Here is a 144,179-nt window from a genome sequence, read left to right on the forward strand (position 1 = left end):
GTCAGACTTTCCGTTTACATGTACCTATGTATATATGCTTCCATATATACGTTCTTCTGGGTTTCCACTTTCTTCTGGGTTCTTTACACTTACTCCACTTCTTTAGCATCATTCCATAAAGTATATCAGATAATTCTGATGTCCTCCACTCCTTGAGACTGCACCGTTTTTTATGACTGTTTTTGGCATTTAAAAGAATCCTTTCACTTGGCACTTGCTCATTTCACAACACGATATCCACAAATTTATTATAGGCTATGCAAATTCTATTTTGTTGTATCTGCCGTTAGTTTACAGATAATATGACGTAAAGACCGAGATACATTATCAGAATACATAACAGTATCTCACCCGTGAAGATCCGGGGTAGAATAGGTCTTCAACAACCCATGCTTGCCGTAAAAGGTGACTATGCTTGTAAGAGGCGACAAACGGGAACGGGTGGTCAGGCTCGCTGACTTGGTTGATGCATGTCATCGTTTCCCAATTGCGTGGATTGATGCTCATGATGTCAATCACTGGATTGTCGTGTCTAGACTCGATTATTTACAGACCGCCGTCATATAGCTAGACTATTGCTGAGTACGGCGTTAAACAACAAACAAGAAACAAGCATAACAGTATCTGGTATGACCGATGAGTCAAACTTAAATCTGACTTGAGGTTGACTTGCACTCGCCTCACTCTTTTTTATCTGAATGTCACAGTGTACTGACCATGTGAGTACATTCTGAAAACATTCTGCGGATTAATATAACCCACACAACCAGCGTTATTAAAAACATCATCAGGCCTCACCACATTAAAGTTACTAAAGTTCTCATAGGGCAGTAGTGAACCACAGACGGACCGCAAGGTGACACATACATTCATATCACAATAGCTTGCATTCACCAAGAAGTCTGAAAGCAATCGGCCGTAGTTATTGATTGTATTATCTATCACATCTCGCAAGTAAAATATCCACTCCCTCAATAAAGTCTATAATATTACAAAAAGCGGATACTGTCTGATTAAGTGGGCACGGGTGGCCCAGTCGCCTCAGGCACCGCGATTCGCTGTGCAGAGTTGCGTCCCTTGGGCACGCCAGAAACTTATGATTGTGGGTTCGAATCCCGTTCGCCCCGATTATGTTTCTAGGTTTGTCAACACCATACCCGTGCTCGTGGGTTTCACCGAAGTGGTAAACGTCTGATACCTGCATCACTTCGGGCTTTCCTCCCACATTAATCTGACACACCGCGACATAACTGGACTACTGTTAAAAGCAACGTTAAACCCAACTCACACACTCACTCACTATCTGATTAAAGTCTCCGCAAATGAATGTCTCACCAGGGCAGTGATAAATTTAGTCACATGATCACGGCTGACACGCTTTAAAGTCGAAACAAACGTGAGCATCCGTTACATCTCGAGCAAAGTATCGTGACAAATATGCATCTTTGATTAGTGTTGCTATGACGTCTTGCATCAAGTCTTTGAAAGGAATTTAGAAGTGATACACATCAGGAAGAGAATGTATTGATGTCAACTTCCTTATTATGAGGAACACAACGTTTCGGAGTATATGCTCACTCCTTTATTAGGTGATGAAGGAGTAAGCATATACTCCGAAACGTTGTGTTCCTCATTATAAAGACGTTGTCATTCATAAATTCTCTTCCTTATTATTTTCATCCTCCCTGACGATTATGGATGATATCGGGTACCACAACTCGGAAATAAAAACTCCAAACGTTTAATGTACATAAGCAATAAAAATACATGGGGGTGAGCTGGAGCTGGATCGGTTGGTCAGGCTCGGTGACTGGGTTGATGCATGTCATAGTATCCCAATTGTGTAGATGCTCATGATGTTAATCACTGGACTGTCTGGTCCAGGCTCGATTATATACATATTATATACACCGCCATATAGCCAGACTATTGCTGAATGCGACTCAGCAAACAAACAAACAAACTTTGGTCTAAAGCTAATAGAAGGAGAGGAAACTTTGAAAATGCTTAAGGTGAGGTGAGGTGAAATGGAGTTTAGCGTCGCATCCAAGATTATTGCACTTATATAGCGACGTGCATGCACGCGTATGTGTGTGTGGCTGCTTGTACTAGTCCGGACTGATGCCGATTTATACTGTTAGCACACTGAGATACCATGCCGCAGTTTAACATGAATACCCCACTCAGACACAGTATACTGACTCCGAGACGACCATTGTTTTAGCATCTTAATGCCGGGCGCCAGACAGGGTAACAACAAGTACAATCTTTTAACGTCTTTTGGTATGAGGCGGCTGGGGATCGAGCCCCGAACCTTCCGCTCTCCGGGCGGACGGACGCTCTACCATTAGATCACGGAGGCGGTCTGAAAATACTTAAGTGAGTGAGTTAACATTTAACGTCACATCGGCAGTATTTCAGCCATATCGTGACGAGGAAAATACTTAAGGCCTTGCAAAGGGGAGAATAACTTTTGTTCACATACATAGTAATACAATCTGTAACCAAACACTCTCCCCTGTGCGCCTCTATGTGTATGTGTGGCTTCCTGCAACCTTTGCTCCATCTAAAACAAATGTGACATGCAGCTGACATGTGATGTGTCCACTGATTGAGACTAGTTACAAAGTGAAACCAGTCCAAAGTCATCATACTCATGTGCTAGGGATATGACAATGTACAGTGCAACCACACCCGGCGTTAGATTAGAGATCCCATTGGTTCTGATGCGCACAACTGAACATTCGATTTGTTGGAATATGCCAATCTGCTATCAGTGACTGAAGGGGTACCATCTTGTTATCCAAGGGACAAGTGTATTGGCAGTAGTGAAACATATTAATAATATGACATGATATTGTTTCCTACCTCTATACCACGAAGAGTCGCCAAAAACCGATGAAGATGACGATGCTGCATGTTTGATGGGCGAATTTTTTTTATTACAGCGTAAGAATGGCAATGCGGCATATTAGACGTTACAATACATTTACACCAGTTTGAGGATGACAATGCAGCATGTTTAACGTGGCAATATATTTACACCAGTTTGAGGATGACAATGCTGTATGTTTAACGTGACAATATATTTACACCATCTTGAGGAAGACAATGCGGCATGTTTAACGTGACAATATATTTACACCATCTTGAGGATGACAATGCAGCATGTTTAACGTGACAATATATTTACACCATCTTGAGGATGACAATGCTGTATGTTTAACGTGACAATATATTTACACCATCTTGAAGATGACAATGCTGTATGTTTAACGTGACAATATATTTACACCATCTTGAAGATGACAATGCAGCATGTTTAACGTGACAATATATTTACACCATCTTGAGGATGACAATGCAGCATGTTTAACGTGACAATATATTTACACCATCTTGAGGATGACAATGCTGTATGTTTAACGTGACAATATATTTACACCATCTTGAGGATGACAATGCTGTATGTTTAACGTGACAATATATTTACACCATCTTGAGGATGACAATGCAGCATGTTTAACGTGACAATATATTTACACCATCTTGAGGATGACAATGCAGCATGTTTAACGTGACAATATATTTACACCATCTTGAGGATGACAATGCTGTATGTTTAACGTGACAATATATTTACACCATCTTGAGGATGACAATGCAGCATGTTTAACGTGGCAATATATTTACACGCAAAAGAAGCGCAAGTGGTTTTAAGCAAATAGGTATAAAACACGGAACCATAAATTGATACGTGTTTTAGCATGTAGTAAAGCCTGATGGTGTTATCAATATTTGTGGTTGCATTTTGGAAGCCCCGAGTAAAAACGCAAGATAAAAAAAGAATCGCCAAAACGCACCATTTCAATGAATATGTTGGTATCATGCACCCATTTCTCGCGAAATCAATAATGCACGAACTGTCACGAACTGTAATGGGTATAAAACTGTGGCCGATTCTTGGACTTACCACACCTTGGTCAACAATGCCACGCCTAACTCAAATTCAGAGAAACCAGGCTATCGGACGTTTGGAAGCTGGAGAGTGTCCAAGATTTTGCCCGTCATTTCAACGTTAACCTAACCACAATTTACTATCTCCTGCATCTATACAATGCTACACAGACCACAGATGACCTTCCTCGGAGCGGTCATCCTAGGGTCACCACACCTCGACAAGATCGGCATATTACCTGTCAACACCAGCGACATCCGTTCCTAAATGCAAGTGAAAGTGCTCGACAGACCAAAGGAACACATAATCGACACATTAGCCGGGACACTGTGATCCGACGTCTCCGTTCTAGCAACTTCAGATGTCGCCGACCAGCACGTCGTCCTGATCTCCATCCACGGCATCGACAAGCACGACTTCAGTCCGCACAGGGTCATCACAATTGGCGTCATCGCGAGTGGAGGCGTGTCATCTTCTCTGATGAAAGTCGCCTTTGTGTCTCCCATGCAGACGGAAGAGTCAGAATTTGGCGGCGTCGAGGTGATCGTTTCGCTGACAGAAACGTTGTGGAAAGGGATCCATGGGGTGGACCTAGCGCCATGATATGGGCAGGGATTGGACTTAATGCGAGACTTGGACCAATGCATCATGTTTAACGTGATAATATATCGCCATCATCTTAAGAATGACAATGCAGCATGTCTAACGTGACAATATATCGACACCATCTTAAGGATGACAATGCAGCATGTTTAACGTGGCAATATATTAACACCATCTTGACGATGACAATGCAGCATGTTTAGCGTGACAATATATTTACACCATCTTGAGGATGACAATGCAGCATGTTCAACGTGGCAATATATTTACACCATCTTGAGGATGACAATGCAGCATGTTTAACGTGGCAATAAATTTACACCATCTTGAAGATAACAATGCGGCATTTTTAATTTTGAGCCCGTAAATATAGTTTAACACCGCTTTTAGCAATGTTCCAACAATATCACGGCTGGGGACACCAGAAATTGACTTTTCAAATATCAGAAATGTGAGGAATCCAGGCTTTGGCGTGACGATTGGACACTTAAATCGCAAGGCTGCCCAACCTTACCAATTATTTTGCGAAAATGATAGAGGGTAAATATTTCAAGAACATCGCCACACACTTTATTCCTCTAGATAGTTTCTCAGGCGCTGTTTAAAAACCTGTTGAGCTGCAGGAACATTCGGCCACTCAATGTATGTGGTCGACGTCATCAACGCGCGCAGAGTAGACGTCACGTGACAGGCTTGAACGTGTTCCAGTAGGATCACAACGAGTTTAATTTCCTGCTTCAGGAAAGAATTCAGAGCCATCTGTAGCTCAAACTGACACCAGTCACTCTTCATGTACTCATTGGAGATAACGAGGACAGTCTTCCTGCTTGAATCCAGAGCTTCAAACACGTTGTCCACAATGAGTTTACCGCTTTCAAAGTCTCTGCTGTGTTCACACAGTCGTAGTCCCGCCTCGCCCTCCAGGTACCCCATCAGCTCGTCGTACACCCAGTCACCGTCGGGGTTGCTGTAGGAGATGAAGGCGTCGTACTTCATCTCAAGCAGTGGAGCAGCCTGTCCTCGTTGACGCCGTCGTCTCAGTAGCGATATCCAGTAGAAGAGATACCATCGGTATCGATAGGCCACTACTGCTGTGATGATGAACACCAAGGTAATGCTTAAGATTATTGAGAGAAGCACAGTGTATTCCTTTCTGGGTGAACAGGACTTGGCAGTTGGATTAAAATCTTTGAGCTGCAGAGGGTGAACATTCGGGGCCCGACATTCGTATCTGCGTGGATACTGTGTAAACTTGATACTGTGGTTGGCCATGGTCTTCTTCATCCAGTTCCGGAACCAGAGTAGTTCGCACGTGCAAGTAAAGGGGTTGTTCGACAAATTAATCTCACGGACGCTGAGGCGGAACTCAAGGGGAAAGGTCTCCTCTTTAATCATTTTGATGTTGCAGCCATCGAAAGAGATCTTTTTTATACTTGTGACATTTGCGAACACATCACTTTTCCATTTGGACACGTAGTTACCATTGAGAATAAGCTCCCTTAGTTTTGTCAGCTGGGAGAAGGTCCCCGATGGAAGTTCCTTGATGTAAGTGTCTTGCAGTACTAGTTTTTCAATGGTCTTCAGATTCAGGAGAAAGTCCTTCAGAAGGTACACACTTATGTCCATCTTCGTGCTGGTCATGTCCAGTATCCCAAGGTTTGGTGTGTGTTTGAAAAGAGTCACCGGGTTAAAGTGTTTCCTTGACAGAAGTGGGTTTTTTGCAAAGTAGAACTTGTACAAACTTGTGGAGTTGAAAGCAAGATCTCCAATTCTTTTGAGTGACCCTAAGTTAGATATATGTAAACTCTGGAGCTTGTGGAGGTTAGCAAACACATTATCCGGAAGTTCTTCAATTCTGTTGTGACCAATGCTGAGTTTCAATAGATTCTTCAGGCACGTAATTGATGAGACATTCAGGTTTCTGATGGCATTATTTCCAAGATCTAAGCTTCGTAACCGTGGAGTTAACGGTCTAATATCCGAAGAACACAGTTGTGGAACAGCAACTAAATTATTCTCAGCAAGAGTCAAACGTGTCATATTGGGAATGATTTGCTCCAAGATCAACTGTCTCAAATTATTCTGTGAGAAATCAACATACTGTAAATTCATCATGTGCGAAAATGCAGTTGCATTGAAAGTCCTCAGACTTCCCAGAGCAATGGTGAGCCTGCTCAAGCTGTTCAGATGTTGAAACACTGTTGCATTAAGGGTTTGTTCAGGCACTTTGTTTGCTTTAAGTCGGAGAGTTTTAAGAGGAGTAGACACTCCCTGCAGAGCTGTAATGACGTCTGTGACCGGCAGGTATGTCTGTTGCCAATCCAGAACCTCAAGGTCATCCAAGTCCCGAAAGGCATCGGGTGATACTGCTGTGATGTTGTTTCCTTTCAGGTAAAATGAAGTCAGATTGCAGAAGGTCAAGTTGGCAGTCATGGCCCTGGTGACTACGCCCAAGTTTATGTTTGTCAAGAGGACATCTGTAATGTCTGGAGGAGCTCTAGGGATGTAGTTAAGATGGTTTCCCTTGCCATCGCAGGACATCCTTGGACGCTTACCCTGACAGTACTTTGGGAGCTTCCTAGTTGCACTTGCCAAACTCACAAGGACCACTAGTAGTAATGAAGTCTTCATTCTGTTTCAACAAAAAATACTGTATCACTAATTGTTACTACATCAAGGACTCAGTAAAACTTTTAGACAGTTTAATTGCAGACACGTGGAGGACATTTCCAAATTTGACCAAAATGGTGTCCGATGCAATCCTCTATTTTGACTTACAATAAGTTCCCATGTTTTTTCAGATGAACGATTGGCTTGCATTTGCATACGTTTGTGACGGGTGCCACTGGCGGGACAGGATACGCTTATCTTTTAGCGAATACCAAGTTTCATCAGTATTTGGCAGTAATTAAAAAACACAGCTTTTGATATATGATTCTGGAAATGGTTTTATTTCGCCGCTTTATTTACAAATTCTCCAATAAACGTAGGGAACATAAATACGAATGTTATGATCGGTCGTCAGAAGAAAGATCAGCTTTGAGGTGAGGTGAGGTGAAATGGAGTTTAACGTCGCGTCCAAGATTATTGCACTTATATAGCGACGTGCATGCACGTGTGTGTGTGTGTGGCTGCTTGTACTAGTCCGGACTGATGCCGATTTATAGTGCTAGCTCACTGAGATACCATGCCGCAGTTTAACGTGAATACCCCACTCAGACACAGTATACTGACTCCGAGCCGACCAGTCCTTGTTTTAGCCCCTTAATGTCGAGCGCCAGACAGGGTAACAACAAGTACCATCTTTTAACGTCTTTTGGTATGACGCGGCTGGGGATCGAACCACGGACCTTCCGCTCTCCGGGCGAACGCTCTACCACAAGACCACGGGGGCGGCCAGATCAGCTTTGAAAAATGACTGCCAGAGATGAAACGGTTTCGAAAGTAAGTTTCGATGAAGTCATCTCAAACGTTCATTTTGTGACTACACAACCCTGTCGTCTTTCATGAATGTAACGTGACACCTATTCCTTCCTTTTTCTTATCCACCCATTACCACCTCTAAATTTATATTTCTGTAATCATATGTTATTTTTTATATATAGTCCTAGAAAGCTATAATAATCTTTTTATTACCGTCTTCGCCATGCTTGTGGTTTTGACACAGAGGTCCATCCATGGTACGACCGAGAATATGTAGAGGGCGTCATGGAAAATGATAAATACAAAATTCTTTGGAACAGGCCCCTATACAGCCTCAAACGTATCCAGGCCAAGAAACCTGATCTTGTCCTTTTTTATAAATCCATTGAAATCATTGAATTTTCTGTCCCCCTTGACACTAATGTGATTGACAAGATTCGGGAAAAACATGGCAAATACGCGGACCTCGCTTTCGAAATGTCACGCTTGCATCCCAAATACCAAGTCGTCCGACCCCCATTGTTTTCAGTGCCTTAGGTTTGGTACCAATCTGTTGCCTGACATTGGGAGTGTACCCGGGTTTGCTACCAGAAAATATGACAATCTGGGTAATGCAGAAGGCTGCAGAGTTGGGGAGTCTTCACATTGTCCGAAAAGTTCTGGGTGGGTTTGATTAGGCAGCGCTTCCTGGGAGAAGTCCCATTCGCTGTCCGGGCTGCGTGTAGAGTGGCAAGGGCCCTGAGCTGACGATGATCCTAACCAGCCTGACTGTTCCAGGATCACCTAAACCTTCTTTGCTGCATTTTCTATTTTAATCTGTACATTATAATATTAATAATAATAAGAAGAAGAAGAATGTATAGTAGTTTGAGATATCCCTAAACCATTGGTTGATAGTATGAGCAGCAATCCACATTCAGCTGGACACACATTACTCTTTACTTTCATCAGCCGTTGCAAAAACCTTTTCGGACCCATTTACCCTGGAACCGTTTCCTGAAAACCCTTTTCTCTGCAATCCTTTCTCCCTGAAATCCCTTCTCTTTTGCGCCCCTTCTCCCTGGAACCCCTACTCGCGAGCCCCTTATCTCTGGAACCCCTTCTCCCTGGAACCCCTTTTCACTGGAACCCCTTCTTTCTGGAAGCCCTTCTCTCTGGAAGCCCTTCTCCATGGAACTCCTTCTCCATGGAACCCCTACTCTCTGGAGCCCCTTCTTTCTGGAACCCCTTCTCCGTGGAACCCCTTCTCTCTTGCGCCCCTTCTCCCTTGAACCCCTACTCTCGAGCCCCTTCTCTCTGGAGCCCATTCTCTCTGGAGCCCCTTCTCCCTGCAACCCCTTCTCGATGGAACCCCTACTCTCTGGAACCCCTTCTCCCTGGAATCCCTTCTCCATGGAACCCCTACTCTCTGGAACCCCTTTTCTCTGGAGCCCCTTCTCACTAGAGTCCCTTCTCCCTGGAACCCCTTCTCTCTGGAACCTCTACTCTCTGGAACCCCTACTCTCTGGAGCCCCTTCTCCCTGGAACCCCTTCTCTCTGGAACTCCTACTCTCTGGAACCCTTACTCTCTGGAGCCCCTTCTCCCTGGAGCCCCTTCTCCCTGGAACCCCTTCTCCCTGGAGCCCCTACACTCTTGAGACCCTTCTTACTGGAGCCCCTTTCTCGCCGAGGGAAGACGTTCTTGATCCCTCGACTGTACATCAGTTGATATTGATGCCATTTATATCTTTTACAGGTTTGCATCTTTATCTATCTGCTTTCTATGGTAAGCTAGTCAATAGAATAGGTTAAGCGATCGTAATCATAAATGTAATCAATTGTGAATGAATATCCTTCTTGGACAAGATCACGAGATAACTTATTCAAACACTAAGTTAAAGCACCATCTAGTTATTCTAGTCAGCGTAATTGTATTATAATACTGTATTTACAATCGTTCGATAGTGTCCCGACTTTGGCCCAACTACTGACGGGATCGGGTGGTCAGGCTCGCTGACTTGGTTGAAGCATGTCATCGATCCCAATTGCGTGTTAGGTCACGGAAATATGTAGCTGTACAAAAATAATTTTATAGTCACATGTATCCGACGATGAAAAAGAAATTATCATTTGTACAGTTCCTTATTCCTGTGGTTTGACGAGAACAAAGAAAATCGTCCTAGGTAACAGGACGGTCTCTGTGTTCTTATTACCGTCTTGTGTTTGATTCGGGACCTGGTGAACATTATTGTGGGGCTGGCACTCATTAATCTAAAAAGTCATGAAAGAAATTTAAAATATTCCTGCAAAGTTTAAATATTAAATTTTTGGCACAATTAGTTTTGGGGGTATTTTTAAACAAAAGTGTTTCCATTGAATATTCAGTATCTTTCGGGAAAATATTTATATATTAAATAAAATGTAACTCCTGGTGGGAGGGAGATTACTCTACTTATCTTTCAAAAATCGTTTATCTACTTAAAAGAGGATATGCGCCTAGTCGTGCCAAGCAACAGGTTTATCTAACCTCGGAACCTAATCAACATTCAAAATTCTCACTCCTGGCTGTGCGATCGAGGTCGCTTGATAAGCTAGACTTATTTGACAAGGAAATCCCGATAGTCTATTCGCGAAGTACATTCAATACAAATAACACTGAGGCAGACTGAAATTTTAAAAATAATCAATATGAAATTGTCAGTTTACAAAGAAACAATGTGCACGTTGCATGAAAAATTCTACAACAACCCAATTCTAAAAATTACAAGTTTAAGTGAGTGAGTGAGTATGGTTTTACGTCGCTTTTAGCAATATTCCAGCAATATCACGGCGGGGCTTCACACATTGTACCCATGTCGGGAATTGAACCCGGGTCTTCGGCGTGACGAACGAACGCTTTATCCACAAGGCTACCCGACCGCCCCAACAAGTTTTAAACTAAATGAGACAAAACATTTAAATAACACAAACTACTCACCTTGGCCGCGAAGCATCAACTGAACGGGAAAATCCTGCTGTAAATTTGTCTACAGATACAAGCCGTGTTACGTTCTCTATGACATTCGTTGCGTTGCTAAACAAGTACTGTCATTTTGATCACAATTTACAGGCCACATTTCCTGTCACGAGTGTTCATAGTTACCCCCTGACAATGCAGGGGACTTTGACAAAAAGGAAGTACATGTACCGTATTTCCTCTATTAGACGCCCTGGAGTCTAAGCCGTTCACCCGGCGTGTACTGCAGTCCCGGCGTCTAAAAGAGGCCGGCTCCAATGTTTTGGACAGAGCGTGTGGCCCGGCGTTATTTAGAGGCCCTGTTTCTACACTGACGGGCAAAAGAAACTTCCACTCATGAATACCAGTGTAAGAAAATGAAAGACATATATTTTTATCAAAACCAGTCTACTAGTATGTTTAATGTTTAATATCCCTTTATATAAACAGTAAACCAAACATGCAATGAACCGCTTTGAAATGAGGTTTGAGGGAGTGAGTGAGTGAGTATGGTTTTTCGCCGCTTTAAGCAATATTCCAGCAATATCACGGCGGGGGACACCAGAAATGGGCTTCACATATTGTACCCATGTCGGGAATCGAACCCGGGACTTCGGCGTGACGAGCGAACGCTTTAACCACGAGGCTACCCGACCGCCCTGAAATGAGGTTTGAACACAGGTGGGGTCCAAAAGACATAGAAATAAAAGGTTTATTGTAGAGCTCTTTTGGGGATTTTCTAGTGCCTAATATCATGTGTGTCCTCGTGCGTCTATGCATGCTCACACACGTCGTCGTACTGACGTCAGTCTCCCGATGACGTCATGGGGATTCTGCGCCATTCTTCCAAAAGACCTTGTTCCAGCTGCCTTCAGTTGACTGGTGGGTGTTGACGGTTTCAAGCTGTCTGTCCAAGTGGTCACACAAGTATTCAATAGGGTTCATATCCGGGGAACATGCATCTTCCTGAGGCAAGAGAGTTAACTGACTATAAAAGTCCAGTTTTCACCCTTGCCGAACTTGGCTGGTATTATGGAGTTACGTTTTGGCTGGACTAACGAGTCTATGCATAGTCCAATCAAAATCACGCACCGAAATTGAAATCCGGTTCGTTAACTGTCGTGCAGATTTCGGTAGATTGCAGGATTTGCTAAGCATGTGCACCACCAACTCGTTGTCAGCAGATATTTTCCAAATCTTCTCATGTTTTTAATCAAGGTGCCCACGTGATGTGGTGTAAGACCCGTTTTATCACAATATAGATCTTGATTATCGATCAGATCGTCCTGACCGGGCGCAACCATTTTGCGTGAAGCAAACGCAAGTGATACGAGAGGTGGAATCTGATTGGTCCCTAGGAGTGGCTTAGTAGGGACGTAACTGGTAATAGCCACTGGTGGCGCTACGATCGAGCCCAGGAATTCCAGCCTAAGTCGGCAAGGGTGGAAACTGGACTTTTAAAGTCAGTTAACTGTCTTGCCTCTAGAAGATGGGGAACATGCCGGCGATGGCTGAACATGAACATTGTGGTTGAGCAAGGTAATCCTGAACAATTCGATCAGTATGTGGTCTGGCATTTTCTTGCTGCACAATAGTTCCCTGTGGCTTTCCATGAAAGACTTGTAAAACCGGTTGAAGAACCTCGTCTCGATACCTTTGTGGGCGGTGGGGTTGCCTAGTGGTTAAAGCGTTGACTCGTAACGTTGAAGACCCGGGTTCGATTCCCCGCATGGGTACAATGTGTGAAGCCCATTTTCCTGTGTCCCACGCCGTGACATATCTGAAATATTGCTAAAAGCGGCGTAAAACCATGCTCACTCACCTTTGTATATTTAGGTTACCATTTATGATCACTAGGCGCGTGTTTCTTCCACTACACCCAGGCTATAGGGAGGAAGACTCAAGACCTTGGCTTAGCTGTCCAGCACAAGGAAGATCCCCAGGTGCAGAGCTGGATACGAATAGCAGGTGGGCTTCCCCTTCTCTTCTCTTCCTGGGTTGATTTCTGGTATGATTTGAAGATTAAACGATTTAAAAAACTATCCCGTAAATAAAAAGTCAAACAGGAAACTATTCCTTGACTAAACTTGACCTGGTATTAGCTGTTACATGCGAGTGAGTGAGTGAGTTGGGTTTAACGCCGCTTTTAACAGTATTCCAGTTATATCACGGCGTGTCAGCTTAATGTGGGAAGAAAGCCCGAAGTGATGCAGGTCTCAGACGTTTACCACTTCGGTGAAACCCACGAGCACGGGTATGGTGCTGACAAAACCTAGAAACATAATTGGGGTGAACCGGGATTCGAACCCACAATCATAGGTTTCTGGCGTGCCCAAGGGACGCAACTCTGCACAGCGAATCGCGGTGCCTTAGACGACTGGGCCACCCGTGCCCCCTGTTACATGCGATATGTTACCAGGAAGAGGAACACAATCCTAACCAGGTAGTATTCCCCCACTGTGCAGTCATTGAAGGAACTCGTTGCCAAGTTTCATAGCTTTCTCAAACACCAATTTCCTATTAGAAAATATATATTTATCAATTTATATTCGTCAACTAATATGACTATTTTTAAAGTGAATTTAATGTAGTGAACGCACTAACTGACCGCCTCATACAAGATATTTTATGTTTCACATATGCGGCTAAACACACGGTCACTGCAGCTGTGAGCCAGTGGCCAGTTATGCAAGTCTTCACAGCCACTGTCTCAGGGAACCAGTGATTAGTGTGTTAACTTCACGCCACAGGGTCGGCACACATTGTCATTCCGACTGTGAGATAAGGGTATCTTAGGCAATATGACAACCTCATTAAATATTGGCACAACCATCCATGGTCATAGTCGTTAAACCGCTGACATCTTGATTGTTGAGATCTTTAGTCATGTAACTTAACGAAGGCCTGAGTTGTATATATACGGCGGTCGGTGGTAGCAACTTCACTCTGTTACCACCGATTAAACGCCAACAACTCAGCAGCCTTCTCTGTTTTTCAAGGTGATGGCCAGTCTTGGCCGCTCTACAACTGCTCCCACGATTAAGTTGTGACACCCAAAAGACGTCTACTTCGCACTAGGGGTACGGGTGGCCCGCGATTCGTTGTACAGAGTTGCGTCCCTTGGGCACGCCAGAGACCCGTGATTGTGGGTTCGAATTCCGGTTCGCCCCGATTGTTTCTATATTTGTCAGCACCATACCCGTTCTCGTTGGTTTTGCCGAAGTGGTAAACGTCTGAGACCTGCATCACTTGGGGCTTTCCACCCACATTAATCTGACACGCCGTGATATAACTGGAATACTGCTAAAATCGGCGTTGAACCCAACTCTCACTCGCTCACTCTACTTCGAGAAAAAGACACGCTACGTCAAAAGTAACACGTGGCGTGTGTGTCCATTTACTTCCCTGTCGCCTTCCCGCCCACTGGAACACTGCTGTTGGGAGGGAACCACTATACACTCGAATCGATCTGACATTGGGATTGGGGTTCAAGATGTCGACGACTGTAGGTCTATTTTTACATAACTATTTATCTTCCTGTATCCATCTGCTGACCTGTCCAATTTACTCATCTTCTCTACCGTCCATCATTCATTCAACTCTATCCGGGCGGTAGCTCAATCTCATTAAAATCACCCCTTGTTCTCGCTACCGCTGAACAAATATATGAATACATCCCATTAGGGGTCACGTCAGAATGACCTTTCATCCGACCAATCACAGCGTCGCTTACCAGATCATGAAGGTGACAGTCGCAATGTGATTTCTAATCATGCAACCTCGAAAACATTAACACGGAGTATTCCGAACGATAGTTACGGGTTTAACGACTGAATCCATACAATCTAGACCATCTATTACCCATTCCAGAATGTTCTTTTGTTTAGGTTTCAAATTCGTAATCGAAAATTTGTTAAAATATGATTCTAAGCGTAGTCGCCAATTTGAGTGCCGTAAAGCACGGGAAACCTGCCTTCTGATTGGTCATTCCATTGGTCGGTCAAAGTTTGCGCAAGGTCGGTCTAACGTGAATCGTAATGGGATGTCCTCAGATCTAAGATGTAATTTTAATGAGATTGGCGGTAGCCGTCATATCGCTGTGCAGAGTTGCGTTTCTTGGGCACGTCAGTAACCAATGATCGTGGGTTCGAATCCTGGTTCCTCCCGAATATGTTTCTGGGTTTGTCAGCACCATACCTGTGCTCGTGGGTTCACCAAAGTAGTAAACGTCTAACACCTGAATAGTTTCAAACAGGTGTCCCTACCACATCAAGCTGACATGCCCTGATTTAACTGCAATACTGTTCAACGCTGCTTTAACTCCAACTCACTCACTCACATAGTATCTTGCCATTGCATCATCAAGCAAAGGGAATGACGCTTTCTGTGAAACAAGGTACATCAGACTGTACACACATTAAACATCCAGGGCCCCGTTCCACAAAGCGATCTTAGCGCTAAGATGATCATTACTCCCATACTTTAACATACGCTTGCGGTAGTCGTAGGGCTAAGATCGTTTAGTGGAACGGGGTCCTGTTCTCCTGTAAATTTTTTTTACACCGATCTCTCCAACCCAAACATATTTATGACAAATAATTACATCTTGATTGAAGAAATGGTAATATGCAGTTTATTTTAGTAACCGGTACTGAATCATATTAGTGTGATTCATTACCTTTGAACAGTCGGCTTCTAGGGTAAGGTGGGGCACGGGTGGCCCAGTCGTCTAAGGCGCCGGATACGCTGTGCAGAGTTGCGTCCCTTGGGCACGCCAGAAACCTATGATTGTGGGTTCGAATCCCGGTTCGCCCCAATTATGTTTCTAGGTTTGTCAACACCATACCCGTGCTCGTTGGTTTAACCGAATTGGTAAACGTCTGAGATCTGCATCACTTCAGGTTTTCCTCCCACATTAAGTTGACACACCGATATAACTGGAATACTGTTAAAAGCGGCGTTAAACCCAACTCACTCACTCATTCTAAGGTAAGGTGGGCATGCTTACTGGTATCATCACTGCTTTTCTGTGATCCATTCATATAATTGTCACTGCTAGTTTGCCTTTTAGCCCAAATGGAATGTTTTGGTAGACAATCGAGAATGTTCATTCTCCAGTGTTAACGCCTTATATTTCTCGACCAGCTCACATCGTAGAAGGCTTTGGTTTGAAAATATTTTTACAGTATTTTTTTTCAAAACTTCTTCAAAACATTGTTACCAAAATTGGCATAATCAAATTTTCAATGTTGAACAATTCCCCATATATTAGTATCATTACTTCAAGTTATAAAAGCAATTTAGGTAAGAAAGAGCATTATATTTTATTGTTTCATTATAATAAAGTTTTAGTGGAAAGTTAATTAATGGACACTAGACAAAACCCAACGACAAACAAAAATACCCCCAAACCTGTTTTCTGAAATGCTTGTTAGGTTACGGATTGCAGCACTTCTTTCTCAGACAGTAAAGTATAGTATGACATAAACACGAACATATAATGTTCTATTTATTACCGAAGAAGCTGTCGACATACAGACAAATTTTTAGTGTTTACTTATGGGGACAGCAAGTCGCAACAGCAGCGGAACAAATAAAACAATTTTAATTCCAGGACCTTCATATTTCTTGTCAAGAATTTGCTACAATGTATACTAATGTGCGTCCCTCGGGGTGCAATACTTTTCTTTTCTGCATCCATTCTTTCCACTTGTTAGAACTGTCGTCTAAAACCCTGTACTGAGTGAGTGAATATAGTTTTACGCCACTTTGAGCAATACTCCTGCAGGTGGGGAATCAAACCTGGGCCTTCTGTGTGATGATCTTAATCACTAGGCTAACCCACAAGTGATAAAACATTTGAAGGATGAAGATGCTCTTTCCTCCCCCCCCCCCCCCCCCCCATATGTTACCATATTGATATGAAACACCAAAAATATCATTGTGGAGTTTAATTTTTTATTTCAGATTTATTTACAGAAGTATACATGTCGGGTCAGTGGTTCCTCTTCTTGTTCTTCGTCCCCTTTGCAGCCCCCTTCCGGGCCCCGCGAACCAGCCCCTGAAACTGGCCCTGCATCTTGGCCTGCTTCCTGCAACACAACAAACCAGTTACTCAGGAGAGATCATGTAGAATTTGAGGTACCATTCATCTTACAATGTTTGTTTGTTTGTTGTTGGATAACGCCACATTCGGCAATATTCTAGCTATTTCAGCGGTCTGTAAATAATCTGCTGACAAACCAAGGATCACAGTCGTGCTAAATCTGGGATTCGAATTGTTTGTTTGTTTTTGTTTAATGTCGCATTCAGCAATATTACAGTGATATGACAGCGGTCTGTAAATAATCAAGTCTGGACCAGAAAATCCAGTGATTGACATCATTAGCATCGATCCACGCAATTGGGATCAATGACATGCATCAACCAAGTCAGCGCCCCTGACCACCTGATCCCGTTAGTCGCCACTTACGACAAGCATAATCGCTTTTTACGGCAAGGATGGGTCACGGAAGACCTATTGTACAACGGATCTTCACGGGTCTTCGCGGGTCCATCTTACAATGAGGACAGTTGGCTTATCACTGCTTTGTTCCCCTACAGGTGAGGTGCGAGCCTCCTACCTTCCACTCTCTGGGCATACACTCTATCCACTTGAATACTGAGGCATATGGGTCAACTTAGGAACAATTTTGGTTAAAAAAAGCTTTTGAAGAACAATTAAATTATGAACATCTCTCAATAGGGTGTGAGTGACATGAGTTTAATGCTGCATCCAACAGTTTTCAGCTTGATATGGAGGGAAGCCCAGTGACAGAGCATTGACCTTCACTTCAGTCAAACCCACAAACACTGGTGCTGACTACGTAATATAATCACAGCAAATAAGTGGATTCAAACCCATGACAACAGTTCTCACACTCAACACAGCGCTAAGTACCCTACGCTTGGTTTACCATTCCATGTCAAACAAGAGACGAGCTGTTACCTTCTATTCAGTGTCTGTCTGTTCAGGGCAACGTAGGCGTAGGGGTCATGTTTGCCTGTCTTCTTCACATCACCGCCAGCCTTCTGGAAAACAAAGGTCACACACATGTTAGTACACGCTGGTTGAAACCAGTCTCATGTAGTATTACAACCCCATCATCAAGATTCCAGCTGCATCAGAACGGCCATCAGAGAAATTGGACGGGTGACCACATTCGGCAGCTTCACCCCTGAGTTTCTAGGGTTCAGACCTGCTGGACATTTACGTCATGTAGCACATGTGGTGTCTCTCTAGGCAAGAGACTTTGTTTGTTTGTTTGTTAGTTGTTTAACGCCACACTCAGCAGTATTCCAGCTATACGACGGCGGTCTGTAAAATAATCGAGTCTGGACCAGACAATCCAGTGATTGACATCATGAGCATCACTCCACGTTATTGGGATCCATGATATGTATCAACCAAGTCAGCGAGCCTGACCACCGTTAGTTAGTTAGTCGCCTTTTACGACAAGCATAGTCGCCTTTTACGGCAAGTATGGGTTGCTGAAGACCTATTCTACCCTGGAATCTTCACAGGTCCTTTAGGGAAGTGACTTTGTTCGAAATATGCCTCTGTTCACCCAGCAGTAATGTAGTGTATGGAGGCTTGCACAACAAGTACACACATTATTGTCTTCACAATGAGTGAGTTGGGTTTTACGCCGCTCTTAACAGTATTCCAGTTATATCGCGGCGTGTCAGCTTAATGTGGGAGGAAAGCCCCAAGTGATGCAGGTCTCAGACGTTTACCACTTCGGTGAAACCCACGAGCACAGGTACGGTACTGACAAACCTAGAAACATAATCGGGCCGCGCCGGCATTCGAACCCACAATCATAAGTTTCTGGGGTGCCCAAGGGACGCAATTCTGCACAGCGAATCGCGGCGCCTTAGACGACTGGGCCCCCCGTGTCCCCCTCATTACAATGAAGTCTGGGTCAGGCAAACCAGTTGTTGGCAGCATGAACTAAGATAGATTTGCTTGTTTGTTTGTTTGTTTGTTTGTTTGTTGTTTAATGCCACACTCAGCAATATTCCAGCTATATGACGGCGGTCTGTCTGGACCAGACAATCCAGTGGTTGACATCATGAGCCTTGATCCACACAATTGGGATATGATGACAAGCATCAACCAAGTCAGCGAGCCTGACCACCCGATCCCGTTAGTCGCCTCTTACGTCAAGCATAGTCGCCTTTTACGGCATACATGGGTTGCTGAAGACCTATTCTACCCCGGATCTTCACAGGTCGAACAAACACCTGTCACATGATCGCAATTGACTAACCAATTCTCACTAGTAGGCTCTTTATTGCGGTATTAGGGGCCTAATCCGCCCTGAAATCCTCATTGGGGTTGCTCCTTTGTCTGTCTGTTTGTTTGTTTGTTTGTTTGTTTGAACCGTCTCTTGTGACCATCAGAGGCTGCTGGGGACCTATTCTAACCCGCAATTCCCCTGGGGGTGCACCTTTGTAAATTAATTTGTGCGAAATAGATTTCACTATTCCAACATTACTCACCTTTGCCTTGTATTCTTTGCCAAAACCTGTTGCTCCTGGGTTTGAACCCGTCTTTGTGAGTGGTCTGTGTATCCCACCTCCACCAGCTACAACATGATATTAGTATTTCACAGAAGTCTTTGATAACTGTTTGATTTTATTACCTATTCTAGAAATCGTTGTAGAGTACATGAGTGCAGTCATGAATAAATGTAAGTGAAAAATTCTGGACCAGGCAAAACAATTGACTGAAAGACTGATCATATTTACTCTTATGACAATCCTAGGTTACTTAGGACCACTGTATTTCAGAATCCAAACAGGGTTAGACACAATGAAAATATTAACACTTCGAACGGCAATATGGAAGCTTTCTTGGACAATAATGGCAATATGGAAGCTTTCTTGGACAATTACGGCAATATGGAATCTTTCTTGGACAATAACGGCAATATGGAATCTTTCTTGGACAATAACAGCAATATGGAAGCAAGCTTTCTTGGACAATAACGGCAATATGGAAGCTTTCTTGGACAATAACGGCAATATGGAAGCTTTCTTGGACAATAACGGCAATATGGAAGCTTTCTTGGACAATAACTTTGAAAAGTAATCAGTTTGGTATCATGGACAGCCCTATCAATCTTTGAGAAATATTAATCCTGATTCTTCAGAACTCTTAACTTTTGGTTTCTATGACAACTCACCTTTGTATTTGGATTTTCCCGGCTCCTCCTCCTCATCTGAATCTGCCTCCAGCTTCCTCTTGGGGGCTCTCCTCCGCTGGAGACACAGACACATCTTAATACATCCTGTCAATCATACTTCAAAGGCTTGTGGAATTTCAAACTATACATGTGCAGACATAAACTGGACAGTACAAATCCATCTCAATACAAAGCATCAGAATGCAGCATTGGGCAGCAGAGAAACAATTGTTAGAAGTGACAAAATAAAATATTGTTAGATTATTATTATGACACCAGGATCACATAAAGTGAGGTGAGGTGATTTGACTTTAACACCTTAATGCCGAGCGCCCGACAGGGTAACAACAAGTACCATCTTTTAACGTCTTTTGGTATGACGTGGCCAGGGATCAAATCCCGGACCTTCCGCTCTGCGGGTGGACGCTCAACCTCTAGCCCACGGAGGCGGTCGATCACATAAAGTTTTCATAATTGAAGGGAACACCTGTTTATATTAAGGGGGTCACCTGTGTTCACATTAAGGGATGACAAGTGTTCATATTAAGGGATCACAATTGTCCACATTGAGGGTTCTCATGTGTTCATATGAAGCAGTCACAACTGTTCACGTGAAGGGACCCTAAGTGTTTACATTAAGGGGTCACAAGGGGTGATATAGAAGAAACTGAGATAACAGCCCTCACCTTGGCAATTCCTCCTTCAAAAGCAGCGAAGAGGTCATCAAGGTCATCTTCATCCGCAGAATCCATCTTCTCTCCTGCACATATTAATGTAGAGTACTGGCATATACCTGACAATGCTGTGTCCAGACACTGAGATAACTCTCAAAACGTGTTCCCAGGCACAGATGTAACGTAACACAAAGCCTTGCGAGTGACCAAAAACGGATATTTATGTCGGCCTTCTCAGAGTTATTCCCCCATGTTATTTTGAAGTCTTACTAAATCCAATACCAGTCAATGGCCATGGTTGGTTGGTTGGTTTGTTGTTTAACGCCACACTCAGCAATATTCCACCTATAAGATGGTAGTCTGTAAACAATTGAGTCTGGACCAGACAATCCAGTGATTAATATCATGAGCATCGATCCACGCAATTGGGATCAATGACATGCATCAACCAAGTCGGCGAGCCTGACCACCCGATCCCGTCAGTCGCCTTTTACGACAAGCATAGTCACCTTTTACGGCAAGCATGGGTTGCTGAAGACCTATTTTACCCCGGAATCTTCACATGGAATGCAACTATTCTAGTTACTGGCAATTGAGGAATGATGGTACAAGAGAGACTACTGAATAACCCTGATGCATCACTGAAGGTGAAATCATTGATTATCAATTATTCCTACGCATTTCCTTACCTTTGTCATCACCCATATCCGTGACAACCAGACGGCCATCGGCAGACATCTTGAAATCAGAGTCTTTTTTGGTTTTGTCTGTTTTCTTGCCTGGCTTGGTTGCTGAAATGTAATCGGAAGATCATCAAGATTTCGTTCCATGTAGATATAAGGTGATAATTGGATCTCATCCCACTGGGTACCCACTGCTGCTGGATGAACACAGGCAAATTTAGGACACAGTTTTTTGCCAAAGGAGACACCACATGTAATGTGTGCAATGCCAACATCATAAATCTGATGGGGGGGCACGGGTGGCCCAGTCATCTAAGGCGCCATGATTTGCCGTGGAGAGTTGCGTCCCTTGGGCACGCCAGAAACCTATGATTGTGGGTTCGAATTCCGGTTCACCCCAATTATGTTTCTAGGTTTGTCAGCGCCATACCCTGAAGTCTGCATGTTAAAACCCGTTGTTATGCGATTTTGATTGGACTATGCATAGACTCGTTAGTCCAGCCAAAGTAGAATCCCAGAATTCAAGGCTAGATCACCAGGAGGGTGGAAACGAGACTTATATAGTCAGTTAACGCCCATGCCTCAGGAAGATGCTCACAACAAGCACAAGAGGTACATGGAATCGGTATCAACTCGAGTACGTCAGACTACACAAGCCTACCCAGGACTTTCTTTGCTGCACTGGCATCAAGGAAATCCACTATCTGGTCATCCCCGCCTTCTTTCAGCCACGCCCCCTTCCCTTGTCGAGACTTCTGATTGGCTGCTTTCTTCTTCTTCTTGTCCTGATCCTCTTCCATCTCCGAGTCCGTGTCCTGGAGTAAATCTTCCACGCTGGCAAGTAACACAAGCAACAGTCAAACAGGAAATGTGACGACTGAACGAACAGCCAAAACTTTAACCATGAACACATCATCATATGACCAAATACTGATCAGTGACTTAACATTATTTCATGTACAATGTTTACCATTTATATAGTATTCCAAACAAAGTTACCATGGCGACAGGGAATTTGGAACAAGAAAAAATAGTTATCAACAATTAGAATTATCTTTTAGAACATAACACTAAATGCAATAAGGTATACTACTCAAAAGAATTTAAAGAACACTAACTACTTTTTCATATGATAAGAAAAAATCATGTGTTCTTTAACTTTTTTTTATCAGTACATAAATAGTGAGTGAGTGAGTGAGTGAGTGAGTGAGTGAGTATGGTTTTACGCCGCTTTTAGCAATATTCCCGCAATATCACGGCGGGGGACACCACAAATGGGCTTCACACATTGTACCCATGTCGGGAATAGAACCCAGCTCTTCGGCATGACGAGCAAACGCTTTAACCACTAGGCTACCTGACCACCCCTAGTACATTAATAAGTAGCGATATTCTTTTCCTCTTGATCAGTAAAATACCAGTCACCTCTGCAGAGCTATGACAATAATTACAATGATAATACCCTGAAATATTTAATTATAATTTGGTAATGTATTTTACAGGCATTTGCAGTAGATGTCAGAATACCTTGACAAATCCTTTCTAACTATCCTGAATTATGATCAAGAAAACTCTGATCATTTAAAACAGTAAATTATTGCATAGCTTGCCATGAAGAGATAGCCCTGTTATTACAACATTTTGATATTCCCTTCCATCCATTCAACTTGAAATACAAGAGGCAACTCACTTCTCAGGTTTATTCTTCGGAACATCCATGTCGTCATCTGACTCCTCCTCGTCATCAGCCGACTTCTTCCTCTTGGCTCTCTCCTGTGTCTTGCGGATGTTGTTGAGAAGCTTGTGGACGCGGGCTGGGGTCATCCCATGGATTGTGTCATACCTACAAGGAGAATGTCATCCCATGGATTGTGTCATACCTTCAAGAAGAATGTCATACCATGGATTCCTGTCATACCTACAAGGAAAATGTCATACCGCGGATTGTGTCATACCTGCAAGGAGAAGGTCATACCATGGATTGTGTCATACTGTCAAGGAGAGCATCATACCATGGATTGTGTCATACCTACAAGGAAAATGTCATACCACGGATTATGTCATACTCTCAAGGAGAGCATCATACCATGGATTGTGTCATACCTACAAGGAGAACGTCTCTGCTGTGTCAACATGAGCATGATGAGTCACAATCATCCAGGATGCACACTGTAAAGACAGGCTCATCAGTGGTTTTATAACATTTGTTTGCAGTTAAATGCTGCACTCGGCAATCTTCCAGCTATATGACAGCGGTCTGTAAATAATTGAGTCTGGACAAGACAATCCAGTGAGTGATATCATGAGCATTGATCTATATGCAATTGGGATATAATGACATGCATCAACCAAGTCAGTGATGCTGACCCTCAGATCCCGTTAGTCGTCTTTTACGACAATAATGGGTTGCTTAAGTCCATTTCTAATCAAGATCTTCACAGGGGGTTTCTAACAAGCATGGGGAACTGGTAACATAATCTGCCCTAGAAGACCCCCAGAGCACATCAACAATGATGTATGTGTTAGTACTGTTAGATAAACAATTTTTGTTACAGTTGTTTTGAACCCAGTGGCCTTCATATTCCCGAGGCAAGGAAGTTAACTGACTGTAAAAGTCTAGTTTCCACACTTGCCGAACTAGGCTGGAATTTCTGGGTTCAATTGTAGCGCCACCAGTGGCTAATACAAGTTATGTCCCTTCTATGTCCCTCCTACTGACCAATCAGATTCCACCCCTGATATCACTTGTATGTGCTTCAAACAAAATGGTGGCACCAGTCAAGACGATCAGATCGATAGTCAAGATCTATATTGTAACAAAAAGGGTCTTACTTGACGAAGAGCATCAAATCATGGGAGCACCTTGATTAAAAACATGAAAAGATCTGGAAAATATCTGTAGACGCTAAGTTGATGGTACACATGTTTTGCAAATCCTGCAATCGACTAAAATCTACACTGGAGTTTAAGGTTACGTGATTTTGATTGGACTATGCATAGACTTGTTAGGCCAAAAGTATAACTTTATAATTCCAGCCGAATTCGGCAAGGGTGGAAATTGGACTTTTATAGTCAGTTAACTCCCCAGCCCCGGGAAGATGTAAGGACTTCAGCAGTATTCCTGCAATTTAACGGCTTGGGACACACTGTGGCTTGGATCTCCACATGCAATGGCTGATGAATCCTACCCGAACTTCCTGATGAGCTTGCTGTAGATCTGTTTGACGCGTGTGTGGCAGTGATGACGACAGTCCTCCTTCATGCCCACCAGACTCGACACCTGCACAGATTAAAAACTGCATATGAACAGTTTGATTGTTTGTTGTTTAACACTGCACTCAGCAATATTGCAGCTATATGATTGCAGCCAGTGCTTAATCTAGTCTGGACCAGACAATCTTGTGATAAATATTGTCAGCAACTATCCACGCAGCAGGGTATGATGACACGCTATCATCAAAGTCACTGAGTCTGACCACCCGATCCACTGATTTAACAGGCCTTAGACCACCAAGTGAAGAACACACCTCTGGAAAAACTGCTTTGACAGATCAACTTCATGGAGGTATTAAATCACACAAAAATCTTAGATGCCAAGATCTGGTGGTCTTTTGTTCAAATCCCAGAAACAATTCACTAACTAGCAACGTTATCCTCCATATATGAGAATCACTAGCTGCACAATCATTATTTTGGGACCCTAAAAAGGATGTATTCTTCTGAAGATAAACAGCAGTCACTGTGTAAGCCTAGTACTGACCAGTGTCTTGAGTTGTCCTGCCAGTCTGGTCTCCGTGTAGGCCGACAGCATGACCTTGATGAAACCCAGTCCACTCTTGACCACCTCCCTCGTCTTGGAGGAAAGCAGCAGACACACACTCTCCACCAGCATGTCAAGCAAGTCACTCGACACCTTGTCTGAAACACACAACAGTACAAGACTCGACACCTTGTCTGAAATACACAACAGTTACAAGACTCGACACCTTGTCTGAAACACACAACAGTACAAGACTCAACACCTTTTCTGAAATACACAACAGTTACAACACTCAACACCTTGTCTGAAACATACAACAGTACAACACTCGACACCTTGTCTGAAACACACAACAGTACAACACTCGATACCTTGTCTGAAACACACAACAGTTACAACACTCGACACCTTGTCTGAAACACACAACAGTTACAACACTCAACACCTTGTCTGAAACATACAACAGTACAACACTCGACACCTTGTCTGAAACACACAACAGTTACAACACTAGACACCTTGTCTGAAACACACAACAGTTACAACACTCAACACCTTGTCTGAAACACACAACAGTTACAACATTTGACACCTTGTCTGAAACACACAACAGTTACAAAACTCGACACCTTGTCTGAAATACACAACAGTTACAACACTCGACACCTTGTCTGAAACACACAACAGTTACAACACTCAACACCTTGTCTGAAACACACAACAGTTACAACTCTCGACACTATGTCTGAAATACACAACAGTTACAACACTCGACACCTTGTCTGAAACACACAACAGTTACAACACTCAACACCTTGTCTGAAATACACAACAGTTACAACACTCGACACCTTGTCTGAAACACACAACAGTTACAACATTTGACACCTTGTCTGAAACACACAACAGTTACAACTCTCGACACCTTGTCTGAAACACACAACAGTTACAACACTCAACACCTTGTCTGAAACACACAACAGTACAACTCTCGACACCTTGTCTGAAACACACAACAGTTACAACATTTGACACCTTGTCTGAAACACACAACAGTTACAACACTCAACACCTTGTCTGAAACACACCCAAAGTAAGAACAGTCAACACCTTGGCTACACTGTGAGCACAAGTTTTTTACATTTATACCTCCAAAAACACAAACATATTGAAGTCAATTCTTAAAGGAACTCTGACTGCTACCTTTATGGCCATACAACAGTCTGGTGAGAGCCAGGAGAGTTCCACTGATCATCTGCGGGGACCCAGCAAGCCCGGCCAGCACCATCTTGAACAGGTTGCCCACTGACTCTGCAAACATCAAAGAAACAGAGGGTTAAATATTGCATAGAATTCACTTCAAAACATCTTGCACCAACTTACTTCTTCGTCATACCTTCACATCGAGCTTTGGAATATTTATTCAACTAAGTTACAGCCCTCATATAAACTCAACTTCATTTGAGAAGGATTCAAGCATTGAAGCAAAGGAACATGTTTCCAGGAAACATATGACGCCTCACACCATTAACCGCCTCAATGAAAATTCATTGGAACAATTTCATAGTTATTTGACAATTCCATGAAAAACCAGAGCATGAAGATAACATTAGAGCAGAACTGGAAACTGTTTACGAATATTTATCTTTTTCAATCATGACTTGAATCAGTTGCTGTATTGTTTGAAGAGTTTTGAAACATGTACAAGACATTCCTGAAAGTGTTCCTGAACCACGGGAGAGTATGTGGCAGACCACTAGGACTGAAATAAGCCCACACACCTGACTCTGGCTTGTCCGGGTACCATCTGACCATGGTGTCTGCCATAACCATTAGGAGGTCGTAGGCGGCTACTCGAGCCCTCTCAGCGATCTCCTTGGTACACAACATGGCCTACAACACAGAGGTACACAAACAATCTACATATGACCTCAAATCATGAGGTATGTAATTTAAAGTGTTAAATTCAGTTTATGTAGTGGTACTAATAGGAGTTATCTCCCTTTGTATGATTGGAGTTATTTCCCTTTGTATCAATCATTAAAGTAATTTCCCCTGTTTGTCACAAAACTGCTTAGAGCTAGCTGACATTGTACGTTGGTCTGCCTATTCACCCCATAATATTATTGGCTTGGCAATTGTTACTATTAACAGGAATTCACACACTGTTTTTAGGATGTAAACTACTGGCAATGTCAGTAATTCTGAAATTATGGTGCAGTAAAATATTTGCCAACTTATTACAAGTTTTCAGTATTGCTTTAGTGAGTAAACTGTTAAAATAACAAACAATAAAAAATGCATGGATCCATGGTATTTGATAGCTTAACCAAGCAATTATTTTTGCATTAATGTTTCCTCAAACCTGAAACACACAAGGCAGCGCTGACTACTGTTTCTAGATTGGTTGTTAACCAATGTGCTCAGACTGATTAAATCCATTACTCATGTCTTAAATGAACCCAATTCTGATCAGTTAGGAGTACAATGAATGTTACTGTTCATGTCAATATTGAGTTTCAGATATTTTCAACCGATTTTCAGGAACCCTTGGACTTGGTTACATCTGGAATTGAAATATACGTCTAGAAGAAACTTTGCAAATTTACCAATACCATCAAAACTGAAAAGATTCCAGCTAATTCTCTGTCCATCTCTTTATGTTCTCTTTGTTTGTGCCTCATATGCGGCGCTCCTCGACCTTAGCAAATAATGTTCTGTTCTCTTCTGATGCAGTTTTATAATCCCACAAATTCATCTGTATACACCATTAGAGGAAAAGAGGTGAAAACATTGTATCAGTTCTAAAAGAAGACTGGTTTCTGGTTATTAGTTACGGGTGCTAAATTTAATTCAGGTCAAACCAGTGGTTGATAGAGAGAGCACAACCAATGCTGTCTGGTTACGATAACACACATTGCTCACATGCTGTTGCTACCAATCCTCCTTAATAGTCCCTGATGACAACCCCGTAAAGATTCATGCTTGTCGTAAGAGGGAACCAACGGGATATGATGGTCAGGCTCGATGACTGATGCATGTTATCATATCCCAATTGCATAGAACGATGCTCATGAGGTAAATCACTGGATTGTCTGATCCAGACTTGATTATTTACAGACCGCTGTCATATAGCTGGAATTCTGCAGCATTTAAACTCAAACAAACAAACAAATTCTTATGACAAACATGGATGAAAATCCTGCCAATAACTACAGCAGGTTGCAAAAATAACATCATAAAAACAAGTTCCAAAAGGCATCTGACCTCAGGTACAACAGCCAAGAAGAATTCCATGTGCGGCTTCTCCAGTTGTTGCAGGAGACTGATGAGGCATCGCAGCCTTGGCTGGGGACAGACAAACAATGGTCAGCATTATGTAAACAATGGTCGGCAATATGTATGGGGGACAGACAAACAATGGTCAGCAATATGTAAACAATGGTCGGCAATATGTATGGGGGACAGACAAACAATGGTCAGCAATATGTAAACAATGGTCGGCAATATGTATGGGGGACAGACAAACAATGGTCAGCAATATGTAAACAATGGTTGGCAATATGTATGGGGGACAGACAAACAATGGTCAGCATTATGTAAACAATGGTCGGCAATATGTATGGGGGACAGACAAACAATGGTCAGCAATATGTAAACAATGGTCGGCAATATGTATGGGGGACAGACAAACAATGGTCAGCAATATGTAAACAATGGTCGGCAATATGTATGGGGGACAGACAAACAATGGTCAGCAATATGTAAACAATGGTCGGCAATATGTATGGGGGACAGACAAACAATGGTCAGCAATATGTAAACAATGGTCGGCAATATGTATGGGGGACAGACAAACAATGGTCAGCAATATGTATGGGGGACAGACAAACAATGGTCAGCAATATGTAAACAATGGTCGGCAATATGTATGGAGGACAGACAAACAATGGTCAGCAATATGTATGGGGGACAGACAAACAATGGTCAGCAATATGTAAACAATGGTCGGCAATATGTATGGGGGACAGACAAACAATGGTCAGGAATATGTAAACAATGGTCAACAATATGTATGGGGGACAGACAAACAATGGTTGGCAATATGTATGGGCTTCGACAAATAATGGTCGGCATTATGTATGGTGACAGATGAACATTGGTTGATATTATGTTTGGTGACAGATAAACAATGATTGGCATTATGTATGGTGAGAGACAAACAATGGTCTGGCTACTCAGCTATTTGCGAATCAACCAAGCCACGTGCATGACAAGCTCAAGTCTGCCCTGTAACACTATGTATATACAACTGATTAAATATGTTTCTTTGTGACTGTGGCTACTCACAGCCTTGGATGCTGGACTGGACTTGGCCAACGAGGTCACAAGCAATTTCTGGACTTTCTTGAGATGTTTTCTTGTAAAGTCCTGACTCGCAGGAGACTTGCCCGAGCAGATTTCCTGCAGGATTCGATATGACTTTTTCTGTAGGGTCTTGTCCAAGCTCTGTAAGTGGCATCATATATAAAGAGATAAACCGACAGCATTTTGAAGGTTAAGTTGAGTTAAGTTCATTTGAGCTGAACCACAGCATTAACTAAAATCTACATGTTTCTACAAGAATAGAAAATAGGGCCACCTCACAAATTTGCTGTCTGTATTGATCTTCAGATATTTCCTGCATAAATACTGAGCAGCAAAGAATAAAACTCGTTTCTTAAAATCGCTTGGTCCTGACAAACCTAGAAATGTAATGGGGGCGATCCATGATTCGAAGACACAATCACAGGTTTCTGGCGTGCCCAAGGGACACAACTCTGCACAGTGAATTGAAGCACTTTGGACGACTGGGCGAACCATGACTCCTCATACCTATTGACCAATTTTGGGTGTCATAATTGGTGGGGAAAAGCAAGGGATGTTTAAGCTTCATCGAATGAGACAAACATTTTACTTTTGTCAGTTTTGTCCATTTCCAATTTGTAGCAAAATTTAAATATTGAGAACTGGTTTGGAATCATAGCCCTCAAATGCTACTAGTGTATGAGGACTTATGAGTGAATTTCGAAGGTTGAGTAAACTCACCGTCAGATTAGGAACACACAAATCGAAAGCTGTCTTCAGCTGATCTTCACCCACAGATGACAGTAGAGCTATCATCAAGTCAGTCAGAGCAAGTCTGCAACAAACAATAAATGTTCTTATACATGTTGATAGGAGCCTTAAATTGGGTTGGCTCTTGCGTTTGTGCAATCTTAGCAAGATGGCACCAAGTCATGTAGAACAACGCTTGTCATTACATTATCTTGTAATCTTAGTTACACAAATTGCTCATGGCACAATGTCCACAATACTACTGTTAGTTTGTTTGTTTGTTTGTTTGTTTATTTGTTTGTTTGTTTATTTGTTTGTTGTTGTTTTTTGTTTAATGCATTACCAAGAAATATTCCAACTATATAACATCAGCCTGTAAATAACTGAGTCTGGACCAGGCAAGGATGTGATCGATATTGTGAGCAATGATCCACAATGTCAGGGTACGATGACAATTGACCAGGTCAGCGAGCCTGACCACCCGATGCATGTGGTCACCTCTTACGGCCAGCACAGGTTGCTGGAGGTAATTCTAACCTGGCATCCCCAGTAGGTACATCAGCACTGAAAGTGGGCACCAGATCGTGTAGCCTTACCTGTCTCAAACACAGGATAATATTGAACTAGATATTAAACAATGTCTACAAAGCTACTGCTCACTTTTTTACGGCTGTGGAGTCCTCTTCATCCATCTTGGAACAACTCTTGTCAAAAAATGATATCACTAGCTGAAAAAAAAATAAAGTGGACATGTACTGAAATCAATGATGATATACCGTATTCGACGTATTAAGCACCCCGCTCTAATAAGCGCCCACGGCGATATTTGCTGATATATTGGCTGGTGAACAATCCCAATTAGCACAATTGATCAATGTACACAAGACTTATTTATTTGCGTATACTACACACTTATGGGCAATTTAATTCTGGTAAAATATATCTGTCATACATAAACATTTCAGACTGTCACCATAAACCACAAAATCTATCTTTTTTCACCAAAATAATATTCTAATAAGAGCCCCCTATTTCTAATTTTGAGGAGGCCCTGGGCGCTTATTATGTCGAATACGGTACTTAAAAATGGCTTCTCCTCCCAAAACATTCCTGTTCCACACACACACTTCAACATTTCCCACACACTTTCCCAACAAGTGTTCCTTTCAGGAATGACTGCAATAGTCTGGCAGCCATCTAAATAGCATCATATCTTAAACTGAATCAACTTAAATAAACATTTGGTTTGAACAAAATCACTAACGATAAAAGCACAACACCACTGTGTGTGTGTTAGTTGTGTAACGCCACACTCAGCAATATTCCACCTATAAGACGGTGGTCTGTAAATAATTGAGTCTCGACCAGACAATCCAGTGATTGACATCATCAGCATTGATCCACGCAACAGGAATTGCTGACATGCATCAACCAAGTCAGCCAGCCTGACCAACCGATCCAGTTAGTCACTTCTTACAACAAGCATAGTCACCTTTTACAGCAAGCAAGCGTTGCTGTAGACCTATTCTACCTTGGATCTTTACAGATCAGATACTATTATGTGAAAAATAAATTTTTCAAGCATCCCAAACTATCAAAAGGCACCAGTTCACCACTAGACCTATCTTTGTGCCAAGTTTGGTAAACGCAACTGTTAGTCTACTGTCACACGTCCTCAGCCTGGCTCCGGGACTCACCTGTTGATCACAGATCTGTATATAGGCTCGGACAGTCTCCAGCACTGCCAGCCTCTGGGCCTTGTCCCCCTTCTCCTGATCCTGTGTGAACAGGTTGAAGAGGATGGGGAGGAAGTTCTTCCCAAACCGGGCCAACTCCGCCTTGTTGCTGTCTGGAATACACACATCAACAGTGCTTAATATGGAAATAAATATCAAAGGTGTATTACTTGTATAAAACGTTTTATGGAAGACATTTCCAAATTTGACGCATCAGTGACAAAAATGCAATTCTGATGCAATTCCGTATTTTGACTTGTACCATATGTTCCTGTGTTTCTTCAAGGGAAAAATTGACTTGCCTTTGCATGTGTTTGGAATGGGTGGCACCAGTGGGGCAGGATTTCCCAAACACCTGGTATCATCATTATTTGATAGTAATTCATAAAGACATTCTCATGATACAGTTGGAAACTTCAATGGATTTCTTAGGATTATGGATGAGTGAGTGAGTATGGTTTTACGCCGCTTTTAGCAATATTCCAGCAATATCACGGCGGGGACACCAGAAATGGGCTTCACACATTGTACCCATGTTATGAATCGAACTCGGGTCTTCGGCATGACGAGCGAACACTTTAACCACCAGGCTAACCGACTGCCCCTCACCTCAACCAAGCATCACCCCATTGATTATAACCATGTTAACATGAACTGGTTATTTTTTACTTTCCATGTAGTCAGCAGTATTACAGATGACAACTATTGACTGATCTGTGGTAATTGTGCCTGGAGCAGACAAACCAGTAAAGCTACAATCCAACAAGGCTAACAGACATAAATGCAATCACAGATGGTCACATGACAACCTTCTACTGTCCACACACATTGGTATTTTTTACCACCTCATCCCTATTTAAATCATTTTTATAAAAGACAAGGAGTACTGTGTCAAAACTTGAATCCAATAAAGACAAGAAAACAGAAATCTTGACTAACAGTGTAAAAGTTTGTTTACCGTTGTCCACGTTCTGTGTGATGAGTGACCTAAGCGAGGCCAGGACCTTCATACGAAGGTCAGGCCTCTCCGTTATGGCGCTGCCAAGTACTTTCGCAATGCCTTTGAAGGACTGTAACCCAAAAGTGCAAAAATGTGAAGAAAAAACAACACAGATACTTCTAACTAATCTAATTTTTTTTAAGACATAGCATTCATCAACAATGTCTTCATAGTACTGATTCCTGGAGGCAGTACATTAAGAAAATAAACATTATTACAGTTGAATTGACATTAATTGTTCAAATTGACTTGTAATAATAGCTACACAACAACAAAATGCTCTAAAACAATTTCCAAACAAACAGGCGTTGTTTCTCACTTTTTGTTTAATATTTTGCATTAAGTCTACACTAAACAAGGAAATATATATGATTTGTTTTGTTTGTTGTTTGACGCTGCACTCAGTAACATTCCAGCCACATGTCAGCTGTCTGTAAATTATAGAAGTGAGGTGAGGTGAAATTGGGTTTAACGTCGCGTCCAAGATTATTGCACTTATATAGCGACGTGCATGCACGTGTGTGTGTGGCTGCTTGTACTAGTCCGAACTGATGCTGATTTATAGTGCTAGCCCACAGAGATACCATGCCGCAGTTTAACATGAATACCCCACTCAGACACAGTATTCTGACCAGTCTTTGTTTTAGCCCCTTAATGCCAAGCGCCAGACAGGGTAACAACAAGTACCATCTTTTAACGTCTTTTGGTATGACGCGGCCAGGGATCGAACCCCGGACCTTCCGCTCTCCGGGCGGACGCTCTACCACCAGACCATGGAGGCAGTTGTAAATTATAGAATCCGGACAAGACATTCAAGTGATTGATATAGTGGTCAACAATGACACATAATCAACCAAGTCACCGAGCGTGACCACCTTCTCCATTTGGTATCTCTTATGACCAGCATAGTTTCCTGGGTTCCTAGAGCAACCCAGAATCCCCAAGGGAAATATGAAGTTCAGTCGCTGGGATCAAGTTACCTGGAAATGACGAGGTCTGACTTACCTGTGCAATGTCTGTGGGATGTTTACAGAATCCAGGCAACAAGGACCAGATCTGTTGCTGTAACGCCTCATAGCTTTTAGCGGCAACGACATTCTGCTCCGCGGCACACTGCTGGGCTGCAGAAGGACAAGACAAGTAGTAGTCGTTGGAGAGTGAGGAGGTTTGATATGGCCTGTATTAATATTCCAGCACTATCAACGCAGGACACTGAGAATGGACTTCACACATTGTACCCATGTGGGGAATTGTATAGGCTGGTGAATTTTTATGATGCTTGTTTAGTGTAGACACGAACCATTAAGGCAAAATGAGACTGAGGATGGGATTTGATGATTATTGTATGGTCCTCCATATCCTGGCTCTCCACATCTCGCTCTCTCGCCTGACTCACACACACAGACACATACACAGACACATACAGAGACAGAGACACAGACACACCACCTTGTCCTAGAGGCAAGAATTATGAAGTGAAGAACCACATGTTTGTGTTCGTCCCCTCTCCCTCTCCCAAACACCACCCTCACATCTCTCTGTGAACCATGCTGTTAGAGGCAGGAAGTAGGACGTGAAGAAGCCCAGCTCTGTGTTGTCCCCATCACCCCCACCCCCCTCCCACACACACGTCCACCCAACACCACCCTCACCTCTCCTGTCTGAACCGTGCTGCTAAAGGCAGGATGTTGTCCCCACCCCCCTCCAACACACACGTCCACCCAACAACACACTCACCTCTCTGTCTGAACCGTGCTGCTAGAGGCAGGAAGTTGTCCCCACCATCTTCCCCCCACCCCCTTCCACCCAACAACACCCTCACCTCTCTGTCTGAACCGTGCTGCTAGAGGCAGGAAGTTGTCCCTACCACCTTCCCCCCACCCCCTTCCACCCAACACCACCCTCACCTCTCTGTCTGAACCGTGCTGCTAGAGGCAGGAAGTTGTCCCTACCACCTTCCCCCCACCCCCCTCCCACACACGTCCACCCAACACCACCCTCACCTCTCTGTCTGAACCGTGCTGCTAGAGGCAGGAAGTAGGACGTGAAAAAACCCAGCTCTGTGTTGCTGACGTTATCCCGGAACACGGGAATCAGCCAACTTCGAGGGAAGTCCGGGTCATCTCTGGAACAAACCAACACTAATCAAGGCAATACTGAGCAAAGAATTTTGGGTTGACAAATCAAACATATCAGTCAGAAAAAGAACACCGAAGGTTAAAACCATAAACATTTGCAAAATAAGGCAGTCAAACACCAGTCTTACTGGCCTTAATAGCTAAAACTTTCTTCCATGATAAATATTGATGAGACGAGTTTGAACAATGCAGCTAGGTTACCAGTACTGGCAGGTTTAGAAGCACATATTAAACTTCCAACCATAAACTTTTAGTACTATCTCAACAGGTCCACTAAAAGTAACGGGTTGGTGTCTTTGTACTGAATGACTGCATCTTTCATAATGACCATCCCCTGATATCCATGTTGTTGATCTGCAGATTCTATTAAAGTCCAGCGATAGAGTTTGGCTTAATGCCACATGTCTTTCAATCATAGCACATCATGTCAGCTTGATGTTGGAGCAGAGCATGAAGTGATACTGATCTTTTTACCACTTTCCTGAAACCCATTACTACAAGTATGGTGCCGACAAACCAAGAAACCTAATCTGGGATTCGAACCCATGACCATAGACTTCTGGCACGCCTAAGGGATGCAACTCCGTACAGCGAATCTGACCTCGATAAATGGGCCACCTATCAGCCTTGCCATGAAAGAATGGCTGACAATGTCCACATATAAAAGCTTTCACCACAATAACTATATTGATCCCCATTGCAACCTCACTTTGCACTTTGCACCAAACCCTAGATTATATCTCTGGTCAAAACCTCTTTCATTCAGCTAAGATTTTATCAACATATCACAATCAAAACAGAGTCTGAAATGAAACTATAACTGTTGAGACATCTTACCCATCACCAGAAATCTGAAGAGGTACAGCGTCTAAAAAGAGACGAGGTCCCATGGCCTTGACTGCTGACCCCAGAGCAATGTCAAGGTCAACTCTGTAGGCAAAATGTGGTGTTTCCCTCAGATCAGCCATAGACAGGAGACACTACAAAGAAATGTCACAACCAATGAACGCTGAGCATCTTCAGTAAGAGTGCATAAATATTATACAATTACAGACTTTTCAGTTGTCAATACATGGTATTTTGGACATGAGAAAAACAATATGTCAACTACATGATTTGTACTTGCTGAAAGAGCACTTACCTTCTTCAAGAGGGAGTGACACTGTTTTCCAAATGCCTGAAAGTACAATGCTAAATTTCATTTCCTGTAGATAATGCACACCTGGGGCATAATACACTCACTCAATTCTTGGGTACAAGTCTTGGGAAAAAAAACTTTTCCGTATATAGTGAGCAGTAAAAAACAACATAGTATCGCTTCAGGTCAACAAACAGGAGATAACAAACTTGAAAATTGTAAATTTGAAATTAGCAAAAAAACACCACTAGACATGATGATTTACAATCTACAATTTACAAATGATTTACATTTTTATTTACTGTATGTTAGGCAGTGTTTTATATGCAGAGATGATGTGTAATTGTCTCATGAAACACACCAGAAACAGCAACCAGCAGTACACATATTTTCTCTCCGATGTAACAGTGATTAAGTTAAAAGATACCCAATAATACCACTCAAAAACGGTGTGGTTTACACAAGAAAATATAGTACTCCTTTTGAAAGAAACATTAAAGTTTGAAACTAACCACTACAACAATATTCCTAAGTTCTATTAATCTCAACGGATAAAGGCGAATCTATCACGGAGAACCAGTTATCAATGTTCTAAGTTTGCTACATATTGGAACTGAACAAAAAATGAAACCCTAGTAAATATGTTTGTCTTGTTCAAGCAGGACTAGCTACAAACTCTGAAGGCCAGTGAAATAAGGTTTACACTAGTGATGTGGACTAGTCTTAAGAAAAAAACAATGAGCTTTAACAAAACCATGACAGATCAGTTCCTGCTGCTACCGATGGTTTGCTCACCTGGAAGGCCGACGCCCACACCTGCAGTACCGGCCCCCATGCGGAGTGATACTGGTAACTAAGGCCAGTCTCCAGGGCCTTCACGATCTTGTGCACAGGAGAGCTGGATCCAGTCTGAACCAGTTGAGTCAGGATATCACCAGATGGAGCCAGACATTCTTGTAGTAACAGCTGGAGACAAGACAATCAACATATTTCAAAATAACAGAGTTTTTTTCAACCTTCCAGGGGTGACAATAACTAATTGACAGACTGGATCGTCTAGCTAGCAGTCAGTCAGTCAGTCAGTCAGTCAGCATGGTTTTATGCCACTTCAAGCAATATCACAGCAGGGAACAGCATAAATGGGCTTCACACATTTTAACCATTTGGGGAATCAAACCCAAGCCTTGAGCATGACGGGCGAACCCTTTAACCATTAGGCTACCTCAAAGCCCCTTGCAGTTGTGACCATTTAGGATGAAAGTTAAAGACTTCTTGACATAATCATGATATCAAAATTGAGGATGTCTTGAACATGTAAAGAAGTATTACAAAAATGCTAGGATTGACTTATGGTTCCTGGGTTAAGCCTGCTAATTAATGTTGATAATTTTCATTCATAGAAACACATGAAGATAATTATGTATCCGATATTGAATTAATATGTATTAATATGACTAGATTGTCAATGGGTACCTTAAGTGTGGCAGATGCACACTTGACAACATCCAGTCTGTCAGAGAGGAGGCAGACCATACAAGCCGACACCAGTTTGGGCAGGTGACTCACACACAGCCGTGGGTCCAGTCTGAAGACATCAACACACATCCAGTTAGTTCACACTTCATCAATGATGAACCCAAGCCAACCATTATGACACCAGAGGTACAGGAGCTCACCTTTACAAAGTGACACGACAATCTGATGGTTTTGAGTGAGTGAGTTGGGTTTAAAACCACTTTTAACAGTATTCCTGTTATATCGCGGCGTGTCAGCTTAATGTGGGAGGACCGGCTGAAGTGATGCAGGTCTCAGACCCATGAGCACGGGTATGGAGCTGACAAATCTAGAAACATAATCAAACCCACAATCATAGGTTTCTGATGTGCCCAAGGGACGCAACTCTGCACAGCGAATCGCGACTTAGACGACTGGACCACTCATGCCCCCTCTGATAATTTTATGAAAGTGAGCTAAATTTTGAGAAACCATGCAAATTGAATGAATCCAATTGAGTGCAAATGTAGCAGTAAGTGAGTGAGTGAGTGAGTGAGTGAGTGAGTGAGATGGGTTTAACGCTGCTTTTAACAGTATTCCAGTTATATCACGGCATGTCAGCTCGATGTGGGAGGAAAGCCCAAAGTGATGCAGGTCTTAGAAGTTTACCACTTTGATGAAATCAGGAATCAGTAGTGGGTGTGGCCTCGTTGTCTTTGGTTTAGAAAACGAACACACAAAAAATGCTTGTTTAGCCAATCAAATGCCATGGAATTGCTTGCAATTTAGTTATTAATTATTGATTGGCTGAGACACTAATGATCAGTTGTTAGCTCACCTGTACAGGTTGACATGAGCCTTCTCCATGACGGCGAGCCACGCTCGGACCGGCTGGCTGTCACTCTCCGATGGCTGGTAGTCATACATAGCCTGTAAACACAACATTGTTGCAGACTGTACCAGGTCTTGTGACACAGAACGTTTCATACCATGTGAACTACCAAGGCTTCATACCATGTGAGCTACCAAGGTCTTCATACCATGTGAGCTACCAAGGTCTTCATACCATGTGAGCTACCAAGGTCTTCATACCATGTGAGCTACCAAGGTCTTCATACCATGTGAGCTACCAAGGTTTGTGAAAAAGCACAGATCTCAATTGTGATCAAAGTCTTGCTGTAGATTGCTTCACATCATGCTACATAACAATTTCCTCTCCATGATATTTTATCAATGTAAATATTTGTGAAAAAATGACAAATATCATAATTTGGGGGAGGAAAGCGTTATAGGGTAATTTTAGGTTGGGTTTAACGCCGCTTTTAAAATTATTCCAGTTATATCACGACGTGCCAGCTTAATGTGGGTGGAAAGCCCGAAGTAATGCAGGTCTCAGACGTTTACCACTTCGGAGAAACCCATGAGCATGGGTATGGTGCTGACAAACCTAGAAACATAATCAAGGCGAACAGGGACTCGAACCCACAACCATAGGTTTCTGGCATGCCCAAGGGATGCAAATCTGCACAGCGTATCGTTGCACCTTAGATGACTGGGCCACCCGTGCCCCCCATGCAATCAACTAATCCACCTCATCCACATCGACAAGCATATGTCACTATTACCACCTGGGAGCCCAAATAAGTTTATTCTAAAAAATAGTGAGAGTGTATAACCCAAATTATAACTAATCGCCAAAAGCATAATGGTTGGCATCTCTGGTTTTCCCCTCCTCCCATTTGAATTGGAACATATGGATGAACGTACCGTGATGATCTGTGCATTAAGCTCTGCAGACAGACATGAAGATTTAGGTTGGGAACTGAACAGACCATGTAGAGCCTGAAGACCACACGACCGTATCAGCTGAAAATAAAGAGTAGTAACAATGGTAAACAATCAGATGTCTTACGCATTTTGAAAGACTGCTTATATTGGAATACAATCAATGATGTTTTACATTTGAGTCAGGCTACTTTCATTATTTGTAAAATAGACATGAACTGATATGCACCTTATTTTGAGGGAATAATCCTTTCTTTCTTTATTGTTTAACGCCACACACAGCAATACTCCAGCCATAAGATGGCGGTCTGTAAGTTATCAAGCCTGGACCAGACAATCCAGTGACTGACATCATGAGCATCAATGCCATGCATCAAACAAGTCAGCAATTCTGACCACCTGAATAAAAAAGTTGCCTCTTCCAACCAGTATAGGTTGCTGGGGACCAATTCTAACCCAGAATCTCCCACTTACCACATTGCTGACAGTCATGACCTTGAGAATTGTCTCACAAACGACTTTGACGCTTGACTGAGCAAACTCTCCTATTATCTCCTTCAGCAGCGTCAACACATGTAAGCTGTCCACAGCATCTCCAGTACCTATAAGGGAACATGGTTGATTTCAAAAGCACAGACAATTCCGAATGAATAAATTCAGCCATAATTCATAATAATCAGTGAATCGTAGTTCCATTCACACATGATACAGAGCTCCAGATAACTTTTCGAGTAATTGAGTTTTTACTCGAAGGTTTCTAATTTAATTGGGTTATTACATTTTTCATTGGTTAACCAATATTTTATTCAGAATAAGTAGGTGGGTTGGGGAAGTCCAGGATTAGATCTTATCGTTCATGCCTTGCGGGTGGATGGTTTTGAGATCGAACATCCATTTGAGTTCATTGGACCGGCGTCTGGCCGGATTTTGCTCGTGAGATTTCTGTATGTCTTATATGGGCCGACTAGATTGTCAGGTAGATCCACCGCTTTTGCGATGTTCTCGGTTGATTTGGACTGTGTTGTTCCAAATTCAACTTGCTTCCTCTTACTAGATGGTTCGACTTGGACCACCGTAGTAATGGAGCGGCTTTCTAAGCTGCTGAAGGAGGATATTTTATTCACTCACCTTTTCATCACTCTATTGGGTTTTTCCCAAAATGTTTAATCATTTTGAGATTTAAAAAAAAATGAAATAATGTTTTAGATGTAAATAATGGTTCTATATATAGGCTGAACTCGGAAAGTAAATAAGCTTGTAATTGTGTTTTGGAAATTAGCTCCGTTGTACGCATGCTGAAAAAGTTTCATAGGGTATTTAAGCGTGCTGTTTTCAAAAAATTCAGTTTTCCATTTAATGCATGCATTTCTTTACACAAGTTAATTGAAAGTAAATTGGTTTTGAATAATTTTGGGGAGTCTTTTACACAAATACTCAGCTTCTCTGTAGCTCTGTTTATAAGACGCCTTAAAGTCCTATTTCTGTGAACAGAATATGCCCTGGCCTTATAGTTGACTATTTTGTTTGCTCGTCAGCAATATATTCCGGCTAAATGATGGCAGCAAATAAATAAAAAAATCTGGACCAGACAAGCAAGTGATTGATAATATGTGCAACATCCCATGCTGTGGTGGTACAATCACATGATATCAACTAGTTAGTGAGTTAGTTAGGTTTAATGCTCTTTTAACATTATTCCAGTTATATCATGGCGTGTCAGTTTAATGTGGGAGGAAAGTATGAAATGACGTTTACCACTTTGGTGAAACCCATGAGCAGGGGTATGGTGCTGACAAAGCTAGAAGTATAACCAGGGCGAACCGGGATTCGAACCCACAATCATAGGTTTCTGGCGTACCCAAGGGACGCAACTCTGCATAGCGAATCGTGACGCCTTAGACGACTGGGCCACCCATGTCCCCCATAAAGTCTACTAATCCACCCCATTCATTTAATCACCTCTTTGGACAAACATGTTGCTTTTCCAACCTAGGAGCCCACATAAATTTATTCTAATACATAATGAGTGAGTTTTACGCCACTCTTTGCAATATTCCAGCAATAACATGGAGGGTATCTCAGTGGGCTAGCACTATAGCACCTGTATAAGTCTGGATTAGTAGAATTAGTCAGACAGACTTGTCCAGAGGTACCAACATCATCCACCCACTCCAGCCTTACCTCCACTCTCCTCGATCTGCTGCACACAGTACTTGGCTGTGAGGGAGGCCACAGGGTGATGGGGGGGCGGGGTCTCTCCCTGGGTCATACACAGGCTGGCTTTCAGCACGATGTTAACTGCATGGTGTGCTGACTTTCTCACCTGGGGACACAAACAGTGACAATGTCGGACAATTGGGAGAGCAATCTTTAAACGCAGGATTATTAACAGGTCGCCTTAGCTCAAATACTACCGCAGCATTGAACAAGTCATAACCATTGTTGCTAGTGTTACCATGACTACAACAGTGTTACCATGATTGCTCCAGTGTTGCTACAGGGTTCCTAGTGTTGCTACTAAATTACAACAGTGTTGTTACAAGGATACTACAGTGTTGCTCCAGGGTTACTATGTAGTATGATGAGCATTACTTCAGTGTTACAAGAGTTCCTATAGGGTTACTACAGTTACAACTTACGACAGTGTTACTACTGGTTACTACAGTATTGTGAGCATTACTACAGTGTTACTAGTGTTACTACAGGGTTACTACAGCTACAACTTATGACAGTGTTACTACTGGTTACTACAGTGTCAGGAGCATTACTACAGTGTTACTAGTGTAACTGTAGGGTTACTACGGTGTTATGAGCATAACTACAGTGTTACTAGTGTTACTGTGCTGCTATAGGGTTACTATAGTTACAACTTATGACAGTGTTACTACAGTTACTCCAGTGTTATGAGCATTACTACAGTGTTACTAGTGTTACTGTGCTACTATCATGACTATAGGGTTACTACAATTACAACTTACGACAGTGTTACTACAGTGTTATGAGCATTACTACAGTGTTACTGTGCTGCTATAGGGTTATTACAGTTACAACTTATGACAGTGTTACTACAGTGTTATGAGCATTACTACAGTGTTACAGTGCTGCTATAGGGTTATTATAGTTACAACTTACGACAGTGTTACTACAGTGTTATGAGCATTACTACAGTGTTACTGTGCTGCTATAGGGTTATTACAGTTACAACTTATGACAGTGTTACTACAGTGTTATGAGCATTACTACAGTGTTACAGTGCTGCTATAGGGTTATTATAGTTACAACTTACGACAGTGTTACTACAGTGTTATGAGCATTACTACAGTGTTACTGTGCTGCTATAGGGTTATTACAGTTACAACTTATGACAGTGTTACTACAGTGTTATGAGCATTACTACAGTGTTACAGTGCTGCTATAGGGTTATTATAGTTACAACTTACGACAGTGTTACTACAGTGTTATGAGCATTACTACAGTGTTACTGTGCTGCTATAGGGTTATTATAGTTACAACTTACGACAGTGTTACTACAGTGTTATGAGCATTACTACAGTGTTACTGTGCTGCTATAGGGTTATTACAGTTACAACTTATGACAGTGTTACTACAGTGTTATGAGCATTACTACAGTGTTACAGTGCTACTATAGGGTTACTACAGTTACAACTTACGACAGTGTTACTACAGTGTTATGAGCATTACTACAGTGTTACAGTGCTACTATAGAGTTACTACAGTTACAACTTACGACAGTGTTACTACAGTGTTATGAGCATTACTACAGTGTTACAGTGCTACTATAGGGTTACTACAGTTACAACTTACGACAGTGCTACTACAGTGTTATGAGCATTACTACAGTGTTACTGTGCTGCTATAGGGTTACTACAGTTACAACTTACGACAGTGCTACTACAGTGTTATGAGCATTACTACAGTGTTACAGTGCTGCTATAGGGTTACTACAGTTACAACTTACGACAGTGTTACTACAGTGTTATGAGCATTACTACAGTGTTACAGTGCTACTATAGGGTTACTACAGTTACAACTTACGACAGTGTTACTACAGTGTTATGAGCATTACTACAGTGTTACAGTGCTACTATAGGGTTACTACAGTTACAACTTACGACAGTGCTACTACAGTGTTATGAGCATTACTACAGTGTTACTGTGCTGCTATAGGGTTACTACAGTTACAACTTACGACAGTGCTACTACAGTGTTATGAGCATTACTACAGTGTTACAGTGCTACTATAGGGTTACTACAGTTACAGCTTACGACAGTGTTACTAGAGGGATACTACAGCATTACCACAGTGTTACCACAGTGTTACTACAGTGTTACAACACATACCTTTGGTTTCCTGTGTGTGATGAAGGTAAGCAGCCCTGTGTATATCTGTTGTGTAGAGGCGTTCGACCACACAGCGACCTCTTGCACTCGCAGAACGGCTGCCAGACTTAGAAGCAACTGAAACATACATCATCTCAGCTGCAGATTGCACATGATACAGCTTATATAAATCTATAATACAGATTTGATTAATAATGTGACAAATAATTACATATTTCATTAATAACATGTCTGAGATTACAGGCTTTATTGACAGCATGATCTATATCTAGATTTCATAAATATAATGATATGTAATTACAGATTTCAAAGACAAAATAATCACTAACTACAAATTTACACTTGTCAGAGGGGTACTCAAAGTACGTGATCTAGACTACCAGTTGTCTGACTTTCATTTTTTGTGGAAGCCTCGGTGCCTGAGTGGGTTAGATCGCTGACTTTGTGTGCTGGCAATTAGGTGCCTCACTCTGACAGTGTGGGTTCGAATCCTAGACGGGACTCAACCCAAAAAAAGTACAAGAATCTGTACTTTACTAAGAAAGTGTTATCCCAAATATAACATTTGTTACAAATTTGAATGATAAAATGAGAGTTCAATAAAAATGTGATGAATGATAACTAATTCCAATGACAATATTATCAACAATTATTAATTTCATTGCAAATATTATCTCATATTACCGATTTCAACAATGAGGTTGAATTAGCATCACTGTATTTTGCAAGCATATCAAGTATCTGCTTGGCTACTTGGGAGAATCGACTTCTCAAGACTTGTACGGGAACTCTGTTGATAAAAATTATAAAGTATATTAGTTCACAAAATTACCCTGACTTTTCATCCATGAGCTAGGAAAGAAAGATTACCCTTTTCATATGTATTTCAACAGATCATGTGACACTCCCATGTGCTTCTATCATTGCCATGATTGCCAAACATTTGTTATTATGAATTTCCTTTAAGTATTGTGTGAGTGAGTGAGTGGGTGGGTGGTTGAGTGAGTGAGTGAGCTTCAAAATGTATTCCTGTTATATTACGACGTGTAAACTTGATGTTGAGGAAAGCCTGAGAGATACAGATATTAGATGTTTACCACTTTGGGGAAACACACGAGCACAGATATGAGGCTGACAAACATAATCGGGGACAACCAGGATTCGAACATACAATTATAGGTTTCTGACCAAGGGACACAACTCTCCACAGACAATTGTGGCACTTAAGATGAAGAATGGCAATGACCCAGTCCGTAACATGCATCACTGACTTGGTTGATGCATGTCATCATATCACAACTGCATGAATCTCAATCGCTCAATTAACAAAATCACTAAAAAGGCCGAGTCTGACAACGCAAGGGGCGGTGGGGTAGTGGTTGAAGCGTTCGCTCGTCACACCGAAGGCCCAGGTTTGTTCCTCACATGGGTATAATGTGTGAAGTGGGGTAAAACAATTGCAATCTGGAATTCCACATGTTTCTACATTTTCACAGAGAAGGGACCATGGGTATTATGTAAAAAACAATAGTCAGAACATTCCTGTTTGATGATGGCTGCTCAACGATCCCTCATACAATACCGGGTATTATAGCTAAAATGGATACAATTATCACTAAACCGCCCGCATGTTATCAGAAATGAGTGGGCCACTGCAACTTGATAATGCCCTCATATTGCTTGACGCCGGGCCAGTATCATGGCGTCGTTAGGTGACGTCATATGATAGGGATAGGTGATTGCAGTAAATGTTTCAAATCCAATATTGTTGTTTCTTTTTATTTGATAACAAATTCCATCCATTTCAGCTATAATAACGGTAACGCTATTTTCAGGGCATTATCATTTGAATAGCCCTTAGTCCTTTCAACTTCCCTCCCTCGTCGGGCAGTTAATGGAAGACCTCAGGCTTCTGCAAATGATAATGCCCTGAAGAATAGCGTTACCCTTATAAAGTTGAAATTAATTAATGCACTCAGGACAGATAATCCCTATTACAGTTTTAAGTCTGACTGTACACTGACCTTTTCATGACAAGACTGAGGAGGTATCCAATCGCAGCCATTGACTCTTCCCCTTCCACTGTCTCCAGGGCCGTCATCTACAACAAAATGCTCAACATCTGCATCTAACAAAAAGTCTATAAAAAGCCAAGTTGTCCAAACTCAGAGCAAACATAAGAAAGCTGCTCTTCAGCTTCGCTCTCAGTAGCCTCGACACTGACTGGCTGATTAGAAAGTTCACCTAATGCGACCTTCTTTTGACCTCCCACAGAGAGGTATTGTATTGGAGATTGTATTCAGTTAGTTGCTGAGACGGTTATTCAAAATATTGAGGGAGGAAGTGAGTTTGATTTTACGCCGCTTTTAGAAATATTCCAGCAATATCACGCAGGGGCGCCAGAAATGGGCTGGACACATTTTACCCATGTCGGGAATCGAGCCCTGGTCTTCTGCGTGACAAGCCATCGCTTATACCACTAAGGAACCACACCATCCCCAGAATAATGATTCAGAGCCGAGAAAACTGGATGGAGTGATCCTAATGTGCGACATGGCTTGCTATTTGTGCTGATCCTAATGTGCGACCTGGCTTGTTACTTGTACTGATCCTAATGTGCGACCTGGCTTGCTACTTGTACTGATCCTAATGTGCGACCTGGCTTGCTACTTGTACTGATCCTAATGTGCGACCTGGCGCGCTACTTGTACTGATCCTAATGTGCGACCTGGCGCGCTACTTGTACTGATCCTAATGTGCGACCTGGCTTGCTACTTGTACTGATCCTAATGTGTGACATGGCTTGCTATTTGTACTGATCCTAATGTGCGACCTGGCTTGCTACTTGTACTGATCCTAATGTGCGACCTGGCGTGCTACGGAGTACTTACCAGTGCAGCAAAGTACTCTGTTTCCGTCTCCTGACCGCCCTGCTGCTTGATGACCTCCGTCACGGCCGCCAGAACTGCCAAAACCTGCAGCCACACACCAACAGGGTTTCACCCAACACACAAATGTCCCAAGGGACGCACAATAATATTCATTACATCTACAGCGCATCAAGAGAATTTACATGAGTCTGTTATTTCATCCATCAATCATGATCACTGTCCACATGATCATTGATTCATTCCAGGCCTTAAACTGTGGTTTGGTATCTCAGTGGACAAGCACCATGAAACCGGACTAGTCTGAACTAGTACATTGAGTGAGTATGGTTTACCCCCCCCCCCCCCCCCCCCCCCCCCCACATACACACACACATGCACGCACACACACACATGCATGTTGCTATCAAAATGCAATAATCTTGAACATACCATTAATCCCCATTTCACATCACCCCCATTTCAACTTTCTTAATCACTAAACTGACATTGTTATCAGCATGATCAGGTATCAACTTTGTAAAAGAAGTCGGAACAAAGTTAACATCCTCTTGAAACTTGTTTGTTGTTTAATGCTGCACTCAGCAATATGTTCAGCTATCTGACAACGGTCTGTAAATAATCAAGTCTGGACCAGACAATCCATTGATTTACATCTATCCACGCAATGGGGATAAGATGACATGCATCAATTAAGCCAGCGAGCCAGACCACCCCATCCCGTTAGTTGCCGTTTACGACAAGCAGTCGCTTCTCAAAGCAAGCATGGGTTGCTGAAGACCTATTCTACCCCAGATCTTCAAGGGTATCCTCTTGAAAGACAATTGAGTTCTCCTGATTGTAAAAGCATTCACAAAAAAGATCATATCTATGGGTCCATCACTTACCTCCTTGTGCACAGCTGAATTTGAGCTCCAGTATCGCTGAACTTTACTGAAGGTTTTATTTGTACAATCTGTCCAGTTTGTTGCCCAAGTGTTAAATGTCTTCGCACCGACAGTCTGGGTGTCTGTCTGGGCGTCCATGTCAGATATCTTGTCATCATCAGCTTCTTCATCATGTTTACTCAGAGCTTCAACTGTCAGTGAACTTTGACCTTAAAAAGATCAGAGTGAGTGAGTGAGTGAGTGAGTGAGTGAGTGAGTGAGTGAGTGAGTGAGTGAGTGAGTGAGTGAGTGAGTGAGTGAGTGAGTGAGTGAGTGAAGGAGCCTATCAGTAAAATCACAGTCACCAGAAATTGTTTCATACATTGCATCCATGAGGAAATGAACCTAGGACTTTGGCATGGAAAGTAGGGCTGGGACGGGTAATTCGGGTCGGGTGGGTCCTGAGCAGGACTCGGGTACCCACAGGACTACCCGAACCCGTGGTTAGTCACGTGATATATTGTTTAATGACAAAAAATATCTAAAACTCTATGGTTACACTACAAGTCAATAATGTTCCCATTTCTTTCTGACAATGCACCCATTCCTTCTGACTTATGTTTGAATAAAGATAATCTTCAGTCAACTTCAGTGGATGCATGACCAGATCGTTTTATACGTGTATCTAAATACATTTTGTCCAGGTCTATGGTCAAACTATTCACCAATCGGATATTTTGTACCTATTTCTTGAGACCTACAGCGGGTACCCGGGTAGGGTCGGGTAATAGGGGGGTAGGTACCCGGGTAGTAAATTTGGACTTGTCCCAATCCTAATGGAAAGCCAACACTTATAGAGAAGTGTCACCCAACTACTCCAGTCTTTTCTATACTTGTTGGTTCCACATAAACCATGTAAACATTAGTGATCCTATTAAACTTGATTTGCTTGTTTGTTGTTTAACACCACACTCAGCCATATTCCATCTATATGACAGCGGTCTGTAAATAATAGTCTGGACCAGAAATCCAGTGATTGATATCATGAGCATCGATCCACACAATTGGGATCGATGACATGCATCAACCAAGTCAGCGAGCCTTACAACCTGATCCTGTTAGTCGCCTTTAACGACAAGCATAGTCGCCTTTACGGCAAGCATGGGTAGCTTAAGAACTGCTATGAAACTTGAAATTAAAAAAAAACAAAACACATATGTAATTGTTACTATAATGAAAATAACATTTACAATAATTTCCTGAAACTACAGCAAAGACTCAGTGTGCAACGATGTAAACTATAGTGTGGCTGTGAGATCGCTGACTTGAAACTGTAAACACTACCTGATGGTTGATTAAAGAATCTGTGTTTTGCGGCTTCTCTGAATTTCTTCGACTCGGGGTTACTGTTACTGCTCTGTCCTTTCTTCCATGTTCGCCCCTTATTTTTCTTCGAACGAGCCAATTTGTACCCCATGGTAATTACCGTAACCGTTCGTGCTCACACAACTCCACAAATCTTGTAAACATATCCGAACTGCACGTGTTCAGAAAAACGGAAGTTAGTAAATGCCATCGCAAGCTCCTCACAGCGATAACCGGAAGTGCAAGGGAAGAAACTCTAAATTACAGTGGTTGAATTTGTTTTTCTTACGTCTATGTGCGATTTACGAGTTCAAATCCATGGATCGTATCATTTGAAGATTTTTTAATCTTTATTATTGATATCGTATTGTTTTACGAATAAAAATGTGTGTTTCTTATGGTCAAATATTTTCTAATGCCTGTAAAATCAAAACAAACACAACCTCTTGACTACTTGCTATGGTAATAACATGATTATTGCATGACATAAATTGTGAACTATTGTTTAATTTGAACTATATGCATGGGTATGACTATCTGTTCTATCTGTATACATGATATTTGGGTGAGAAATGAAACCTTTCCAAACAATGAGTGAAGGAGTGATTACAGCCTCAGCAATCTTGAAGCCGTTCAAGGTCGACACTGAGCAATGATCATTATGACGGATATTTAAATTAATTTTTGTGTTTTTTTTATAAAAGAGATTGTGAAATAGGTAATCAACTTTAAACCTAATTATTGTATTTTGCATTTCAACTATATGATGGCGTACAGGTCAAAGGGGACACACGCCAAAAAGGCCACACACCCTAGTCAAAATGGCCACACCAAAAAATCAAAAGGCCAACACAAAAAAAGTTACATGAAAAATATAAATATTGACAACATGACCTTTGATCTTCACAACAGGGATATGATGACATGCATCAATTAAGTTAGCAAGCCTGACCACCCGATCTCATTAGTTGCCTCTTCCGACAAGCATGATTTGCTGAAGACCAATACTAACCCGGTTCTTCATGGGCGCCATTTATATGTAACATTTTAGTACTGTTTATATGTAACATTTTAGTACTGTTTATATGTAACATTTTAGTACTGTTTATATGTAACATTTTAGTACTGTTTATATGTAACATTTTAGTAATGTTTATATGTAACATTTTAGTACCGCTATGCTGTATCAATTATATTTATAACATTTACATCAGGTGAGAGGACGAATATCTGTCACTTTGCTTATTATAAGGTGTATTATTGTTGTTGTCATAGTAACATTGCTAACACCTCATTGTTTTGTATTTCAAAATAACACATTTCTCTCCAGACGAGATGTTTGGTCACCTGAGAAGTGTGATCTACATATATCACCTTGAACTATCAACTGCAGGATTGAAACTTATTTATCTTTATTCTAAATGTAGTAATATATATATAGCCCCCTTCTAAAATTCCTTAATCAGTCCCTGCTTGGGTTGTCAGTTTGAAATTGACAGATATTGTCTTTGTATGAGAATATTTACCATGTGGACCACTCCAAAACCTTATGATTACACGTTTACAATGTATCTACACCCACGACAGACCAGCATTATTTACTTTGTTTACAAATCAACCTGTTACTTTCAGGCTATTTTTATCAAAATAAATAAATTCAGTGACATTAAATATTTGTGTTCAGTAAATTTTGATCTTGAAATATACAGCAACATTGACACTTTTACCTTGTTCTATCCTACCGCTGACCGCCTCCGTGGTCTAATGGTAGAGCGTCCGCCCGGAGAGCGGAAGGTCCGGGGTTCGGTCCCCGACCGCGTCATACCAAAAGACGTTAAAAGATGGTACTTGTTGTTACCCTGTCTGGCGCTCGGCATTAAGGGTCTAGAACAAGGACTGGTCGGCTCGGAGTCAGTGTACTGTGTCTGAGTGGGGTATGTTAAACATGTTAAATTGCGGCATTGTATCTAAGTGAGCTAGCACTATCAATCGGCATCAGTCTGGACTAGTACAAGCAGCCACATACACGCACATACACGTACATGCACGTCGCTATATAAGTGCAATAATCTTGGACGCGATGTTAAACCCTATTTCACCTCACCTCACCCATCCTACCGCTTCAATTAGAGATTTTACCTGAAGCACAAGCGTACCATCTTTCCTCCAGAATACCAAACAAATACAATTCAAATACTTAATTCTGGTCTATCATGATTTGCATGTCAGTGAGGTAAAATGGGGTTTAACAAAGTGCATTCAAGATTATTGCACTTATTAGTGGCATACAAGCACGTGTGTGTGTGTGTGTGTGTGTGTGTGTGTGTGTGTGGCTGTGTGTGGCTGTGTGTGTGTGGCTGTTTGTACTTGTCCGGACTTATGCTGGTTTTATAGTCCTATCCCATTGAGATACCATGCCGCAGCTTTACATGAATACCCCACTCAGACACAGTATACTGACTCCGAGCCGGCCTGTCCTTGCTTTATGCCCTTAATGCCAAACGCCATCTTTTTACGTCTTTTGGTATAAAGACCACTAGGGGATCAAGCTACCAAGGTATCAACATTGGATACGATGACGTGCATCAACCAAGTCACCGAGCCTGACCACTCAATCCCATTTTACTGGCAAGCAAGGGTTGCTGAAGACCTATTCTAAACAGCTATGACAATAGCTTGATAATACGCAGAACACAGATAATGGGGAAGAATGATAACCCCAAACTGTCACATGGTTTCATACGAAATTAGATAATATTTCTGGTCTTCAAGTCACAAAACATTTGCGACTGACCAAGTTGGCCCTGCATCCTTCCCTATTACCAGGCAAGTGTTGACACCCATCTCACTGTCAAATGTTTAATGTTATTGTTTATTTCAGTCAACTCTGACTTCTGTCAATTTTGACCCGACACCTTTAACCTACCCAATCGTCATATCCGCATGCCAAATTTGGTTACATTTCAGATCTTGTAAGGCTAATAGCTTCACATCTATCTGTATCTGTAAACTACCCAAGTTCTTTTTAATTATTCGTGATGTAGCCATTTTGTTTTTCTCAAAAAGTAAACTCTACTTTGATGTAGGTTATAATATAATGATGAATATTTGGTTGAATTGATATTTTAAGAATTTTTGGAAGAGATTTTAACTTCAGTGCTAATAGACAGATAGATTGACAAAAGCTAATGAAAGTAGTTCACGCTAACTGTGAGCTAAAATATATAAATAAAATAAAAATAAGTGCATCTGTTTATTCTATTTTGGACTACATGAATACCGAACACGCCTGTGAGCTACATTCAACAAGCACATCAACAAGGCTTTAGTTCACTGTGAGTGGAAGAATCAAGACATGGAGACAATTATACATTACATCAAAGTTTTCAGCAGGCGCATGAAGTTGTAACCATGGTGACGAGAAAGCTGTTTCAGTCTTCCTTCCAATCTGCTGTCTGAAACCTGTGACAGTGTTCTACTGAAGGCATGACAGGCTACATACACTCTAAAAATTATTCCCATAACTTTTGACAAAAATTTAAAGACTTTTTAATTGGTTATGGAAACACTGACCCAAAAAAGATGTAGAAATAATCTGAAGTGTCTTATATATTATGTTTCTTTATTTTATATCTCCAAAAGACAAACAAATAAAAAAGCCTGGCCTTCAGCTTGTCTCAGTTATCAAAGCTCATAGGGAAGTCATTGAAAGACTCGTTATCACTGATTGTGTTTGTTTGTTGTTTAATGTCGCAGTCATCAATATTCCCATTTGGGGGCACGGGTAGCCGAGTCTAGGGCTGGGATGGTTAACTTGGGTACTTGGGTTGGGTCGGTACTGAGTAGACCCGGGTACCCACAGGACTACGCGGACCCGTGCTTAGTCATGTGGTATATTGTTTTATGACATTAACAATAAAATTTCATGGTTACACTTTATAAGTACAAGTTGCTAATGTTCCCATTTCTTTCTGCATAAAAGTCAACTTTTGCATGGAATGCATGCTTTTCTGTAGCAGTTGCGTTTTTTTGACTTGATTCCAAAGATGTACTACAATATTTAAAAAATACACTAAAATATTGGTGTCACAGGAACTTTAGTTGTTGAGTATATTTATAACATTGACATCAGGTGAGAGGACGAATAACTGTCACTATGCTTATTTTAAGGTGTATTATTGTTGTCATAGTAACATGGCTAATGCCTCATTGTTTTGTATTTCACACATTCCTTCTGACTTTAATATGTTTGAGTAAAGACAAAGCTTTAGTCAACTTCAGTGTATGCACAATGAGATAATTTTATACTATATCTAAATACTTTTTGCTTCCCATTTGAACATTTCGTACCTAACTTGACACCTCGTGTGGTACCTGGGTAGGGTCGGGTTATAGGGGGTCGGGTACCCGGGTAGTAAAGTTAAATCTCGTCCCAGCCTTAACCGAGGCGTCTCAGGCTCCATAATTTGATGTGCAGAGTTGCGTCCCTTGGGAACGCCAGAAACCATGATCGTGTGTTCGAACCCTAATTTGCCCCGATTATATTTCCTGGTTCATCAGCACCATACCTGTGCTCGTGGTTTTCATCAAGGTGGTAAACATCTAAGACCTGCATCACTTCAGGCTTTCCTCCCATATTAAGCCGACACGCTGGAACTGGAATACTGATCAAAGCCGTGTCAAACACAACTCACTCAATATTTTAACTTATCACACCGGCCTAAAAATAACAGAGGCTGGGCGAACCAGTGACTGAAAGAAGGAGCAATGTCCAATATTGTAAGGCTAAAGTGACACACAATCAGTCACGTCACAGAGCCCATACTTTAGCCACCTCTTACCACCAGCAATGTAGTGATGGGGACCTATTCTTACCTTCATTCTAAATCTCGGGTCACAAGCTTTCTCAAAGTTATCCGTATAAAAATAACTTGTTTCTACACATAAAGCCATGCTAATGTTGGAAAAACACACTGATTTCAAAATAACTTACACACTTTCAATAACTAATGTTACCCCTCCAAGTTGCCCCATTCTAGACTGCCTAAGGGTTTCAATATCGTACCATCCTATGACAATTTATCTCAACGCTGTCCTATTCTCTTGGCCCAGACTGTCTGTTTAAAAATGTATTTATAATTGTTACATTGATTGGTCGTTCATTCATAAATGTTGTGATGTTGAATTGTTCACACATAGTGTCTACATGGTCAAGTGACATTGTTCATTGAAATATGCCTGTTTGCCTAGCAGTTGATGGGCACCCGGTAGGATGTTTGATATGCATTGACTTCACATCATCAGGACAAATCAGATGAAGTTAAGCAACATCAGTCAAGGGTGGATCCAGCATTTTTAAAAGGGAGGGGTCCAAAGCATCAAAATCCTCTCTCAGATAATTTTACTCCCTAAAACATACTTCATTTGGTTTTCAAGTGGTTTCAGGGGGTCCGGACCCCCTGAAACCACCCTTCTGGACCCGCCTATGTCAGTCGTGGAGAGAAGTTGGATATGACCCACACTAAAGCACATTCAACATATGTGGGGTCTCCTTGGCAAGTGACTTTATTTGAAATATAACTCTGTTCAACTAGCAATGAAAGGGCACCTGGCACGATGAAATGGTAATGAGACTGATAACCATGTAATGATAATAATAATAATAATAATGAGTCCATTTGTATGGCACCAAACTCCATACCAGCTCATGTGCTCATGGCGCTTACATTATTACCCCAGTCAATGGATCAGTGAGCACTCAATTTTCATTCTCAGCTCCCTGGGGAGTATATAACCCAAGCTAGCTGTGAGGCATAACAGCCACATTACAATCTCATCCTACCGGGTACCCACTCACTGCTGGGTGAACAGAGGCACATTTCGAACAAAGTCACTTGCCAAAGGAAACACATGTGGTACATGTGCTTCGGTGTGGGGCAGGACCGAAGCCCTAGAAACTCTCAGGAGTCAAGCTGCTGAACGTCGTCACCCATCCATCTACTCTCCGAGACCGACGTTGCTTAACCCGATTAGTGATCTGTGCACTGTGCACAGGACCATGTAGCACCTCACAAGCAGCTCAAGTTGTATACTCCCCATGGAGCAGAGAATGAAAATCAAATGTACACTGATTCATTGAACAGGGTAATAATAACGTAGCCCTTTGAGCATGCCCATGTGGTGTGGAAATATAGTGCTATATTGGGTGTCAGGCTCTGTGATTTTGTTGTTTGATCATTGTTCCCATCAGACAGTGGATCATGTGGTCCAGACTTGATTCTTTACGGGTCGATATGCTATAATTAAGTGAAATGAAATGGGGTATATTGTCACTTTCATGATTATTGTGTGAGTGTGTGTGTGTCTCTCTCTGTTGGTACTAGTTCGGACAAGTGCTGGTTTTATGGTGCTAGTCAAATGATATATCCCACTCAGACCAATATACTGACCCTGAGCCGACCATTCCTGGCTTTATTCCCTTACCAGGCAGGGTATCGACAAGTACCATCTCTTAAATCTTTTGATATGACGCAGTCTGGGATCAAACCGATGACCTTCCGCTGTCCGTGCAGGCACTCTATCCACTAAACCACAGAGGCATTCTACATATCCACAAGTGTTTCATTTTATCATTTCCCAAACACCGGTCAATTCTTATGGTCTAATATTCTTGTATTGGTGAAACAAATTTTTTATTAAATGTTTTTCTTTTAGGCGAAGCCGTGATATTGCTGGAATATTGCTAAAAGCAGCGTAAAACCCTACTCACTCAATCTTTAAGGTGAACGATCAACTTGCCTTTGCATGTATTTGTGATGCATTTGTGATGATTTCTTATGATTATGGTCAGGTATTGTTGCTTTACCAACACTTCCAAAAATCACTTAACTTCATATAAGACTATTCCACCTATTCCACATATGTGTAAATATGACAGGTAACTAATCAAGCTAACAATGAGCCTGAGACCAATCAGGGGAAATTGGCCTTCTTTTTCTCAGTTTCTCTGGGAAGTCCAAAAACAAATCATATTTCTCCCCAGGTTAATTAATAAACATTTCAAATGAAATTCAGTTTTTAATCACGTGAAAACATCTGTTACAACATCTAAATTAAATATCACTTTTCTGTGTTCATTGTAAGACTCATACCACACCCTAATTTTATGATTCTTCATTGTTTCCTGCCTATGGATAGAAAGGACGTTTTTCAGGGAAGTACTTTTGCAAATTGGTCCTCTTCTGATAGGGTGCATACGGATCATCCACATAATGCCGTGGTCTGTGCCAGTAATCAGTGGTCATTTTGTCTAAAAGTCTACTTTGTTGTTTGTTGCAAAACAAATGTTGTCGTGAAAGATACCTCCTCGATGGGGACTTTTTCCATATTCTCTTATGTCTTCCTGACTGTGTTCGGATCCAGATACCCCAGTCTAATCTATAAAACCTATTTGTAACTGCTTTGATCGCCTTGGGTTTGCCTTTTCTCTTGCTGTAATATACTTTGTTTCTTTTTGCAACTAAAGTTGGACTTGGTGGCTGTAGTAGACATCTGAAACACAAACAAAGATCATCTTTAAATTAAATCAGATTATCTTTTAATTATTCAGTATTCACCTAATGAAGGGAGAAGTATGCAGTCTAACAATCTGAAGGTCGCAAATTCACATCTTGTATTTGTTGTGGTACTGATTCAGAACATGCTCTATTACAGGTGCCATAACATTGGACAAGGTTCTTGTTGACAAATTCTTCTAGCCTATTTGTTTTCTGCTTTCAGCAGAGTGTGTGCACAGAACCTTTGATGAAGAGAACCTTACCCAGCACTAAAATATAGTAACTAGGGTGTATTACAAAGCAGTGTTCACAGATGCCTGGGAGAGACAGTTGTTTGTTAGCATTCTCTTTATCTAGCCACCTTCAATTTGAGAGAAGACATCAAGTATAAACATATCTAATATTTACTTAACAGACAATCAGAATAGAAATATCAGACCAAACAATTATAGTGCTTTTAGTATCAATAAAATATTTTATTCATGCTTACTAACCGTGTATTCTGACTCTTAATCGTGGGTTCTGTGTTCATCTTTAGGATTCTGTTTGAGATGAGAGGGCTGGCGCTAAATGACCGACACTGTGACACCTTCAGACTGCCAGAGAACATCCGGCACAGTGCCGCAATGTTCCCTGAATCTTTTGGGACAACTGGTCGAGACTGAGACACCACGTTCCAGCCTAAGCGCCACATTACTGCAAAGACAAGAAATACAAATGAATAGATACTAGGAGAAATGTACATTTGGTTTATTATGTGGTTAGTATTATTTTGATGGTTTAGTAAGCTTTGATCTTACTGGTGGCACGATTCCTAACGGCAGCGGCCATCTTGTTATGCTGATCATTTATCCGAATCCAACCAAAGAAACGTAAGTTATACTTCTCACTCGAGAAGAAAATATATTTTAGATGCAATTTGCAGACCTTTGAAGAAGAACATTGAAATGGGTAATTATTAACTGAAACAGCTAATCTATATCTAAATTGGTAGCATTACATGGTAAGGATGTAATTATTAATAAACACATTTGTCCGGATTTTAAAACGTCCCCCGGATGAAAGTCCATCATGCAGGTGCGCGGAAGTACCGGCTTGGGACTTCCTGTGGAAGAACGTGTGGACCAAGTTTTCACCATTTCTAGTCAAAGAAATGTGGAAAGCATCGTCTGCTAGGATTTCGGTTAGATCACAAGTATGCATTCAGCTAAATCCATTGTCATTTCTCGCTGCTGCATCACTTGGTCTCTGTGTGTGATCCTATTTCGAAATGTCGGTTAGACCTACCGCCGACCTTGAGATTGACTTCACCTGTAACAAATGTTGTGTAGAATGTCACTATCAGCGTCTATTTTGTTCTCTTTTGTGTGATGACATTCACTAGTGTTGACATATAAATATGAATCGTCATCGATTTAAGAATGTCTTGAATAAGGATAATAAATTGCATAAACTCGAAGCTCACATTCCCACTTAGCCAGTCTGTGTCAAGAAGTTTTCACTTCACTTGGCTCTTAGCCTAATTGGTATCATTTTGAACAGGTTTCAGTGTTACCATATGGACAACTAGAACTCTTAGCTGAACTGACTAGACTGAACAGAATTTTTCTTGACTGGGGCTTTGTACTGGTCACAGACTGCTTGGGCCAGTTTATCATCAAGTCCAGATGCAACACTAGATTTCAAGGTGTCACTAGATTAAAGGGCGTTGATAATATCAACCACAGCTCTCTTGTATCATTAAAACTTGCCATAAGCTTTGAAAATAATTATCATCTAAGACCTTGTATATCTACAAATATTGCAAAGGTTTGTTTTCAGCAGAGACCATATAATATATGGTCTGTGTTTTCCGCAAATATTGTTTACAATTATGATATCATGTTAGAGAATCCAGATAAACCATATTTAAAGTTACATTGCTATGCTTGTCTACCATTAACAGACATACTAGTCCCATAATACTGTGTTAGGGAGCCGCCACTGTCTGAGACAGTGCTAACACATCATTATTTGGCCTTGTCATCACTCAGTATTACCGTAATTTTCATAAATCTCAAACAGATCATATCTGCCATGAATCAACAAAACGTCTGTTATGTTTACACAAAATTTATTATTTCCAGTGTGTCAAGTGTCGCAGGTTCTTCAGCAACACCAAGAACCAACAGACTAATGGCGGAGGAGCACAGCCCACTCCCCCACCCCCAACTCCTGCTGAATCGAGGAGGTGAATAGCTCAATACAGCCTCACAATCACCCTTTATACTTAGTGCTTTGTGCACTCTCATTCAAATCTGGTCTTTCATTCTGATACATAACCATTCTACGTGAAGGTCTTGTCAGGTGAACTTTCTAATCAGCCAATCAGCGTCAAGGCTGAATTCTCGTTACGAATGAGCAAAGCATTCAAACCAGCATATCTGATTTCTTTATCTTGAAAACAAACAAAACTGACAAGTTCCAAAGGCTGTATACATTCTGCCGTTTCTGACACCAGGAGTACCATTGAAGGAATATTTAAGTCCTGTGTGTGTTTTCATTTGTACACATCAAAATTTCCTAATCGAGGCGGGGGCACGGGTGGCCCAGTCGTCTAAGGCGCCGCGATTCGCTGTGCAGAGTTGCGTCCCTTGGGCACGCCAGAAACCTATGTTTGTGGGTTCGAATCCCGGTTCGCCCCAATTATGTTTCTAGGTTTGTCAGCACCATACCCGTGCTCGTGGGTTTCACCGAAGCGGTAAACATCTGAGACCTGCATCACTTCGGGCTTTCCTCCCACATTAAGCTGACATGCCGCGATATAACTGGAATAATGTTAAAAGCGGCGTTAAAACCAACTCACTCACTCACTCACCTAATCAAGGCTGTCAATAAAATTAAGCAGAATCGCTTGAGAAAGTTTACATCTGATTGGCTCCTGTTTCTTTAAAGCTATCATTTTGATTGGGTGATCAAAGTTTGCCCAGGGTTTATTTGGTGTAATTTTCTATGGAGGTGACCTGCAACATGGAGGTAGTGTATGGGGAATAGAAAATCTGATTTTAATGAAATTGTAGTTTGTGTATATTGAATATATCATTGTTAATTCAAATAAAGTAGCTTAATTCCTTGTTTCTTTTTATTTGTAATATCATATATTATTTTTACTCATGTTTGTTTGCGCTTGAAGACATATTTGAACTTTCCCTTTTTTTACAAGTGTTCAGTGATTATCTGCATAAGTTATAGTTTGCTTCCCTAAATTATTATTGGACATAGAGAATATTACACTGACCAAAATTGCATTGGTATGCCCCCTGCAAAAAGGTTGTATCCAAAACACTCCAACCTATTTACTTCAAGTTGGGTCAATATTTGCTTTTGAGATAGTTCCAGCACATAAATCTTACCAATGTAAATACTATAGGTGCAGACCCGTGAAAATCTGGGGAAGAATAGGTCTTCAGCAACCCATGAGGCGACTATGCTTGTCATAAGAGGCGACTAATAGGATCAGGTGGTCAGATTCTCTGACTTGGTTGATGCATGTTATTATATCCCAATTGCGGGGATTGATGCTCATGATGTCAATCACTGGATTGTCTGGTCCAGACTTGAATATTTACAGACCACAGTCATATAGCTGGAATATTGCTGGGCACGTTTTCAAACTGTGGGAGCAACCCCTCTAAGTTCTGTACACTGCATCAGCCTCAAGGACTCTAACACTATTATTGTGGCTCATCATTAAGTTTTACATGATCTGTTTCTTGTTTGTAGTGGGGGTGGAGTATTCTTCAAGCTCCTGGGTCTGACAACACTGACTACGGGGGGTGTGGTGGGATATGCTTGGTATGACCCAAGCTTCAAGAAAACCCTGGAGGATAACATCCCCTACTCCAAGGATGCATTCGGCTACATCTTTCCGTACCTTCCTGACCCAGCATCTTTCAAGACAGTGGAAGCCCCAGTGTAAGTGCACATATGTTAGATTATTTTATCAGATTTTAACAGTTTAAATACAAACAGGACTTACATTGGTTTCAAATAATACAATAATACTTTAATTGATTGTGCTTCTATGGTTGTTATACATATCATACATACGATGAGCATAGTAATCCTAGTTCTCAGACATGTCTAAATCCTTACCTTCATGGTACTCAAGGGGACTGAGTAAGAATATATACTACTCAAAAGAAGTTAAGGATCAACTGATTCTTTCATATTACAATAGTTAATCTCCCATGCCATGACAGATTAACTTTACCAATATGAAAGAATCGGGTGATCCTTAACTTCTATTGAGTAGTATATGTCCCCAGCAAGCTGTACTTGACTCGACGTGGGGATTCCGGGTAAGAATATTGTCTTCCTGCAGCCTATCCTTCATATAAGCATGATAAGAAAGAGATAGGTAAATGGATCGCGTGGTTAAGTGTGGTGACTTGGTTGATGTATGTCCTTGTATCCCAAGTCCATGGATCGATGCTCATGATGTTAATCACTGGATTGTTAGGTCCAGACTCTTTCCTTTGCAGACAATCATTGTATAGCTGGAATATTGCTTTAGCATTAACCAACAAACACACATACCCACATTGCCTCTACGGTAACCGATCAGAAGGCAGCTTTCTCGTGCTTGTTAAGGGCACTAGAGTCAAATGTCAACTTTGCTTCGAAATACATTTTGACAAATTCTCGATTAAAAATTTGAAAACTGAACAAAAGGAATGACTAATAGATTACCTAGATTGTATTGATTCAATTGTAAAGCCCCTAACAATAGTTCGGAATACACTGTGTTAAACATGTTCAATATTTCATTTTCAATATTAGAAAACACATTCTGTCGGTCACTTTCCTGATCTGGTAAGCGACACTCTGATTGGCCAGATGAGAGGCGTTCTGACGTGACCCGTAATGGGATGTCCTCAGAGCTTTGTTTAGCGGTAGCAAGAACTAAGATCTGATTTATAGGAGATTACTGCTCACACTTTTTCACGTGATAGAGTTCATTCATGAAAAACATAGCAATGTGAACGATGCCATTAAGCATGATCAAATGTCATCAGAAATTTGTTCTATTCGACTTGAAACGTTTAAGCAGGTGATATTGTTCTATTTATAACATTTCTGAAAATGTCTTTTATATGCAGTCCCAAGGCAGAAGTGAAGCCTCTAGAGTCAACAGTAACAAAGTCATCTCAGGTAAATCAGCAGTGGTTATGATAACACAGCCTTGGAAATGCAATGTTTTATGACAAGTCTAGTGGACTTGTGGAAATCTTATTTTACTGGTCCTCAGAGTTTGTAGCTAGTCCTGCTTGAAAAGACAAAAATACTTAATTTGTTTACAATTTTTGTCAGTTTTGTTCAGTTCCAAATGGTAGCAAAATTGAAGCATTAAAAACTGGTTCAGAATTATAGCCCTCATGTGCTACTAGTCAGTGAGGATTACCATCCTTGGATTTATACTTGTCCAAATTACAATTTGGTAGTCTTGGGCTAACTCCCAGTAGAAGCTTGTTGATGAATGACTAATCAAGCTAATATGTGTTACCATGGTTACTGTATCCCTAAGGGTCATTACTCATTCTGTCAACCAATTGTTTGTCTGGACAAGACATGACAGTTTTTTTTTGTCGGATTCCAAACTGAGTCTTTTGGCATGCAGATTGCGAAAAAATATGATATTGTTCCAAATTTGATCATTTCAATGTTCTTAATTTTGTAAATTCTGAGGAATTGGGAAAAGTTTCATATTAAGAATTTTTACTGTCATTTGCTGCAGACTTTGCGGGGCCCAATATCGGTGCAAGTCTTGATAAATCTCTGCATGATAACTTACATACCACTATCATATGGCTGTAATATTGTAAGACAACATTCACTTACTCCAACATTTTGTGAATGGATTTGAGGAAAACATTTTGGAGTTATTAGTCTGCCATTGAATATTATGAAGGCATTGTAAGTTTGTTGATTGTAAAAGATGACGCTCCAAGTTTATGTTATCACACTGATGTACAAAAAGATACTTCGTCTTTCACAGAAGCCAACTCCCACCCCTCAGGCAGCACCTAAACCTGCCCCGAAGAAAGAAGGTAAGAACTAAGTGTACCTTTTGAGTTTTGTTTTAAGTGTATTTCATGTGTGAGTGTTCAGAGAACTGGAGATGTATATTGGTTTGGACCCCACTCAAATGCTTGTGTTCCAAGACTATGACAAAGTGTTTGAAAACCTGAAAAGAATTCATGTCACCAATTTCCCAGCGCTTGCTGACACACACAGCAAATGGTATTGTGTGCAGCTTTGTATGTTTCTGTTATTTGGTCATTTTGCTGGTAAGCCTTGGAGTTGATGTATTTCATGGTGATATTCTCTTTCAAAAACACACACATTTATATGTTTTAAGACACACGTTTGTTTCATTGGTAGGCCTGAAACTGAAACACATTCACCAGCATGGTGTAACACATCTGGTGATTTGGTGGTAACTAGCTATGAATATATGAATTTACAAGTCCTTTACTCCCCCTGTCTGACTGCCTCCGTGGTGTAGTGGTGACACGCACACGCCACACCACACCACACCACACCACACCACACCACACCACACCACACCAACACTAACATTAACACACACTCACACTAACACACACACTCACACACTAACACTATTAGTGCAATGATATTGGACTTGACGTTAAACCCCATTTCACCTCACCTTATCCTTAACATATTCACGGCGACATTAAACCACATTTACTCTCACTTCCCATGGTCCACCATTGCAGAAAAAGTAGATCCAGCCGTAGAGAAGGAGCGACAGAGGAGGGAGACAGAGCGGCAGTTGAAAGAAAAAGAAGCAGACAATGCAGCCCAAAATGCTGGTAGGTTGACGCTGTTAGGTCTTGATAGAATATTGCAGTTGTTTGGATCAGGAAGGACAGACCACCACATAACTTGGCAAATGCCAATGACTAGTGGTTTTATCCGCTGGACTTGTCTTAAATATATTGAATTTCTAAGGCTGTTTATTGGTGTGTGTGTTTGTGTGTGTGTGTGTGGGGGGGGGGCAGATTGAGGTATGGATCCATTTAAGGTCATAACAAATTACGAAATGCATTATGAGTCACATCTCTACGAAGTGATATATTCATATTCGTGGTGATGGGGGATCATGGTGTTCACAAAACAATGAAGTATATATTCATATTCATGGTGATGGGGGATCATGGTGTTCACAAAACAATGAAGTATATATTCATATTCGTGGTGATGGGGGATCATGGTGTACACAAAACAATGAAGTATATATTCATATTCTGGTGATGGGGGATCGTGGTGTTCACAAAACAATGAAGTATATATTCATATTCATGGTGATGGGGGATCATGGTGTTCACAAAACAATGAAGTATATATTCATATTCATGGTGATGGGGGATCATGGTGTTCAGAAAACAATGAAGTATATATTCATATTCATGGTGATGGGGGATCATGGTGTTCACAAAACAATGAAGTATATATTCATATTCATGGTGATGGGGGATCATGGTGTTCACAAAACAATGAAGTATATATTCATATTCATGGTGATGGGGGATCATGGTGTTCACAAAACAATGAAGTATATATTCATATTCATGGTGATGGGGGATCATGGTGTTCACAAAACAATGAAGTATATATTCATATTCATGGTGATGGGGGATCATGGTGTTCACAAAACAATGAAGTATATATTCATATTCATGGTGATGGGGGATCATGGTGTTCACAAAACAATGAAGTATATATTCATATTCATGGTGATGGGGGATCATGGTGTTCACAAAACAATGAAGTATATATTCATATTCATGGTGATGGGGGATCATGGTGTTCACAAAACAATGAAGTATATATTCATATTCGTGGTGATGGGGGATCATGGTGTTTACAAAACAATGAAGTATATATTCATATTCGTGGTGATGGGGGATCATGGTGTTCACAAAACAATGAAGTATATATTCATATTCGTGGTGATGGGGGATCATGGTGTTCACAAAACAATGAAGTATATATTCATATTCGTGGTGATGGGGGATCATGGTGTTCACAAAACAATGAAGTATATATTCATATTCATGGTGATGGGGGATCATGGTGTACACAAGACAATGAAGTATATATTCATATTCATGGTGATGGGGGATCATGGTGTTCACAAAACAATGAAGTATTGACGATGCTCACTCTCACTCGTTCACTCACTCACTCACCTTGCAGCCCTGGAGGTGATCCTGGAGAACTTGGCAGAGGCGACCAATGAGCTGGTGAGGCAGGCGACTGATGCACAGAAGAGAGTTGTCGACACCACCAAGACTCACACACAGCTCCTCAGGAAGGCTATGGATGACACAAAGGAGGTAAGAGAAATCCACTGTGCAAGTCACTGTGCAGAGTTGCATCCCTTGGACATGCCAGAAGCCTGTGACCAAAGTTTGGTTATGTTTCAAGGTTTGTCAGCACCTCACCAGTGCACTATACCTGTGATTGTGGGTTTCACCATGGTGGTTAACATCTTAAACCTGCATCGCTTCAGGCTTTCCTGCCAGGCATGTGATATAAGAGGAATACTGTTCAAAGTGACCCATGAAGATTCTGGGGTAGAATAGGTGTTCAGCAACCCATGCTTGCCGTAAAAGGTGACTATGCTTGTCGTAAAAGGTGGTCAGGCTCGCTGACTTGGTTTGATGCATACCATCGATCCCAATTGCGTGGATCGATGCTCATGATATCAGTCACTGGATTGTCTGTTCAGAGTCGATTATATACAGACCGCCATCATATAGCTGGAATATTGCCGAGTGCAGCGTTAAACAACAAACAAACCAACCAACTGTTCAAAGTGGTAAACACAACTCTCACTCACTCTCTCACTCACTCACTCACTCACTCACTCACTCACTCACTCACTCATGGTTGAACCATGGCACTATTTCAGTGTTTGTTTGTGTTGTGACAGATCCTGCAGAAAGACAGTCAGTGGCAGGATGTATCAACAGCCTTTGAAAATCGGGAAGATGCTTTCAAGGAATCCAAGACAACTGTGAACTCAGCCAGGTAGAATTAGACAGCCTCCCATTAGTTTGTTTCATGTTCAACGTCTATGTTAAGAAAAGGAAACATTTCTTGATGTGTCTTTGTGAAACTCCTCTCTCTACTTACATAAAGCAACCCATTCTTATTGTAAAACCCGTGAAGATCCAGGGACAGAATAGGCCTCCAGCAACCCATGCTTGCCGTAAAAGGCGAAGCCATATACACAGACTGTATTGCAATATATTGCCATACACAATGACTGTTCTAAGGTGTACTACTGTAATGCGATAACAACAAAAAACGTAAGAGGCAACTAACAGGATCAGGTGGTCTGGCTCGCTGACTTGGTTGATGCATGTCATTGTATCCCAGTTGCGTAGATCGATGCTGTCTGAACTCGATTATTTACCGACTGCAGTGATATAGCTTGAATATTGCTGAGTGCAGTGTTAAACAACAAACAGACAATCAAAACAAACAAACCATCCCATTGAAGGAATTAAATGTTGAAATCTGTAAGGCCACTCTGTCTTCATTGGTACCAGAGCCCTTTGGAAATTATGTGATCATGCATTGTCAACCCAATGTCTGCCGTCTAGTTAAGACTTATACTACTCTAGGATGGAAGTTTGACCATAACACTTGAAAAACAGGCCCCTTATCGCATCAACAGGCAACTGGAATCTACTAGCAACTTTCATGAAACAGAACATGTATCATAAATGAGACATCAACTACTCTGGGTTAAATCATGGTTCCCAGAAGAAGCCATTGAAGGGTAAGGGATGTCAAGCGCACCCCTATAGTCTCTATTTGCACTGACACCTAAATGACAGTTAGCATTTGTCCGAGTTATTCTTTTCATAAGGGGGCACGGGTGGCCCAGTCGTCTATGGCGCCGCGATTCGCTGTGCAGAGTTGCGTCCCTTGGGCACGCCAGAAACCTATGATTGTGGGTTCGAATCCCGGTTCGCCCCGATTATGTTTCTAGGTTTGTCAGCACCATACCCGTGCTCGTGGGTTTCACCGAAGTGGTAAACGTCTGAGACCTGCATCACCTCGGTTTTTCCTTCCACATTAAGCTGACATGCTGAGATATGACTGGGATACTGTTAAAAGCGGCGTTAAACCCAACTCACTCACTCATTAGTCCGTGCATACAATACGTCCAATCTGGGGATCCTACATTTGTTTTAGTAGCAGAAACATGTTAGTCTGTCTTTAGCATCTGTACATAGAACAGTAACTGGTTTCCTCCAACAGACAAAACTTAGAGAAGTTGCGTGCAGCCATTGCTGATGGTAAACAGAACGTGGTGACAAAGAAGAACAAGGCCCTGATCTCAGCCCAGGAAACACTCAACAAGCACCTGGCAGAGCTGGGCCAGGCTTCTTCACAGGTGAGGAGAGCACCAAACATATGCTGTTACTCGGTGAAGGAAAGAATGCATATGGGATCATGGGTGGGATATATATGGGATCATGGCTGGGATTTTAAAAGATATATATGGGGTCATGACTGGGGTATATATGGGATCATAAATATGATATGCCTGGGATTATGACAGAAAAATATGGGATCATGGCTGGGATATACCTTGGATTATAATTGATATATATATATATATATATATATATATATATATATATATATATATATATATATATGGGATTATGAATGAGATAGATATGGGGTCATGACAGGGATATTTATGGGGTCATGACTGGGATATGTATTGGATCATGACTGGGACATACATGGGATCATGGCTGGCATATCCCTCAAATTATGGCTGGGATATACCTGGGATTATGACTGAGATATATATGGGACCATGACTGGGATTATTACTGAGATGTATATGGGATTATGACTGGGATGTATATGGGATCATGACTGGGATTATTACTGAGATGTATATGGGATTATGACTGGGATATATATGGGATCATGACTGGGATTATTACTGAGATGTATATGGGATTATGACTGGGATGTATATGGGATCATGACTGGGATATACCTGGGATTATGACTGAGATATATATGGGATCATGACTGGGATTATGACTGAGATATATAAGGGATCATGACTGGGATTATTACTAGGATGTATATACAACCATGGCTGGGATATATAAGGGATCATGGCTGGAATACATATGGGGTCATAACTGGGATATTTCTTGAATCACAACTGGAACTATGTATGGGATATCATCTGGGGTGTACATGGGATCAGGACTTGGATATATAGTGGGATTATGATTAGGATATATATGGGATTACGGGACAGATGTGGGACAAGACTGGGTTATACTTTGGACCATGACTGGGATATAATAATGGCCACAACATGAATAGCGAGTCGTCGTTAATGAAGATGATGTTGCCCTGAGTCTGCCTTTTTGTAGAAAGTGATGTGTGTGATTCAGGTTTCGAGGGCGGAGTCGGAGGCGAAGGTGATGTCGCGCTACAAGGACCTCGTGGACAAGGGGAGGAAGCAGTTCCAGAAGGAGCTTGAAAGCATCTTGCCTGATGTCAAGCTCGGGGACAAGAAAGGTGGGTAGAGAATCAGTGTCAGAGTGAACATTGTTTTACACAACATATTGTGAGTGTTGGGATCTAATTTTTTGGGGGCACGGATGGCCCAGTCGTCTAAGGCGCTGCAATTGGCTGTTGTTCGCCCTGATTATATTTCTAAGTTTGTCAGCACCATACCTATCCAAGCTTGTGGGTTTCACTAAGTGGTAAGCATAATAGACATGCATCACTTCAGGCTTTCTTCACACATCAAGCTGACACTACATGATATGACTGGAATACTATTCAAAGCTGCTTTAAACCCAACTCACTCACCCTCTAATGCCAGTTTTAATAGTACCTCAGTCATATAACGTGTCAGCTCAATGTAGGAGGAAAGCCCGAAGTGATGCAGGTCTTAAACATTTACAACTTATATGGAACTCACAAGCATAGAATGGACTAATGCTTAGTCTCTGAACAAGTCTGATCGTGATAGAAACAAACAACTCCATATAAATTGAAAAAGAGCCAAGAGATGGGACAACCTGTGGAAAATCTAGACTTGCTTCATTTAGGGTTATGGCATTACAGTAAGGGCCTGGTGGAAGGGAAAATAATATGGATCAGGGATTGTGAGAGAGACTGGTATGATGATGACAAACCTAGAAACGTATACAGATTCAAGCTCATGATCAAGGTGGGTGCTGCAACTCTAAAAGATCTTTGACCAAACTGTTTACCCATTCAGTTGGGGGGGGGGCACGGATGGCCCAGTCGTCTAAGGCGCTGCAATTGGCTGTGCAGAGTTGTATCCCTTGGGTACGCGAGAAATCTATGATTGGTTCGAATCCTTGTTCGCCCTGATTATATTTCTAAGTTTGTCAGCACCATACCTATCCAAGCTTGTGGGTTTCACTTAGTGGTAAGCATAAGAGACATGCATCACTTCAGGCTTTCCTCCCACATCAAGCTGACACTACATGATATGACTGGAATACTGTTCAAAGCTGCTTTAAAGCCAACTCACTCACCCTCTAATGCCAGTTTTAATAGTACCTTAGTCATATAACAACGTGTCAGCTCAATGTAGGAGGAAAGACGGAAGTGATGCAGGTCTTAAACATTTACCACTTTTGTGGAACTCACAAGCATAGAATGGACTAATGCTTAGTCTCTGAACAAGTCTGATTGTGATAGAAACAAACAACTCCATATTAATTAAAAAAAGACCCAAGGGATTGGACAACCTGTGGAAAATCTAGTCTTGCTTCATTTAGGGTTATGGCATTACAGTAAGGGCCTTGTGGAAGGGAAAATAATATGGATCAGGGACTGTGAGAGAGACTGGTATGATGATGACAAACCTAGAAACGTATTCAGATTCAAGCTCATGATCAAGGTGGGTGCTGCAACTCTAAAAGATCTTTGACCAAACTGTTTACCCATTCTGTTGCGGGGGGCACGGGTGGCCCAGTCGTCCAAGGCGCCGCGATTCGCTGTTTGTCGGCACCATACCCGTGCTCGTGGGTTTCACTGAAGTGGTAAACGTCTGAGACCTGCATCACTTCGGGCTCTCCTCTCACATTAAGCTGACACGCTGTGATATAACTGGAATAATGTTAAAAGCGGCGTTAAACCCAACTCACTCATTCTGTTGCCTGCTTCAGGTAAGAAGCTGACAGAGGAGGAGCTGAATTCCCTGATCGCCCATGCCCACCGCCGTATAGAACAGCTGCAGAAACAGCTGGCCGAGCAGCTTGCACTGGAGTCTCAGCACATTGACAAGGCTCTGGAGCAGCAGGTGAAGGAGGACGAGAAGCTGGCTGCAATGCGTGTCAAGATGGAGGCGGAGAAGATGCAGGGAGACTTCGGTGTAGAAAAGGAGAAATGGGTAAACACAGCAGGGCATTTCTGTACTGATAGTTGGTAATGCTTCGGGTGACCCCTGAAGGTCTTGGTTAGAATAGGTCATGCTTGCCGAAAGAGGCGATAATGCTTGTTGTATGATGCGATCAACCGGATCGGGTGGTCTTGGTTGATGCATGTTGATGCATGTTGATGCATGTCATCGAAACCCAGTTGCGTGGATTAATGCTCATGATAATTGTACAAGTGACATTGTTCATTGAAATATGCCAATGTTAGCCCAGCAGTTGATGGATGGGTACCCAGTAGGATGAGATGGTCATGTGACTGTTACCATCTAGCACCTCACAGGCAGCATGGGTTGGATTCTCCCCAGGGAGAATGAAAATCAAGTGTGCACTGATCCATTGACCAGGGTAACAATAGTGTAGCTTTTTGAGCAAGCCCTCTGTGGCATGGAAATATAGCCCAGTATTTTATTATTACTATTATTATTATTATTATTATTATTATTATTATTATTTATCGGGTGTCAGGCACGGTGATTTGGTTGATGGATTGTCATCGTAACCCCACAATGTAGATCATTGCTCACAATATCAATCGCTGTCATATAGTTAGAATATTTCTGAGTACTGAGTTAAACAACACACTTGAACATGCACGCACACGCACATGCACACGCACACACACACGCACATACACACGCACACACAGAGTTAGGACAAGCTAAGTGTGACTCAATTTTCCCAGGATATGCTTCATAGAAAGGAAGTGCAAATGGTTTTCTGAGTTGTAGAGGATCATGCGAAGTTTATCAGTGAATCAGCATCCCAGTGCTTAGAATATTGACAAAGGGTGGCACTTATTAAGACCATAAACAGAAGTCCAGAAGTAATAAACAAACTTAGCTTAAACATCATTGCAACTTAGTTGCGAGGCAGTTATGTATCCCTTCCATGCTTCTGTTTTCTGTATAAAAATATGTCTGCAGCGGTAGAAACAAACATTTTTAAAACCCTTAAATGGCAAATTTCTACTAGTCCTTATGACACCTCAACTATTGGGCACTTTGGCAAGGACTACAAGACTAGTGCCAATTTCTAATGTTGGTCTGTAATGATTACAAGAAATATGGACTGGCATGTAAAACATTTCAGTCTGAGTAGGGGAAGCTTACAAAGATTACTCACACTATACAGATTAGTAAAGAAGTTTGAGGTGTGTGGGGCGGTTACTTAACATGGCAAATACGGTATTGGAAATCATTTACTGCTGCATGAGTTTGGGTTACCCTCCAACAATAATGTGACCACCGTTGTTTCAAGTGGCGTTGTACCTTCTTTGATAGGCATTTAGAAGTTGGAGTACTAAGTAAGGATAAGAATTTATGGATGAACAACTTCTTTATTACAATTAAGAGCGACGTTTCGGTGTAGGTTCTAACACCGTTATCAGGCGTTGTACCTGTGAAGATCCAGGGTAGAATAGATCTTCAGCAACCCATGCTTGTCGTAAAAGGCGACTATGCTTGTTGTGAAAGGCGACTAACGGGATCGGGTGATCAGGGCTCACTGACTTGGTTGCTGCATGTCATCGATCCCAATTGCGTGGATCGATGCTCATGATATTAATCACTGGATTGTCTGGTCCAGACTCGATTATTTACAGACCACCGTCATATAGCTGGAATATTGCTGAGTGCGGCATTAAACAACAAACAAACCAACCAATCAATCAAGTGGCGTTGATCTACTCACCTCATGTTGAATCTGTGCAGGCATCTGAGGCTCGTGTGGAGTTTGAGCAGGAACTTCGTCATCAGTTAGCCAGGCAAGCTGCCGCCCACAGCGACCACCTCAAGGATGTGTTGAATGTACAGCATGAAGAGTTAGACCAACAGTTTGAGCGAGAGATGCACACTCGCATCCTGGAGGAGCGACAGACCTTCCAGACCGAGGTGGCAGGATGGATTGCACGCCTCAAGGGCATCGAGACTGCTGTTGATGGTGGGTTGTGTGTGTAGTGGAGATGGTGGGATCTGTGTGTAGTGGAGATGGTGGGATCTGTGTGTAGTGGAGATGGTGGGATCTGTGTGTAGTGGAGATGGTGGGATCTGTGTGTAGTGGAGATGGTGGGTTGTGTGTGTAGTGGAGATGGTGGGTGGAGATGGTGGGTTCTGTGTGTAGTGGAGATGTTGGGATCTGTGTGTAGTGGAGAGGGTGGGATCTGTGTGTAGTGGAGATGGTGGGTTCTGTGTGTAGTGGAGAGGGTGGGATCTGTGTGTAGTGGAGATGGTGGGTTCTGTGTGTAGTGGAGATGGTGGGTTCTGTGTGTAGTGGAGATGGTGGGTGGAGATGGTGGGATCTGTGTGTAGTGGAGATGGTGGGATCTGTGTGTAGTGGAGATGGAGGGTTCTGTGTGTAGTGGAGATGGTGGGATCTGTGTGTAGTGGAGATGGTGGGATGTGTGTGTAGTGGAGATGGTGGGTTCTGTGTTTAGTGGAGGGATGTGTGTGTAGTGGAGATGGTGGGTTCTGTGTTTAGTGGAGGGATGTGTGTGTAGTGGAGATGGTGGGTTCTGTGTTTAGTGGAGATGGTGGGTTGTGTGTGTAGTGGAGATGGTGGGTTGTGTGTGTAGTGGAGATGGTGGGATCTGTGTGTTGTGGAGATGGTGGGTTCTGTGTGTAGTGGAGATGGTGGGTTCTGTGTGTAGTGGAGATGGTGGGATCTGTGTGTAGTGGAGATGGTGGGATCTGTGTGTAGTGAAGATGGTGGGTTCTGTGTGTAGTGGAGATGGTGGGATCTGTGTGTAGTGGAGATGGTGGGTTCTGTGTGTAGTGGAGATGGTGGGTTGTGTGTGTAGTGGAGATGGTGGGATCTGTGTGTAGCGAAGATGGTGGGATCTGTGTGTTGTGGAGATGGTGGGTTCTGTGTGTAGTGGAGATGGTGGGTTCTGTGTGTAGTGGAGATGGTGGGATCTGTGTGTAGTGGAGATGGTGGGATCTGTGTGTAGTGAAGATGGTGGGTTCTGTGTGTAGTGGAGATGGTGGGTTCTGTGTGTAGTGGAGATGGTGGGATCTGTGTGTAGTGGAGATGGTGGGATCTGTGTGTAGTGAAGATGGTGGGTTCTGTGTGTAGTGGAGATGGTGGGATCTGTGTGTAGTGGAGATGGTGGGATCTGTGTGTAGCGGAGATGGTGGGATCTGTGTGTTGTGGAGATGGTGGGTTGTGTATGTAGTGGAGATGGTGGGTTCTGTGTGTAGTGGAGATGGTGGGATATGTGTGTAGTGGAGATGGTGGGTTGTGTGTGTAGTGGAGATGGTGGGTTCTGTGTGTAGTGGAGATGGTGGGTTCTGTGTGTAGTGGAGATGGTGGGATCTGTGTGTAGTGGAGATGGTGGGTTGTGTGTGTAGTGGAGATGGTGGGATCTGTGTGTAGCGGAGATGGTGGGATCTGTGTGTAGTGGAGATGGTGGGTTGTGTGTGTAGTGGAGATGGTGGGTTCTGTGTGTAGTGGAGATGGTGGGATCTGTGTGTAGTGGAGATGGTGGGTTCTGTGTGTAGTGGAGATGGTGGGATGTGTGTGTAGTGGAGATGGTTGGATCTGTGTGTAGTGGAGATGGATTGGATGCCTTGAGACTGTTGTTGATGGTGTTGGGTGGGAGAGAATCAGTGTCAGAGCTAACATTGTTTTACACAGCATATGGGGAGTTTGTTGGGTGGGTAGTGAATCAGTGACTTGTGTGTTGTGACTTGTAAAATATTAATGTTGTTTATTGTTTCAATATTGAAGTATGCTAGAGAGAACATTAAAGGTTTATGATTGTTCATAGACTGATCATCAATTCATGAAAAATGGTCAATATTGCAAGTTTTATCCGATTGCCAGCACATTATGTAGATTGAATTTATGTCATGGATTTCATGAAATAAATTTTTTTCTTCAGGTCGAGCGGAGGCAGAGAAAATTGCCCGAAATGCGCAGGAGCTATGGTTGGCCTGCATTGCTCTCAATGGGGCAATCCGCCTCGGTCGAGAAGAGGGGGTAGAATGGGAAGACAAAATAAAACCATTAGCCAATGAGATTGTAACAATTTCAGATGCTTCAGGCCAGCATCCGTTCGTAGAAACAATCATTCGTACAATTCCCGAGGAGGCCCTGAAACGAGGCGTGTGGACAGAGGAGAGTTTGAAGGAAAGATTCCCTAAGGTGAAGCGGATCTGCAAGAGAGTTGCAATGGTCGATGAAACTGGAGGAACCTTGTTTAAATATTTCCTATCTTACATTCAGTCCTTCTTCATATTTGACTCTGTTTTTGCCAAGTCACTTGATGATGAAATTGACTTGGATAAATTTGACACATTTGCCATTCTGGCACATGCTGAATTCTGGCTGGAGAAAGGAGACATCGACCAGGCCATTCGCTTTCTGAATCAGCTTCAAGGGGCTCCGAGAAGGGTGGCATCTGATTGGATAAAAGAGGCCAAGTTGATGGCGGAGACGAGACAAGCAGCGTATGCTTTGATGGCTTTTGCATCAGCTAGTGGACTAGGGACATTGTTTTAACTATAGAATCATGATTAGATTGAAGTCAGGACCAACATTTGTATTTTTGAATGAGTGCTATCGCTATCAGGAGGATATCGATGTAAATACTCCAGAAAGTAGGCACCATTTGGTAGTGCTTCATCTTCTTGTAAATTATAAAATGATTCTGATCTTTTTTGTTAGCGGACTTGGGTGTGGAATGAAACAGATACGACACATGGTACAGGTTTTGATAAGTTACGTTGTTATTGGTGCTGAATGTAGTAAAAGTTCAAAGTAAAATTTGTTAAATGCTTTCACTGCCATGGTACCATGGTAATATTTGCTCCTCTTTACAGATGTCATGGAGAATTAAGCCATAATTGCCTTTGTGAGAGTGTAATTGTAACATTAAATTATGCAAGAAATGTGTGATGATCTTACTGATAGAACTGTCAGGTGTGAGTTTAAGTGCTGAATTCTTGTACAAACTGAAGTTAAATGTGATATATCCTCCAGGGATGTTTGTGAATAAATCCCAAGTTACTCCCAGTCGAGTCATCTATTGTTGTTACAACTGTTACAGGCCAACGCCTACAGACAATAACACACGTCGAGAAATTCACACTAGCCTAAGACATTGTGCTGAGGACAAGTACAAATCCATATTCTCAATGCTTCAGTATTGCTACAAATTGGAACTGAATAATAAAACGGACACCCAATGTAAACATGTAATCTAGTTTATTGGGTGTGCAATATTATCTTTTGCTGCAGACTGCAACATTGGTCTCCTTTGGTCTCCTTTGACAGGCATTACAAATATTCTGTAGACAATATTACACGTTGCAACCTGCTGTGATTTATTCTGCGAACTGCAGTTTGTCAACCGAAAGATAATATTGCACACAGCCATGTTAGTCTGTTTATGGAAATATTACACACCTATCAAATTGTTATGATACAGTTTATCTGACATAGCAAAGGTTTTAAGAGTGATTGAATTTAAACAAATAATAGGAAGTCCTTTTTTTTTCAAATTTCAAGAAAAGGACATCCATTGCAGAACTTTAGTTTTTCAAATAAAATAGAAGTTCATATTTATATGGCAGCTGTTTCCAACATTTGCTTTAAGTCAAAGGCTTTTCAGAATACTGTTTTGAGATGTTTCTTGTATGCGGAAAAGTCTGACAGGAATGGGACTCGGAAGTCCATGCCACAGAAGTGGTATAGCTTTGGAGGAAGATCTGTCTCCATCTTCAGCTGTGTGGGTTAATGCCACAGTGACTTGTGATGTTGACGACCTCAGACCTTGCTTAAGTTGGTACCAGGAGAGATTGGGATTGGTGTAATGTGCTTGTCTGTTTGTCTCCGTCAGGAGTCAGCAGCGGCACTTTGTTCTCTCTGAAGCTTGAGGGTTCGCCGAGGTGCTCATACATAATGGATTTACAGTAGTCCAGGCATGAGGTCACTAATGCCTGGACTAGCATCTTGAATGCTGATGTGTCTATATAAAGGTAAATTCAATATAAAGGTAAAGACAACACAAACACGTGCAAAAAGATGTACATGTTTTATTTCAATGCCAGAAATAAATATCTCATGATCGAAGTTTCTATACACAGTGTAAAACATGAATTGTCTAGACATAGAGCAGCCACGTGGCTCCCTCCCTCCCTCCCACACTTACCTGTGTTTGCCTAATTGCACGTTCCACCGAGCTACCACCAGGCAATGCTGCCACACTGTTACACTGGGTACGAGTTGCTGTTAGGAAAGTAGGTCATGGTAGGGATGCCTATACTGGCTTCCAGACAACTAACTACAGTTGGCACCAGAACACAAGAGGTGACACTGAGAACCATGGCAACAATTATTCTCCCAAGTTAGCTGAGTATTTTGACATATGATAATGTTTTGTATTGTAAATGACTGAAGACGTAAATGAAATGGCTTTAAGTACTCAGTTTGCTGCCATCTCAGCTGTTACTCTGAAATGAAATGACACTAGAACAAGTATTAATGCAGTCAATATCAGTGTCACCTACTGAATCAAAAACAAATTAACATTTCATACTGTCAAGATGATTCAAAGATCATCCAGACATCTCATAAATAAAATTTAGCAATTAGAGCACTTAATAACCATTCATGTTAGAATTATATGAGACAGCCAAGCCCAAACAATTTCTTCGTAATGGAAAGATGAATGTATTCGATATTGTGATCAAAAGTGATAGTCACTGAACTGTTAATATTTAATCCCTGACCACGGCTCAGTGTATGCATGCATGAGCCCTAATTATGGATAATAATATGGCTGCTGGCATGTACAATATCAGCACAGACTGAAATGCTAGAAGAACAGTATAGTAGCATCCTACCACTAACAATGGAAGAGACACGACAATGTAGCAATCAAAATAATCAAGATGTGCAACACAATTTCAATATGTACAAACTGTCATACAAACAACCAGTGGAAGGGAAGAATGCATTTTTGTCATCTGCAAGTTTACAAAATAACAGTCAATATGTATTGTACTGTCAAAATGGACATCAGGATCCATTTCCATTAATATCAAAATTTCACAAATAACATAAGTTATCACAACAGTAAATTGAAAGGTTACAAATTTGAGTATATGGAAATACAAATTTCAAGTTCAAATAAATTCCACAGATGCTAATTATCCAGCCAAACTTCAGACACATCAAGCAAGGATTGCAGAAATGGCAAGACAGAACTAGCTCAATGACTTGCCACATGAAGGAAGGCTTGGATTGTTAATATTCCAATGCTTTTGTCCAAACTACAAAGCAACGTAATCCTTCAAGATGTGTTGATGCAGGGCAGAATATGACCCCTTATAGCCAAAGTGGAATTAATTTGGAACTAACAACATTTCATCACCATACAAGTACAATCAAATAGCAGGAAAATTTGACGCAACAGAGCAGAATTCCTTGATCACCTCTACCCAAGGAAATACAATTATTTTCATCTCAGTCTGAACCCCAGGTGTAGAACCTCTGCCTCACCTCAACCCAGAAAAGACAATTGCCTTTATCCCTGTCTCCATGCCCTGTGTGGACCCTCAGTCATCACACATGTACCACTAAACTGACTGGTAAGGACAGCTGAAAGCAGAATGGCCCCATGAAGTAACTCCAGTTTACTTTTTATCATGAAACCTGACATTAAACACAAAATTGGATCAAAAATAGTTATGTTCCATGAGAGAACTACTATTCTAGTATGTTAGAACATTTCAAAGATAGCATTTGTTTCATAACAAGAAAACCGGTCCTGTTTTGACAACACAAGGTATGAACAAGGAAATCTTGGATTAAATAGTTCAGTAAAAAGTACAAAGAAAGACAAGCAAAGCACACAAAATACATAGCTTGTCTTTCTGTCTCACGACCGTGACAATTTCAGGACAATATTTTCAAAAAGGACAGGTCTATGCCAGTGTATATAGTAGACCTGCTGTGACACTGGAGAGGTACTTCCCAAAGTCAGGATGGACCCTCAGTGACACTGGAGAGGAACTTCCCTAAGTCAGGATGGACCCTCAGTGACACTGGAGAGGTACATCCCTAAGTCAGGATGGACCCTTAGTGACACTGGAGAGGTACTTCCTTAAGTCAGGATGGACCCTTAGTGACACTGGAGAGGTACTTCCCAAAGTCAGGATGGACCCTCAGTGACACTGGAGAGGAACTTCCCAAAGTCAGGATGGACCCTCAGTGACACTGGAGAGGAACTTCCCAAAGTCAGGATGGACCCTCAGTGACACTGGAGAGGAACTTCTCACAGTCAGGATGGACCCTCAGTGACACTGGAGAGGTACATCCCTTAGTCAGGATGGACCCTCAGTGACACTGGAGATGTACTTCCTTAAGAGATGGCTGTATAGAATAGTGTCACAGGGGTAGAATTAACTAGATGGATTTACAGATGTACTGTGATCCCATATATAGAACAGCCCCTTTCAATCTTTGTTCTATATTCACTCAGGATACATTAACTGACCAAGACTATCTGGCTAGCAATATTTCCTACCACAAGCATACTGGGATAACGCTTGACTGAGGTACATGTTACCACATGTTTGCTATTCTAGTAATAGCAGAATGATGTTAATGCCAAACTTTGGTATTCTGAAATGAGGACGTATTTATTCTAATTATACTTTACAAATGAGAACCAGCTCTTATAAATCTAAAAAAAATATGTGACCAAGTTTCCACACATTCTCGTAATATTCCACAATGGAAGCTCATGTCATATCACACAGCAACAGTAACACCTCTCACTGTGATAAACTGAAATGAATTAGTACAATATGGTGTAGTTCTCATTGGTCCAGCCTAGTCATGAAACTACACATTCAATAGTATGGCTGACAATATAACATGGATTTCTAATAAAAGTTGAAAACACTGACTAAAACTGTAAATACTTGTTATTTTGGTTAAAATGTACACAATCAACAATCCTCCATGATTAAAACTGAGCGACTACATAATGGATCAAGCAAGGTATAACAATGTGACTAGTATGAATATCTCCCAGGCTTAAAGCATGAGACTTGCATGACATCTTAAATAATCATTACCCAACAAACAAGGTGGGCTCACAGTGACAAAAATTTACATTTTCTCATTTCAAGGTTACACAATTTCTATTACCGTATTCGACGTAATAAGCGCCCCCGCTCTAATAAGCACCCGTGGCGATATTTGCTAATATATTGGCAAGTGAACAATCCCAATTAGCACCCCTTCTGATTGATCAATGTACAGAAGACCTATTTATTCGTGTATAATATGCACTCGTGTGTTATATGCACTCTTAATTATATAGGCAATTAAATTCTGGAAAAATATATCTGTCGTATATAAACAGTCAGGCGGTCAGCATAAACCACGAAATTTATCTTTCAACTGTTTTTTCCACCAAAATAATATTCTAATAAGAGCCCCCTATTTCTAATTTTGAGAGCGCCCTGGGCGCTTATTACGTCGAATACGGCATCTCTACCTGATAACATCACAACTCTTTCAGAAACAACTTTACTCAAGATGTAGAAAACTTATACAGAGATATTCTTGACTACCGAGTTTTTACAATACTGCCCAACAATAATTTTCACTGGATTTATTTAAAGAAGTTTTTCTTCCATAAAAGATCTTTGAACTACGTGGCTTATATCATTGCACGAATGAGGTTATAAAGAGTTTCATGGAAGGGTTTTACAAGATTAATTACAAAACACTGCAATAATTCTATGACATAACTCTGTGGACACGCAATGTTTGAATGCCAAGTCAAGTAAACCTGATCAAGGATGACAAACATGATCGTTCAAATAATTTGACCTACAGAAAGAATGTAAGTCCCTGGGGTTTGAATGAGAATACAATTATCAGTGATAGAATTGGATTGACAAGGAGGAGAAAGATTCATAAGTTATGTACATGTGATAGAACCACACGATCATCATAGAAAGGCATGTAAGGAAGACTTATTTGAAGAGGAACAAAGAGGCAGATTACAAGGGAAAAAATTCTGGTTAATGTCCCATTTGGCAATAAAACAACAATGTAACCAGAGCTGTGCGACTGAAAATATCCATGACAATCAAGTGGTCGGCAGTGTGAGCAATGATCAGCACCACTGAGAGTGGTCTCCCCTGATGGCACCCACCATACTAGTCCCACACAGCAGCTATTGTGACCACTAAATCGCACCTTGGCTTTATACATTACTACTTGACAAACCTCAACAAAAACGTGGAAAAACACCATATTTTGGGACAGTAGGCATTCCACAAGCGATGGAAGAATCAAGTCCAAAAACAGTTGGCTGCAGTGGAGTATGACATTCATGGTCTACATGTATTTGTCAAATGCTGTGGATGTGTTCACATGAGTGAATTCATTGCAAAGGATTAGACATCTCCCACTGCTTATGTACCGGTATTAATCAGACTTATTTGTCCTACTGATATTGTCCTCAGCAGTAAAAGAAGTGTCAAACCCTAAATTAGAAGTGAGTGAGTTGGGTTTAACGCCACTTTTAACAGTATTCCAGTTATATCGCAGCGTGTCAGCGTAATGTGGGAGGAAAGCCCGAAGTGATGCAGATCTCAGACATTTACCACTTTGATGAAACCCTCGAGCACAGGTATGGTGCTGACAACCTAGAAACATAATCGGGGCGAACCGGGATTCGAATCCACAATCATAGGTTTCTGACATGCCAAAAGGGATGCAACTCTGCACATCAAATCGCGGCGTCTCAGAAAACTCGGCCACCCTTAAAGTGATAAATGTTATCCCTTTGTTGAAACCAATCACTGGGGTACTGCAGACAGTAGATAATTATCATGGCAAAATTGAGATTCAAACCCATTCACTGTTGATCCTGGCACAGAATTGCAGTATGACAATGCATTGCAAAACATCTGTGGTTCATATGTTTCAGCAGGAAGGTGACATTGAAATGAGCTTTATGGAGACAACCAACAGCCTCCAATAATCATAAAATGCATTTCCGTCAAAACCAACTCTATACTTTTTGTATTGAAAAAAGTTCTAAAAGTCATGTACCTGAACTATTTTTAACAATGTTAAACATAATGCTACCCCCTTCCTCATTCCTGTCTCTAAATTGCCACTATACCATAATTCACAACTATCACCCTGACCTGATTTCAATGTCACTGCCTCAATCAACCCTTTGAGATAATATATAAGTATGTGTAAAAACACAATAGCTATCCTGTGCCATGTCAGAAAAAAATATGCACCTCCTACATGGTATTTGGATGTTTGACCAACATTGTCCAACACTGTCACATATTTTGAAGGACATGGACAGATTTAAAGCATATTTAGCCCTCTTGTTAACTATCACTATCAGGATCTGGAAGCCAGACATCAGGAAAAATACTAATTATATATTTTAAAATGATAATTTTCAAGTAAATTATCCAAGACATTTGCTTCAGAAAAGTGGAGATGGAATAAGAAAAAGTCTCACTGTAGAAACAAATGGTTAAATGAGCTACACGGACAATGTTACTCCTTCCTTGTCAAGACAAAGACCAATTAGAAACTCTTGAGATTAATGAAGGAGATGCAGTAAACACAACCATGTTAACAAGTAACAGTATGTGTCAAAAAGGGATCCAAATCTCAATTGTTCTATTGCAATTGTGTAAAAATGCACACATAACATCAAAAACACCCTCAACATCAAGTTTAATGAAAATGAAAAAGCTTATTCAGCAATTTTCGCAAAGGTCAGTTTTTTACCACAAATATGAAGGAGGCTCTATGTTTTGGTAGCAAGCAACACATCAGACATAAGATTCACATCATTAATTCATTATTACTCCAAATGTTCCAAGGTTCTAATAACAGCAGAAAACTAACTTCACCTTGATAGGTCAGAGATGTTATTATTCATAAAGAGCATCTCTATTGAAAGGAAATCCATGTGAAAATTAGATAGGTTATCAATATTCAACAATATTCAACAGCTTTCACACATAAGCTGGTAGATAGAATAATGAATAAACTGGTTATACCTAAAAATATATATCTGAATAAAAGCAAAAGAATTCAGCATATCTTTCTCATTGTATTATTGTGAGCATATTTATGACAAAATAACCTCTTTTCGAAAAGTAGAGAAAGTTACTAGATAACTAGAACATGACTCAATGATGAATTCTAATAAATAGAAATATATAGAAAAACAATCAAGAAAATATAGTAAATTTGGCAAAGTAAACTGATAATGTGTTCAACTACCCTTCAACTGCTGTGAAAACCTGAAGTAGTTTTCAGTATCAAGTAATGACAGAATGAAAGATCCTTTATGAAAAGAATAACCTGACAATGTGAACATCAGATTCATTAACCTTTCAAAAAGATATCCAGCAAAAGTTCAAAAAGAGTTTCACTTTAGAAGCAGTTTGTCACATTCGTCAGAAGCAAATATCTAACACTGAATCAGAATCCGACTGCAGCAGTAATTCTCAAAAGGAAATAATAGCATTCGAGGAGGAGGAAGGGGGATATGGGGAAAGAGAAAGAGGAAGGGGGAGAGGGAGAGGAGGGAGAAAAGCTTCATCATACGCCAAACATTGTAATTTGTAAAGAATTAAAGAGGCACCCACACAAGGAAAATCTTCATTTGTTCAAACTGATTCTCCATGTCATTCCATGGCCAATACAGATAACTTAGAGGCCATTAATGATTCAAAAAGGTGTCATGCCAATGTCTTTAAATCATTTAGCATATACTGCATTAGATGCTAAAATGTTGAATAAATACTTTGTAAGAAATAGTAGGTAAACAGGCAAATCTCTGTAAGTTGTGGGTCAGGAGTCAGTATCATATTCAGATATTCTAGCTCCATATATATCTCCGGTAAGTCATTCAAAAATAACCCTGCAGTATAAACCTGTTACATTGGAAATAAATAATATTAACCTGATTTACCAAAATCTGCATAATTGCAGGAAATCATATCATTCCATGATCCAATGGAAATCATCACAGTTGAAACTTTAAATTCAACTCACTTCACACTATACAGAAAGTAACATGAAACAGATTAGACATGGACCATGTTCCGAGGCAACGAAAGAGGAAATGAATTTGGTCCTCTTACAGTCAAATCCAGATCTGATGAAAGTAAGGGGATATTAAACAGCAATTACAAAGTCAATAAGCAGCCTGCCAGCAAATGGTTAGTAATTTAACGAACTTGTTTCTATGAATTCCAAATTTAGAGAAAAAAACTTATTCCAAAAATCCCTTGGATTTCATCTTATCTGGAGATGACTAACCATATGTCACCATTAGAACACCAGTTTGGATCAACCAAGCTGATTTATACAAATATGTATTGAAATCTACTGGCCACTGTAAGAGATGCATCACAAGCATTTATTGAACACCTAACTTACATAATCCATTTTGTTATCGAGGCTCATTTTTGTTCTCAACAACTTAAAGCTGACAGTTATATAGCACCAGGGACTAACAAATACATTTAGCCAATCTTTATCACTTACTCCCTGTAATATTCAATAGATATCTCAAAAGTGTTCTGATGTCAAAATTCAATGGACATGATAAAACAGGCTCACATATTTTTTTCAAATAAAATGTAACCTCTAAAAGATGGCCTTAATGATACAGAGATCTTCATTGGGCAAGCAAGTATTCTCTGAGCATCCATTCTTTGATATGGCAAAGCTTTGATTTGTTCTCAAACACGAATCTCATGTCCACAGGATATGGGTTGGTAATTGGAACAGTATAGGAATTAGCTTGGATGTAAGAAGATGGTGTTAGTGGTGAACACTCTCTCGAAACACATCATAAACACATCACATATACCTCAGATCTAACTCTTGCCATTCACATTTGCTACACAACAATTTCATACACTGATGTGACGTTGATTACCCCTTTATACATACATTACCTATGAGAAATCAGCAAATTTCAGGCAAGGAACTTTGATAATTCCTGCATATTTTCACATGATTTTCTGGTTTGTTTTACAATTTTTTTCCATGATTGAATTTTCGATGACATAACAAAATTAACAAAAGATACCCTCACTATTGTTGCATAATCTTACCCTATACAAAAACAAACTGTGACATAATGAGGTTCAACCTTCTAAATCTCCGAACAGGAGGACACGAACAAATACAGTCACTACAGAAACAAAGCACTTTTAATCCTAGTAATATCCAGTGGAGCTGCATAAAGAAATTCACACAAACACAAACAAACTCTCATTCACACAGGTACATAATCGAATAGATACTGCCCCTGCAAGGAGCTAACATAGATAACTATGCTTTATACACTATTGTGGTCTTCCTAGAGGTGATCATGTAAGTATTATGCTGATGTAGGATACCAGCCTACCATTAGCAGGATACAACACTGAGGCCCTTGAGCAAGGGAGATAACCCACCCTGAGCAAGGGGAGATAATCTGGAGTAACTCCTGCCTTGGAATTGGTTTATAATACTGTTGAGCATGGATTCAGCCCAAGTTTGTGTATTATCTGCCTTGGAAGAGAGTGAGTGAAGATGGTAGTGACAAGGATGCTGGTCAAATCTCTTGTAGTTGTTTTCATGATGAACTCGACTGAGGTAGCAATGCAGTAATGATCCGACACTGACAGTGAGGACAGCAAGATGACGACGACAACGATGACGACACCAACAACACAGGAGAAGACACACAGCCAAGAAGCCCAACAAAGCTGCACGAGACGACCATCTCTTTCACTGACAGAGCAAGCATGTCGTCAGCTGAAGGATGGGGGAGAAACAGCTTCTTGATTTGGAACAACACGCTACTGCACCAAAATGAGAAGTCCGGTGCACTGGTGTCAACCTCCTAGAAGTCCTTGGAGATCTGCCTCAAGCTAGCTGTAATTCTGGTCCTACATCTTCCTGGCAGATACATCCAAGACCTCTTGGACCTCACACTAATGTACCCATTGTCATTTGGCAAGCGGATGCATATATATATGTATATATCAGTAGGTTTGCACTCTAGTGAAAAGGTCCAAGTTGTATTTTTTTTGAGTGAACACTAGATGAGGCAAGTTGATCTGACCATTTACCCTGCAGTGGTTATTTAGTCACCATGACGACACGACACGCTGACTTAGTGACATTGGATGACTCACAATGGCAGCATTGCCGCTGCCTCACAAGACTTTTCCACTGCTTCAACCATCCAATAGAATCTCTAGAACTGAGTCACAAGATGGTCAATCACACTCTACTGTTTCCATGGTAATGGGCCTTGGGCTGTACCCTGGAGAGATTAATCCCTTAAGAATAATGATCTCTGTTCTGAAAATGAAAGAGGAATATATATACATCTTCAAACAAAATGATCAGAATAATATGTTCATGCTATAACCGCAGTTCAAAGTAGATCTTCACTGGCTCTACCTAGTCACTGTAGGAGTGAGTGAGATAGGTTTACCATTTCTTAAAAGTGTATTTCAGTTATGCCAGGTTAATGTAGGAGGAAAGACCAAAGTGATGTTGGTTGAGGACATTATTTTCCATCCCAGAAGTAAATCAAGGATCATAATCAGGGAGAACCTTTTGTTTAGTCACAGTACATTGTAGCAAGAGAGCACTGTTATTCTGTTGTTTGTTTGTTGTTTAATGCCGCACCCAGCAACATTCCAGCTATATGACTGTGGGATTAAAATAATCAGGTCTGGACCAGACAATCCAGTGATTGATATCATTGGCATCGATCTAAGCAATTGGGATATGATGACATGCAAAAACCAAGTCAGTGAGCCTGACCACCCGATCCCATTGGTCGTCTCTTACAAGCATAGTCACCTGTTATGGCGAGCATGGGTTGCTGAAGATCTTCATAGGACGTTATTCTAACTGACAATATATGCAGTGATATAGTTTGATAATTACTGACTGCTGCAGAAAACAGCATTCATTCAGGTTTAATGTACTTAGGTTAGTGAATGTTAATACTTACCCTTCTTCTGTGAAATAACCTATCAAAGAAGCCCCGTTGTGGAGGTGGGGGTGGCATGTCTTCTATAAGATCTGGACTAGGTCCTCCATCATAAGCAAACTGATTCAATTCCTTATAGCACTCAGTCTCTATCATCTGGAAAACAGCATGGAATTTAATTTTACACATTTGTCAGGATATGGTTCTTACATCAAGAACAAGAGAGATGATACAATATAATAAACTAATACACTTTCTGTTATTTGATCATTACAAAATATTTATTTCATACAAACATTCTGTTCTTTCTAACTGTGACACTACAAAACTTTCATAAATGATTTGAAACATATTTATGTCATCTCAAACCAAGTATCTACATGTTCTGGTGGATTATGACACATAAAAGTAACGATCAGCTGACAAGAGTTAATTTTGGAAGGAATCTCCTGATAAAGTGTTTGTAAAGAAAGACATTACTATTATTTAAAAAAATAAAATAAAATTTGCAACAATTCAAAGAATACATGATGATGAAAATGAACTTCAACAAGGACAATACCTCATTCTGCCATGGTATGGATACGCTGCCTGTGTTGAACTTGCTGTAGAAAGTGTCATCACTGGCATCTAGGTTGACACCCTTCACAGTGGAGAACTGTTCTATGTCCAACACATCCTTGCAGTATACTGCCCGAGGCTAAACAATTCAAAAACAATCATTCATGTATTTGGTTGGTTGGTTTGTTGTTTTACGCCACACTCAGCAATATTTCAGCTATATGATGGCAGTCTGTAAATTATCGAGTCTGGACCAGACAATCCAGTGATTGAAATCATGAGCATCGATCCACACAATTGGGATCAATGACATGCATCAACCAAGTCAGCGAGCCTGACCACCCGATCCCATTAGTCGCCTTTTACAACAAGCATAGTCACGGCAAGCATGGGTTGCTGAAGACCTATTCTACCCCGGAATCTTCACGGGTCCATTTATTTGGATAATGGATACTACAAATGAGCTGACTCAACATTTTCTGTCATATGAAGATAATGCTTTGTCATACTGAAATGAGCTTAACCATCTTTGAGAAAAAAACCTTTAGTACTGAGTAGGACCAGCGTCTCAACTTAACATAAGGGGAAAGCGCAAATGTTGAAAAAATGTTAAATGGCGATGATATATTCCTTTTACACTGTTGTTTTTTCCATAAAAGGATCTGTAATACACACAAGAAAGTATGGAATGTCATGTAAATTTTCAGGCTTAGTATAGGGCATTAATGAATATTACCTACAGATTGGTTAGAAGTGGATTAGGGAGCATTAATTTGAGATGGGCCGTTATTAGGGCACATACAGTAAATATTCGGTCAATCCGTCCACATTGTCCACATTACCAAAGGGTTACTTCAGTTCAAAATATACTTACATCTGGTACAAACGGGGGCTCACACATCCCAGCCTCTAGCCTTCTGAAGTTGATATTTTTGAAGAATGTGTGAGCCTTCACTTCAGCCGCTCCCTCTGAGTTGCACCCTAACCGACATGTGGGGTTCTTTTGTAGTAACTGTAGAGAATGTGGAATCAGTGCATTGAGACAGTGTTAATCATACTGTTAATGTCAGATGTTAAAAAGCATTATTACTTAGCTTTGGATGCAATAGCTTGATATCAATAGATTGGCAATGCTGTTGCTAAGAAGAGAACATTTCATTGAAACCTTTAGCAAGTGGTTTCAACTTAATGACTTATCCATATCTAACCGAGCAGCACTATTCCATCTGTCAGTCAGTGAGAAATATTTTTAATGCAATACTCTGGGCCAGTGAATGTAGTGGTTGATGGCATGGACAGCAATGCATGTTGTTGAGGTAGGTTGACACACAAAAGGCTAGGTAACATTGTAACTAGCCGTATATAATGTACTACACCTGATGTTAACTAGCTAAAACATATTCTTAATTCTAATTTGTACAATATCAGTACAAGCTATTTACTCACCGCTTGACATACCGCCTGGCAGTCTTCTGAGAACTTAGAGGAGTAAGTCTCTGTGTCTTCCTTGACCCGTCGATCTACCTCATCTCTCTTCACTTTCTCCTTCCGCGCCCGGAATGGCGCCTGATCAACAGAAGCATAGTTGACATAGAAGTACCACAGTGATTGAAACTGAATAACAGAAGCATTGTACCCTCTTATTCCTTGTAAGTCAAAATTATTGGATCACCTACGTGTTCTATAGCTGGAGAGTCCGCCCGCAGAGGGGAAGGTCCGGGGTTCGATCCCCCAAGCCATATCATACCAATAGACGTTAAAAGGTGGTACTTTTTGCTACCCTGCCTGGCACTCGGCACTATAGCATTTGAATCTAGGGACTCTATGGATCTCTAATATTCAACATTTGGCTTATAATAAGAACCCCTTGACTTTCATACTTGATTTGAAACACTGTACATCAGTTATTGACGAATACACTATTCATCTTGAATATCAATAACTTAAATAATAACAGTGCAACATCCCCTGGCAGTTTCTTACCTTGCCCTCTACCATTTCATATATTATGCATCCTAGGCCCCACCAGTCCGGGCTCATTGTGTACCTCTCGTTCTTCACCACCTCCGGTGCTGAAAAATACAACATCACAAGCTGACAGGGAATTCTCCAAGGCTAAATATATTAACAAGACATTTCTGCATCTACTCAAGTGGTTACTGATAATATCAATGTCTTCCAAAGCCCTTGTCCATGCTGCCTGCAGAATTTTTTGTCCTAGATGAGCAAAATACTAAGTTCATGTCACAGCAGCAATAACAGCAACATTTTTAACAAAACATCAACAGGCTTCTTTTCAAAGTCATATGCCCTTTGTCTAATCACAAAGTCGTTAGCATCAAAGCATTCAAAACAAAACAAACAAAAGCCTTGAGGTGAAAATGCAATTCACAGACAGACAAATGGTTGATGATTGGTTGCTTGTTTGTTGCTTTATATAGTTCCAGGGTTTCACACGATGCAGAAATGTGTGGCCGGTGCACACAAATGTAAAGAATGGACACATAAGGAAATATATACTGCATCCTGAGGGGCGCAGAATAATATTCGTTGCACTAAATTCTTGACAAGAATTATAGAGTTCCTGTAATTAAAGTAATTACTAAAATCTTACAGTACAGTAGGCTACGTCTTGTCATCATTTTACACCACCCTTATATTTCCAGTCGCTAACCTTGAAATTAGTAATTGGGGGGTCTTCTTTACCTGTAGTTTTATAGTGAGTGAGTGAGTTTGGTTTAACGCCGCTTTTAACAGTATTCCAGTTATATCGCGGCATGTCAGCTTAATGTGGGAGGAAAGCCCGAAGTGATGCAGGTCTCAGACGTTTACCACTTCGGTGAAACCCACGAGCACGGGTATGGTGCTGACAAACCTAGAAACATAATCGGGGCGAACCGGGAATCGAACCCACAATCATAGGTTTCTGGCGTGCCCAAGGCAACTGTGCACAGTGAATCGTGGCGCATTAGACGACTGGGCCACCCGTGCCCCCTGTAGTTTTGTATGTCATGGTAAAACCCTGAAGCACTTACCAATATTCCAGCTATATCTTGGCAGGGTCTAATTAATCAAATCTAGACCAGACAAACCAGTGGCTGTCATAATTAACAGCCTTCCACATCACCGGAGTATACGGCTATGCAATGAACCAAGTCACTTAGCCTGACTCATCCAATTTAGTCACCACTTACGACAAACAACAGAATGCTGAGGACCTACAACCACTACACGTATTTTTCAGGAAGTACTTACCCATGTATCCCACTGTACCAACACGCCCCCGTATCAACTCTCCAGCAGGAATTTCTACAGCCAAGCCTAAGTCTGATATTCTTACATGACCTGAAAACACAAAGAGTGAAACCCTCATGCACAAGAAGTCACTGACATAGCCACTCGCCTGATAGTCTGAGACTGGCGACAATCTGGACAGACTGGTTGCTTTAACCATGTTAACCCCAAATCTAGTTAGTTTACATAAGGCACTAGTCTGGATTGAGCTGCAGGGTAGATGGATAAAACCAATGGTGTCTACCCTTGAATGTGATTCCTGTATCATTCCCTATTCAGCTTGAAAACAGGTTTTAGGCAATAGACAGCTTTCAATGTTTAACAGAACACTCAAAGCTGCCAAAATGTTTGGACTTCTGATTGTCTCTGATTACATCACAAAGGTGGGTGAGGTGAAATGGGGTTTAACGTCGCGTCCAAGATTATTGCACTTATATAGCGACGTGCATGTACGTGTGTGTGTTTGTGTGGCACAGTATACTGACTCCAAGCAGACCAATCCTTGTTTTAGCCCCTTAGTGCAGAGCGCCAGACAGGGTAACAACAAGTACCATCTTTTAACGTCTTTAGGTATGACGTGGCCGGGGATCAAACCCCGGACCTTCCGCTCTCCTACATCACAAAGGAAAGGAAAGATGAAGTGATATAGATTAAATGTTACATTGTTTGTTTGTTTGTTTAATGCCACAATCAGCAATATTCCAGCTATATTGACAGCGGTCTGTAAATAATCAAGTCTAGACCAGACAATCCAGTGATTGACATCATTAGCATCGATCCACACAATTGGGATCAATCCCGATCCCGTTAGTCGCCTCTTACCACAAGCATAGTCGCCTTTAAGGCAAGCATGGGTTGCTGAAGACAAATTCTACCCTGGATCTTCACGGGTCAAATGTAAATTACAACAATTATTCTTACCATAATCATCTAATAATATATTTTCTGGTTTCAGATCTCTGGAAAGAAAAGACAAAATATTATTTATCACTGTTTTGTTATACATGTCATTTACACTAAACATTCCTGAATATTAACAAATAATTAAAACCTCAGTTGATAATTACTGGACTAATGGTGGATTACTGGTGAGATCTACAATGATCAAAATGATGAAAATGTGACATTCAATAAGCCAGGGAACCTGGTAAACAGTGATTTTGCAGACGATGGCATTAGGACATTTTCATGATTTTATCAACTTTTGATAGGATATTTTTATACTACTGATACTTAACTTTTGATAGGGATATTCTGAGTGTCTAGACAGGGTCTGCATGTGGCTGATAGTTGGGAGAAGTTGATATACAAATAGCATATAATACTGCCTTGGAACCGACTCATTTTCAGCATAATAACAATTGATAAGTAATTTATATAACATTCGATGGCTGCTGTCTAAAGTTTTGTAACAGTATGAAATATCTCAGTATCCCTATCAAAGGTTAGTAGTATATATCACTACCACAAGTGAAAAATATCCTCAGGAAATTTTGGATGAAACAATCTTAAACCCTGGCACATCGCCAGCACAGCATGCTAATAATTCATGCTACTAGAGCACAGAGGCTTCACATCTCAGTTCTAGCATCCGTACTGAAGATAGTGCAAGCACTTGTACCTTATACTTTAGTTCCCTTACGCCTGTACCACCAGTGTTAACCAGCCAGGACAACTTAAGTTGATATTTCCAAAATTACCATTACAGTGATCATAAAGCCACTGACAAAATTCACAGAACACTATTACCACTCACATTGCCTTACATTATCTCTGGCTTAAAAAGTTTTAAGGAAATTAGACTTGAGGTAAATTCCATCCTGCACTAACTCACCTATAAACTATGTTTTCTTTATGTAAGTCTGCCAGCCCACATGTAATTTCTGCTGCATAAAACCATGCACGTTCCTCGGGGAAGCCTGGGTTGCCCATATTGTGGATGTGGAACTTGAGGTCACCCCCATTCATTATTGTTAACACTAGACATAGAGCTTCCTTTGTCTCAAATGCATAGGCTAAACTAACCTGAAAGAAAACAAAATAGTTTGTGAGAAACACATCCACCGACAAAGTTGGTGTCAAGCTTAATATTCAAGGATACAAATGTCAGGAAGTGGTACCAGTTCAGGTACTAGTCCATGTATCTTTTGTATAAAATAGTCATAAGCACAATGTTTGTTTGTTGTTGAACGCCACACTCAAGCCAAAAGACGGTGACCTCAAAGTAATCGAGTCAGGACCAGACAAACCAGTGATAAAGAAGGCCAATCTCTCCACAAGTCCATCTGGCATTGCCTCTTAGTTCCTAGTCCACTCTTAACTGTTGATATCTAAAATATTTATCAACATGAGCCTGTACCCACACCGATATAAATTGGCACTAGTCTATAGTCCTTGCCAAACTGCCCAATAGTTAAGGTAAGATAAGGACTAGTAGACATTTGCAATGTGAAAGGGTTTTTCTATATGTTATTATAATAAGGACTAGTGAACTAAAAGTTTCTATCGCTGCATGACATAATGTAATGTTACACGTACCACAAAACGAGAGTTGATTTTCTGCAAGATCTGTTTCTCATTAAGAGCCATAGGTTCCCCCTTCCTCTTCTTGATTCGTTTCTTCTCTAGCTTCTTGCAGGCGTACATCTTGCCAGTGGCCCGCACCTGGCATGCGCACACCTCGCCAAACCCACCCTTACCAAGTACTCGATACATCCGGAACGTGTTCTTGGTCACAGGTTGACTGAACAGATAATATATGTCAAACATTAATATCAATTGGTATTATTCTCCACACAGGGAATTGTAGCCAATAACTTATGTGTCAAACCATAATTGCAATTTGCAGTACTCTTCTTGTACTACCATAATGTAAGCCATTAACAGCTGATGAGTCTCGTGGTCTCTCCAAGCATTAGGCTGACTTGAGTATTCACATCATACAGACAGAACATGCCTTAGGAATGTCCCTTGCCAAACTACCTTAAGGTAAGGTCTTGGCAAGCGAAAACATCCATAAATGTTAAATTACTGGGCCCCATTCCTCAAAGCGATCTTAGCGCTACGATGATCGTAAACCTATTTTAAAGTATGGGACTTACGATCACCTTAGTGCTAAGATCACTTTGTGGAACGGGGCCCAGAACTTTTATTAAGTGAGTGAGTATGGTTTTTACGCCACTTTTAGCAATATTCCAGCAATATCACAGCGGCTGACACCAGAAATGGGCTTCACACATTGTACCCATGTCGGGAATCGAACCTGTGTCTTCGGCGTGACGAGCGAACGCTTTAACCACTAGGCTACCTGACCGCCCCAGAACTTTTATTAAATAAGTTGATGGTCTTTCTTTTTGAAAGTGAATCACAACCCTCAAACATTTGATTTGAAATTTTAGGAGATGGGTGATGGGTTATTGTAGGGCAGGATCATATAGGCTTGAGGGCACTGTGAATGTTTTTATAGCAAACCCGGAAGTACTAAAGACTTCATAAGCTGGATGTTACTTCTGTTGATCAAATGTTTTTCACCCCAATGTAACCTTTAATGCCATATGTAGTGCGATACTTGGGTTGCAAATTGACATATTGCATCATGGGCAATGATACAATGTATCACGATACAGGGGTTGTAAATCAATGTATAGTACCATTGATCTCCTATCACAATTCAATAGACATTACACCACTTATAATTACTTCTTGCACCATAAATAATGAGATAATAATGAGTGCAATGCTTCCATGAATGTTTGTATATGTGAAATCAACATTTATTATCACGTGAAAAAACACTTCACACTTCTGCGTACCTTTCTAACCATTTCCATTGTAAATAGCGTTTGAAAAACATGCTCTCCAGAAATTCTGTGAAGGGTTCAGAGTTCAGGTAATCCTTCATGACCCTGTAACAAAACAAATAGAAATGAGATTTTACATGCACAATAAGAAAACTAACCAAGTCTTTGGGAGCCTTGGGATTATCTAGACCTGCTCAAATGACAATATTCAGCTTCAAGTCTGCAGCCAATGTGTGATTCATGTTGTTCTGGTCATAACCAATATTATAGTTTTGAGATGACCTGTACTTCACTAGTAACAGGACCAATAAAGAGGATCGAAGAGGCCTTAATGCTAATTAGTTTTACTCTTAAGCATAAACAAAATCAATTTGAAAAAAATCCCCATTTTTAAGATAATATTGATTTGTTCCCAATTAGCCTGCCAAGAGCACCAACTTTGGAATCCTAGATAAATTCCTGTGAGTTTAAGCAAATCAGTAGGAATCACATAAAAAATGGTCCTTTTTTGTCCAAACTCTTTAATTAGCTGTAGTGAATAAGGAGCGTCTTCAGATATTAAAACAGTGTCCTGAGGGTCTACATCAATACATACAGTAAACACTGGTACACTGTGATGTCATTAGCATTGTGACATCATACAAGAGTATCCATGATGCATGGACACCCTAAGAGCGAGTAAAAAACAAATTTCTAAGGCTGTGATGCATGCTACAGACTGCACTGTTCTGTTTCTTTTTGTCATAGCACACACTGCAAATATTCTGCAGACTGATGATCAATATAATACCTTGCTTACTCCTAATATCGTGAAATCAGGGCCCACTGGGTGAGCTGAAATGGGTTTTAACATCGCGTCCAAAATTATTGCAGTTATTTAGCGATGTGTGGTGTGGTGTGGTGTGGTGTGGTGTGGTGTGGTGTGGTGTGGTGTGCGTGTGCTTGTACTAGCCCGGACTAATGCCAATCATATAGTGCTAGCCCACTGAGACACCATGCCGCAGTTAACATGAATATCCCACTCGGAATACTGACTTCGAGCCAACCTGTCCTTATTTTAGCCCCTTATGTCAAGTGCCAGGCAGGGTAACAACAAGTACCATTTTTTTTTAACGTCTTTGGGTATGAAGCCGCCGGGGGAACGACCCTCGACTGTCCACTCTCCGGGCGTATGCTCTGCCACTAGACCCAAGGAGGCTGTCTGGCCCACTCAGGATTCCAGAACAGAACAAGTGATTTATCGTTTAGACGATCATAACTCCCATACTAATACCGTAACTTTTGACAGTCTTGTCGCTGAGATGGCTTTGTGGAATGGTTCCAGATGTTCAATACCTTGTTTGAGTTGACTTGGGAGGAAAGGATGGTAATGACGTGCGACGTGAGTCCCATTCCACAAACCAGTCTTACCGCTAAGATGATCGCAACGATACTTCAACGTGGACAACCATATTGTTAAGATCGCATTGTGGAACAGGTGCCTGGTATACTTTCTGTCAAAGCACCCTAACCATGTGAATGTTTGCTCATATTATTATCATTTTCAGGGTCATTTGCAGCTTAAGACATTCAAACACAATCAGAATTACTAAGATTTAACAGCACACTTTCTGTGAGCTAGACCAATATTCTACTGTCCTCACCCTGAACATGAGCTGAAGAGTTCCTTGCTTGAATTTTTGACTGCCATGGCCTCTTTGACAGCAAGGATCTGGTTCCCGTTAATCTGACTCAAGTAGTCATTGGACTGCAACAGTATGAACGACAGTTGATGAAAATGTAATAGGATTTGGTGGTACAGTATCTTGACACAAATTGCAAACAAGGAACACAAATGCTGGATACTAAGATAGTCGGAATTATGAAACTTGGTATTGAAATAGTCACGTATCATGACCTGCTGATAATTGCTGTTTTGTATTGGCACTGGTGTCAACGACTTTTCATTACTGTAATAAACAGTCTAATCCCCAAACTTTGACAAATGAAACAGACCTATTCCGTCGACCCTATGGTACAAGTATAAATAGGAGTCTTGATACAAATATTTTATGTAACACCAGTGTTGGGATTGTCCTTACAGTTTCATTTTTCAGTGTTTAGAAATGTTAACAGACCGTAGGACAGATAACTTGCCATTTTAGTTGCCCTGTCTTAAACCAGGTGAGCTAACTACAGCAGTATCTCAATGGGTGAGTCAAAAGTGTGCTTCATTCAGAAAAGGCCTCTGCCTAGTATTGATCATCCTTGTCTTACCTCTGCCTTGAGGTATTTCGTCAGAATCTTCTCAGCCAAGGCCATTCTCTTTTCATCTGGAGCCAACTCATATTCACTCTGCAACATTAAAACACCATTATCATAAATCTAATCTAAAAAACTGGAGTATCTCACACTCCTGAGTCCTCATAAGTTGAGAAGGGAAACAAATCAGACATATAAGAATGCGGGAATGTAAAACATGTATGATGGAATAATGTGAAAGCAGTGTGTAAATGCATCATCATGATCATGGTTGGGAGCACCAGGAACTCTCTGTTATCACGTGTCAGTGTTTATAAAAGAGCCCACCTGCCACACTAGGGAGACTAGCAAATTTTCATCCACACTTTCCACTTTCACGATGATAATCATCTTTGGTTAACCAGGGTACTAATCACCATTATTATGATGATAAATACCATAGCTTTGATCTGAGCCAGAACAGCTGATGTCCAAGCGAAATTCTGCGGGAAGCCTCTGATACAGTGTTAATTTGTTTGTTGTTTAATGCCACACTCAGCAATAGTCCAGCTATATGGCAGCAGTCTGTAAATAATCAAGTCTAGACCAGACAATCCAGTGACTGACATCATGAGCATTGATCAATGCAGTTGGGATAAGATGACATACAAAAACAAGTCAGCGAGCCTGACCACCTGATCCCATTAGTCGCCTCTTATGACAAGCAGAATTTGCCTTTTAAGACAAGAATGGGTTGTTGTAGACCTATTCTAACTCAGATCTTCACAGGTTCCTCTGATATAAGAGATGGACATGCTGACATCACTTACCAAACAAAGCTATGGCAGCTTATATGGGTTCTGGATTTCAAAGTAATAGAATGGAGATCTTATACACTGTACAATCAAGCACTACTGAGGATATAAACAAATTCATCTGTGGGGTTTCATCACAGCTAGTCCAGGTCATATCTGATATACTTTTCATAAAATAGATTTTGTTTGTTTGTTGTTGAATGCTGCACTCAGCTGTGGCGCTGAGTAAATGTCTGTAATGTCTAATGTCTGAGTAATGTCTGTAAATAATCAAGTCTGGACCAGACAATCCAGTGATTGACATCATGAGCATCGATCCACACAATTGGGATACGTTGACATGTATGAACCAAGTCAGCGAACCTGACCACCCGATCCCATTAGTTGCCTCTTATTCATAAAATAGAACCTCTATTACCATGATTACGTCCGATCACTACAAACTACAAACACTGAAACACAAATGACCTAATTCAACAATGTTTATTTTTTCACAGCAAGATGCAATCCATTTCTATCCTATCCTGTCAAATCAATATAGGACATGCATGTATTAGGATCACTTGCCTGCCCCTGAAACCATCACCAGATGATACACGCCTGAACATGCTGATAGATACTAATAAGCTAATAACCAGTACAGCACTTTTAACTTGGATAGAATGAATCAGGTTATCTCTACTTCAGTAAACTATGGTGACATCATGCTGTAGATTACAGAATATGAGCAGTTCTTTGATGTATCTTTATCTGTTTTGAGTGGGGCTGCGAATACCAGTGAAATCATGCCGCCACTAACGACTGCTCTCACAGTTTCAGAATGCACGGCATGGAAGTCCAATATAACATCCACTTATCAACTTTGGTATTGGCAGCCGTGCTCAGTCAGGGCATAGGGGGCATCTCAAACTATTTCATATTTGCGTAATCAGTACTATATGAAAGGCATACATGTTTTCAAAGGGTTGTTTGTTGTATTAAATAATCATTGACAACTTGCATCAGCATACTCTCTCTGGTAGTTACATAATGATCTGTGGTATCAGTTTCCACACTGATGAGAATTCTTAATGGACTTAAAAGATATGAGAGCTTACAAAGTGTAACATCTTAGTGTTGACACGTTCAGCATGTTCAGTATATAGATGTATGTCTACAAAAATATGTTGTCTGTTGACATATTAACATCAAGATCCATCCACATTAATAACGTACATTTTTTCCCCCAAACCACTATATTCAAAAACCAAAACGCTGATGTGATTTCAACACTTGTCAGCATTTTTGATACTTAAAATAACACTGGTAACACATCTAATGTAATGCCCTTTTTCTTTTCTGCAGTTTACTCTGTAACAATATTTAAATGAATTACAAGGCACTTTTAAATGACCAGGTCTAGTCAGTCGCTTACCAATCAGACTCTCAGACAAGAGGAAAAGAATAATTATAAACAAGACAAAGTTAATCGTTCCCTTCCCAAACATTACAAACATAATGTTATCATGGTGACACAGACGCACTTCCTTCCTGCTCCACAGCCTTTAACACTGGTGATGACACACTATTTTATTTCAAACTTATGTAAAACAACATTAGCAGCATTAACCGTCAAAAAAAATCGTCAGGCTTTGAGACAGTCCCCATAGTAGCCTGAGCATCAAGTATGGTGGATATAAACACAGCGAGACCAAAGTTGGTTAGGATAGACGGGGCCACCCTTGCCTAATGATGACGGATGTCTTCTTAACAGGTACTAGAGCCATGATTACTTGCTTGATGGGGGAAATAAATTTCCATGGTTTGTAGTAATTACTAACACAAAGTGGGCTTGCAAGAAATGGAACAAATTTCTTCCGATTCTTTGATGTCAGAGATTTTGTGATTGGCTGTAAAATAGTCAGGTCAATTTTTCTGCTTCCCCTGCCTGTAGACAGATGATGGTCATAACCTGATAATGTCATAACAACCAGGCATGATTACTTGGGGGATGGGAAATAAATGTACACAGTAGTAGTGTTGGACACATTTCTAACATTTTTCCTTTAACTTCAAGCAAAGTGTCTGTTTCTTTGCAATATTCCAGCCAAATCACGGTGGTCTTTAAATAATAAAGTCTGGACCAGACAATCCAGTGATTGACATCATGCACATCGATCTACATAAATCAGAAACAATGACATGCGTCAGCGAAGTTTGAGAACCTGACCAAACGTTCCCATTAGTCTCCTTTTTTATGACAAGCATAGTAGCCTTTTGCGTTAATAATTACACGTGTGCATATTTTACATACGTATGTATATTTGCATGGGTACACAAACAGTTTCATGCCATCAGGGCATTAGTCAACTCTAACATTGTCTAATGTCACCCATGGGGTACTAACCCTGACTGGGCACATATTGTGTTCAAAGATAATGACAGGCAGTGTATGAATTACTTCCCCAACTTCACTGACCAGTTTGAACAAAAACTGTTAAATGCCCTCATCATATTTGACAAGCCCAACTTTGTGGCTACAGTGATGCTGAGTCAACATTTTCTTTAAGACAAACCGCATGTGAAACCAGGTACACATGCACTGGATCTAGTAATATAGCCGCACAGGACAAAGTGACAGTTTCAAAAATATGATTAAACCTTGAAATCCCACAGCAATCCATAAACATCGTAAAAAATGGACATCAACCATTTCAACCAGGCAACTAAACTCAAAAATTTACTAGCCTGCACAAAAATGTTCTTGCCTCAGCTAGCGGGCAAGTGTTACAGTCTAATCCTGCATCAACATTGAAAAAGTACTTGAAAATAGAAGTTCCATAACAACATGAACAATGTGCAACGACCTCATCAACCAGAAATGGGCTTCAAACATTGTACCCTTGCACCATGTGCACAGAATCGAACCTTGGCCTTTAGCGTAACTAGCGAATGATTTAACCATCAGACTATCCCCATCACTACAACTAGACTGTGTATATATAAAACTTTATTTTAGTATATCAAGGAAAGTTTTAGAGTCAATAAATTAAGATTAGTCGAGGAAACACAACATTTCTTTTCCTTTTATGCTGTACAATATTTCAAATGTATCACAACCATGGCATTCGATCGTTACTTGTTGTCTACCCTGTGTCTCTTCTATTGAACACTGTGAGAAATAGTGGCTTGGGGATGATTCAAGATTCAGCTGTACAATAGAGCCTGAATAAAATAATGTTAAATTGCCAAGCCCCACATGGGATGAATGCTACATACAGAAGATCACAAGGTCAAAAGTAATATCACTGCAAATATCCCACTTGCATGATTGTACAAGATTTGAATAATGCTTTCAGTAAGAGGCCTATTGTTAGACAGGTACATAAATGGAATGAACTGCACTAAACACTGAAGATCGAGATTGAACTCCATTTGATTCTCTTGATCCTAACAGTAAAGTTAGCATGCACTGGGGAGATGACACAACAACTGGCTAACGTTTAGGAAATTATACCATTAACTTGCTGACCTCAAGTCAAATCAAGCAAGATCCTTACTAAATTGACTCAGCAGATTGAAAGCTTTTCAAATTAATTTTGAAAACAAAACTGAAAGTGATGCATAGAACTTGACTTGTTATTCAGAAGCAAGAAGCATTTCATCAGTACTAGCTTTCAGCGAAACACAAAATAAACTTTGGCAACAAACAACAGCTGCATTTGTCAATCAGAAACTTTCAGAAAACATGTGGAAATACATTTCAATCTTATTTCCGAAAGAAATATGTGCCTCTTTACACAGCAACACAACTGACACCATCAAGTGATTATTTGCACAGACAAGCTGGGCTTCATTTCAATTCCAATATTACCATGGTTAATGAAAATAAGAAAAACCTTCACAAGGCAGCCCTCATACAATCATGTGAAAAGATAGAGATCTATAACTCATGTGTCAGTGGAAAAGAAAAATGTGTCATAAAGAAGGGGATCAACTATCTCATGGGAGTCATTGCAAGATGGATTTCGATAGTTGTATATTTTACTTCCTTCAACTGTTCGGAGATGTCCAAGTAATGAACGGATTAATTCTTTTAAAATTACCATTGATTACAACCAAGCCCGTTTTGGGACCATCAGTTTTCAAAACTAAACCAAAATAAAACGGATTAAACCAATTCCATAAAGTTGTAACACAAAAACCCAGCAAGCATATAATGAAAGACAAAGGCTAAGGGGTCTGGGATTAAAATTCAAAAGCCACGAAAGACCTCAACATGTGATAAACATGAAATGGGAAATGTAACCCTTCAGACCATAAAGACCAACAAGAGATAAAAACATCAAAATCAATCATAACAGAAGACATAAAACCCAATGTTCCAAAGACAATGAAAAAGATGGGCACATGAGCATAACATACATCATCACGAACAATGTCACATGACCAGTAGGCAAGGAAAGCTGGAGAATGCAGCCTCAAAATTGTCTCAAGGAGATCTGAAAGTAGCTCCTGAACACTGTTACATGACCAGGACAAGATAAGGGATGCAAGAGATGTGCACTAAATCCTATGTATCTTTGGCACACTGTCACATAATTAGCACAGTAGCAGGGTGAGAGAAACAAGGACTACACCACCGTGGCATGGCAGCAAAATGGGGCAGCGGCAGCAACAGCAGCAAGCCCATCAAGAACAGTATTGATCCTCTTCTACTCCCTCAGTCCCTAGCTGGCAATCACATCACTCTCATGGGGCATGGCATTTAAAACCAAACACAAATGGGTGTCAAAAAATTCCTTCATGTTGCATTTTATGAGTTCTCTATGAGCATTATGCAAACGAGACCTACTTTGATCCCAATCAAATGGGTTGGCTATGATGGACCAGACCTATTCTCAGAGCAGTCTTGGTCACACAAGACATTGCCTCAATTAGTTAGTTAGATGTCAGATAGATTCCCATCTAAGTAACAACTAGATAGTAATTCTGGAGCTAGTAGCAGCAGAAGTTTTGTTAGCCATTGTACTCCTATTCTCACGACCTAGATCCATCAGCATACTTTATATATCATGATCACCCATTCATCTTCAAAGATGGGTATATCAAGTTCAATATGTCAGGATATCCACTGGTCTGTATAAAAAAAGACAAAACCTTTTACAAGATTGGCATAATTATAAGTGCAAACTGTGATCTTACTGTTTGAATGAAAAAATATATTCCACATGGATTTGCATTTTAAAGCACTTGACATCCGCAATATCAATAGACACCAAACCAATACATACCTGCATACCAATTATAAGACATAGTGGAAAACACACCATGACACTTATCAATACCACAATGATGTTTGCAGGATCATGACAACACTTCATTTCCAAGTAATGGGGGTGACTAACGGGATCGGGTGGTCAGGCTCGCTGACTTGGTTGATGCATGTCATCGTATCCCAATTGCGTGGATCAATGCTCATGATGTCAATCACTGGATTGTCCAGTCCAGACTCAATTATTTACAGACCGCCGTCATATATTGAATATTTCTGAGTGCGGTGTTAAACAACAAACATCATCATCATCATCATCCAAGTGATGGCTTTCTTTCATTAAAATTCAGATACTTAGGCTAAGACATCTATGGTTGTGCTGGAGTGATTTATCAAAAAATCAACCAATCAATCAATCTAGAAGGTCAGAATTATTCTAGAACATAACATGAGTCAAGACTGCACTTTAGTGGCTGCAACTTGAATGGTCCTTAGGAATTCATAGCTGTACACAGTTAAAAATACAACTCCCAGTCCCATGAGGGGTCACAACCATGCTTATAGCGCTTACGCTGACTCACTACAGTATTAAGTGTCTCTAATAGCCCTGTTTTATGCCTGTGTTTATGATCCTTCATAAAATAAAGTTTATATTACACCTCCCATAATCCTATCACTTAAAAACATGACTGACAGGAAGTATCATAAGATTGCAGTAAATAGAAGACACCTTGTATCTTGTCAGGAAGAGAAAGTTGACAGGCGATGCACATGTCAAGGTGAACCTAATCTCAGTCGTGTTATGTTGACCAATCACTGTGAGTCTGTTTTTGGTTACTTCAGCCAAAATTAGTTTGTATTGGTTAAATGTTTTCTATCAAAGCTCCACATTTCAACTTAAATGATTACAGCTTAGTTTAATGAATATAAAACAAGAAAACAGCGTTATCACTATCCCCCATCAAGGGGCACATTAGAATGTTGTTTGTTCAGACAGTAGTGAATATAAACAATAAATACGTCATATAAAGCCTTAAAAAGAGATAGACACAAAGACTTTTTGTCAGATAAATGTGAAATTAATAAACAAAAGGCCCCTTCTCTAGAAAAAATACCTTGATCTTGATAAGTATCTCTTAGATAAGCTAACTTCATTAGTTTCTGAGAAAACCTGTCCCCACTTCCAGCGTCAGAAATTGGCACTGGTCCTATAGTCCTTGCCAAACTGCCCATCCATGCAACTGTAGTAGTTTCCTGAGAAAACTTGTGCCAATTGCACACAGTGCATTATGTTGAAAAGCACGGAGCAATGACCATAACTCTGTAAAAAATTACACCAATTTTCGAAACCATTTGAGGTGTGACCAGTTAAATCAGTGTAAAATTTAATTTCTTTTAAATGAACAGATTTTGAGAACATTTGTCCCCTTTGAGACGCAGACGGACGGACGGACGATTTCATGGCGGGGGATAATAACATGACTGAAACAGTGTTGTCATCAGTTAAAAACATGTCTGGGCATCAGGCATGAAAGAATGACCTGTGAACTGTACAAATACTTGAGAGTTTAAGACTCAAACAATAATGCAGGGCTCAATTGAAGGACCAGGTAATTAATGAAGTATCACTGAAAAACATAATAGGAACATGACTTAAAATCAAGCCTAAGAAAGCATGACTAATTGTGTGGGAAAGTAAGGGACAGTCAGGCACAAAACTGAATTTTTTAACATGCACTTGGTGTCGTATAGATATAAATATTAGGTTACATTTTTTAATAATAGGTTGCACTGATGCATGTTTTATATAGTTAAATCAAGCCCCGAAAAGGCATATCTAATGTTTAAACTTCAGTGGTAAAACGTTTTTGTTAAAAAGCATGCATAACAGCATCATATTTGGAAATGCAAATACCAACTGTTAATCGACTGTCAAAACAAAGGTTTAGGTCCTGCACATATATTCACTGATTGGCTGAAAGTGGGGATTCTATGACTTAATGAGCGGCAAACACTGATCAACAGTGCAGTGATCAGCTGGTGATAGACATGTGTAATTCTTGCCACAGGTGATGGTAACATTTGCTTGTTTTGTCCACAATTACAGGCTACAATGATCTTTCTTGTCTTTGCTTTCATTTAATGTTATTCATAATTTTGTTCATGTGATACGACTCAATATGAACTAAATAACCAGCCTTACTTGCTGGAACCTACTTGATCGTAGCATGTTTCGTTACCAATCGACAAATTTATCTCGTATGGAGAAAATAAGTGATTACAATTGATTATTAATCTATGTTGGTTGGTTTGTTGTTTAACGCCATACTCAGCAATATTCCAGCTATATGACGGCGGTCAGTAAAAAATCAAGTCTGAACAAGCCAATCCAGTGATTAATATCATGAGCATCGATCCATGCAATTGGGATCGATGACATGCATCAACCAAGTCAGCGAGCCTGACCACCCGATTCTGTTAGACGCCTTTTGCGACAAGCATAGTCACCTTTTACGGCAAGCATGGGTTGCTGAAGACCTTTTCTACCCCGGATCTTAACGGGTCTAAGACCTGATTGTCAATATGAATATGCAGGGGGATAGCCAGCCCTAATTCATGGGTATCCAGGCCATCCTAAATAAAGACATTACACTGGCTGTAAGACTATTTAAATTAAATACATGAGGTTTGAGTTGAGATTCTGCCCATCATCACAATTATAATCAAGAAAGGTAAACTCCACAGCCACATTTAACAACTGCTTCCTCCTCTAAATCATCAGCATAATTATCATGATCATACCAACCAACATTTCTTAAATTGATGTGGTACTTCTGGCAAACATTAATATCTCTGGCACATGGTATGATTACCTTCACAGGTGGGAAAATCTGTGTTTTAATACTGTTGGTGATCTTCTTGCATTGAAACAACATCTGAAGACGTATATGTTAACATGTAGCACGTGGCGAGTACCTCCCACGAGAACAGCAATCTCTTTCTACTGCTGTAATGCCAATCTTTCATGTCTCGTATCTCTATATATAAGCTATTCCTCAAGTAGATACACAAACACTTCAAAAAGCTAATGATTAATTACACATGCTTGCAGTATTACATTCATAGTGATACATGAACACGGAAGTTTTATGATCATAATGATGGAAAAGTACATGTTACAGCCTGTCAGATTAATGTGGGAGAAAAGCCCAAAGTGATTCTTAAGTAATTGTTTGCATTATTTCAACTGAATCAAGACATGATTTATCTTTTATTTTTCACGATATTTCAATATTTATTATGTCTGAATGCTGGAAGGTAACTGAGTCACATGCCCGACTGTCTTGTTGGGTCTTACAATTATTTCAAACACTGCCCTGGACAAAATGGAATATTGATAAATCTGTCTTTGTTTTAAATGTCCAAATTATTTCATGAACTATCAAGATTCCATTCATTAACACAGAGGCTTTTTGTGGCAATCTCACATTGACAACAAAAACATAAAGTTTACTAGCATCAGTCTGAGACTGGAGCTTTCAAGCTAGTGGTGAAACAGAATATCATCAATTAGTGATGTCTTATCATATAGAGCATGTTGAACTTCTTTCAATATATATATGAGGATTAATTACATCAGATTCTTAAAGGGCAACAAGTAGTTATGATGTTTTAGTAACTTTTACAACCAATGACAGCATTAGGAATGGCATAAGTCTAGTAGTCCTTGCCAAACTGCCCAATAGTTAATGTTACCAAAGTATAAGTAGACATTTACCCTTTTTAAGGGCTTTGCTATATGTTATCATTATGACTAGTGGACTAAATCTGTTAGTTTCAATCCCTGTGTACTACTAGAAGGGAACAAGAGTCGGCAAGCAATACCTAAGATAGTTCACACCTACAATGGGCTTGATGAACCAGTTAGTGACCCTTTTGTCTTGTAACATCTTTGTCTTTTAAGCTTTTGGAAAGTCCACATATATGCATATAGATACATTCTGAAATTGAAGCCAAAATCCAGGTTTTGGTAGAATGCAGGTTTTCAAGATGGACTGTAAACTCCCTTTTACAGCAATCAAACAGACAGTCAGCGCGGAATGGATGATTTGTCTGAAATAGGCCATGTGGTGCCTGGACTTCTATAAATAGGGGCACTGCTTGGTAAACAGTGGTCAATCCTTCAGATTCTGTAACCTACAACTCTTTTCTCATAATAACATTTCATGATACCTGTTAATAATACATTTACATAGCTAACCCAAATTCTAAAATATTAAATTATTATCATCAGAATGTCATATACTACAACACTTATACATGTAACAATGTGCAACAGTGCAATAACTGAATAAATAGACTTAAAAATTATCAAAATTCAATTTTCAAACTGATTTCTATTATCATGATTATGGCAACAATTTTGCATTTCCAAATTGAAAACTTTAGTTTTTGAAGATATGGAAGTCATAAAATTCCTAAAAAAATAAAAAATACCAAATGGTTACAGAGTAAACGTGTAAGGCACAAAAGAAAAGCAGCCATTATGAATTGTTTAAAGACTGATGTCATGAAGAATTTATACAAAATGGATATTGATGCATTTAGCAATTTTCCAACATCACAAAATACAGGAAAAGCAGATGTATGTCCATGAGATAAAAGAGTGAGTTTCGGTTCAACACTGCTTTGAAAAGTCTTTCACTAAGTTTCAGCAATATTATGGTATGGTATGCTTGATGTGGGAGGAAAGTCCAAAGTGATGCGTGTCGTACATATAGACACATATGTACGACATAGGTAGAACCCCCGTGGGCGTTGACAAACCAAGAAGCTTAATCACAGCAAAAACTGGGATTCAAACCTACAATTGAAACTTTCTCACATGCCTAAGGAATGCAACTCTGCATAGTGAATTGTGGCACCGCAGACGACTTGGCCTGTGCCCCCTACTTCCACTCCCATGACATAAGTTCACATTGACAATACCTATGCCAAAGTGGACTAACAAGATACCTGCAATTCAAGGATGAAAACAACATGCTGTTCATGTACTCACCACAGAATCCAGGAAGAAAATTATCCTAGCAAACACGGGCTTTTTTACACAGAACAATCGAAACAACTCCCTTCCTATAGGCTGTTGTTCAACCAAATACTTGTAAGTCATAGCTGAAAAAGATAAAAAAATCTGCTTGAAATACAAGAGATGAGAAATAAGACAGAAAACAATGGAAAGTCAGAAAAATAGTAACAAGGCTCTGTAGCTCATGTGACTTATGAAGAAATTCTTTTTAATACTTCAACTTTACTTTGGTACAAACATATATAGTGAGTTAACATGTTAAAGACAAATTGGTCCAAAGAAAAAAGAGAAAATATTTTCCCAACAGTTTACTTTCAATAGTAAAACATGGTAAAGCTGCTCATTTTCAGAGACAAATTATGACAATTAGAGCAGTTACTTATTGACTAAAACTGAAGCTGCAAGGTCTAGTCAACCAGTCCATTATTAGTTGCATGTACCAGCAGTTGACTTGAAAAAATGTATGGGGGATTTGTTGACACTCTTTTTGTGACTTGGCATGTTATTTGATTAGTAAATATTGACATGACTGTTCAACATGTTCAACTCATAAAACTTGCCAGACAAAAATCATGGAAGTATACATTCAACTTAGTTTGTTTACACAAGTGCAATAATAACACAATGCATATCTGGTAGCAGACATGTAAGTGTCAAAGAAGATGGTTTCAAAGTTCTCATTCATTATCCACCCCAAATCACAAAACACGTTTGAGACACGTAGGCGGTGCACAGAAGTTGAGCAAACATATCTGGTTTGTTGCAGTCTTATGAGCCCCATTGTGAAGAAAAGGGTAGCTGGTGATCTGCAACAAGTTTACGATGGATATATGCCTGTCTCGACTAAGAATTGTGGTGTCAACTTGTCACACCGACCTCTTCATAGTCTTATGAGCAACACGTGTGTCCATCATGACCTGCATGTGCACATCAAGCATACACCCTCTCCCTGCAACTAACCAAATGTTTGCCCAACTTCTGTGCACCGCCTACTTGTCTCAAACGCGTTTTGTGATTTGGTTCAACTTATCCTGGGTTACCAGTAGCTGTGGAATACTTATGCTATATATGCAAAATTGAAACAATATTATTGAACAAGGACTAAACTTCATATCACCATGATCACTAAGGGGTGTTCAATTAGTATGCCAGCCTTGCCCAACCCATTAAAATATAGTGCAGAGTAAGTGGCAAAATATAATTTAGTTGTCCTTGGGTAAGTATGAAAAACAGTAGTATTACATGTACTCTTAACTTCAAATCTAAGATTTATCTGACTTTTCTTCTTTTTTTTTCTATTCTGCAATCTCCCTGCTGCTTTTCTCCAGGCAGTGGTCAAGATGCAAGACACATGTGCAGATGCTCTTATCTGAGGACTTGTGTAGTCTAGTAAACAATCTCACATAATGCTTGAATGCTGAGAGTTAATTCCCTTTTCTTCCCCCCAAGCGCACAGGCTGACATTACACTGATATTTCGAGTATTAGGCAAAACGCAGTCAAAAATTACATTGTATAACTTCAGGGGAGTGAACAGAACATTTATATTCATTTATATTTCATGTTTTGCTAGGCATTGTTTCTACGCAGAGATAAGGATTACCACGTGTATTTGTCTCGTGAATTAAGCCGGAAATAGCTATCAGCTGTACACATATTTTCTCCCAGATCTAACAGTGACTTTGTAAAAAAAAAAAAAAATAACTTGAAGGTAAACTGATGCAATGATCAGAAGAAATTGTATCTGAAGCAAGGACTGGCTTAGGCCGTGATTCCGCAATATTCTCACATAGTTGGCACAGATATTGCATCAATTCAATCTTCATGATTGAAAAATCGCATAATCTTTCAATAGTTGTTTTTTTCTGCATTGACACACTCATTTTCACCTACACAAATCAAAGATGTTGTATTGCTTGAATAATATTATCTACCATACCTAAAAATGTCAATGAAAATTTACTCATTAGTTTACTCAATCATCAAAAGTTGTCCATCGAAACACATCTTTTACTATGCATAACCGATTCCAATATGTGCATCATTTGACAATGGTGGAGTGTTCAGCATGTTCAGTAGTGAATAGTAGTTAATATGTCACTCTGAATGTGACATACTGATGGCCTACTACTGGTGGCAATATATATATATATATATATATATATATATATATATATATATATATATATATATATATATATATATTATAATAAATGAAAAATAAGGTTATCTGCACTCATCTAACCTCTGATTGCATTGTGAAATTGCCAATTTTCTCGCTAGGCGCCTATGAATAATCAATGTGATAACGATCTATGACAAAACAGTTTTGTAATATTAAATTGAATTGGTCTTCCATCATAGGTTATATTACTATCATGAAAAGAAGACTCAAAGGGATTTGTTTCAATAAGTCCTTGTTACGTAATTAGAAAGGCAGAAAACAACTTGTTTGTCGAACGAACTAATGGCACTGACTAGTCGACAGCAGGAATTGGACAGTCGTTTCAGCCCTTACCATGTTCACTTGAATAGATATCTTCAGATGTTTATTTTTGTCACTAGTGATAGCTTGTGATTACATTTTGTGTTTAACGAAAATTGACAGGCAGATCTCAACAGAAACATTATACACAGGTATGACACAAAACATGTTCTTTCTTTCAATGGAAACAACTCATTAGCATCTGATAAAGGTAATTTACTCAAAAAGCTGTTCATTCATAATGCTAATTCTGAAATCTGAATCTACTATAATAAATTACCTCCATTATTGTGAGATCAAGAAATGAGCCGACCACCACATGTCAGAATACACACCATGGCAAAAGTGACTTTCCAGACACAGAAAACCATCAGCTTGTTCAGATGGCTCTCATTTTATTGAGTGAGGTGAAATGTGGTTTAATGTCGCGTTCAAGATTATTGCACTTATATAGTGACAAGTGTGTGCGAGACTGCTTGTACTAGTCCGGACTAATGCTGATTTTTGTAGTGCTAGCTCACTGAGATAGCATGCCGCAGTTTAACATGAATACCCAACACAAACCCAGTATGATGACTCTGAGCTGACCAATCCTTGTTTTAATCTCTTAATGCCGAACACCATACAGGGTAACAAATACCATCCTTTAAAGTCTGTTGGTAAGACATGGCAGTGGATCGAACCCCAGACCTTCCACTCCCTAGGCTGACCCTCTACCACTAAACCATGGAGGAGGTCCTAATTTTATTGAGAATCAAATCAACAGCAAGTATCAATCTATTAGCATTCATGTAGTCATTGCCAAACATTTGTAAGACTACTAGCCTGAATTTGTAATTATGTGGACTCTAAGTCTCTTATGAACTGAGCTTACAAGACCAAACAGCATTTTATTTGTGACGGGCTTCGGATTAGTGGTTTAAGTCACAGACTGCATGTACACCAGTTCAATCCGGCCACGATGAGCAAACACACCAGTTCAGCTTTGTGAAAATAAGCATGATTAGTAGACACAACTTAAATAGTATTGGTGTTTGTTGTTAAACGCTGCAGTCAGCATTATTCCAGCTATATGATGGCCTGTAAATATCAAATCGGAACCAGAAAAAAACAATGCTTTATATATTCCCCGCGATCAGGGTACAATTAAAGAGATAAACCTAGTGTTTTGAAATTTGGAGCAGTCAACTGTAGATAAGATACCTCTTATTTTAATTTTGAACAATGCACTTTAGGCTTGCACCCTCGAAAATGCTCAGCAAAGCATCTTAAAAGACAATTTATAATAGTCAATGGATAATAATACAACCCAATTATGACCAATGATTGCTGATCAAATCCCAACTAACTACCAAAAACTGTACAGCTGAAAGCCATTGTCGCCACCAATCCGTATGTTACATGAACATGCCCTTTAGCTTTACAAGTATTGGATCTGGGAGATATATTCTTATTGCAAGCCTGGGTTTGTCATCACTGATATTATCCATGCTGAGTGATACTTACGTATTTTTGTCTTCATATCCATGCATTGTGATATATGGGGGAATCTCAGTATCTGCTTCCATTTCTTACTTTTTCCTTTTCTTTTGCCGCCACCGCCTGTAAACAGAAAATCTTCAATAAACCATTGTACTATCCACTATACATGGGATACATTCAGCATAGAGGCAAAACCATCTGTAGCACATGCCTAAATCCAATGGACATAGAGGACTATAATTAATACTGAGCAAGCTTAACCTCCATACTAAGTATTCTTGCCCATTATATGGTGTTATCATAGTACTTGTATGGACAAAAATTTCCAAACATCAATATTATTAATATGATCATGATTAACCATGTTGGCCACAGCTGATAGTATAATATTGGTCCAGGTGTGTGTAAATGCCATGCCTGATTTACCAAATGGGATCAAATACTTACATTACAAAAGAAAACGACCCCAAAGGAGAGTTCAAATTACAATTCCATTCATACACACACAGAACTAATTTACATTTATGTAACAAGACGAAAATATTCTTTTCAACATATTGTTCAGCAACCTTAACATAATACTTAAGGCATTAAATATATTCTTGGGCACCGTTATCAATAATCATGGATTATAATCTATATCAGAGATGAAAATTGACCCTAGCCTAAGTCAGGTTGTCCAATGTTAAAGGTTAGGCTTGAAGATGAAGATTTTAAGTTTTTTGTGGGTGTCCTTGTATATTATCTCAGGATAGCAATAGGTCCGCGGTATTACCGATATACCATGACATAAAACACTAATGAATATGTATCACAACATGTTTGGAACGTATATGTAAATTGCGTTTTCAAGGCATGCATATCATCATTTTGTTGGCAAAGTTTACATAAGTGGCAAGGCGAATTGAATTTGAAATTATGAAATTCAGAAATTGGCAACAGTTTCCTGTGATCGAAAAAGCAAAACTATTCATGACCAGTTTCCTCAACATAATGAGCTATTATGCATGTGATCCAAGCAGCATCCAACAAAATGGTGGACAACAAAAACATGCAGGGAAGTATTTTTTTTAGGAACATAACAAATTACAGCTTAAAGAATATATTCAATTATGAATACACTGTGGTATGTATTCAACACAGGAATCATTATTGCAATAAATTGAAATATGAAAGTCAGGCCAATACCCATCACTAAAGTACTGTTGGAAATGTTAGAAAAATGATTTTCTGGCTTCAATCTTTAAATACAAATAAATGATAGGACTATGAAAATAGCATGTATCAAAATAACACAAATCAACCTAAACTACCCAATCCTGACTGACACTGTGATTAGCCTGAAAAGATACTTTTACATTAGTATTATCATGACAGAGTCGCATGCGCATATCTGTATAGTTCATAATACTAATGATAGTATCTATAAATTGGAGCATGCTGTTTCTATTCAAATTTTTCTCCTGTAAAATTGTCGATAGGGTGACTGTGACTGAAATACCTTAAACCAGAGGTAGTTAGATTGGTAGTTAGTCGATATTTCAATAGCAACAGTCTGTGAAACATTCATTCTTGTTTTAACGAGCAAAAAGTATTTTTCTAGCATTTACGACAGTAGCATTGGGAGTAAAGTAATGACTCAGGTATAGTTGAATCCCTGTATAACATCACCCTCTGATCATGTTGATGCCTATAAGCAAGTGTAAAAAGGATACACCAGATTTACATATCAAATTCTTCAATGGGCCTTACCAGCAGTGTATCTAAAATTAAAAGGTTTTCAAACCTCTACTTAAATCATTCACAGCTAGATCTTGTTTACATTAGTTGTGATAGTAAATGAACACCTCTAGAAAATCAAACAACACAGCATAAGAGTCAAACTTAAGTTAAAAATGCATAACACAATATAATACGTTCAAGGTGTGGTTGTCATGGTTGACTTTTCTTTCTTAATTATAAGATTAAGTGAACACTGGCAGCATGGGTGTAATAAAAAGGTATCAAAAACAACAAATAAATAATTACATATCTTAAAACTGAAACAATAGGTTCATGGTAATTCTACCATGATTGAATTAATACCATCAACTTTATTGTAGTGATAGTTTTTAGTTGTTTTAGCATTACTCAAGATTGTGGCATCATATAAGCCCACGCTTCGAAACTAACATAAACTTATTGGTCATAGACTAGTAAAATTCTGGAAGGACAAGAGACATTTCCTTGGGGAATACCACTTTTACGATTAGGTAGATGGCAACACTGTTGCTGATCATTTTTCGTGAAATTATGAAAAGAAACAATAATTTCTAACCCTGTAATGAGGGCACATGTCCTGACACAGACATGCTTCACTTTATCATGCTTACATTACAGTCACCTAATACTACACAATCATGTTTCATATCCAGAACCTGGTTCCACCCTTTGTTTCATTTGCAATAAAAAACTTGCAACAGAAATTAATATCGAACATAACCATGTTCACCTAATTGATGATCACCAGTCACAGATTGAAAGACAAAGGCAAACGGTCACATGACTGGCACCTGGAAATTAAATTCCATATTTAGAAATTTTATTAATAAGTCAAAGACCAGATGGCACACAGGTGACCTAAACAGGGGACATTGTCAACTGAAAACAAGTTTTCTCTGGATTCAATTATCTTCCATAACTGGAAGAGCACAGCAATACACCACTTGTCATCACTGAAAAGGGGACTTTGACATTAGCCACTAATATGAAGCCATGGCATAGTAAAGATATATTCTGTGTGGTAACCTCAACAAACAATAGCTCGTATATCAACATTTAAATCCAACAAAAATCATGGATGAATGGGGTGAGTGAGTGAGAATGGTTTTACGCCGCTTTTAGCAATATTCAAGCAATATCACAGTGGGGGACACCAGAAATGGGCTTCAAACATCTGAACATTGTACCCATGTCGGCAATCGAACCCGGGTCTTTGGCGTGACGAGCGAATGCTTTAACCACTAGGCTACCCCACCGCCCCTGGATGAATGGGTATAGTATGGTGACTGTCAGTACCACACTGTGGTATCAACACCTTGAACATGTTGAAAGGGAGAAGTTTGAACAAAATGTCCATAATCATTTATGACCAGTGCTAAACGGTAATTATTTGGTTATGGTTAATTGGTTATGTTGATAAAATAATTACTTTGATGATCAAATATCATATATGTCTTCATGGTCTTGTGCAATTGTCAAATGATTTGAAACAATAAAAAGTCAAATCAATATATCAGCATATAATCAGACCTTTTTGCTGTCAGGTTTTCAGATTTTTCATTGTCAAACCTCAGCATGTTCAATATCGATAGGACTAGTGATTTGCTTCTACATCCATGTCATCATCTACTGTAGTGATTTTCTATCATACGACTGAGTGTTAAACACATTTAATGAACTAACACACATCTAAAGTTCAATCAGAATGCAAATTTGTTTCTGAACACAGTGAGTGAGTGACTCACATATTTCAACAACTTCTACATATGACAATAAGCAGTGCCCTATCATGATAGTGGCCTCACCAGACTACCAGAGACTTATTACACCTAATCATCAGCAATTACCAATCTCTCTTCAAATTACAAGCAAAGTTCACTCAGATGAAACACATAGATAATAAATGCCAATTTGACATTTTCAGTAATCAAACCTGATGAATAAATTTGGCAATTATCAATCCCCTTCCAGCAATGATGCAAATTATGCATGTCAATCTCAATTCACCATGCTTACTGAGGATGTAGATGAGGGCTCTGGACTTAATTCTTCTCGCAGGACAAACGTACACCATGTACACAAAACATGAATTCTCCATATCCCATGTACAACATATTTCCTCATGTTGTACCACAGTATCCCGTAGACAAATATATCTGGTTATATAACAGAAAGGAACATGTCATCAATTGCTTTTGTTGATCATGTTGATGTTGTTGTCAATTATTAAAACAACTGTTTTATTATGTTCTATGTCCACTAGAGATACCTAGTCACTACACTTAAAATACTTAATCATACACAGTGTTTGAAATTAAGGGGGTACTGGAGTGTTTCAAGTTTGCTGATATAGTATTTGAGAGAGTGATTTTGATTTTACGCCGCTTTTAGCAATATTCCAGCTGGAGACACAAGAAATGGGCTTCACACATTGTAACCATGTCGGGAATCAAACCCAGATCTTCAGAAAACGAACGCTTTAACCACTAGGCTACCCAAACGCCCACGATATAGTATTTGAATCTAGAGATCTCCTAAACCTTCAAGTTTGTAACATTAGGGTCATGACAAGGACCCTTAAATTTTCATGTATAATTTCAAACACTGGATATCATAGACATGTTACGCCATTTGCAACAGCAAAATACAGTTCACTGTGATGTGTATTTATACAATTTTGGACTTACAGAAACAATATAAATCTACAATCATTTGTTTTATTTAATGGCCAGACTATATGAACCTGAGTACTCACTGACAATTTCTTCAGGTGTGAGGAAAACTAAGCATGTAAAGAACCAAGATCATCAGCATTTGGTAGGAATACTTGTGCTTAGGGATGAAACTTGTGACAGCACATTCATGTGTCTTAGATCAGGGACGTAGATCACCGGTGTACCTATGCCCCTGGCTTATACATGTTAGAAATATTCAAGGATGCAGATAAGTCTACCTATGCCCCGGGCTTATACATGCGAGAAATATTCAGGGATGTAGATCACTGTCTACCTATGCCTCTGGCTTATACATGTTAAAAAAATATTCAGGGATGTAGATCACTGTCTATCTATGCCTCTGGCTTATACATGTGAGAAATATTCTAGGACGCAGATCACTGTCCACCTATGCCTCTGGCTTATACATGTGAGAAATATTCAGGGATGTAGATCACTGTCTACCTATGCCTCTGGCTTATACATGTGAGAAATATTCTAGGACGCAGATCACCTTCTACCTATGCCTCTGGCTTATACATGTGAGAAATATTCTAGGACGCAGATCACTGTCTACCTATGCCTCTGGCTCATACATGTGAGAAATATTCAGGGATGTAGATCACTGTCTACCTATGCCTCTGGCTTATACATGTGAGAAATATTCTAGGACGCAGATCACCTTCTACCTATGCCTCTGGCTTATACATGTGAGAAATATTCAGGGATGTAGCTCACTGTCTACCTATGCCCCTGGCTCATACATGTGAGAAATATTCTAGGACGCAGATCACCGTCTACCTATGCCTCTGGCTCATACATGTGAGAAATATTCTAGGACGCAGATCACCGTCTACCTATGCCTCTGGCTCATACATGTGAGAAATATTCAGGGATGCAGATCACCGTCTACCTATGCCCCGGGCTTATACATGTGTGAAATATTTAGGGATGCAGATCACCGTCTACCTATGCCTCTGGCTTATACATGTGTGAAATATTCCGGGATGTAGATCACTGTCTATCTATGCCTCTGGCTTATACATGTGAGAAATATTCCGGGATGCAGATCACTGTCTACCTATGTCTTTGGCTTATACATGTGAGAAATATTCCGGGATGCAGATCACTGTCTACCTATGTCTTTGGCTTATACATGTGAGAAATATTTAGGGATGCAGATCACTGTCTACCTGTGCCCCTGGCTTATACATGCGAGAAATATTCATGGATGCAGATCACTGTCTACCTATGCCCCTGGCTTATACCATGTATACATGTGAGAAATATTCAGGGATGCAGCGCACTGTCTACCCATGTACCTGGCTTATACATGTGAGAAATAGTCTTAATGAAGATGAAATTTGCATATTCAATTGTTTTGAAGCACTAATCTCCAAGTCCACTGCTAATGGGCAGACAAAGACCTATGATAAAATATCAAATGTATCATGTAAAAAATTGTAAGTACACAAAGGGAACATAACTAAATACACAGTAACCAGCTGTTGGTTTCGTGAAATAACCTGACTCAAACATGCATACCGGGCACTGCTAAATCCTTCTGGTCTTTGTTATGACTTCATTGGGGCGTTTTTATTCCATAGAAATTTCCATTTTGGCATAAAAACATGCAGGAGCAATTGATAATAGTCAGCAACTAATATGCTAGACCATTCCCCCAAACCATTATTACTAAATAACCCGTTTCAACATGTTCAATCAATATGAAAACTATTTGATTCATTTCAAAGTAATATTACTTGAACATGTTGAATAATGTAGCTAGGGATATCAATAAATTGAGCTTCAAAATAACTATGCACAACAATACAGAGAATGGTTAATTCAAGGGAATTAGTTTGACAAGATCAATGTACAGAAACATGTACAATAACATGGATTTCAAATTGTGAAAGAACATTCACAAATTTTATCCCTATATTCATACTATAAGCATGATAAGGGAGCCTGGTACCCATGGTACCAATGGCATATGTAGTTTGTACATGTTGTAGGAACAATGATCATTTGAAGAACCTGATCATATCTAAACGGTTGCATGCCCTGATGTCAGTGATGAGAATTGCAAATGAAAATGTACTAAATGACAAGTGACTGATTGAAAATTATTTTTTGTATAGTCATATGGTCCAAAACAAGAAAAAGGTGTAGTGTTCTCATGGTGTAAGGGGTCTTATCACAATCCTAATGTTAAAAGTAAATACCTGGGTTGTCCACGAAAAAAAGGCATACTACAGCAGTTAACCTCATGGTCATGCTGAGCATCAAGAACCCCATCAATGCGAACACTGATGCAGCTTCACTGTTCATAAACAACTACCTGTCACACAAACTGCTAGGCAAAAGAAAGCATACACTTGATTTGATAAAAAAATTACAAATGTCAAAATGATACATGGCTGAAAAGAGTCTTGTTTGTTCTAGTCGAGACGAATGCCGATTTAAAGTGCTAGCTCACTGAGATACCATGCCGCAGTTTAACGTGAATACACCACTCAGACACAGTACACTGACTCAGAGCCAACCAGTCCTTGCTTTAGCCCCTTTAGCCGAACGCCAGACAGGGTAACAACAAGAACCATCTTTCAACGTATTTTGGTATGACCCTGCCGGGGATTGAACCCCGGATCTTCCGACTTCCAGGCATATGCTCTACCACTAGACCATGGAGGCAGTCCTACATCCATATCATGCAAACATCAAGAAACATGTTCTTGACTGTGCTGTCATGAGTAGTGTAAAGTCTGCACAGTTTGCTTTACTTCATTAAGTATCTCTGAAGCATGTATGGTGCAGTTAATTGATGTTAAAAACAAAGTTGCCAAACCTGCAACTAGGTGATTGCACATGCTTGGATCCCACCATGTACTCAGCTGACAAGGGAAGAATAGCTCAATAGGGGTGGTGAGAACAACTATAGGAACTGCACACAATGTAGCAGACTGCATCCAAATTTTGTGTCTACAAGCCCAAACATGTCTCTTACATCATTTTCCATAGATTTCAACATTTTCATATAGCCTATTATCACCTGAGCTTACTACTACTAGACTGAACATTATTTTACTAGATTTTTGGACCAGTGGCTAAAGTCGCAGACTTTGTAGCCACAAAGTTAACAGGCCAGTTCAGAAGTTAAAGGCTGGTCCTAAATCCTAGGATAAAGAGATTTCAACAGGATGTATAGACAAGACAGATAAAGTATTCAGATATTGAGTCACTTGATAGCGTAGTCAACTGTTTTCAAAATACACAATACATTCCTGATGTTGTGTGAACGAATATATGTTGATAGAACACCAAAAGTGGTGGAGGTCATAGAAACATGCAGGGGTTTTCGACACACCGGGAAGCTTTAAAAAGTATCTGGTATTTACACTGATAGCCATACAACAACCATCTTCTAGAGGCAAGAGAGTTAACTGACTTTAAAAGTCCAGTTTCCATCCATGCCGATCTGGGCTGGAATTACTGGGCTCGATCGTAGTGCCACCAGTGGCTATTACCAGTTATGTCCCTTCTAAGCCTCTCCTATGGAACCAATCAGATTCCACCTCTCATATCACTTTCGTTTGCTTCACTCAAAACGGTGGTGCCCGGTCAGGATGATCTGATCGACCATCAAGATCTATATTGTGACAAAACGTGTCTTACATCGCAAAATGCATCAAATCACTTGAGCACCTTGATTAAAAACATGAAAGATTTGGAAAATATCTGCTGACAACGGGTTGGCGGTGCACATGCTTAGCAAATCCTGCAATCTACCGAAATCTGCATGACAGTTTACGAACCAGATTTCGATTTCGGTGCATGATTTTGATTGGACTATGCATAGACTCGTCAGTCCAGCCAAAATGTAACTTCATAATACCAGCCTAGTTCGGCAAGGGTGGAAACTGGACTTTTACAGTCAAGCTAACTCCCTTGCCTCAGGAAGATGTACAACAACCAACTGTATCATGGAAGAAAATGGTTCCTCAAAAAGAGAGATGATGATAGCATATGTATGCTCAACTTGCTCTACAGGAACATCTGTTGTAGTTTGTTACAACAAATGTATTCAAATCATAACATCATACCAACTAACAGCAATAGAAACTAACAGTTTTTGTCCACTAGTCCTTATGATAAAATACAGCTAAACCCCTCAAAAATAGCAAATTTCTACTAGTCCTTACGATACCTTAACTATTGGTTTAGCAAGGACTGTAGGTCTAGTGCACTTTCTAACACTGTTTTACATAAACCAGTTCTATGAAATGAATAGTTGGGCATAATCACTGATGTCTACAGTGCTGTTCAGACATGTGTGATTGTGTTGACACAAATCTTAAAAATGAATGTATCTAACTAAACTCTATTTCTAAACAAAAACAGGATATGGAAACTGATAAGGTTACCTTGTACGTAAGAATGTACGTAAGAATAATAGGAGCCGACCTTATTGGTGAATAGGTTATTAAGAAAATATGCACCAAAAGATTACTCCGCAAGAAAGACATTTAATGAGAATCTACATTAATGGATGACAACATTGAACTGTCATACTGAACACATACTCAAATGCCTCCTTATTCATTTAACCAAATCAATCGAGACGACAGATTGTGATGGGCACATTTTGACCTCATTTTCTATCAGTGCTGATGCAAACGCTAAGCATACTGAACGACCGTTCCGTCTGAATACATACTCCTTCAAATCACAAAATTTTCCATTTCCTGTAATCACACTACATCGTGTTATATTCTTGCTTGGGGTAACTCGAGTCGTACAATTGCATTTCTGCGAGAATTGTCTCCACTACGACCAATGCTGTCATGTGTCACTGCAGCCGGATCACCGACCGGTTGTCAATGCAAATAATCTCGTTCATAGCACTTACAAAATCCCCGCTAAATAAATGCGTTTCGACCCCGAGATAAAATCAGTTCGATAAAACACACGCTTAATATTTCATACGGATTATTATCGCATATTATGGATCCAGACAATGCAATTTTCTAAGTGCTGAGCATTTTGCATTGAGTCGTCAGGTTGAAATGTAAACACACTGTGCTGTATTGCGGTCGACATTACCAGCATAATCGAGCTTACCTTCTCTCGCTTTCAAATATACTGTATTGGCAACAATATTTTCTAGTTCCATCTGTCTTGCGAGATAACAGAGGGCTCCAAAAAGGGTCCAAGATCGACCCTTATCGAGTCCGTCACTCGCTCCAACCGCTTGGGTGTGGTGGGGAACCAACAAAGATGGCTGCTTTCATCAAGATCGGAATTAAAGCGAGGCGGCTTTCTGATTGGTTAAAAATCCGAATCTGTAGTCTGCTTCCATTTGTTTCATTAACGTGAGAAGAGAATGCCAAAATTATGGTAGACATCGGTAGGATTTAATTTCTGACAAACTTTAGTCAAATATTTCATTATTAGACGATTTCCATAATTATTGAATGTGCGAATATGAAGCCTAAACATAATTTAGAATAATTTTCGATATTTACCACTTATCCTGTGTACCAAATGTATATACAACATTAGGCCTACACTTGAAAAATGAAAGTGGTATGCAACAAATCTCAAATATGATGAAGTATTAAATGCCTATCCTAGGTTGACTTGGTATGTGGTATGAATGCCTAGTCTGTATCACTGCCTAAAATTCAATATATGTGAATCCTTAAGTCCTTTTTTTTTTTTTGCCTTTTAACCATCGTCCCAGAACTTTTTTCGTCTTATATGGGCCCTATACTACATGACAGAGCATGTTGTTTGGGAATGTAGTGGTGGATTGAGTTGCCTCCCTTCTCTGCGAGTGCCTGTCCTGGGGGGGGGGGGGGGGGGGGGGGGGGGTGTCATATCATGTCTTTGCTCGCTTATTTAACTTAAGTTTATAATTTGCAAGATTATACCCCCTGCGTCCGTTTGTTTTGCTTGTTTGTTGTTTAACGCCGCACTCAGCAATATCCCTGCTATATGACGGCGGTCTGTCAGTTATCGAGTATGGACCAGACAATCCAGTGATTTACATCATGAGCATCAATCCACGCAATTGAGATACGATGACATGCATCAACCAAGTCAGCGAGCCTGACCACCCGATCCCGTAAGTCGCCTCTTACGACAAGCATAGTCGCCTTTACGGCAAGCATGGGTTGTTGAAGATCTATTCTACCCCGGATCTTCGCGGGTCGCGTCCCATTGTACGCTATAGGAATGTAATGTTGCCTGAAATGAAGACATGAATTCGGGTTTCAACAGAAAATCATACTACATTACTCTAAAGTTTATAAGCAGACAAAAGAATTGATTTCCAGAAAAGTGATATATTCCTGACCGTCTGCTGAACAAGAACCCGGATGAAGGCTGTTGTTGCTGATAAACTGTGCAATTGGTGCCCGCCGGAAATTGTGTGTGCCTTATTGTAAGTGAATACACGAGTGTCGCGGAATCCTCCCAAAATTTTGTCTCATGTCGCAGGACCATCGTTGAAACGATAGCTATATGTTGATATATTTGAGCAATATTGTTTTGTTGCAAGCACCGGAGGCACTGTATATATTGTTATAGACAGTATAATATTCGTCATATTAGACTATCTTACAGTTTATATTATTATGGCCGAGTATTACATTCGTCATATCAAACGCCGTAGCACTAATGTCGTTAAAGCCGAGTAAAATATTCGTCATATCAAACTTTGTTACAGTAGACTTCGTTATAACAGAGTATATATTCGACATATCAAACTTCGTTTTATCCTATACTTGTGGTCTTTTCAGCAAGACGTGTTGTCAAGCTAAAGACGTTTTCCATGTTTCAGGGTTTCACGTGTTATATAACCATCTTTGCCAGTCAAAGACTGCATATACTCTACTCTTTGTAATAGTAATATTTAAAATGGTCTAGTCATCATTAAAATTGTTCTCTCTCTCAGGCTGACTGTTTCCAAACTGCAAATACGACTTGCGTGAGTATGTGAGTATGGTTTTACGCCACTTTTAGCAATATTCCAGCAAAATCACGGCGGGAGATACTAGAAATGTGCTTCACACATTGTACCCATGTCGGGAATCGAACCCGAGTCTTCGGCGTGACGAGCGAACGCTTTAACCACTAGGATACCATATATGCACCGCTCCAAATACAGCTTGAAGGTGACTTGAGGTGAAATGAGGTTTAATGTCAGATTATTTCACTTGCATGCACGCGCGTGGCTGTCCGGAGATTCCATGACTGTGTCGAGACGATGGTGGACAACTTCACAGCTTGACAGGAATAACTTCTCACCTTCGAAGAACATCACGACTTGGACGAGAATAACGTCATAACTTCACAACTGTGATTTTAGTTACCGGATCCGATTTCACATTTAATGGAACTAGAACATATATTTCATAAAACAATCCCATTTTAATACCTTTCTCCGCTCTAGCATCTCATGATCACCCACTTCTCAGTTCTAGCATCTCACGATCACCCACTTCCCAGCTCTAGCAACTCAAGACCACCCACTTCCCAGCTCTAGCATCTCACGATCACCCACTTCCCAGCTCTAGCAACTCAAGACCACCCACTTCCCAGCTCTAGCAACTCACGATCACCCACTTCTCAGCTCTAGCATCTCATGATCACCCACTTCCCAGCTCTAGCAACTCACGATCACCCACTTCTCAGCTCAAGCATCTCATGATCACCCACTTCCCAGCTCTAGCAACTCAAGATCACCCACTTCTCAGCTCTAGCAACTCACGATCACCCACTTCTCAGCTCTAGCAACTCACGATCACCCACTTCTCAGCTCTAGCAACTCACGACGACCCACCTCCCAGCTCTAGCAACTCAAGATCACCCACTTCTCAGCTCTAGCAACTCACGACGACCCACCTCCCAGCTCTAGCAACTCAAGATCACCCACTTATCTGCTCTAGCAACTCAAGATCACCCACTTCTCAGCTCTAGCAACTCAAGATCACCCACTTCTCAGCTCTAGCAACTCACGATCACCCACTTCTCAGCTCTAGCAACTCAAGACCACCCACTTCCCAGCTCTAGCAACTCAAGACCACCCACTTCCCAGCTCTAGCAACTCACGATCACCCACTTATCAGCTCTAGCAACTCACGATCACCCACTTCCCAGCTCTGACATCTCATGATCACCCACTTCCCAGCTCTAGCAACTCACGATCACCCACTTCCCAGCTCTGGCATCTCATGATCACCCACTTCCCAGCTCTAGCAACTCACGATCACCCACTTCCCAGCTCTAGCAACTCATGATCACCCACTTCTCAGCTCAAGCATCTCATGATCACCAACTTCCCAGCTCTAGCAACTCAAGATCACCCACTTCTCAGCTCTAGCATCTCATGATCACCCACTTCCCAGCTCTAGCAACTCACGATCACCCACTTCTCAGCTCTAGCAACTCAAGACCACCCACTTCCCAGCTCTAGCAACTCACTACGACCCACTTCTCAGCTCTAGCATCTCATGATCACCCACTTCCCAGCTCTAGCAACTCACGATCACCCACTTATCATCTCTAGCAACTCAAGATCACCCACTTATCTGCTCTAGCAACTCAAGATCACCCACTTATCAGCTCTAGCAACTCACGATCGCCCACTTCCCAGCTCTAGCAACTCATGATCACCCACTTCTCAGCTCAAGCATCTCATGATCACCCACTTCCCAGCTCTAGCAACTCAAGATCACCAACTTCACAGCTCTAGCAACTCAAGATCACCCACTTCTCAGCTCTAGCATCTCATGATCACCCACTTCCCAGCTCTAGCAACTCATGATCACCCACTTCTCAGCTCTAGCATCTCATGATCACCCACTTCCCAGCTCTAGCAACTCAAGATCACCCACTTCCCAGCTCTAGCAACTCAAGATCACCCACTTCTCAGTTCTAGCATCTCATGATCACCCACTTCCCAGCTCTAGCAACTCAAGATCACCCACTTTTCAGCTCTAGCAACTCACAACGACCCACTTCTCAGCTCTAGCAACTCACGACGACCCACTTCCCAGCTCTAACATCTCATGATCACCCACTTCCCAGCTCTAACATCTCATGATCACCCACTTCTCAGCTCTAGCAACTCAAGACCACCCACTTCCCAGCTCTAGCATCTCATGATCACCCACTTCTCAGCTCTAGCAGTCGTCTAAGGCGCTGCGATTCGCTGTGCAGAGTTGCGTCCCTATGATTGTGGGTTCGAATTATGTTTCTAGGTTTGTCAGCACCATACCCGTGCTTGTGGGTTTCACCGAAGTGGTAAACGTCCGAGACCTGCATCACTTCGGGCTTTCCTCCCACATTAAGCTGACACGCCTCAATATAACTGGAATAATGTTAAAAGCGGCGTTAAACCCAACTCACTCACTCACTAACTCATGATTAGAGGGGTTACGCTGAATGTTTACTGTATACATTAAAACAGAAAAAGGAGCACTTTGGAAACATTGGAAACATTTTGAAACAATTAGGTAGTTTGGATGAATGAAGTTTCAAAGAAACCTGTTGCAGTGGTTTGCACTATAAGATACCCTTGAACGTCATGGTGCTTTTGTCTTGAAAATAGTGACAATATTGAAAGTACAAGTATACAGTAAAATTCATTTCTCCAATCACAAAGATCAGTTTTTGTCTCAGATTGGTCCGGAGTAAGACATACTCACTTACATCATCACAAAACAGAAACAGGTGATGCCAGACCAATTATACTCCCTTTTTATAAGCAAAACGCAGCCATTAGGAAAAAATGTTCCAGACAGGTGCAAAAATTGTGAAGACAATATTATTCAGCCCAGTTCTTCTGAATGGCACTCTCCCGTTGTCATGGTTAAAAAACGGGATAGCTCTTACCGCTTTGCCGTAGACTATAGACGCCTAAATGCAGTTATCAAGTATATTTTGCCCCTCTACCACGTTTTGAAGATGTTGCATGTTTAGTTTCTTGATTGTGCTAGTGGCTTTTGGCAAATACCACTCCATCCAGTTACAAAACACAAGTCTGCCTTTAATACACCAGATGGTGTTTTTGAATGGAATCGCCTCCCTTTCGGCCTCAAAAACCGTCATATACATTTCAGCAAACCATTTCAGGCACTAAAAGAAATGAATTGGTGTTACTTATTAATATATGTAGATGACATCATAATATAATATCATAATAAAAACGTTTTCAGAACATTTGAATCACCCCAAGGCAGTAGTCCAAAAGATCAAAGAAGCAGGACTCACTCTAAAACCAAACAAATGTAAATTTACAACAAAACAAGTCACCTTCTTAGGGCATATCTTCAGCAAAGATGGCATCCGTGTCGATCCATGCCTCCTTTTATCCCAAATTTGTAGGAAACCTTTCTGGCATCGCCTCCTCTCCATGCAACCTTCAGAAAGAAGACGCGTCTTTCGAATGGTCCAACAATTGCAAACAGGCAATCAAAAAGCTGAAGCAAGCCCTCACAACAACCCCTGTCCTTGCATATCCTGACCAAAACAAACCCTTTATCCTCACAACTGATGCTTCTCCAACTGCAATAGGGTACATTTTAGGCCAACTTGATTTTCGTGGCATAACTTGTAATCATGTTGTTTATTCATGTGTTTTGATAATACAAAGTATATGTGTCTTCCTTGATATTGGGGGGCACGGATGGCCCAGTCGTCTAAGGCGCCGCGATTCGCTGTGCAGAGTTGCGTCCCTTGCGCACGTCAGAAACCTATGATTGTGGGTTCGAATCCCGGTTCGCTCCGATTATGTTTCTAGGTTTGTGAGCACCATACCCGAGCTCGTGGGTTTCACCGAAGTGGTAAACGTCTGAGACCTGCATCACTTCGGGCTTTCCTCCCACATTAAGCAATGTTGGTTGTTAGCGTTTCTTTTGCTCATCAGCTTAGGTTATTGCAATAAACTATTTATATTTATATATAGACAGTGGGTATAGACAGTGGGTAAAGACAGTGGGTATAGACAGTGGGTATAGACAGTGGGTATAGACAGTGGGTAAAGACAGTGGGTAAAGACAGTGGGTGTAGACAGTGGGTATAGACAGTGGGTACAGACAGTGGGTATAGACAGTAGGGGTGTAACAATACATCGGACTATCGATGTATTGCAATAGTGAGTGCCCCGATATCAATTTATCGATGGGAGTCGCGTTTTGCAATCGATAGTATCGATGTAAATGTCCAATATCGATAGTTTCGATAGTGTAGGGACTTGTTTTATTTTGCAGCACTTTAGTGTTGTCTTTATGCGTTGAAAACGTATTCTGATTGAATAGCGCACAATACAACTCGTATCCCTTCAGCAAATTCAGATGAATAAACAGGTATAACAAACTTTGTCCATATAGGAATGAAATTTGATATAAAACAACAGTAGACATGATGATTTATCATTTAAGATCAATAAAATGTATTTTCGGTTCTCCAAGGCATAGTTTTATATGTAGAGATTAAGATTGCCGTGTGTATTTTCTCGTAAACTAAGCCGGAAATAGCAATGCGCTGCGCACACGTTTCCTCTCAATCTACCGGTGGTTAAATTAAAAGGTACCTAAAGATTCGACTTCAAAGAATTTTGATGCAATGGTTGGAAGAAATTGTGTCTGAATCATTATTATACTTCTATACATACTTAATATTATAAGAGGGGGCACGGGTGGCCCAGTCGTCTAAGGCGTCGCGATTCGCTGTGCAGAGTTGCGTCCCTTGGGCACGCCAGAAACCTATGATTGTGGGTTCGAATCCCGGTTCGCCCCAATTATGTTTCTAGGTTTGTCAGCACCAAACCCGTGCTCGTGGGTTTCACCGAAGTGGTAAACGTCTGAAACCTGCACCACTTGGGGCTTTCCTCCCACATTAAGCTGACACGCCGCGATATGACTGGAATAATGTTAAAAGCGGCGTTAAACCCAACTCACTCACTCACTCACTAATATTATAAGAACCATAAGCGTAGCACTTTGGTACAGGTGGTATGCAGGATATTTTTAACGTATAGAACAATCTGACCATTCACCATAGGTGCTTAGCTTGAAAACTGGTATGGCACTTAGAGTTATTTGCCCCTCCTGTCTCTTAGCAACCCAAGTTTTGTTTGTGATAAATGCTTCTGTTTTCAAAGAAAAGAAATATATTGTTACAGACTGACTGAAAGAAATTCTCTGTGTCAGTGAGTTTCTATTCTTATTGTTTGGTATTGTTTTGATATACAAAAAACACACAATACATTGAGTTTATTGAGTATAAGACATGGCGAAGTTTCTCAATTACTTGATATTATTGATATAGTGTTAACTAGTGCTAACATTGTTTGTTAAGTTGAATCAGCAGTGAAATAAGATCTTATTCTACCATGACTCCATGAAAGAGTTTTGTTTCACATTTTGGTATGGTTGGTATTGTTTACTACCTGAAATAAAACAAACTGGTAAAGTTTCAAATGTTTTATTGTTTGTTTAAATATTTTATCTTAAAAGGATGAAGTAATGTTTGCCAATAGTTATTGCAATAGTATTGCAATAACATCTCTCAATATCAATAGTTATTTCAATAGTTGTTTGCAATAGTTATTGATATCGCAATAGTCTTTTTGGCTCAATAGTCACCCCTAATAGACAGTGGGTACAGACAGTGGGTACAGACAGTGTGTACAGACAGTGTGTATAGACAGTGGGTACAGACAGTGGGTATAGACAGTGGGACCTGCATCACTTCGGGCTTTCCTCCCACATTAAGCTGACACGCCGCAATATGACTGGAATACTGTTAAAAGAGGCGTTAAACCCAACTCACTCACTCACTCCTTGATACTGCTCCTTTTGTTTTTTAGGAACAAAAAATGTTGGTTGTTAGCGTTTCTTTTGCTCATCAGCTTAGGTTATTGCAATAACCTATTTATATTTATATATACATTTATGTATGTATTTACCGTATTTTCTTTCCAAGTCAGGGTAAATTAAGATTAATGGTCATGGTCATGTCTCTGTCAAAGATGATGGCTTTGCTCTGGAAATACTCTGTATTGATGAGGACGGCCATATTGCGGTCGAGATTCTTTTATTGTGGCTGAGTTAATTGTTTTCAAGCAGATAGGAGCTGAATTGTTTAGTTACACAAGTTATGAGCTAAGGGTTTTATCGTAAAACGTACTGTTACGGTTTACAGCGTGTCTTTCAATTCTCAGCTCCTTCACCTCTCAGAAACTCAATTATTTCGGAGACTTTTCCGTGTCAGTTTTAAATTTCGAGCCTGTGTGGTAGCTGTTATTCACGGTGACTGTTCAGGGGTTACAGGTCACAGGTGTCGTGACGTGATCTACCAGCATTGCCCCGGCACAATGGAACCTGAGGGGTAAAGACAGTGGGTGCAGACAGGCGGTACAGACGGTGGGTATAGACGTGATCTACCAGCATTGCCCCGGCACAATGGAGCGCGTGGGTAACAGTGGGTACAGACAGTGGGTGCAGACAGGCGGTACAGACAGTGGGTATAGACAGTGGGTATTGACAGTGGGTATTGACAGTGGGTATGGACAATGGATATAGACAGTGGGTATAGACAGTGGGTATAGACAGTGGGTATAGACAGTGTGTATAGACAGTGGGTATAGACAGTTGGTATAGACAGTGGGTATAGACAGTGGGTATAGACAGTTGGTATAGACAGTGGGTACAGACAGTGGGTATAGACAGTGGGTATGGACAATGGATATAGACAGTGGGTATAGACATTGTATATAGACAGTGGGTAGAGACAGCGGGTATAGGCAGTGGGTATAGGCAGTGTGTATAGGCAGAGGGTATAGACAGTGGGTATAGGCAGTGTGTATAGGCAGTGTGTATAGCCAGTGTGTATAGGCAGTGGGTATAGGCAGTGTGTATAGGCAATGGTATAGGCAGTGGGTATAGGCAGTGGGTATAGGCAGTGGGTATAGGCACTAGGTATAGAAAGTGGGAGTAGGAAGTGGGTATAGATATTGGGTATAGGCAGCGGATATAGACAGTGGGTACAGACAGTGGGTGTAAGCACTAGGTATAGACAGTGGGTACAGACAGTGGGTGTAAGCACTAGGTATAGACAGTGGGTACAGACAGTGGGTGTAGACAGTGGGTACAGACAGTGGGTGTAAGCACTAGGTATAGACAGTGGGTACAGACAGTGGGTGTAGACAGTGGGTACAGACAGTGGGTGTAAGCACTAGGTATAGACAGTGGGTACAGACAGTGGGTGTAGACAGTGGGTACAGACAGTGGGTGTAAGCACTAGGTATAGACAGTGGGTACAGACAGTGGGTATAGACAGTGGGTACAGACAGTGGGTGTAAGCACTAGGTATAGACAGTGGGTACAGACAGTGGGTGTAGACAGTGGGTACAGACAGTGGGTGTAAGCACTAGGTATAGACAGTGGGTACAGACAGTGGGTATAGACAGTGGGTACAGACAGTGGGTGTAAGCACTAGGTATAGACAGTGGGTACAGACCGTGGGTATAGACAGTGGGTACAGACAGTGGGTGTAAGCACTAGGTATAGACAGTGGGTACAGACCGTGGGTGTAGGCACTAGGTAAAGGCAGTGGGTATAGGCAGTGGGTATCGGCAGTGGGTATAGACAGGGTATAGGCAGTGGGTTTAGGCAGTGGGTATTGACAGTGGGTATCGGCAGTGGGTGTAGACAGTGGGTAAAGACAGGGTATAGGCAGAGGGGATAGACAGTGGGTATAGACAGTGGGTATAGACAGGGTGGCCCACCTGTGGCTGTTAGTGTGATATGTTACAGGGTATCCTCTCTACAGGTGTACTTTATATATTGCAATATTGTTCGATTTTATTGAAACGAGCATTGCAATAAAACTCAGTGTAGGAAGCCAACATGATACATGCACACGTGTTCAATGGCAGGCACATCGCATGTACGAGGCTTGACTGGGGTTAGTGCGATGGTATATGATAAAAAGTTAATACAGTGCAGTTCTCGTATCACACCCATGTCAACCCTCGACCCCCTTAAGAGCCTGTATGACGTCACAGTGTTAAGGTGTGGTAAACGTCCGCTGACACGCCGTGGTTCAAAGATGCGTTAAAAAGCAACTCACTTACTAATCGTTGAGAAAAATTATATATGACGCCATCTTCTGTTCATGACGCCACAAATTGATTACATTACGTCACCTGAACAATAGATTGCCTTGAGTGAAGTTTCGCTGAATAGAATATGTGTGTGTGTGTTGGGGGTTGGGGGGTTGGGTTGGGGGATGGGGGTCCCTGGATCTCTCTCTCTCTCTCTCTCTCTCACACACACACACACACACACAGACAGACACACGCACACACACACACCATCTCGCTAATGCACGAGGGCAAGTCGTGTGATCAGTGTTCCGAGTGGGTTATTCTATAAATTATTCTTTGACAACGGTTGTGGTATATTGTAGGCTCTAAATGTGACTGAGAGAGGATTTTCTGTCACGTCATAGGTGTTACAAGGGTGATGGCGTAACACTCTCAGTCGGCCTCAATAACGGGTGATTACACTGATGACGATGATCCCGCTTTAATAACACAAACGTGTCCCGAATAACTTACACCTATTGTAATAGCTACCAGAATAGCGCACCTGTTTCTATTAATAGATTCTTCATATCTGATAATATGGCGATGACAAGAGCACGTAATTTGTGTTCATTAATAGCATATGGTGGGGGTAAACAGAAATGGGATTCACACATTGCACCCACACCGGGAATTGACCCCGAGTGAGTGAGTGAGTGTGTTTGGTTTAACGCCGCTTTTAACAGTATTCCAGTTATATCGCGGCGTGTCAGCTTAATGTGGGAGGAAAGCCTGAAGTGATGCAGGTCTCAGACGTTTACCACTTCGGTGAAACCCACGAGCACGGGTATGGTGCTGACAAACCTAGAAACATTATCGGGCGAACCGGGATTCGAACCAACAATCATAGGTTTCTGGCGTGCCCAAGGGACGCAACTCTGCACAGCGAATCGTGGCGCCTTAGACGACTGGGCCACCCGTGCCCCCCGAATTGACCCCGAGCCTTTCGCATGACAAGCTTTTGTTTTTGACATTTTCATTTTAGCTTTTGCCATTTTCGTTTTTGTTTTTGACATTTTCATTTTAGTTTTAGACATTTTCGTTTCACTTTTCGGCGATTCAATATCTTCTTTAAACATGATTTATAACATATTTGTATGAAAAATTGTGTTAATTTGCTAAAGGTAACATTAAAAGTAAGTGAAACATCAAAATATTGAAAAACAGACTCCATGTCCCTTATGGGCCACCGTAGCTTTTAGCATTATTCCAGCAATATCACGACGGGGGACACCAGAAATGGGCTTCACACATTGCAACCATATCGGGAATCGAACCCGGGTCTTCGGCGTTACGCACGAACGCTTTAACCACTAGGCTACCCGACCGCCCTATTCTGAATACATGTATTACACGTTGACATTATAAGACGACATAGAGAAAAGCGAATGAAATGTCACCCGTACATTTGAACTTCACCGAAGGCAGCCTATTGTTCAGATGACGCCATGTAATCAGTTGATGGTATTATCAGCAATGGATGATGTTGTCATACATTGCATTTTTCTCAACAATGAACAATGTGACGTGTTATGGTTTCAGTTAACCAATCAGCATTGAGAATCGCTAAAATGCATATGTGCAGATATCGAAAGGTTATTACACTTGATATTTCTTCCCATTAGGGTAATATTATTGGTTATGGTGTCCATTGTTGCTGTATACGGTGTCATATTAGATTAGCAGAAAACAATACTGGGAGATGCGTCTAAACGGCACAAAGACATTAGGTAGTAAACCTACCTAATAATGCAAGTACCTATACTGTCATAAAGAGCACATGTTACCCTGAAAATAAAACAAATTGTAATTTATTGCATGTGGTGCCTTCAGAATCGGGAATAAAAATATGGCACATTTCAGTTTTAATATATTGGTAATATAAAGGAGAAAGCAAACATATTATGAAAATAAAAATGGTAATATGTTTTCACAACAATGACTTCCTGAAACAGTTGTTTTTGGTTTCAAGGAACATGGGGTATTAAGTGGACACAATAGTGGTTTACATGATACTGTTGACAATGATATATCTACAGTGGTAAAGTTATTATTTCTTATCATTTTTTTTAATATTTAACGTTTTCAAAGTAATAGCTACAATGTTGTAAGGTTAGTTTATGATAAAGTAGAACTGCACATTGAGACATGCAGATATTGTTAAAATTGAAACCCTTCATTTAACGTTGTGTGGTTTTTTTGTTATTTTTAACCATGAACCACACTTCCCTATGAGAGTTACCTTCCTGATGGTAACATGTTTACTCCTGTAGTCTGAAAGGTCAATTATTCGCTGTCCAAAAGTGCTAATATCTCGCTTTACGGAAACCGGGTCAACGTTTCCCGCATAGCGATATGATGTAGGCCAGTTTCCAACCTTCTCGACAGGCAGACTTCACTACACAGAAATAGGTCAATGTTACCCCCTGCGATATGTTGTAGGCCTGTCCCCGTCCCTCTCGACAGACACACCCCCTTCACGGACTTGGGTCGACGTTTCACCACAGCGAAATGATGGATGGGGAAATAGGTCGGATAGAGCTAGACTGGTACGTAACCCTTCGCTTCGGCTGCAAGCGAGGGGCACAAGCGCTGTAGGGTAGGTAAACTAGTCTAGAACAGGGTGTGCCTCCCTGTTGTGATTGTATTTTCATAATTATATATGTATTTCGTAAGTACGCATATCATTATACACATGTGAGACAAAGATAAAGTTTTTCAAAAGTTTGGTTGCATCTTTCCAACGATTACCTATCCCCATGGTTTCTCAAACCCATGACAAATAAGGCACATCGCCAATAACTTTGATCTAGAGGATCAACACGACGCAAAGACATTTTGTAGTATACCTACCTATTGATGCAAGTACCTTTACTGTAATAACACGGACATGTGTAACAAACAAGATAAAACAAATTGTAATTTGCTCGTGGTACTTTCTTGGCACATTTCACTTTAAATATTTTATGTTTTCACAACCATGACTTCCAGAAACATTTCTTATTGTTTTCAAGGAATATGGGGTATTATGGTGAGACAATCATAGTGTTATACTGTTGACACTGATTTATCGACAGTGGTAGTTATTAATATTTTTTCATAATTAATCTGAAGCCATGGCGCCGTGCAATGACACTGTATATGGGAACAAAAGACACCATAACGAATTTAAAATCCCGAAAGGTTTACACTTTCTGGTGTCTCTATCGCACGTCGTGTCGCAATGAAAACTTGACACTTACAACCGGTGTGAATGACAAGACCAGTACATAGGTTTCCGATACAACTCTTTAATGTAAGCACAAACGTTAACAATGGAATATATAATTATATTTTGCACTAAAAGTGAACGTTGAAACAAGTATTATAGCTATAAAGGATAGAATTATAAAAAAAAGTCCCACATGTTATCAGAAAACTGGGAGCCACTGTGACTTGATAGCATTCCGCTTTTCCCTAAGGACGGGCTATTATCTATTCTATGGCGTCATTGGAGTCACGTTTCTTGTTTGTGACGTCATCCTACATTATGTTCTGTGACGTTGCTATTCAAGAAATTAACGACTCATGGAAGTTGTTTATCGCACAATAAAACACTACGAGGAGAATATAAACCATGCCACTCTCCAGGAATGACGTCATGATAAAAAATAGCTTAATCGTGCAATAAACTACACTTCGTTCTTCATTGTTCTTTGCGATTTATCGAGTAGCTATCTTTGTTTGTAAATCAGTGACCTCCGTTGTGAGCATTTTTTCTCTGCAATTTTATTGATAAAGTCACGAACGTGGTTTCCTCAATATTTAATATTTTTTTAATTTGAATTTTAAAATTATTTTACACGATATGCGGCTTTTCCATTGGACGAGGGGTCGGTCACATGGCCCATCCCAGTGAACAAAACGAAGAAATGCACATCAAAACTATCGTAGTATCGACTCGATCCGTGTCTAAGCTGACAGTGACAGTCTACATCAATCAGTGAATTTATCTTAGTGTCTCTTTGACACATCTTTAATCACCTTTCAATGATCGGCCAGTTGACCAATGATGACCAAAACGAGTAACCGCCACAGGTTCATTTAACAATTTCCGTAATCTCTCGCGTCACGTTTTTCGTGTCGGCCATTTTGGCGTATTTTACTTGATGTAAATGTTGTACGACGCGCTGTCATTGTGACTGACTTACTGGGGTAGTTCATAACAGACCTTTCTCATCTAATGGTGATATAATTTAAATACATGTGACTGTCAGATGTTTCTGAAGAGCAAGTTGTGCATACATACTCTCTTTTTGAGGAACTATTTTATTCTGCGATACAGCTGGTTGCTGTATGGCTGTCAGTGCAAAAATGAAGTCACACGTTCTAAACAAAATTGTGTATAGACCAAGGCCTATATTTTTTTAGGTAAAGAATTGTGATAAAAAAAAAACTTTCATTTTTTTGTAAGTTCATTGGAGTATGAACCTTCATAGGGCGAGGGCCAAACATTGTGTGAACATCGTCGCAAGCTGTCGACGTTCACACACTTTGAAAGTGAAAGTCAATTCATGTTTCAATAAATGTCTTTGCACCTCACAATTAATTAACTTTAACCTTAAACGTTAGCTGCGCCCTCCAAGTCAGTGCGTGTTTCTGGTCACGGGTGGCCCAGTCGTCTAAGGCGCCGCAATTCGCTGTGCAGAGTTGCGTCCCTTGGGCACGCCAGAAACCTTTGATTGTGTTTCTAGGTTTGTCAGCACCATACCCGAGCTTGTGGGTTTCACCGAAGTGGTAAACGTCAGAGACCTGCATCATTTCGGGCTTTCCTCCCACATCAAGCTGACACGCCGTGGTATAACTGGAATACTGTTAAAAGCGGCGTTGAACCCAACTCACTCACTCCGTGTTTCACGTGCACACAACACTCCCCCTTTTATCAAAATAATGCATCCGCCTCATGGTTGGAGAGAATGATGATCCACCATCACCAACAACGTCGGATCTTAACAGCGGAGTTACAAGCGAGCGTGCATTGGCTTCTATGTTCAACACTTGGTGAGATTAGTCCCTGTGGAGTGACCCTGCTGTCACATCATGATGGTGGAACTATAACTCGGAACTCCCAGGACTAGAGATTCTATCTTCTAAGACACTGAAAAAAGCCAATTCATATGCTCCCTTTACTGGATATCGGGAACGATGAATGTCCGATGGAACGCACGTAGACAATGGGCAGTTGGGGTGAAATAGAATCATCCGTTTTGCAGCAGGTTGGGGCTCTCCATTGGCCCTGGCGTGCTGCAGATATGCACTGATTGCGAGCGAAGCCACATAGGTAGTTTACAAGGCTCTCGGTTCATATCGATCTTGTTGATGCTCACTCGGCGGTATAAATCACTCTCCCCTCCCTCCCAGCGTCCTCCCAGCCACAGGACTATCCTACCACACTGTCGGATAGCGACGTCTTGTGGAAGTCACGTGGTTTTAAGCGGAATTTTAAGTCAGGTCCTTAGGCTGCAGGATCTGTCCGTCATAAGCATGCGGCGTAATAGGGCTGTAGAAGAGCATCCCTGTATATAACGGTGATATGGGGCCACTGGAATCACTGTATCGTGTCCTGCATTGAAACGTGTATCATTATATTATATTGTGCAGAATCTCGAATCATTACGAGACGGGCGAGAGGCTGTAACTCATACACTACCTATCAAACAGAAAACACTACATCAAGCGGCCATCTTCACGGCGCGGAAAACATTTTTGTAAGTGACCATCTCAGATATAAATTACATACACTATTGTGAGTGACCATCTCAGATATAAATTACATACACTATTGTCAGTGACCATCTCAGATAAAAAATACATACACTATTGTAAGTGACCTTCTCAGATATAAATTACATACACTATTGTCAGTGACCATCTCAGATATAAATTACATACACTATTGTAAGTGACCATCTCAGATAAAAATTACATACGCTATTGTAAGTGACCATCTCAGATATAAATTACATACACTATTGTACGTGACCATCTCGATATAAATTACATACACTATTGTAAGTGACCATCTCGATATAAATTACATATCCATCACATGTGACCTAACTTGCGACATACAACACACATTAGCAGGAACAATTAAAAAATTTAAACCAATGAACTATACGCGATACGAAACAGAATATACTTTTATTCTTAGAAATCTTCCATACGACACAAAACACACTTTTATTCCAAGTAATCTTCCCCGCGAGACAGAAAACACACACATCTCTCTCTCTCTCTCTCTCTCTCTCTCATTTTAACCCACGACCATGACATTCCATGATCATGAGATTCTAAAGGGACGCTACTCTGCACTGCGACTTGCAGCTCCTTCAATTTAAAAAAATCAGACCTTAGTTCTCGCTACCGCTAAACAAAGATCTGAAGACATCCCATTAGGGGTCAAGTCAGAACGACCTTTCATCCGACCAATCAGAGTGAGTGAGTGAGTGAGTGAGTTGGGTTTAACGCCGCTTTTAACAGTATTCCAGTTATATCACGGCGTGTCAGCTTAATGTGGGAGGAAAGCCCGAAGTGATGCAGGTCTCAGACGTTTACCACTTCGGTGAAACCCACGAGCACGGGTATGGTGCTGACAAACCTAGAAACATAATCGGGGCGAACCGGGATTCGAATCCACAATCATAGGTTTCTGGCGTGCCCAAGGGACGCAACTCTGCACAGCGAATCGCGGCGCCGACCAATCAGAGCGTCGCTTACCAGCTTGACAGTCGGAATGTGATTTCTAATCATGCAACCTCGAAAACTTTAACACTGAGAATTCCGAACGATAGTTACGGATTTAACGACTGAATCCATACAATCTAGACCATCTATTACCCATTCCAGAATGTTCTTTTGTTTAGGTTTCAAATTTGTAATCGAGAATTTGTCAAAATATGTTTCGAAGCTTAGTCGCCAATTTGAAATTAGTGCCGTAAAGCACGAGAAACCTGCCTTCTCATTGGTCATTCCATTGGTCGGTCAAAGTTTGCGCAAGGTCGGTCTGACGTGACTCGTAATGGGATGTCCTCAGATCTTTGTTTAACGGTAGCGAGAACTAAGATGTGAATTGAATGAGATTTGCAGCTTCTTAGACCTCTGGGCCAACCGCGGCCCTGTCTTTCAAAAGTCGTATGATATTGAGACCGAGTTTTACCGGTAACCATTCATGTTAGTAGCATTAACCCACACTTTATATGCCGAGTTTAAACTCATGAGTATTTATATCTTTACGTTGTTGATGTGAAGGCTTGCGAGTTATTGGCATTCACTTTCAACATCATCGTTTTATAAATGTCTGTGGGCCATCAATTATCTAACGGTTTATTGGTTCTTGTTGATGTGCGTGTTTATTGAATCAATGTAACATTGCACTTGTCATCCACTTGGCACGGATAAAACCATGCGTTAGAGTCTGCAAGTGAGCTCGTACAAATTAACTACAAATCAGTTCATCCACTTGACACGGATAAAACCATGCGTTAGAGTCAGTAAGTGAGCTCGTACAAATCAGTTTATCCACTTGATGCGGATAAGACCATGTTTTAGAGTCTGCAAGTGAGTTCGTACAAATCAGTTTATTCACTTGACGCGGATAAAACCATGCGTTAGAGTCTGCAAGTGATCTCGTACAAAATAACTACAAATCAGTTTATCCACTTGACACGGATAAAACCATGCGTTAGAGTCAGCAAGTGAGCTCGTACAAATCAGTTCATACACTTGACACGGATAAAACCATGCGTTAGAGTCAGCAAGTGAGCTCGTATAAATCAGTTCATCCACTTGACACGGATAAAACCATGCGTTAGAGTCAGCAAGAGAGCTCGTACAAATCAGTTCATCCACTTGACACGGATAAAACCATGCGTTAGAGTCAGCAAGTGAGCTCGTACAAAATAACTACAAATCAGTTCATCCACTTGACACGGATAAAACCATGCGTTAGAGTCAGCAAGTGAGCTCGTACAAATCAGTTCATCCACTTGACCTCTAGTGCCCTTGACCAGTTACGGCTGTATATATAAAACATGGCATTAATCTTTAACATCAGAAGACTAGCTAGAACACGCAGAGAGGCAGTTGCGAGAGAAATATATACTCACCGCAAAAAGAAACGTGAGAGAAGTGTGTACGTTAAGATGAGATGTTTCCTGTGTGCACCAATTAATGACAAAACTAGCAATCAGTCAAGTGTTACCACAGAGTGTCTTTATTCTTATCACGATATGCTGCACGTGATTTCCAAACTTTAAACGCTAATTCTGCACGAGACAAATGGTGCATCTCGACTCGGGTATCTATGACGTCACATGGGATGCGTTCATGAACGTCGATGCACACAGCATACCAGTATGTTCGTTTGTGTGTCGAACCAATCTAATATCTCTTGAATATGAGTAATTCTTCATATATTAACCACAATGTGCGGTATTTGCGTTTCTTTTGTCGGTGAGTATATATTTTTGCGTAATTTGTGAACGTGTGTTATTGATATTAAGAGCCAGTAACTTGCGAATCAATTAAGTGGTTTGTTGCTGCACCCCCCCCCCCCCCCCCCCCCCCCCGAGAAACTGGTTCGATGAGCGTTCAGGGTTAATTAGTGTTGGCGTCATATTATACATGTAGCTGTTGCTATGTCATTAGATGATGGGTGTTGCGTAATTAGTTTGACTTTCTGCATTAGAGGATAATCATATCTTTCCATTACTTGCACGCCAAGCGCTTTTTGGTTTTGGTGCTCGTATATCTATTATACCATTTATTACAGGCCTTGTGTCAACATGAAATTCAGCTCCAATCCAATAAGCGAGAATAGTTGGTTCCTGAGGAGATGAACATACTGTTTTTAATGTAGAGCTGGGTTACTGTTTGATTTAACGGCACTAAATAGAAGTGTGACTGCGTACTTAGATTGACACTTACTCAATGGAAATATGTCTTTAAAATATTTATTTTTTTAAATTCGAAAGAACCTTTCCTGTTTTGCTGTTTTGTGGATTCAAGATAACTAGACTTTGTAAGTTTGATCTAGACTTGCCTAGGCTTTTAGTATAAAGAAATACCTAAAAAAAAATAATTCCACACTCATGGTGCAGGACTACTGAGTAACTTTCTGTAAATATTATCATCGGAGTACTTTTCTATGAATATTGAAACCCGCGGCGACGCGACCGTCAAATCGGCTGATTCACAAAAAGGTGGTTATTGTGATTTGATACCTCAGATTGGCCATTCAGAAAGGAGTGATTTCCAAATTCTTTTGCTCTTATTAACTGTTTGTGGATAAATTACATATTTGCATGCGGCACCTATCATTCTCTATATATATTAGCACGAACATTTCTTATAAATAGCTGTAGAAAAGAAGCAGCGTGTTTAACACTACGTCACCATTTACTATGACGTCAACAATGATGTCAGTATTACGTCAACACTGAGGCCTGCCACACGTGAACAATATTATACACACTTGTGCTTCGTGCAGAATCTTATATTAACTCGCTTATTTTGAACCGTATGGGTAATAAAACCCGTTATGCGATGGGATGTTTTATGGTGTGTTCTACGTCATACACCTAAGATATGGTACAAGCCATATCGTCAGATATGGCTATAAACGACTGTACCCTGACAGTGAATCGCTTACAACATAGGTTTATCATGTACCACATCATGGCGTGTTTTATTTCTCATACTGATGGGACCGCCTCCGTGGTCTAGTGGTAGAGCGTCCGCCTGGAGTGCGGAAGGTCCGGGGTACGATCCCCGACCGCGTCATACCAAAAGACGTTAAATGATGGAACTTTTTGTTACCCTGTCTGGCGCTCGGCATTAAGGGGCTAAAACAAGGACTGGTCGGCTCAGAGTCAGTATACTGTGTCTGAGTGGGGTATTCATGTTAAACTGCGGCATGGTATCTCAACACTATAAATCGGCATCAGTCCGAACTAGTACAAGCAGCCACACAAACACACACACGTACATGCACGTCTCTATATAAGTGCAATAATCTTGGACGCGACGTTAAACCCCATTTCACCTCACCTCACCTCATACTAAAGGAGGCACGAATGGCCCAGTTGTCTCAGACACCGCACTTCTCTGTCCAGAGTTGCGTCCCTTGGGCACGCCAGAAAACTATCATCGTGGGTTCGAGTCCCGGTTCGTCCCGATTATGTTTGTAGGTTTGTCAGCATCATACTCCTGCTCATGGGTTTCACCGAAGTGGTAAACGTCTGAGACCTGCATCACTTCGAGCTTTCCTCCCACATCAAGCTGACACGCCGTGAGACAACTGGTTCAAATCCAACTCATTCACTGTCTGACTGACTGACTGACTCACTCACTCACTCTTACACTAAATGCAGGAACGCTTACTGACAACACCCCGGCACTTTTACTTGTCTCCAAAGATTGTGTGTTTAGTCCACAAACAACAAACAACAACACCTTCACTACTTGTGTTGTTTGTTTTAACTCCGTTTTCCAAAGTGCACCAATGGCACGATGACGTTGAGGAACAATATCTATAGGTCAATCTGTCCACGCACGGGATACAGGGAACACCAGTCGTAGCACATTTCAAGTATATATTATACTCTTGTGATTATATGGCCCTGAAATTTGAACCGTTTTATAAATGTAAGAACAGGTGTCAACTAGGCGGTTTTTGTGAACATTACTGCAATATATTCACAAGCGGATGCCGCCAATAGCTGGCGTAAAGCAATATTCATTCATTCACACGCGGAAATTAAGCTAGTGAAAAGGTTGATGAATAGCTCTACCGTAAAGAAATGCATCAGCCGAGTTCAGATTTACTAGATATTATTATAGGTGCAGCTTGGGGGAAAATTCCGGCTTATCAGTAAACAAGAAGACAAATTGGTCCGGGCTAACATAGTGAACATGTTTACATGTTACGCCATGCTTGTATATAAACAGGATGTACAGCATCAGTGGGTGGTACCTCCTTTTCAATCTGACACCTGATATCTACTGGATGCTTGGTGTTACAGATATACTTATAGGCCGGTATACATGGAGAATCTCACCCGAGTGTCTTTTGATAGTTCAGAGGCTTGTCGTGGAGTGAGTGAGTTTGATTAAACGCCGCTTTTAACAGTATTCCAGTTATATCACGGTGTGTCAGCTTAATGTGGGAGGAAAGCCCAAAGTGATGCAGGTCTCAGACGTTTACCACTTCGGTGAAACCCACGAGCACGGGTATGGTGCTGACAAACCTAGAAACATGGTGTAATGAGTACTGTTTTACGCCGCTTTCAGCAAAATTCCAGCAAAATCATGGTAGGTTGATTTCCAGATTGTCGGTGTGACGAGCTAAAGCTTTAACCACTGGCCTTCCATATCACCTTAAGTGACTGAGTGGGCTCGGTTTTAGAGCGATTTTAGCAATAATCCAGCAATATCATTACAAGTCTAAACTAGGGGAGCGTTGAAAGCGCCAGTCGCTTGCAAGCGATGTGCTGCGATTCGCCTCACATGGGGGCGCTAACTGTCAGCGGCTGCATGGCCATCGTATAGATCTACCAATCGCCGGCTGAGTTCGACGGCGGAACAAGAAATTCTTGACGGGATCAACTGGGAAATGGGCAAAGGCAGCTAACATCCCATCATCCTCATTCTGCTCCACATCTTCAATGACGGTAGTCATAAATTCATCAATTCGTCATCGAGCCTCCTCGATTATGTTCTTCTTGAGGGCAAGGCAACCAAGCGGTAGTTGCGCCGCCATTTTGGAAAAGTGCGCAAGCGCTTCGAGCTGTTGCAGACCCCGGATGAGGCATTAATTTGCTTACTCTGAGCGATTCGTGGCTTGCATCAATATGAACCTTTAGTGAGTGAGTGAGTGGATACAGTTTTAGGGTGCTTTTAGGAATAATCCAACCATATCACCGCAGGTTAAAACCCGGTCTTCGACGAGACGAGCGAGGAATTAAACCACTGAGTGTGTCAATACGTTTTTTAGAAATAACCCAGCACTATTATGACATGGGGCACGATGAAAATCATTGTAGACATGCTGGCATCGAACCCAGACTTTTTGGTTCGATGAGCAAACGCATTTGAATTCAAATGCTATACCGCCGCCCTTTAGAAAGGAACGTTTAACGAATACGGTTTGATAAAAGTAAGTTTATGAAAATCATCCATTTATGAAATCATATATACATTTGTCAATTGTTTACTAATGTCCGAGTTAGCTGGGTGAGACAATAGCCCAGTTTGACGTCTTTTTAGGCGTTCTTGTTGTTCGGCTGAAGTTGACGTATGCTCTCTTTCCTCACTGGAACCAGATACCGCCTTCCTGTTACCGATGCAGACGATTTCCTGTTATGAAATGCAGACGTTCTCATATCACTAGACTGACGCTCAGTCTCTGAAAATGTATAATTTTGATAGAAACAAGCCAAATTGAAATTGAAAAGGAGTACCAAAGAAAGGGGAATTTAAGAACCCGTGGAAAATCTAGACTAATTTCAATAAGAACTAGAGTATTGAATTAGGGGCTGGGTGGAAGGGAAATGATATGGTTTAGTGACTGTGAGACAAACTATCGCATCCCTTCCATGCTAGGACGCGACTAAAATACAGAACCGTGAATGTAGCGAAGCTGACACTGGGCGTGTGTACGTGAATGCGGCTTGATTCGGAACAGATAAGTGGCTCTCAACGAGGTTCCTATTTAGATAAGCAATAATTTAATTCATAAGTATGCATTTCCTATTGCGTGTTGTTTACTAATGAAAATGAGTGCAGCGTGAAGTGAGTATGATTTTACGCCGCTTTTAGCAATATTACATCAATATCAAGGCAGGGATCCCAGAAATGGGCTTCTCACATTGTACAAATGTCGGGAATCGAACCCGGGTCTTTCGGCATGGAGAGCGAATGCTCTAACCACAACACTACCCCCGCCGCACCTGAGCGTGAACGGCCTATTTAATAGTAGACTTTATAACAGGGACAGGGACTGCGCGTACACCATTTTGGGAATCGAACCCGCGTCCTTGTCGGACGAGCAAACTCCTTAATCACTTGTGGAACAAACCCGTGAATATCCGGGTTAGAACTGGTATCGGATACACTAACATCGAGTCTCTCAAATGAACATGTAAAATAAAAAAAAACAGTTGTTGAATTAAAGCTATAAAATATAATAAATAGGAGCTCAGCAGTAATCTAGACTT

At 40.7% G+C, this 144,179-nt stretch overlaps 6 protein-coding genes across 6 annotated transcripts; 1 reads left to right on the forward strand and 5 right to left on the reverse strand.

Moving 5' to 3' along the window:
* Nucleotides 1-5,131: 5,131 nt before the first annotated feature.
* Nucleotides 5,132-10,985, reverse strand: LOC139453267 (toll-like receptor 13). The gene is made up of 2 exons (XM_071234902.1): nt 10,941-10,985; nt 5,132-7,193 (listed from the first exon to the last, which is right to left on the reverse strand). The coding sequence occupies exon 2, from the start codon at nt 7,190-7,192 to the stop codon at nt 5,132-5,134; it is 2,061 nt and encodes a 686-aa protein (XP_071091003.1). The 5' UTR covers nt 7,193; nt 10,941-10,985.
* On the reverse strand, nt 8,932-9,685 carry LOC139451860 (YLP motif-containing protein 1-like). The gene is made up of 2 exons (XM_071233156.1): nt 9,550-9,685; nt 8,932-9,440 (listed from the first exon to the last, which is right to left on the reverse strand). The coding sequence occupies exons 1-2, from the start codon at nt 9,683-9,685 to the stop codon at nt 8,932-8,934; spliced, it is 645 nt and encodes a 214-aa protein (XP_071089257.1).
* A 5,931-nt stretch (nt 10,986-16,916) lies between the features above and the next one.
* LOC139452635 (RRP12-like protein) lies at nt 16,917-49,385 on the reverse strand. The gene is made up of 34 exons (XM_071234172.1): nt 49,154-49,385; nt 47,831-48,039; nt 46,947-47,030; nt 46,080-46,156; nt 44,740-44,845; nt 44,056-44,172; nt 41,875-42,016; nt 40,168-40,295; nt 39,676-39,774; nt 38,747-38,838; nt 37,888-37,999; nt 37,210-37,380; nt 36,418-36,453; nt 36,114-36,256; nt 35,142-35,263; nt 34,144-34,259; nt 33,097-33,208; nt 32,100-32,251; nt 31,063-31,130; nt 30,394-30,487; nt 29,656-29,814; nt 28,573-28,653; nt 27,087-27,198; nt 26,509-26,616; nt 25,306-25,463; nt 24,734-24,825; nt 23,236-23,388; nt 22,207-22,379; nt 21,552-21,653; nt 20,875-20,948; nt 20,189-20,264; nt 19,503-19,588; nt 17,947-18,029; nt 16,917-17,050 (listed from the first exon to the last, which is right to left on the reverse strand). Exons 1-34 carry the CDS (start codon nt 49,284-49,286, stop codon nt 16,954-16,956), a joined length of 3,867 nt encoding a protein of 1,288 aa, XP_071090273.1. The 5' UTR covers nt 49,287-49,385; the 3' UTR covers nt 16,917-16,953.
* Nucleotides 49,386-56,294: 6,909 nt separating this feature from the next.
* Nucleotides 56,295-57,578, reverse strand: LOC139452896 (large ribosomal subunit protein bL35m-like). The gene is made up of 3 exons (XM_071234531.1): nt 57,531-57,578; nt 57,225-57,426; nt 56,295-56,725 (listed from the first exon to the last, which is right to left on the reverse strand). Exons 1-3 carry the CDS (start codon nt 57,559-57,561, stop codon nt 56,362-56,364), a joined length of 597 nt encoding a protein of 198 aa, XP_071090632.1. The 5' UTR covers nt 57,562-57,578; the 3' UTR covers nt 56,295-56,361.
* Nucleotides 57,579-57,799: 221 nt separating this feature from the next.
* LOC139452539 (MICOS complex subunit MIC60-1-like) lies at nt 57,800-75,282 on the forward strand. Its single transcript, XM_071234054.1, has 13 exons — nt 57,800-57,925; nt 58,857-58,960; nt 60,493-60,684; nt 61,872-61,923; nt 62,768-62,819; nt 63,513-63,608; nt 64,996-65,135; nt 65,735-65,832; nt 67,075-67,210; nt 68,247-68,373; nt 70,005-70,228; nt 71,984-72,212; nt 74,152-75,282. The coding sequence occupies exons 1-13, from the start codon at nt 57,884-57,886 to the stop codon at nt 74,769-74,771; spliced, it is 2,112 nt and encodes a 703-aa protein (XP_071090155.1). The 5' UTR covers nt 57,800-57,883; the 3' UTR covers nt 74,772-75,282.
* A 1,110-nt stretch (nt 75,283-76,392) lies between these two features.
* LOC139453190 (G protein-coupled receptor kinase 5-like) lies at nt 76,393-121,037 on the reverse strand. The gene is made up of 16 exons (XM_071234821.1): nt 120,888-121,037; nt 111,313-111,408; nt 107,296-107,408; nt 96,204-96,281; nt 95,591-95,694; nt 93,960-94,052; nt 92,686-92,890; nt 91,982-92,172; nt 91,069-91,106; nt 90,109-90,198; nt 88,837-88,925; nt 88,300-88,419; nt 87,728-87,865; nt 86,855-86,992; nt 86,314-86,448; nt 76,393-85,649 (listed from the first exon to the last, which is right to left on the reverse strand). Exons 1-16 carry the CDS (start codon nt 120,937-120,939, stop codon nt 85,629-85,631), a joined length of 1,701 nt encoding a protein of 566 aa, XP_071090922.1. The 5' UTR covers nt 120,940-121,037; the 3' UTR covers nt 76,393-85,628.
* Nucleotides 121,038-144,179: the final 23,142 nt, after the last annotated feature.

This window comes from Haliotis cracherodii, unplaced genomic scaffold, assembly GCF_022045235.1.
Source record: "Haliotis cracherodii isolate W230 unplaced genomic scaffold, xgHalCrac1.p SCAF_9, whole genome shotgun sequence".
Taxonomy (NCBI): domain Eukaryota; kingdom Metazoa; phylum Mollusca; class Gastropoda; order Lepetellida; family Haliotidae; genus Haliotis; species Haliotis cracherodii.

Excerpts from the sequence above, each read along its gene's own strand:
- LOC139452539 (XM_071234054.1), top strand. The coding sequence starts at position 57,884 with ATGTGGAAAGCATCGTCTGCTAGGATTTCGGTTAGATCACAA. Across the intron at positions 61,924-62,767 it reads CAGTAACAAAGTCATCTCAG|AAGCCAACTCCCACCCCTCA; the intron begins GTAAATCAGCAG and ends CGTCTTTCACAG. Across the intron at positions 62,820-63,512 it reads ACCTGCCCCGAAGAAAGAAG|AAAAAGTAGATCCAGCCGTA; the intron begins GTAAGAACTAAG and ends CCACCATTGCAG.
- LOC139452896 (XM_071234531.1), bottom strand. The coding sequence starts at position 57,561 with ATGGCCGCTGCCGTTAGGAATCGTGCCACCA. Across the intron at positions 57,427-57,530 it reads CGTTAGGAATCGTGCCACCA|TAATGTGGCGCTTAGGCTGG; the intron begins GTAAGATCAAAG and ends TTGTCTTTGCAG. Across the intron at positions 56,726-57,224 it reads ATTAAGAGTCAGAATACACG|ATGTCTACTACAGCCACCAA; the intron begins GTTAGTAAGCAT and ends TTTGTGTTTCAG.
- LOC139453190 (XM_071234821.1), bottom strand. The coding sequence starts at position 120,939 with ATGGAACTAGAAAATATTGTTGCCAATACAGTATATTTGAAAGCGAGA. Across the intron at positions 87,866-88,299 it reads GCCAGGCGGTATGTCAAGCG|TTACTACAAAAGAACCCCAC; the intron begins GTGAGTAAATAG and ends CATTCTCTACAG. Across the intron at positions 86,993-87,727 it reads AGCCCCCGTTTGTACCAGAT|CCTCGGGCAGTATACTGCAA; the intron begins GTAAGTATATTT and ends TGAATTGTTTAG.
- LOC139452635 (XM_071234172.1), bottom strand. The coding sequence starts at position 49,286 with ATGGGGTACAAATTGGCTCGTTCGAAGAAAAATAAGGGGCGAACATGG. Across the intron at positions 38,839-39,675 it reads TTAATGCACAGATCATCACG|GCTATGTATGACTACCAGCC; the intron begins GTACGTTCATCC and ends TTGTGTTTACAG. Across the intron at positions 29,815-30,393 it reads TGTGTGTTCCTAATCTGACG|AGCTTGGACAAGACCCTACA; the intron begins GTGAGTTTACTC and ends TGCCACTTACAG.
- LOC139453267 (XM_071234902.1), bottom strand. The coding sequence starts at position 7,192 with ATGAAGACTTCATTACTACTAGTGGTCCTTGTGAGTTTGGCAAGTGCA.
- LOC139451860 (XM_071233156.1), bottom strand. The coding sequence starts at position 9,685 with ATGTACAGTCGAGGGATCAAGAACGTCTTCCCTCGGCGAGAAAGGGGC. Across the intron at positions 9,441-9,549 it reads GGGAGAAGGGGCTCCAGAGA|GGAGAAGGGACTCTAGTGAG; the intron begins GTAAGGGTTCCA and ends AAGGGGTTCCAG.